At 55.5% G+C, this 144,179-nt stretch overlaps 3 protein-coding genes across 5 annotated transcripts; all 3 read right to left on the reverse strand.

Annotated features, from left to right (window-relative positions):
• Nucleotides 1-2,847: 2,847 nt before the first annotated feature.
• LOC144729175 (unconventional myosin-X-like) lies at nt 2,848-69,921 on the reverse strand. Its single transcript, XM_078609208.1, has 46 exons — nt 69,665-69,921; nt 45,507-45,605; nt 37,578-37,736; nt 34,572-34,759; nt 33,907-34,041; nt 33,165-33,289; nt 32,757-32,770; nt 32,318-32,402; nt 31,523-31,626; nt 30,688-30,817; nt 29,938-30,056; nt 28,698-28,844; nt 27,782-27,882; nt 26,198-26,264; nt 25,834-25,926; nt 25,325-25,393; nt 24,963-25,045; nt 24,430-24,547; nt 23,291-23,371; nt 21,682-21,806; nt 20,713-20,827; nt 20,150-20,256; nt 19,612-19,815; nt 19,073-19,112; nt 18,494-18,751; nt 18,203-18,382; nt 17,465-17,669; nt 16,759-16,926; nt 15,703-15,828; nt 15,529-15,668; nt 13,986-14,100; nt 12,366-12,609; nt 12,011-12,106; nt 11,683-11,776; nt 11,375-11,430; nt 10,934-11,076; nt 10,272-10,469; nt 9,490-9,647; nt 8,785-8,908; nt 8,263-8,560; nt 7,518-7,725; nt 7,239-7,375; nt 6,387-6,549; nt 5,387-6,040; nt 4,854-5,045; nt 2,848-4,585 (listed from the first exon to the last, which is right to left on the reverse strand). Exons 1-46 carry the CDS (start codon nt 69,683-69,685, stop codon nt 4,202-4,204), a joined length of 6,870 nt encoding a protein of 2,289 aa, XP_078465334.1. The 5' UTR covers nt 69,686-69,921; the 3' UTR covers nt 2,848-4,201.
• A 23,207-nt stretch (nt 69,922-93,128) lies between these two features.
• Nucleotides 93,129-98,760, reverse strand: LOC144729177 (uncharacterized). Its single transcript, XM_078609209.1, has 5 exons — nt 98,625-98,760; nt 97,434-97,534; nt 96,190-96,333; nt 95,637-95,809; nt 93,129-94,955 (listed from the first exon to the last, which is right to left on the reverse strand). Exons 1-5 carry the CDS (start codon nt 98,748-98,750, stop codon nt 94,810-94,812), a joined length of 690 nt encoding a protein of 229 aa, XP_078465335.1. The 5' UTR covers nt 98,751-98,760; the 3' UTR covers nt 93,129-94,809.
• Nucleotides 98,761-104,294: 5,534 nt separating this feature from the next.
• Nucleotides 104,295-137,388, reverse strand: LOC144729178 (SWI/SNF-related matrix-associated actin-dependent regulator of chromatin subfamily D member 1-like). Of its 3 annotated transcripts, none has more exons than XM_078609210.1 (13): nt 137,168-137,388; nt 114,192-114,517; nt 113,667-113,709; nt 112,662-112,784; nt 111,662-111,793; nt 111,293-111,409; nt 108,294-108,395; nt 107,519-107,680; nt 107,326-107,423; nt 106,841-106,976; nt 106,598-106,720; nt 106,117-106,218; nt 104,295-105,465 (listed from the first exon to the last, which is right to left on the reverse strand). In XM_078609210.1, the coding sequence occupies exons 1-13, from the start codon at nt 137,321-137,323 to the stop codon at nt 105,412-105,414; spliced, it is 1,674 nt and encodes a 557-aa protein (XP_078465336.1). In that variant the 5' UTR covers nt 137,324-137,388; the 3' UTR covers nt 104,295-105,411. The 3 variants fall into 3 exon arrangements, with proteins under 3 accessions (XP_078465336.1, XP_078465337.1, XP_078465339.1); XM_078609211.1 differs by having other exon boundaries at nt 111,671-111,793; nt 137,168-137,387; XM_078609213.1 differs by lacking the exon at nt 137,168-137,388 and adding an exon at nt 124,573-124,794.
• Between the last annotated feature and the right edge of the window lie 6,791 nt (nt 137,389-144,179).

Consider the following 144,179-nt stretch of genomic DNA (forward strand, 5'->3'; position numbering starts at 1 on the left):
AAAAACGTGGGTATGAGCGAGGTTTTTTCCCGGGGTAAATAAAAAAAAAGAAAACCAGGAAATGTTAAATTATTTGCCGTCTTGTGAAATAACAAAAAACAATAACACCCTAGGAGGCTGCAGAATCCCAGGATGAATCAAGTGTGAGAATGGTACCAGGCTTGCAACTCGGCTCCCCAAAGACAAAGCTCCCCCCGTGTAGCCTTGAACGGACTTGTTGGGGATAATGCTGTTAGCGAGCACCTATTAACAACACCGGCACGACACACGAAGGGGTGGGTTGGCTAGCACCACGCTCATCCACCTTTGTCTCTCCCCAGTGGGGATGTTTACTACACGCGGAACCAGGCACTCATTTAAGGCTGAGCCGACGCAAGGGGGAGACCGAGGATCGGTTCAGATAATCGTCAGCGACGTTGGCCGCGAGAAGGCATCCAACTCGGTTGGCCTCTCCCCCTCCGCACACACACACAAACACCGCAAGCATCGACACGGCACACGACTAACACTAAATCTGCACGGCCATGCAGCCCCGACGATAGCGGGTCACGGGACGGCTCCGCCTGCAGGCCGTCCCAACACGAAGGCCATCGTCACGACACGCGCACGGGGGTTTCGGCATGAATTCCCATCGTAAAAGTCCGCGCATCAACGCCCAACGCAAGGTCACAACAGCAAGGCACCGTCACAACACGCGGTCACAAGCGCAGCGCCGCAGATTCGGGTGGTTTTTTGTTGTTGTTTTTACGCGCGGTTACCATCAGTGCCGGATTAAGCTAGTGCGGGGCCTGTAGCATATGTTATTAAAGGGCCCTAAATAAATACAAAACTAATTTTAAAATTTGCAGTAATTGTATTTTTCATTTGCTATACAGCAAGATAATACGACAAATCGCTAACCTTGAACACCCAATCGTTCATAAAAGTTGAAGGCAGTATAGTACTATAGTAACAGAGCAAGTGCAGAATCACGGAACCGGAATTGATAGCTTGAAAGCATTTAGCGCGGGACCCTTGAAAGTGCGGGGCCCGTAGCATTTGCTACTTTTGCTACGAGGATAATCCGGCACTGGTTGCCATTTCGCTGCACGTGTTCGCGTGACAGACACAACTCTGTGATGTGACACCCCCCACACACACCCCCCGAGGGGGGCCCATTCAGTACTGCGTACCGCTAAAACCACAGCGAGAACGTTGCAAAAGTAAAAACAAAAAAACGAGAGGGAGCCATTCGCGGCCACCTCGCTCGTCGTGATTGTCAGTTGCGCATGGATTCTCGAATCTGATGAAGGGGGGAGCTTCGTGTGAAGCGTCCCAGTGGCGTGGCCTCCCACTTGGCGGCGCGTAGCCGCAGGCAGCCGGTTCCACGCTCCCCGCCGCTCGCTGCGGATAAAATGCGACGCCTCTTTGGGGCCTCCGTCCGGAACGTTCCCGTACGCGGCTTCTGCTTCTCTCTCCCCCTCCTCCCTGCGTCGAGCTTCAAATAGGCGTCCAGATCGACTCGGTCGATATTTATGATTTTGTAGACCCGGATTCAATCCCCCCGGAGGGTCTTTCTCCTCCATTCGGAAAGTCGAGGGATTCGGCATCTTGGGGCCCCGATATCTGCGCTCCAATTTGTTTTTTTTGCAGTCGAGGAATGCCCCCAGCGTACTCTCCGTTGGGAATCTCTCCCGGACACAGCTCCGTGCACTCTCCGTAACGCGGTGACTGGAGCCGAGGGCGAATCCCCGCCAGGAGGGATCGTTCTTGATTTGAAGCTTTCGTGACTGCAGGGATCCATACTCTTTGGTTCTTTCGGTAAAGTCACGTAGGTAGAAAATAAAATAGATCACGACGTTTCGGGCGCAACACAAGCGTCCGTCATCAGGTGGGAAAGCATGGTCTGCTGTCGAGGCAGACTGTTAAAAAAGGTTCAGGAGGCCGCTCTCCTCCTATCTTACATGATCATTTCTCACATTAATATCACGAGCCTCGGCCACTTATTTATGTGCCTTGGGCTACACCCATTTTAAACCTTTAAAAACAGTCTGCATCAGCAGCAGGCCATGCTTTCCCACCTGATGACGGACGCTTGTGTTGCGCCCGAAACGTCGTGATTTGTTTTATTTTATACCCACGTGACTTTACCGAAAGAACCAAAGAGGAGGGATCGTCTCACAGCCTTGGCATCACTTCCTTTTCGCACGGTCACAACGGACGCATCTCGCTGCGGGCCCGAGCATTTGACTGGCTCTGGTCTCCGCTCCTCCGGCTTGTCCGGACGAGGACGACGCCGAGTGAAACGTCACAGTTCTTGGTTGCGCGGTGACTTTTGCCGCGATCGGGTAGCACAAGTTGCTTTCGTCCTCTTGTGGAGTGGGATAAATGTACAAGATTGTCATCGAGACGTCGTTTCCTTGACGGGCGGTCAACGTAACGGTCACAGGTATTGCAGGCCCCGTGGGTTTGGCATTAAATATTGTACTGTGTTTATAAACATTACTCATTACTGCATAGTGATATTGCATTGTACTTAATAATAATTACAGCCTTTTGTCAATCCGCTGCTGGATGAAGGCCTCCCACGTGACGTCAGTCACGGGGATTGTTTGACTATACAGATCCCATACCCGCACCAACTGGACATCTGTGAAAAAGAGCTTCATAGCTCATCGGATTTCTCCAGCATAAATAAAGATTCTCACACATTGTCCAACGCCGTTTGACCGAACGCGTGTTTCGGCGATACGCGGTGCACTAATTGAGGTACGTTTTTTATCCTGGACACGGTGGGGGTGGGGGGGTGAAGGGTGAGGGGTGGGGGGTGGGGGGTGTGAGGGGGTGGGGGTGTGGGGGGGGGTGAGGGGTGGGGGTGAGGGGGGGTGATGTTCCGGATGGAGGCGGTTTGACACCACCGAAATACTCCAACCCCTGCCGCTTCGAAAACTCGTGCGCGGTCCGCTTGCAAGTCCCTCCAGCGCCTCCACCACCAACATCGTCGCCGTCGTCGTAAGTAAAAAAAAACGTTTTCGGTTTCACGTTTTGAAATTTAGCTTTACGTCCCAATTTTCTTTCACTAACTGTGTACGTTACTAACTGTGTGCGTTACTAACGTGTGTGTGCATGTGTCGTTTTGCTGTGATAACAAAGGCGAAAATCGCGTGGAAACTATAAGTTAGTGTGAGTAGGGGATAATCACCATCATCATAATCATCCATCGAAGTAACATTTTAAAATTTCACTTGTTTCATTCTATGTTTAATTCTATTTACATGTGTCTTTTTTTTTGCTACGTTATAGCAAGTCGGGGAAATCGTGTAGAATTAGCTAACAATGAGGGGACGGGGCGATAACTTCAGAACCCAGGGACGCTACCCCCCAGTTCTTTCCCTCGAGGCCGATCGTTTACTGACCGCGGTTTTTCCCAACGTAACCTCCGACCCCCCCGGCACGTTGGGCGAGGTCCGACTCGACGTTGAGTGTTGATGAAGGGGGGTGGCTAGAACGTCCTGCTGCTGCTAATGTTGCTGCTGGGTTTATTGGCTTCGCCACCGAGACGCGACCCACAGTCGGGAAATCGAACTCAAGTCGCTGGGTTCACTGCCCCACCCCAGAAAAAAAATCTGAAAACATTTCATACACGCACACACACGTGCACGCACACACGGCGTCAACGTCGGAGGTGAAAGCACTCGCAGAGCCCCGAAGCATTATCTGGAACGCTGGAGGACAGCGCAAGAGGCCACCGCGCCAAGTCCGGGTCCCTCACCCCGCCCACCGCCAGGGCCACCCCACCACGAGATCCCTCGCGACGCCAAGGGGCTGCGCCCTGCCACGGCCGTCCCTCACGCACGCGGCAAGTGGTACACGATGCAGGCACCAGGCCCCCCCCACCCCCCCCCCCCCCGGGCACCGGGGTTTCCGTCACGATCCCCGCTGGGGGCCACGTCGGGCCTTGGCGACGATCGGACGGGCTCCCTCCAACGCGGGGGAAGACCGACGACGCTAGCGGAACGCCGAGTTAAAGGCCTTTGAAGGTGCAGGAGCTGGAGAGGTCAGCGACGCTGGGTCGCGACGAGCTGCGCGGGGTGGGTCCTGAAGACAAGGTGACCTTTAGCATCTGTGGCCCAGGGTATCATGGTCATCCGGAGCAATTGTTTGGGGTCACCGTGGCCTGCGGATCCTCGGGGATTTCGCGAGAGACGGTCGGCATGTCACATCAGAGCAGGGTCTCCTTCGTGGAGCGGACACTCCCCCCGGATCCCCCACTCCTCCGGGGCCCCCCACTCCCTCCGAGCCCCCCACTTTCTCTACTTCGCCCGCCGCTCCCCGCGGAAGATTCCCCGCTCCTCCCGAACCCCGCGGTCCCATCGGCCGCCACGGTCACCCCGCACGCTCCCGCGAGACTCTCGCCGATCCCCGCAGTGCCCACGATCTCCATGGGGATCGCGCGGCCTCCCATCCCCACGAGGCCTCCGAGTACCCCGAGTCCCAGGGAACCGGCCGGGACCCCCGAGGCCCTGGCGTCCCCTGGGCGGGTGCCGTAGCGGTCCCGGACGATGACGTTGATGTAGGCCTTCATCAGCTTGGCCACCTCCACCACCTGCAAGGGCAACAACCGCAGCGGCTCGTTAAGGAGGAAGTCACTCGAGTCACGCGCCCTGCCGGCGGTCGGTCGCCTCCTTACCACTCTTCTGTCGCTACCACAGTGGCCGCTCTTCCGTGAGCTTCACTCGTTGATTCCTCCACCCGTGCTGAGGACTCGGCCTCTACACCATTTCATCTCCCCCATCGTCACTGCACTGTGTCCGACCACCATCACCGAGCGAGCGAGTGAGCAAGCGTGTTTGCGAGCGTTCGCTTGCGAGTACCTGGGGCGTGTGGAAGAGCATCTCGCGTTCCATCACCACGATCTTGTAGGTGTTGTGCAGCGGCGCCCCGAACGACAGGATGTTCTCGTAGGGGAACGTGTCGAGGGGACTCGGCTCGCCGCGCCGGTACACGGACACCGCCGTGGCGCCCACCGCCAGCCACAGGGAGCACGGGAAGCCGCCCTCCTTGCACTAACGAGCAAAGACAAAGGTCCCCCCGTTAGCCTGTAATGGACTGTCGGAGGCAAGTGCTGTTGGCGAGCGACACCTCTGAAGGGCGGCCTTTCCCGCGTGGTGATGTTAGACGCCACGCCAGGCACATAGCGCGCAGAGAGAGAGAGATGGGAGAACAGCAGATATAGATACGACACAGGCGGTAAGGCATACACACAGAATAAAAAGACAAAGGTCCCCCATTTAGCCCTTTACAGATTGTTGGAGCAAGTGCTGTAAGAGAGCACCTATGAAGGGCGGCACAGCACACGAGGGGCTGGGTGGCGCGTCGGGCGGTGGGAAATGAAACGAGTCGCTACCTCGACGTCGAAGAGCGTGGCGCCGTACCCCGACCACTCGCGCACAAGCGCCATGTAGAGCGCCATGGCTCGCTCCTGCCCCACGCCGTGCAGCCGCCGCCACTTGTCGACGACGCCGGCGCGCACCGCCTGCTCCTCCTCCTGCACCCACATCTCCAGCGCCGGCGTGGGCGCCGCGCTCGCCGGGCCCGCCGCCTGCCCCTGGCTGTGCCGCCGCTTCGAGTTGCCCCCGGCGCCGCTCGCGCCGCCGCTGCTGCTGTTGCTGCTGCGCCGGCTCCGCCGCAGCGTTCCGTCCAGGAAGCTGGAACGCTTCTTCTCCGGCGGCGGCGGCGGCGGCGCCATCGGTTGGGGCTGCAGGGAGGTGACTTTGGTGGACTGAGTGACGCGAGCCCTGAGGCGGGCCAAGGGGTAGATGTCTTCCAGCGGGGGTAAGGGGGGCAGGCCTGAGGCTGTCGGTGAGGAGGCCAAGGAGGAGGAGGAGGATGATGAGGAGATGGCGGACGAGGAGGGGGAGGAGGCGGACGAGGAGGGGGAGGAGGCGGGGAGCGAGGCCAGCGCCAGGTCGCCCAGCGCATACTGCAGGCGCAGCGCGGACAGCTGCTGCAGCGTCTCGTCCGGAGCCGGGAAGTGGCCGCTGATGACCGTCTCGTGGGCCTGGGGGGGACGCGCGGCGTTAACGTCAATGTGACATCACCATCGCCAAAGCATCGCCATCACGGTGACATCACCGTGACATCACCATCACCACCACCACGACAACATCACCCTTAAAATGCCGCGAGGAAATCACCAGAACCAAATCGGCATTGTCATTGCTCCTCGTTCCGTTGAAGGAGCGCAGACCACAGTGGGTTCACTGTGCGGTCCGTCGCTTGGGTTGCATGGCCACGGTGGCACTTCTGTGGCTGTGTCTCTGCTGAGGACGCACGCCACCCGATAACGCCGTGCGCTAATCGTTGGAGTGTACCGTGCATCGGACACGATGACATCGCCGTCTCACCTGCTCGAACATGAACGCGAACTCGACGCTGTCGGGCGCCACGCTGTGCGTGTCCAGGAAGCAGTAGAGCTTGAAGTAGAGCTGAGCACCCTGGCCCCCCACACTGCCCCCCGCTCCTCCACCAGGATCCTCCACCTCCCGCAGCCCCCGCTCGTCCGCCAGCCTGTCACGCACACAAAGACAAAGACCCTCCCGTGTAGCCTTAACAGACTATTTGGGGCAAGTTCTGTTAGCGAGCACCTATTAAGGCCGGCACGGCACACGTGGGCGTGGGTGGCCAGCACCACGCCCGACTGCCTTTGTCTCCCCAATGGCGATGTTTACACACCACACCAGGTACTCATTTGAGGCTGAGTCGACTTAGGAGAGGCCCAGGACCGGTTCAGATAAACGTTACTGGTGTTGGCCGTGAGCGGGAATCGAACTCGGCACGCCGGGTTCGTAGCCAAGCGCTCACCGCTACACTACTGCTCCGCACGCACGTATACGCACGCACACATACACGCACACACGCGCACACACACGCACGTACACACGCATGTACACACGCGCGCACACACAAATACGCATACACACACACGCATGTATACGCACGCACACACGTGCACACACACGCACGCACACACGTGCACACAAACGCACGCACGTATATATTACGTGCGTTGTTATTATTTGTATCCCTGTTGCCATCATGCTCTTGTCACAAAATCCTCCTCCCGTACTCGGAGCATTCAGCAAAGTGAGAATAATAATAATATCTAGTGTGAAGTCGTTGTTTTTTGTATATTGTCTAGGCTTTAAACGAGAATGACATTCACAGGAGCGGTGGGGGGTGGCGGTCGTGAAGCGCACCTCTCGAAGCCGGCGAGCACGTCGGCGACAAGGGCGCGCGCCTCCACGGCGCGGTCGGTGCCGTCGCGGCGCTCAAACAGAGAGAACCAGTTCCGGCTATCCGCCATCGCCAGGCCCCGCAGCAGCTTCTCCACCACCTGGCCACGCGCGCACGCACGCACGGACACGCGAACGTAACGTGCACCTGCTGCCGTGCGCAAACATCATCGTTGGCGTTCGCAGGCGGTCACTGACGGCGCTCGCCGCGAAGACGCGTCGTGGCGCTGAGGGGGCCCGCACCTCGCCGGCGGTGGTGTAGGGGTGCACGGAGATGCGGCAGGCCCCGCCGCCGTGGCAGTGCACCGTGGCGCTCATCTCGGCGCGTGCCATCACGGCGCGCAGCTCGGCACGCGAGGGCACCGCCTCGCGCGGCCGCGAGCGCCGCAACGCGTCCTGGATGAACGCGCAGAAGAGGTCCGTCTCCGAGCCGGCATGATCCTCGCGCGCGCTGCTCACGCGCGGACACACACACGCACGCACGCACAAACACGTAAACACGCACACGTACACACGCACGCGTACACACGCACACGTACACACGCATGCACGCACGCGTACGCTTTAAGGCACAGGCAGATACGTCTGCCATTGAGAGATTATGCTCTCCGACAGCGCTGATGCTTTTAAGTCCCGACTAAAAACCACATCTTTTAAAAACACCTTTCTTCTAATGGCCTACATTCCTCCCTGGCTCTGCTCTGCCGCCCGGTTCTTTCTTTATTATCGTTGTCCTTGTGACGCACGGCGCCTTGAGACATTGTGCAAGGAATATAAGAAGTGTAAATCATTATTATTATTACTACTAAGCGTGCGCTAACCCCAACAACTTTACTCCGACCCTCGATCCCGACTTCCACCCCCCCCCCCCAAGTCCAAACTCCCCCCTCTCATTCTCAACTCCAACTCCCAACCCCTGAGCCAACATGCCGACCCCCCAAAATTCCGTGACGGGCCCCCCCCCCCCCCCACCACTGCGTGCGCCCACCGCTTGAGGTGGATCTTGAGGTAGCGCAGCACGGCGCGACCGGGCGGCAGGGCGCAGACGGCGCACGCCAGCGCCTGCCAGAGGCGCAGCGCGGCGGCGGAGCCGGGCGCCGGGTGGGCGCTCGTCTGCTTCACCAGCTGCAGGTAAAGCTCGTCGCGCAGCGGGCGCAGGTGGCGGCACGCGCGCAGCACGGCCTGCACCGGCGGCACGGGGTCGGCGGCCGTCTCCAGCTCCTGCACCCGCTGGAACAGGCGCACCGCCTCTTCCTGCAGCCTCCCGTAGCCGCACTCTCGCTGCACTACGGGGGGGGGGGCGGTCGGGGGGGGGGTAGGGAGGGAGATTTTTGGAAATGTCTTGTCGCCGGGACACTGGCGCACATGGCCTACTCTTTCTACTTCTTGGCTCTAACCGCGACCCTCTGCAGCAACAAGCGGTAAACCCGGTGTGTGTTGCGTAATGCGGGGTGGGTCACGTGACGCCGCGTGTGTCACGTGACGTGGCCGGGCTGCCCTGGGAGCTCACGGGAGAGGCTAGCGTCGCCGTAGGGAAGGGGCAGCAGTGGGGAGTGCAGCGCGTGCGGCGAGTAGCGCAGGATCGGGTTGCGTCGGTAAATCTGCTCCACTATCTCCGGATTCGCACTGTTGTCCTGCACGGGGGTGGGGGGGGTCAGGAGATCATTATCATCATCATCGTCATCATCAACAACATCATCAACAACATCATCATCATCATAGTCACCAACATCGTCAACATCGTCAATCCTTCCTGCAGAATCACCAACACCATCGCCACGCTCATAGTAATCTCCACCACGATCACCAGACCACATAGCCGGGCACGGACACATGTGTGTGCATGCATACATGCGTTTGTGTGTGCAGAAAGCAGCAGGTGCTTGCGTGTGCACGTGTGTGTACATATGTGCGTGCGTGAGGAGTGGTGGCGCAGTGGTTGACGCACCACACTTCACCCGTATTCGGACCACATCCACAGTGGCGAATATCTGAAAATCAGTCCTGTACCACCTCTAGGCCGACTCATCCCTAAATAAGTACCTGGTGCAGTGTCTAAAAGCATCAGCACCGAGGAGACAAAGGCGGCCAGGCCGTACCGGCCTTCTTTAAGTGCTCGGAATCAGCACTTGCCCCGACATTCTGTTGATGCTACGGAGGAGGTGGGGGGGGGGGGGATCTGTGTGCGCGTGTGCTCATGTGCTCGTGTGCCCACCCTGATCTCCTGGATGAGCTGCTGTGTCGGCGTCTCGACGGGAACCTTGGAGTCGATCACCGACTGCACCGAGTCGGCCCAGCGCGACGCCTCGCTCTGCAGCCGCGTGTAGAGGCGGCACGAGTGCTTCCTGCCGTGCACCACGACGCACCAGTAGCCTGGGCGGCACCGTCACCAACACCGGCATGGAACGTCAACGCCCGACGCCGTCAACACGAGCCGCGTGGATGGGTTGCACGAGTGCTTCCTGCCCTACACCACGACGCACCAGTAGCCTGGGCGGCGACCTCGTCAACCAACGCAGCATCAACACTCAACGCGGAATATCGACTTTCAAAGCTGACACCACCAAAGGCGGCCACATCGTGAGTGGAGGCCGATGTCGTCCAATGGCTACGCTCGCGATGCGGGCTGCCAAATCACTGGCGGGGGGCATGGATCGTTTGGACGCTGAGGCGACAATTGCAGACTTGAGTAATTGCGACACTCCATGTGGGTATTGGCCAATGTCTGGATTCATCATTACGAAATGGGGAGGGGCATTGATGGCTCGCTCGGTTCTCATGTGACGACGCAGTTCCTTTTTGCCCCGATTTCTACGCGTTCCATCGCCGCGCTTTATTTTTGACTTCCGCTTTTGTTCGCGGCAATTTGTCGTGAACCCTGCGTCACTCTCGTGAACGCCAACGAGCCCAGCCGGCGTTTCCCCTGGCGATCGCTACGCTCGGAGCGGCGGACACGACCTCGGCGGCTGGCTCTGCGTCGCGGTGTCACGGCCGTACCCGTGGTGTCGTCGTGCTGGCTCACGGAGCACAGGCTGTTGAGCACCAGCGTGCCCAGCTTGGGGGCGGCTCGCTCCGCGTTGCGGTAGCAGTCCAGCGAGTTGTGCGTGAGCACGAACCAGCGCTTCTTGAGCTTGGGGACGGCGCCGCTGTGACCGCTGCGGGCGCTGCCGGCCTTCCCCTCCTTGTGCAGCCAACCTGCGCAGGTGGGAGACGCGGGGGGGGGCAAAGCGGAAGAGCGCGAGCGTCACGGAAGCATCGCGGCGCGTCGCCGAGGACCGCACGGCGCGAGCGGCCGGAGCAATCACGGACGGCGCCATCGCCGTGGCTCTCGCGTCGCTCGTTCTGCAGCGAGCGTGCGTGTCCACATGTGATGGCGTGAGGGTTGGGGTGAGCAACGTTTACGAGTCGGCGATTGAGAGGGTGGGCAGAGGTGGGATAGAGGGGGTGACCAAGTCGGTGATATGGCAGCTCGCAAGCATGTGCCTGAGCGAGTGAGTGTGTAAGTGTGTGGCTGAGCGGGAGAGTCGGGGAGTGAAGGAGCGATGGAATAACAGAGTGACGAGCTCGCGAGCGGTGAACGAGCCAGCAAGCAAGTGCTCGTGCGAGCGAGTGAGCGAGAAAACCACGTGGCGAGCCCCCCACGAGCTGGGGACTCTCACCGCGCACAATGAACTCCTGTCCGTCGACACGCGCATCCCCCTTGCTGCGCTGCAGCAGCGCGATCCAGTGGTGCATCTCCTCGGCTGAGTCAGCGTTACACTGCAGCACGCGCTCGGCCGTGATGATCACAAACCCGTGCGGCCTGCGGTTACGCACGCAATAGCATATGCATGCAATTACACACACACACGCACACAGCCATAACCACTAGCCCCAACTCCTAACGCCAATCCCATCCCCTAAATGAATTCCCAACCACTTACCCAAATCCCAGATTCGAATCCCGGCACCATTCCTAACCCCAACCCCAACTCCTAACCCGAAACCTAAATCCAACACCAACCACCATAACCCCAACCCCGAGCACCAGACCCGAACCCCAGCTCTAGCCACGACCCTGGTGGCACAGCCCCCGTGGTGGCTCCGGCGGTGACCCTTACCGGTCGGGGTTGTCGGACGCGCACACCGAGTCGATGACGCCCACATCCATCGTGCCCTGCAGACACACAGAGAGCAGGTTCACGGCGCGCCACCGCATGTCACCCCATGTCATAGCGTGTCGCTACGTCTCACCACGCGTCACCGCAGATCTCACTCCTAATCAGTCGAGCGGCATTATGAACCTAACCGGGTACAAGAGTCGTGGCGGTGACGTCACCGGCACTTAAGAGCAAACGACGCCTGTTGTTGTTGATCTGCGTGTGTGTGTGGGCGCGTGTGCGTGCATGTCGATGTGTGTGCATCTCACCACCGCATTCTTGGGGTTCGCCTGCTCGCTGTGCATCAGCTGCAGCTCCTTGTCCGATGCAGCGTGGACTCGGCTCAAAATACTGAACCACTCGCTACACACGCACGGGCATCAACGTACATCAACTCAGGGACACACACAGACATGCAAAAGCATATGCACTAGAATTCAGAAACACACACACGCTTGAACTCGGGAACACGCATGCGCATAGAGGCCTAAAATCCAGCACTGTCGAGACAGGATTGGTGGATCACACGGGGGGGAAGGGAGGGGGGAGGGAGAGAGGTAGGGGGTAGGGAGGTAGGGGGGAGGGAGGGGTTGTCACCTGGCGTCCTCAGGAGACTCAGCGACCAGGTGGTACTTGCGCTCGTTCATCACGATGTCGATCCCATTTTCCCGGCCCCCACCATCCAGGATCTCCCTGCAAAGACAAAGCTCCCCCGTTAACAGACTGTCGGGGCAAGTGCTGTGAAGGCCGGCACGGCAAACGAGGGGTTGGGTGGCCAGCACCACGCCCGACCGCGGCGTAGTCCCGTTGAGCGCGGTGCAGCGCGGAGCGGTGTGGTGCTACTGTGCGGTGCTACTGTGCGGTGCGGTGCTACTGTGCGGTGCTACTGTGTGGTGCTACTGTGCGGTGCAGCGCGGCGCTTTGTCGCAACGCGTGGACGCTGCGGACGCACCGTGCGGCGTGCACGCTGACGGTGCCGCGGGGCTTCTCCTCGGCGTCGCCGTCGTAGTAGGTGAGCACGGCGCCGCGCAGCACGAACCAGCGGCGCTTCCAGCTGCGGCGCGACAGCGTGGAGGCGCCGCCGCCCTTCTTGAGCAGCCAGCCGGCCTTGAGCGCCTCCTGCTTGGCGCGGAACCAGAGGAACGTCTCGTCCTTGAGCACGCACCAGCGGCGGCGCCACGCGTTCATCAGGCCCCCTGCGGACACCACCATGGACGAGGAGGAGGAGGGTGACAGAGGGTGACAGTCACAACCACGCACGCATGCGCCTGCACGCAGGTAGACAGTGATCCATTATATTAAAAAAACACTTTTGGTGCTTGGTACGATTAAATACTAAATTTCGATTTTAAGCTTTCGTGACTGCAGAGATTCATCTTCTTGGTTCTTATATAATTATTTTATTATGCTTTATTTTTTATTATTTTATTATTTCCCTTCTACGTGACTTTACCGAAAGAACCAAGAAGATTAAATACTAATTACTGTTTGTCTTGGCCATGTCAGTTTCAGTTTCATTTATTTGGTATAGCCCTGTGAGCCATTCGGCTCTTGAATTGGGTGCAACCGCAACAAACAAAAAACTAAAACATGAACAAGAAAACATCTTAAAGTGAATATGCGCAAACAGAAAAATCCAGGAAAAAACTGCAAAGCCTTTTCATACTCGTCACAATGATCATTAGCAAATGATTAAGTTAAAGGTTGTTTGAGTATCTATGTTGTCTTGTGAACGAACGTAGCACGACAGACAGGAGTCGAACTTGACTTGAGAGCGACGTTACCATCAGAACCCCGTTGGCTCATAATGCGCCGACAGATGCCCATTCCGCCCCCCCCCCCTTTGTAGCCATTAAACCGTTAAGCTGCGCTACAACGGGCACGGCACACGAGGCCAAACACGCGCACAAACTATCGCTCGCTCCATAAAAGGCAAAGAGATTGATGGCCAAACTGTGGGAGGTTTAATGAAAAATGTGCAAGGTCTCCCATTGTCTCACAAAAGAGAGAAAAAACACACTTATCTCTCTCATGGGAAACATCCGATGAGGATTAAAAGTAGAATGTGCAGAACGGCCGGACGGAGACCGGAGGAAGATCGTAGGCCAGACAGCCAGAGAGCACCCAGACAGCAGCCAGACAGCACCCAGACAGCAGCCAGACAGCACCCAGACACCCAGACACCACCAGACACCCAGAGAGGGCCCAGACAGCCAGGGGCAGCCCTGGTGTTCACGTTGGCCGGGCAGCGTTGCACTCCCCCCGTTATCGCGAGTCTGCCCTCCATAGAAATCGTGCACTGCACAAGAACGGCTGAAACTCCGTCGTGGTAAAGCAGCGGAGAAGCTGTGGTACAGCAGTTGAGAATCTGGAAAATAAGGTTGTCTTCTGCCATTGTGAGTGGGCAAGCGGGTAGCAATATAAGTGGGTGAGTCAGTGAGTAGATAAGCGGGTAAGTGATACGATGCATGGGTGAATGAGTGAGAGGGCAAGTGAGTGAGCAGGTGAATGAGTAAGTTGCTGAGCGAGTGAGCGGTGAGCGGGGTGAGCGAGTGAGTGGGTGAGTGGGTACCCTTTATGGAGAGGAAGCTGTGGAAGTAGGGAACGCCCACGGAGCTGTAGATAGCCTCCCTCCGGCCAAACTCCTCGCTCAACAGGGACTCCAACTCATCCTCGCTGTCCTCCAGCTGAACACATGCATACATAGACAAAGACCACCCATATAGCCTACACGGTGATGTTGGCAAGCACCTATGAAGGTTGGCATGGCACACCTACAAGCGGGTGATGAGGCCAGCACCGTGCCCGTCCAACTTTGTCTCCGAGTCGACTGCAGGCACAGGACTGGCTTAGACAATCGTCACCAATGTTGGCCAGGAGCGGGAATCCAACTCGGGTCGCCGGGTTCGTAGCGCGGCGCGCTAACCGCTACACCCACCACCACTCCCCAGCAGGCACGCGTGCGCACACGCACACGTTAACCGGTTTCACGTACACACGTTAACCGGTTTCACGTAGACACGCTAACCGGTTTCACGTACACACGTCGTACACTCACAGTGCAGGAGGATCTGCGCGGCGTAGTGACATGCGCGGCGTGACGCTGTGAGGTGCGACCACGCACGGTGCGACATTATGGGACGTGTGACGTAACCACAGCGTGATCCGTGCATCGTGTAACACGGTGCGGTGCACGGTGCAGTGTGTGTGATGCACGGTGCGGCGTGTGTGATGCACGGTGCGGCGTGCGTGATGCACGGTGCAGTGTGTGTGATGCACGGTGCAGTGTGTGTGATGCACGGTGCGGCGTGTGTGATGCACGGTGCAGTGTGTGTGCTGCACGGTGCAGTGTGTGTGATGCACGGTGCAGTGTGTGTGCTGCACGGTGCGGCGTGTGTGATGCACGGTGCGGCGTGTGTGATGCACGGTGCGGCGTGTGTGATGCACGGTGCAGTGTGTGTGCTGCACGGTGCGGCATGCGTGATGCACGGTGCAGTGTGTGTGATGCACGGTGCGGCGTGTGTGATGCACGGTGCAGTGTGTGTGATGCACGGTGCAGTGTGTGATGCACGGTGCGGCGTGTGTGATGCACGGTGCAGTGTGTGTGATGCACGGTGCAGTGTGTGTGATGCACGGTGCGGCGTGTGTGATGCACGGTGCGGCGTGTGTGATGCACGGTGCAGTGTGTGTGATGCACGGTGCAGTGTGTGTGATGCACGGTGCGGCGTGTGTGATGCACGGTGCGGCGTGTGTGATGCACGGTGCAGTGTGTGTGATGCACGGTGCGGTGTGTGTGATGCACGGTGCAGTGTGTGTGATGCACGGTGCAGTGTGTGTGCTGCACGGTGCGGCATGCGTGATGCACGGTGCAGTGTGTGTGATGCACGGTGCAGTGTGTGTGATGCACGGTGCAGTGTGTGTGATGCACGGTGCAGTGTGTGATGCACGGTGCAGTGTGTGTGATGCACGGTGCGGCATGTGTGCTGCACGGTGCGGCGTGTGTGATGCACGGTGCGGCGTGTGTGATGCACGGTGCGGTGTGTGTGATGCACGGTGCGGCGTGCGTGATGCACGGTGCGGCGTGTGTGCTGCACGGTGCGCGACGCGGCACTCACGGAGGAGGTGCGCCCCTCGGAGAGCGAGCGGTAGGTCCCCGAGCTGGCGTACGTGCCCAGCGAGAGCCGCGACTCTCCCGACGCCGAGTGCTGGCGCGCGTGCGCCGCCCGGCCCCCGCGGCGCATCGACACCGCCCCCCCTGCCCCGCCCCCCGCCGCCCCCCCCCCCGACGCGGGCGGCCCGGCCCCCGCTGCCCTCGTCGCCCTCCTCGTCCTCCTCCTCGAAGTCGAGCTCCTCTGCCTCTCCAACGGCCGGCCTCACCTCGTCCGCCCAGATCTCCGAGCAGCGGCCCGCCGAGGCTGCTCGCGGCCACGGAGAGGAGGCGGGGGGTCGGGGGGGGTTAGCGACTGGCAACGCGTCACGTGGCACCACCCCACCACTGTACTCTACTATTCTACAGAAAGACAAAGATCCCCTCCGTATAGCCTTAACAGGATGTTGGGGCAAGTGCTGTTAGTGAGCAGCACCTATGAAGGCCGGCACGGCACCTGAGAGGATGGGGGGGGGGTGGCCAGCACCACGCCCGACATCACATCAGGTATTCATATTTGAGGCTCAGTCGACCTATTGGAGGCCCATGACTGGTTCAGATAATCATGAGCGGAAGCCAAACTCTGCTCGCCGGGTTCATAGCTCGGCGCACGCTCGCCACACTCGCGCCTACGACACACCACCCCAACCGAAGCACCTGACATAAACCAGACTGTTGGTCACGCCGCTCCACACAATTCAACATCAACGGTGCACCACACCAGTGCACACCACGCCGCTCACTCGGCACGACACGCGCCGAGAGCCAAACCACCCACGCGCTGCACCGCTCCACAAGAGCCGCATCGGAGTTGTGCCCAAGGGGAAGAGCGGGAGCCGGGCGGAGGGGAACTCGGACCTTGGAGGCCGGCTCCCAACTTTGGCAACAACCACAACGAAAGAAAGAAGGCTTCAGCGGTGTAGCCACTGAAGCCGGGCGTGTGCAGGCCGTGCGCCGGAGCCAATGGGCCGGAGGGGGCGGGGGGGGGGGTCCCCCCAGGCTACGATATACAAAATACATCTGGGCGTCGGAGCGATCGAGATGCAAGGCGCTTTGAATCGCTGCGGCGCTTAAGCGAGCATCCCGCATCCGCTATTCCTCGCACTAAGGCCCATGCCGTAGCCACGGGATGCCACTGCCCAGGCTGCGTTCCCTCGCTGGGAGCTGACGTTCCACCCCCCCCCCCCCCCCCGCTCACTTGGAGGCGTCGGGTCGGGAGGGCCGGGCGCGGCGAGCTGAGCGGGCCAAGCGGCGGCAGGGGGGAGCAGGTACAAAGCCCCGTCTGCCTCGGAGGACCCCCCGCTGGCACGCTGACCCCCGGCGCTCGGCTCGCCCCGACCCCCCCGCTCACTGGGGTTCGGAGAATCTGGGGTAGACGGAAAGCGAAGAGCGTCGCTCACCCAGAGATCCCCATCCGGCGGCGCTAACTACGGCTCGCCGGAAACGCTTGGACACGCACGAGAATTACCTCTCAGCAGCCGAACTCACTCGCCGGAGTGACCCACTGCTACGCCCGCTCGTCAGCGTCCACCACTCGCGACCGTTAACGCCACCGTTATCACCGCCCGGTGGCCGCCACTAACGCTGCCACCACTACTGGTGCAACATCGTCGTCGTCAGTGCACGCAGAGGCCACAGAAAGGTCACGTGGAGATAAAAAGTCGGAAGTCGGGGTCGAAACGAGGGCATGTAGACATCATGCAGAGGTCAAGTTGAGGTCACGAGGAGCTTATGTAAATTTTGTGCAGAGATCAGAGGGGGAGGTGTCATGCGGAGGTCATAGAGGACTCAAGTAGGGAGGGGTCATATGAAGGTCATATGGAGGTGATATGGAGGTCATGTAGGGGTCAAAAGCAGGTCATGTGGAAGTCGCGTACGAGTTCACGTTGAGCGGTGTGGCTGACCTTTGAACCCGTCGTCGCCGGCAACGAAGCCCTCGTCCTCCTCGTCGTGGGGGGCGGGGGGGAAGGGGTCGAGGAAGCGGGGGGGCTTGGCGGGGGGCGGCCCATCCCCGAGCTCGTAGAGGCCGAGCTCCATCACAAACTCCCGCGCCGCCTGCAGGGCCTCCAGCTCCAGACGCTCCAGCTCCTCTTCCTCCCCACCCGCGCACTGGCAACCATCGCCACGGCAACAACGACCACGACGACGGACGCCGCCGCAGAAACAACAACCGTTGCCCCGGTGAAAATCACCGTGGTGATAAGACTTAGCCATAGCAACAATCACCAGCCATTTTGCCAATCCACTGCTGGATGGGGGTCTCCGCCTCATGCCGTACGGATTATGGGGGATGTTTGACCATACTTCCCCACACTGGTCAGTGTGGGTTGGTGAAGGCGTGGAGTACAGACATCAGACCACAGCAGAGAACAACAACATCACTTGCTGCGCTGCACTCTGCTGCCCACAACGGAGCTCAACAGCAGTCCGCAGCAGCTGTTTTTTTGCACGGCGGTCGGCCACACAACAACTATCCAGGCTCAAACTGCTTAGCTTCCAGCAGCGAGATGTAGCTCCAGTGAAAATCACTGATGTTAGCCCTGTCACCAAGGTCATGGTGCAGTGCGCTAACCGCGATGCTACCTCTCCCCGCACACACAAAGACAAAGCCACGCAGCCAATAAGTTGCCCATGTCCCCTACCTGGGGTTCTGGCTGGAGGTCGACCTGGCTGAGCAGGGCGGGTGGCGGGGGCAGCTCCATGGTTGCCACTTCAGCTTGGCTGCCCCCTACACCGCGGGCAGCTGGGCATTCTGGGAGTGCCGCCACCTCCGGCGGCTCCTGCGGCTCCCCTCCTTCGTCCTGGGCGCCCGGCTTCGCAGGCTAACGGGGTTATCATGGACACCGCATGAGCGCTACGTTCACTCCACTCTTATTTTGAGTGTGTGTGTGTGTTTGTCCACGTATGTGCGTCTGCGTGTGTCTGCGCCGCACCGCGTGCGCCGCCCCGTGCTGGCTGCGGATCAGCTGGAGCTGCTCGCGGCCGTCGCGGCTGAGCCCAGCCTCGCGCTCGCGCTGCTCCCGCTGCAGACGGGCGATCTGGCGCTCCAGGAGCAGGATCTCCCGCAGGCCGCCCCCACCGGGGTCACCACCGGGGTCACCATCGGGCTCCGCTTCCTCCGCCGGCAAACCACGCGCCGCTGCCGCCGCTGCCGCCTCCTGCTCCAGCAGCAAACGCGTCTCCAGCTCCCTCTGCAATATGGCGAGCGACGACATAGCCCACGCTGCCACCGTCACCGCACACACGGCCTTCACCTACACCACAACCACTGCCGCCGTCTTCATACGGCGGTGGCGGTCTTCATATCCATCACCATCGCAGTCTACCACCGTCACAACCCCTACCGTCATGTTCACCGTACCCCACCGACACCCAAATGATCACAGCCATAACCACCAACTCTTCATCAATATCAACGTTCTAGTTATTGAGAACCCCCCTCCCCACCCCGTGACCGCCCCTCCCCCACTCCGTGACCCCCCCCCCCCTCCATGCCAGTCACCCTCTCTCACCCGCTTGGCCGCCTCCTCTCTCTCCAGCCGCTCCCTCTCCCTGCGCGACACAAGCAGATCGACAATCAGCAGCAGCAGCACGCGTACAGCGACAGTGTCGTGGGGTTAGCACTCTTCGCTGGTTGGATAGTTGGGTAATAGTGGGGCTAGCGATAGCCGCTGGTGCTAGGGGGAGCCACTCGCGTTGCGCTGGCTAACAAGGTCCTCCTGCAAGCTGCTGCACCGCACGTTCTATACAAACATGATTTAAACAGCTTGTTTAATCTCGTATTTCTGTGTCGCACCACCGCCCCTTGCCACACCACCACAATTAACCACACCTGGGCATACCTCTACCCCTAGACATCCCAAGCCACACCACCACACCTAATCACTCCTATCCACACCTGGCCACACCTGGCCACACTTCCACACCTCGCCACCCCTAGCCACACAGCCGTCCCCGGCCACGCCGGCTCCTGCCGCCGCCACCGCCGCCACCCGCCGCCGCCGCCGCTGCTGCTGCTGCTGCTGCTGCTGCGGGCCAACGCGGCGCTCACCTGTCCTGGCGCTCCTTCTCCTCGGCCCGGATCCGCTTCTCGTGCCGCAGGGCGGCGCAGCGCCTCCTCGCCAGCGCCCCCCGCCGGAGACGCTGGGCGGTGAGCGCCGCGTGGCGCCAGCGCAGGAAGCGCACGCGGCACAGGCGCCCGCGCAGCCAGCGCTGCAGGAGCAGCGCGCCGGCGCGCACCGCGCTGTACCGACGCCTGTGCCAGGCGAAATGCACGCACGCACGGAGGAAAAGATAAAGATCCCCCCCGTATGGCCTGTAACAGACTGTCGGAGCAAGGTGCTGTCAGCGAGCGCCTATTGACGAGGCACACAAGAGAGTGGGTGGTCAGCACCACGCCCCGGCTGATGATCACACACCGCATTAGGGTACTCATTTAATGCTGAGCCGACCTAGGCGAGGCCCAAGTCCGGTTCACACGTGTGCGAACCGGTGTGTGCGTATGTGCGTGTGGGCGTGAGTACGTGTGTGCGTACGTGTGTGTGTGTGTGCGTACGTGTGTGTGCGTGTGTACGTGCGTGTGTGCATACCGGGCAAGTAGGCCGCGTGCGTGAGCTTGGATGGCGATGGCCGCACGTGTGAATGCCGCGTCGCGCTCCGTCTCCAGCCGCAGCTCCAGGCTCTCGCGCAGGAACACCTGCAGTACGCGCAGCATGGGCAGCACTATCAACATGGGCAGCATGGGCAGCGCGGGCAGCGTGGGCAACACATACGTGTGTGCGCATGTGTGTACACGTGTGCATTTGTGTACACGCGTGTGCATGTGCGTTCGTACGTGTTTCTTCATACGTATGCGTGCGCACGTGTGTGTACACGTGTGTGTGTGCGCACGTGTGTGTACACTTGTGTGTATGTCTGCGTGTGTGTGTACACGTGTGTGTACGCGTGTGTGTGCGCGTGTGTGTACACGTGTGTGCACACGTGTGTGTGTACACGTGTGTGTACACGTGTGTGTACACGTGTGTGTACATGTGTGTGTGTACACGTGTGTGCACACGTGTGTGTACACGTGTGTGTACACGTGTGTGTACACGTGTGTGTACACGTGTGTGTACATGTGTGTATGCGTGCGCTGTTGGCTGCGTGCCCGTGCCTTAGTCTTGCCGAGCTGCCACAGCGTGCGCGTGGGGTCAAAGGTTGCAAGCAGCCCCTCGCAGCGAGCGCGCTCATCGTCCGGCAGAGACATCGGGCGGCACAGTGCGGCGTACCTAGGCAGGCAAAGACAAAGATCCCCCGTGTAGCTCACACAGACCGTTGGTGCAAGTGCAATTAGGCAGCACCCATGAAGGCCGACGCGGCACATGAGTGGGGTGCTGTGGATAGCCCCTCGCTCGGCCGCCTTTTTCTCCCCCGTGGCGATGTTTACCACCGCCCTATTTACTCATTTAAGGCCAAGTCGACCTAGGAGAGACCACAACAGCCCTGGTTCAGATAACCACCGCTGATATTGTCCGTGAGCAAGTTTCGAACCCGGGTCGCCAGGTTCGTAGCGCAGCACGCTAACCGCTACACCACCGCTCCCCACAAACATTGACATACACACCGACACGCACACATACACACCGACACGCACACACAGACATAGCACATACACACTGACACACACACATACACACGCAACACTGAGAGACGGCGCATACACACGGACATGCACACGCACAAACGTGAGTGTATGTGAGTGTGTGTACGTGGGCGTGTATGTACGTGTATGTACGTGTGTGTGTGTGTACGTGCGAGTGTGAGTACATGGAAATGCATGTACGTGGGTGTGCGTGTGAGTGTGCGTACGAACGTGTGTATGTGATGAATGTGCGTACGTGCGAGTGTAAGTTCGAGTGTGTGTGTGCGAGCGTGCGTGTGCGTGCGAGTATGCGTGCGTGTGAGTGTGTGTGCGAGTGTGTGTGCGTGCGTGTGAGTGTGTGTGCGAGCGTGCGTGTGCGTGCGAGTATGCGTGCGTGTGTGTGTGCGTGCGAGTGTGTGTGCGTGCGTGTGAGTGTGTGTGCATGCGTGAGTGCGAGTGTGTGCATGCGTGCGTGCGAGCCTGTGCGTGTGCCAGCGTTACCGGCCGGTGAAGTCGAGGAAGCGCCGGCGCACGGGGAAGCCGGAGCGGCGGATGCGCACCGTGTGGAGCATCCCCGAGTAGCGCAGCTGGTTCAGCACCAGAGTGGGCTCGAAGCGCGCCGACATCTACCTCGCACAACAACAACCACCATCACGCTGAACAACAAACGAATCACGCTAAACAAATAAACCACAACAACGCACGCACGACACTTACGCGATTGCCAGCGCTTCTTAGGGGACGAGCGCCGAGTCCCGGCGCCCAGCTGAGCGCGAGAGGCTCGCTCGCTGTGCCCAGCTTGCTGTGCCACACCCAGCGCTCTCAAGACATCCCGACTCTCTCCTCCGCTCGCCTCTCTCCCCCTCCCGTTTCCCTCCCCCTTTCTCCTCCTCTCTCCTCCTCTCTCCTCCCCCTCTCTCCTCCTCCTCCACCGGTAGCCCAGCATCCCCCCCGTGTCCCCGTGTCTCCTCCGCGCCCCCTGTGTCTCCTCCGCCCCTCCACGCCCTCCCTGTCCCCGTGTCCCCGTCTCTGCGTCCCTCCCTCACTTCTCTTCTCCCTGCAACTTGTGTCGCCGTGTCCTCAGGTCGCCTCGCTCCCGCACAATCACGTTCTTCTCCGCGTACCCCCCCCCCTCTCGTCCTTGTGTATCTGTGTCTTCGTGGCCCTGCGTCCCCACGTCCCCCGTGGGCGGGGGAATTGGGGGTGAGTGAGTCACGCTGTGGTGGCACGGGCCCTCGTCCAGTGCTTGTCAATCACCCGCTGTTGTTTAACCGCCCAAGGGGCACAAAGGGTGCTCGCTCTCCCCGGCTCCCGGAGCCCCGCGGGCCGAGCCACGCGGAGCACGAACGCCAACGCGGAGCCCCGACTACAGACGCTCCCCTTCAGCCGTCCGCAAAGAGGGGGTCCCTTGTGCCCGGCGCCGGATGCACCGCCACCCCCCCGCCCGGCACGGACGGTGCATCGCTCCCGGCACAGCGACGCGAGTATCGAGCCGCTCGCGAGGGCGACCCGTCACCCTTGCCGTCGACGACCCCCGACCCGGGAACACGGATGACCCGAAACCCGCGAACACAGGAGGTCCTTGAGTAACGACCGAACCGGGGAATCCTGACGCTTGACGACGCTCGCCGCTCACTCCCGGCGCGACGCGACGGGGTGAGGGTGTGGGCGAGCGAGCGTGGGCGAGCGTGGGCGAGCGTGGACGAGTGCAAGGCAGCGTGGGGACTGCGAGCGTAACGACAGAGCGCGGGCGTGAGATGGCCTGAGCGAGTGTGAGCGTACGGGAGGAAGAAAGAGCTCCTGTGATGAGCGAGCGTGGGTGTACGAGGCTGCGCAAGTGAGCGCCGGCGAGTGACGCTCAGTGTGAGCAAGCGAGTGTCATTGAGCATGAGCGTGCGTGCATGCGAACGAGCGCGCGAGTGTGCGAGTGACAATGAGACTGAAAGTGCGAGGTTATGAGTGTGTGTCAGGTCGTGAGCGCGTGTGGGTGAGTGAGCACGTGTGGGTGAGTGAGCGCATGTGGGCGAGTGAGCGAGTGCATGCCAGCAAGACCTTGTGGGCCTCTGCTAAGCGAACGCGACTGTGAGCGTGCACCAGTGAGTGTGCGTACCTTGTCACCGTTGGGCTTGATGCAACGCACAAAGTATGGGTTGGAGGAGCTCAGAGATGACATGAGGGCGTGCAGAGAGTCCTGCCACCACAAAGACAAAGATCCCCCGTATAGCCTTTAACACACTGCTGGGGCGAGTGCTGTTAAGCGAGCGACTGTGAAGGCCGGAACGGCGCACGAGGGGCTGGTTGGCCAGCACCACGCCCTTGTCATCTTCGGCTCCCCGATGCTGATGTTTACACAACATATCAGGTACTGTTTTATGGCTGGGTTAACCTAGGGGGGGCCCAGGACCAATTGATATAATTTTAGCCGACGTTGGCTGCGAGCGGCGATCCAACTCGAGTCGCCAGGTCCGTAGATCCCGCTGCGCCAACGCTCCCCACACACAACAACAACCGACGTCGCTACGGCGCTTGTGCCAGGCTAAGTGCACTTCTTAAGGCAACGTGAAGAGTCGACGTCCCTCTGCCAAGAGGAGGCCATGGGACAGACCCAGTTGCCATGGGTCGACTGACTGATACATCTGGCAGATGCACCACCTTTTCCTCCTACTGTGCCATCTCGCAACGTGTTAGCCGTCTGGTTCTCCGGTCGTTTTAGCAAGGGTCGCTCCTCTGCCCTCCGCTGCTGTTTGAGGGTGACTGCCTCTAACTGCGCAGCAGCGTCCTTCGTGAGCCTCCTCCATAGAGGTCGATCTTGACACCGCTGGTGCCGGTTATCGGCAAGTCCACTCAGCTCCACATCCTCTCGTGCCACATCACTCCATCTCTTCTCTAGCCCGTGCCACGCCCGTTTGTCCCCCCTCTATTCGGCTCCCCAAAAAAATCAAAGACACCCACGCGCACATATCTCATGATGTCCGTGGCAAGCCGGGTGTAGTGGTGGTGGTGGTGGTTGCGTGTGCCAAGGTCCAACTATGTGGTATTGTAGCGGCCTTAACAGGTACAGAATTGTATCATTTGCCATGGCAGGTGGCTGGGTGTGACAGATGCCATGCCACGTGGCCTGGAAGCTCTGTTACCATGGCGGGTGGCTGAGAACTGCGCTGCTGTGGCAGGCACCTGGGTGCGAGCGCTACCATGTGGTGGGTGGCTCGGTGTAGCGGGTGGTAAGGAGCTTGCTGTGGCGGGTGGCACCTTGAACTGCAAGCAGACCGTGGGCTTGCGGTGCCGCGAGTTGAGTTTGAGGGACTCTTCGGGCGCCGCGCGGCCGGAGCTCGACTCCGACTCGAACAACTCGAACACAAAGTCCATCCTGTGGCACCCACGTGCACAGACGGAGACAAAGATCCCCCGTGTAGCCTTAACAGACTGTTGGGGCAAGTGCTGTTAGCGAGCACCCATGAAGGCCGGCATGGCACGCGAGGCTGTGGGTGACCAGCACCACGCCCGGCCGCCTTTGTCTCACACCGCACCAGCTGCTCATTTGATGCTGAATCGACCTGAGAGAGGCCCAGCACCGGTTCAGATCATCGTCACTGATGTTAACCACGACGCGACCGCTCCCCCAGATGCGCGCACACACAGAGGACCGACTGACTCAATCCTCACCCACAACTCACCCAAGCTACTCAGCACGTGCCAGGCTGGCTATCTCTCTCAGCACTAACAACATCTGCCGCATGGAGCAGCAGCAGCGTGGCCACCGCCGCCACCGCCCGGCTCTGTACCTGCTGTCCAGCACGAGGTTGAGGATGTCCTCACGAAACGTGTCTCTGTTCTTCTCCAGGAAGCCCTCCACGGTGTACAGCACCTGGCACGGGGCAACATCATCAGCAACAATACCAGCACGGGCAGCAATCGGTAACATCGGCAGCGGCGTCATTAAATATGATGAAAACGCTTCTGGGCATCTGAATAGTTGAGAATCTGGGCAAAGGTGGCCACCCACACCCTCGTGTGCCGTGCCGGCCTTCATAGGTGCCCGCGAACAGCACTTGCCCCAACAGTCTGTTAAGGCTTTACACGTGATGTGCTTGCAAGTGTTTGTGTGTGGCTGCGTGTCCGTGCGTGTCTGTGCGTGCGTGCGTACCTCTCCGGCATAGTGCTTGATCCCAAACTGGTGGTCGGCCACTCTGGGCTTTACGTAGAAGGAGTTGCTCTGAGTACGACACACACAGACTGGCTCACACCACCGTCTGTACCACCAGCACCAACACCACCACCACCGCGACACACGGCACCATCGCCACCATCCATACCACCAGCCCAGCACCAGCACCACCACCGCTACACACGGAAGCAATACGCCTGTATATTTGGAGTTTGCATGTTCTCCCTGTGGTGGCGTGTATTTTTCCCCAGGTCCTCCAGTTTTTTTTCCTCCACACTTAAAAACGTACACTCTGTTGAGCTATCATTTGTGGTCAGGTCGCTTCTGAAAACGGAGCTATGTAGCTCAGTGGGGCCCCTTCCCTGATAAAATAAATGAAATAGTTGTAGTTTTATTACCACCATCCATACCACCAGCACCAACACCACCCATACCATAGGTGGTGAGCGAGTGGTGTGCGCGGGGTGAGCGTGTAAGGTGAGGCTCACCGCGTGCTCCCCGTGGAGCTTGGCGAGCAGCGTGGCGTCCGTGCCCTTGGGGAAGCGGCTCTCCTCGTTCACCAGCGCCAGCAGCCCCAGCTTCTGCGGGGGTCACGGCCGGAGGGGGTGGGGGGGGGGATGGGGTTAAAGGTTAAGGGTTGTAGGGGTCAGGCCGATGGCAGGGATGGAGAGGTAAGGTTAGGAAGCCACGTCGCAGCTCACTCCGCGACGATTCAACAGAGGTCACGACCCGGCGTCACGACTTTGTCCGTTTACCGTCGCGTTTGTAGAGACGGAGGGTTGAGGGGGGAGGGAGGGAGGGAGAGGGTAGGAGGTAGAGGCACAGGCTGGAGAGTGGGGCCCGGAACCTCACCTTCTCCACCAGGTCGAGGCACTCGCTGTTGTCCGTCCAGTTGATGTCTTCCCATGCAATGCCCTCCCTGCACAGCGAGGACACGACCATCATCATCATCATCACCATCGCCACCGCTCACTCATTACTACTCATCACTACCACCACTCAACACCCAGTACCACTCACGGCCATCACCACCAACTCACCACTACCACCACTTGACACCCCCTACTACCACCATTCATGACTACCATTACCACCACCACCACCACCACCACTCATTGCTACAACTATCACTACGATTAACCAACAGCACTGCATGGCTATTCACCACGAAGTGAGGTCACCACAGCGCTTGTGCCAGGCTAGGTGCACATTGAGGCCATTTGAAGTGTCGAAGGCTCGCTGACAGGTCATGCGAAAGAACCAGGTGCCATGGGTTGACTGACTGAGATGACTAGCTGAGATGACTGGCAGATGCACCACCAGTGCTCCCCACTGTTCCCTCCATTGTTGTTGGAGGGCGACTTCCTCCAACTGCCCAGCAGCATCCTCCACAGAAGCCGATCTTGACACCGCTGGTACCGGTCATCGGCAAAGTCCACTCAGCTCCACATCCTCCCGTACCGCATCAGTGCCCGTTTGACCTCCTCTATCCGGCCAAACAGAAGCTGCTTGGGCGTGTCGCATGCACAAGGCAAGACCCCCCCCCCCCCCCCGCATAGGCTTCACAAACTATTGAGCGAGTGGCTGTTAGCGAGTAGCACCCTTGAAGGCCGGCGCGGCACACGACTGCCAGGAGGGGGTGGGTGGCAGCACCGCGCCTCGTGCACAAAGACCACGTGCTGTGGTGCCGATTGGCGCCCCCCACCGGCAGCACCCGGTCCTGCGTGCACCGACACCAACACTCACTACCACTACCACTCACTACCACTACTACCACTACCACTCACTACCACTACCACTCACTACCACGCACTACCACTACCACTCACTACCACTACCACTCACTACCACTACCACTCACTACCACTACCACTCACTACCACTACCACGCACTACCACTACCACTCACTACCACTACCACGCACTACCACTACTACTACACTATCACTACCACTACCACTCACTACCACTCACTACCACTACTACCACTACCACTCACTACCACCACCACTCACTACCACTACCACTACCACGCACTACCACTACCACTCACTACCACTACCACTCACTACCACTACCACGCACTACCACTACTGGTGGCGACGGTGCTGGTCGTGGTGACGGTGGTGGTGGCGACGGTGCTGGTCGTGGTGACGGTGGTGACGGTGGTGGTGGCGATGGTGGAGGCAATGGTGGTGGCGATAGTGCTGGTGGTGTTGACGGTGGTGACAGCTGCGGTGGTGCTGGTGGTGGCGGTGATGGTGCTGGTGGTAGTGACGGTGGTGACAGCGGCGATGGTACTGGTGGTGGCGGTGATGGTGCTGGTGGCGGTGACGGTGGTGACAGCGGCGATGGTACTGGTGGTGGCGGTGATGGTGCTGGTGGCGGTGACGGTGGTGACAGCGGCGATGGTGCTGGTGGTGGCGGTGCTGGGACCTGTTGTACTCGAGCTGCTCCAGTGAAAAGATGTGCGTGTTGAAGTACTCCTGCAGCTTCTCGTTGGCGTAGTTGATGTTGAACTGCTCAAAGCGGTTCACCTGCGACGGACACGCGGTGGTTCAGAGTGCGGCACCGCACCCTGCAGCGCATCACGGTGTGGCGCTGTATTGTACGGATCGGCAGAGTGTCATGCGGCGTGGTCCAGCACGGTGCTGTGAGGTGTGACCACACGGTGTGGCTACAGTTAGAAAGCCAAATCTCGCGATGCGCCGCGCAGTTTTCCGTCGATTCAAACGCACTTCAATTCAAACGCGCAGGAAACCGCAGCCGAGGCGCTGGGGAAGGCAGCCGGAACCACCGACAAGCTCTGTGGGGTCCTACGCTGGAATGCGTTTCGTCGTCAACTCCACGAATGCGGGAGGAAACCGGCAGCGCGGGGAGCAACCCCACGCGTGCGAGGGTGCAACACTCTATCCCACGCAGACAGAATGACGGGGGGCCCGCAATCTATTGACCTTTTTCCTCTTCTTGGTTCTTTCGGTAAAGTCACGTAGAATGGAAATAATAAAATAATAAAAATAAAACGGCTGCTTGCGTTGTGGCTGAAACGTCGTGAGAATTATTTTATTATGTTTTATTTTTATTATTTTATTACTTCCCTTCTACGTGACTTTACCGAAAGAACCAAGAAGATGAATCCCTGCAGTCACGAAAGCTTTAAATCGAAAAATCTATTGACCGCCATCACCTGGCACGTCCAAGGTACGGCTTCCACCTCGAACCGCTCACGGGAAAGGATTTTCGCGGAGACGGTGCGCGGCGATCCACCATCCCTCGCGGCCGCCTCGACAGCGCGGCCAAGGCAGCGACCGCCACCGCTCGGCAGAGACGCGCGGCGAGCCTGCCCCCGTACCTCGAAGTTCTCGAAGCCGAAGATGTCGAGGATGCCGATGCTGTGGAAGGGCCTCGCTCCGTGCACGCGCGCGTTGATGCGCCGCACGATCCACGAGAAGCAGCGCTCGTACAGAGACATCGCCAGCGAGTCGCGAGAGTCCGCCGCCTGGGGTGGTGTGGGGGTAGGGACAGGGCGGGGGGCGGGGGGACAGGGTGGGACACAGGCGGGCAGGGGCAGCCGCCACCTGTCTGGCGTTGCCTCGGCACAGTGCGGGAATCGGCATGGTCCGTGTCCCGACGGGAGCCGGAATTGATTTGTGCCGAGACGTGGTGCTGCTGACGTGTGGAGCGCCGTCGCGTTGGCATGGCGATTACGCACACGCTGTCACCTGCTCCCTCCCCTCACCCCCCTCCCCTCACCCCCCTCCCCTCACCCCCCTCCCCTCACCCCCCCTCCCCTCACCCCCCTCCCCTCACCCCCCTCCCCTCACCCCCCTCCCCTCACCCCCTCCCCTCACCCCTCACCCCCCTCTCCTCACACCCCTCACCCCCCTCCCCTCACCCCCCTCCCCTCACCCCCCTCCCCTCACCTCCCTCCCCTCACCTCCCTCCCCTCACCTCCCTCCCCTCACCCCCCTCCCCTCACCCCCCTCCCCTCACCCCCCTCCCCTCACCCCCCCTCCCCTCACCCCCCTCCCCTCACCCCCCTCCCCTCACCTCCTCCCCTCACCCCCCTCCCCTCACCCCCCTCCCCTCACCCCCTCTCCTCACACCCCTCCCCTCACCCTCCTCCCCTCACCCCCCTCCCCTCACCCCCCTCACCCCCCTCCCCTCACCCCCCTCCCCTCACCCCCCTCCCCTCACCTCCCTCCCCTCACCTCCCTCCCCTCACCTCCCTCTCCTCACCTCCCTCCCCTCACCTCCCTCCCCTCACCCCCTCCCCTCACCTCCCTCCCCTCACCTCCCTCCCCTCACCCCCCTCCCCTCACCCCCCTCCCCTCACCCCCCTCCCCCTCACCTCCCTCCCCTCACCTCCCTCTCCTCACCTCCCTCCCCTCACCTCCCTCCCCTCACCCCCCTCCCCTCACCCCCTCTCCTCACCTCCCTCCCCTCACCTCCTCCCCTCACCCCCCTCCCCTCACCCCCCTCTCCTCACCTCCCTCCCCTCACCCCCCTCTCCTCACCTCCCTCTCCGGAACCATCGCCAGTGCTCACCCCATGCCTCTCCCCCCCCCCCGCCCCCCCCCACTCCCCCTCACCTGTGCGATGGTGAGCGGCGTGCTGATCTCCTCTCCGCGTAGGGTCATGGACCGCTGGGTCAGCGCCTCGGCCAGCGGCTCCTCGTCCACGCCCAGCAGCTCGGCCGCACGGCACAGAGCTGAGCCACAGACCACCCAGAGAACCACAACCACTAAGATAACCACAACTGCTACAACCACCACCACTATGACTACAAGAGTGAACAGTCCACAAACCTCGTAAGAATACATTTTTATCTATTCATCAGGCCTGCACATAATCACCTGCCCACAGACCCCACCGTCTACCCCCCCCCCCGTCACCATCACTGGAGGACACCTGAGCCCCCCCCCCACTGCTCCCCCTCCACCCCCACTACCCCCCCCCCCTCACTGCCCCCCCCAACTGCTCCCCCCATCACCACCACTGGAGGACACCTGCCCCCCCCCACTGCCCCCCCCCCCCTCACCACCATTGGAGGACACCTGCGCGCCCCCCACTACCCCCCCCACTGCCCCCCTCACTGCCCCCCCCCTGCCCCCCCCCTCACCACCACTGGAGGACACCTGCGCGCCCCCCACTGCTCCCCCTCCACCCCCACTACCCCCCCCCACTGCCCCCCCCCACTGCCCCCCCCCCACTGCCCCCCCCCCTCACCACCACTGGAGGACACCTGCGCGCCCCCCCCACTGCTCCCCCTCCACCCCCACTACCCCCCCCCCCACTGCCCCCCCCCCACTGCCCCCCCCCCACTGCCCCCCCCCCCTCACCACCACTGGAGGACACCTGCGCGCCCCCCGCCGTAGCGAACTCGATGTTCCCCACGAGCAGCACGGCCGAGAGCAAGCGCAGCACCTCCCTCCTCTCGTCCGCCGAGAAGCACATCGCCTCCATCGCGCCCTGGGGGAGCGGGGGCGTGACAGCGGCGTTAGAACAGCACCGCTCCCGAGTGGGGCGTTAAACCACACAAGTCACATCCCTCCCTGATTTCAGGCCACGTGTGAAAGTGCACGACCCTAGGGTGGGGGCACCATCCCCCCCCCCTTCCAGCGCCAACCCCCTAGGTGCTCATCCCGCAAAGCCCGCGGGCGAGCCCCCCCTTCCGACCCCCGAGCCTCAACAGTAGCGGCCGACCTCACGTCGCCGCGAGGCGGTGGGCACTCCCCTCGGCCTCCTCCACCCACGAGCATCTCCAGCTCAGAGGGCCCCGGTGGGCAGGGCCAGCCAAGGGCGCGGGAGGCTTTCGCCCACGTGCCCACGTGCCCACACACCCACGTGCCCACACACCCACGTGCCCACGTGCCCACGTGCCCACGTGCCCACGTGCCCACACGCCCACGTGCCACTACATTGGAACGTCTGGGGAGGCGTCGGCGCGGCAGTTTGTGGCGCCGCGCTACGAACCCAGCCGCCCGTGAGTCCGACTCCCGGTCCCGCGCGGTCCCAACTCCGAGTGATTCTCTCCCTTCGACGGCGAGCGCAGGCCGCGCGGCGGCGCGCTGCAAGCTCATCTCCGTCACAATTCACGATTGTCGTCGTCTGGGTGTGTCGCGGTGCGTGCGGAGCGGGTGCTGTGCTGTGCGTGGGTGTGGGCCGCGTCGTCACCATGACGTCCGTGTAGAGGCCCCGGTCGGCGCTGGGGTCGTCCAGGGCGCTGCTCGACTGCTTCAGGTAGTGGTAGCTCTCGGGGCTCGAGATGTGCAGCTCCTCTGTGACCACGGAGACAAAAATCCCCCCCCCCACGTGTGGCATTGAAAAGACCGTTTGGGGCAAGTGTTGCCGAGCGAGTAGTAGGGCTGAACGATGAATCGATGTCAATTCGAAATCGCGATTAGCAAATTGCAAAGGCTGCGATTTTTTGCGATTTTAAAAGTCCTATTGCTTTCTTATTGGAATTGTTTGATTTTTTATTATTATAACTTTATTTATTTATCTTAACAATTGTTCTATTTTCATTGTTCTATTTCAATTACAACATTTTAATAAGTACATGTTGGAAGCAATTCAGATCTTTTAAGTTCTCATCCTTGCATTAGAATATAGAGAGCAGTTCATATTGTGATGGTATCACGTGTTTTAAATCTTTTACACAGTGAATGTTGAACTGAATCTTGACTCAAATCGGCAATACCTGTCAGAAAAATCGCAATTAGATATTTTCCCCAAATCGTTCAGCCCTAGCGAGTAGCACCTATGAAGGTCGGCACTACACGCGAAGGGGTGGGTGGCCAACGCCACGCCCGGCCGCCTTTGACTCCCCAGCGAAGATGTTTACACACCGCACCCACGTACTCAGTCTGAGTCGGCCTAGGGGAGGCCCATGGCCGTACAGCGTACGCACGCAGTGGCTCCCCATCACGACACACGGTGGGGGGTGTTTGTGGGAGGGGGCAGCGAGACCTCGGAGTGCTGGGCAGGCCCCCCGCGTCACGGCGTAGAAGATGTGGAAGTTCCTCTCTCCCGGGTTCTGCCGCACGACGCGATTCTGAAACCACGACAACACCGCGTTAGCCACGCTTGCAGTCGCCGCCGCAATCGCCACCGCCACAACCATCAGCGACGATCATCACCATCGCCTCGATCATCACCACCACCCCCACAACTATCACCACGATGATCAACATCATTACCAACATCATCAACATCCCTAGCATCATTATTTCCATTTTCACCACCACCAATGTTACATTCATCACCATTTACACGACCATTATCACAATCTGCACCATGACCATCATTACCACTATCAATACCGCCATCATCATCACTATTACCACCACTATGACCATCGTTACGACCACTAACACGGCTACCACCACCATCACTCTCACCCTCTCACCTTCTCCAGGAGGTCTGTAGTACGCGGTGGCCGAGGAGAGGTCGTGAGGTCAAGGGTCAACGGGGGTCGTACAGGGGGATCACAGGGGCCTCTGCTGTCAACTCAGAGGCCAAGACTCATGAAGGGATAGATCACATCACTCGTGGCAATCGACCCTCGGCGTGAGGCAAATGGTAGAGCCAGGGTTACATCCTCAGTGGAGAATGTGTCCACTTGTGTTGGGATGAATGTGAAAGTTGGCGTCAGCGTTCACGAGTTGCCAGGCAATGGTGGCATACACGTTAGCGTCGTCATTGTCGTTAGCGTCGGGGTTAGTGTGACGCTGACGATTGGAGTGAGCATTCGGTTAAGGCTGTGCGTGAGGTGTGGTGAGGAGGAGGTGGAGTAGGACGATGAGCAGAAGGATACAGTGGAGGATGCGGCCGCCCCTGATCGTTCCCTGCTGGCAAAAGTTGAGCTGCACGAAGCGGCCGAAGCGGCTGGAGTTGTGGTTGTGCACCGTGCGAGCGTTCCCAAACGCCTCCATGATGGGGCTGCTCCACACGGGGGGGAGGAGGGTAGGGGGCAGCGTGTGGGAGCGCGAGAGGGCAGTGGGAGCGGGAGAGGGGAGGGCGAGTGGGAAACGCGTGCGGAACAGAGGTCACCGGGAGAGTACACGGTGGGGGTCGACGTCCACACGGCCTCCGAGGTCACGGCAGGAGGTTCTCTCACAGTCTGTGTGGGTGGCGTGTGTCTGTGTGTACGTGTGTGTGTAGGGGAGCGGTAGTGTAGCGGTTAGCGCACTGCGCTATAAACCTGGCGACCCAGGTTCGACTCCCGCTCACGGCCAACACCAGTGACGATTATCTGAACCGGTCCCGGGCCTCCCCTAGGTCGACTCAGCCTCAAATGAGTACCTCGTGCGATGTGTAAACATCGTCACTAGGGAGACAAAGGCGGCCGGGCGGGGTGTTGGCCACCCACCCCCTCGTGTGCCGTGCCGGCCTTCATAGGTGCTCGCTAACAGCACTTGCCCCTACAGTCTGTTCGGGCTATACGGGGGATCTTTGTCTTTATCTGCAGCAACGTGCAGCAATGTGAAAACTTGGCTGAGACTCGGTGACGATTCTCTGGGCGAAGGAGCGCCGTGCTGGTGGGGTGCGCGTGGCACCTGCTGTGCAGCACGGCTCGCTCCACGTGGGTGCTCGAGTCGAGGCGGGAGGACTTGGCGGAGGCCTGGCTCGCGGCCGACAGGAAGTCCAGGATGATCTTGGTGCTCTCCGTCTTGCCGGCTCCGCTCTCGCCGCTGACGAGACCACGCGGACACGCATACACGCGGAGGACAGGCAGACACGTGAACACGCAGACACACGGACAGGTGGACACGTTAACACAAGAACACGCAAACATAGGAACAATGTGTGCTAATTATTTATTTCTTTACGTGTGTTGGGCCTGAACCTCAAAAGTCATCAGCGTCTCAGTGGAGAATTGCACAACAAAGTAAATGAGGCTTTGTTTTTTATTAACACTTCCCATCAGCCGCACAGCCTTGTGGGAGTGCATCAATTCAGCAGCGTTGATTCGGTGTTTAGACACTCAGCGTCTCATCAGGTGAAGGCCATAGCCTCCGAATGTTTGCCAGGTCATGAGTATTGATTGTTTCCAGCAAGCCTGGACTCCTCACCAATATTTATTATTACCCTTGAACCAAAACCCAAACACATCCTAACCCTACAGCAAACTATGGGTGTGGTACTGGTGCGGCAATGGGTGTGGGTGTGGCAATGGCGTGTTCAATGGGTGTGCCACTGGGCGTGTGTCAGTGGCACGCACCTGATGAGGACACACTGGCTGTCGCCATGCCGCCACAGGCCGCGGTAGCACTCCCCGGCGATGGCGTAGAGGTGGGGCGGCAGCTCGCCTAGCCGGTGCCTTCTGTAGGCCTCCACGCTGGCAGCGCCGTAGAGCCCCGCGATCGTCTCGTAGGGGTTGACGGCCGCCAGGATTGAGCCGATGTATGTCTGCTCCGCACCGCGGCGCACGGGGATCGCGTAAGTTACAACGACGCGTTTACTTGTGTGCATGTCGCCGCGGCATTGTGGTTCACGCACATTGCATCTCCCACAGTCGCTCTGAGGAAGCACGGATGAGCGGCAAGCTCGCAGCAGCAGTCAGGCGGTGAGGAGCCGGCGTGACCAGCGACGACCCAAGCTCTCTGCGGCCCTCCATGAATGAAGACGTTTGCAGCCATTTAAAGAGGGTTTATGCATGTCAGAGGAAAATGGATCACCCGGAGAAAACCCCCATGTGACAGAAAGGGGGCAACGCTCTATCCCATACAAGATAGACAGATGGCATTGGTATTAGTCCACATTTTGCAGTTCTGCATTCTCCTGTCAAGCCACAGCATGGCACCTGGACGCCCACGGGAAAGGATTTTCGCAACGTGTTGTGCGATCCGCCAAGCCTCGCTGCTGCTGCTGCTGCTGCCACCACACAGTGCTTGGGGCGCGTTCCGTGGGCAGGGCGCCCCGAGCGCTTCCCTGCCGAGTGGCTTGTTTGCCCAGAGCACATCGTCGTACCAGCAGCCAATCGTCCAAGGAGCTGCCTCGCAGAGCCTTGGGTGGGCGTGTCAGAGTCCAGCCAATCCGAGGCGCCGTAACCTTCCTGCGAACTCTCGATGTGCGGTTCCTTGTCCGAGCCAGGTGCGTCGTGACGTTACGCCGCCGTTACGAGGCGCTCTGCGTCTTTGACCGAGACCTAACGTCCGCCTCGCAGTCGCGCCACGCACGGCAGAACGCTCTGCCCGTTGAACGCTCCCCCGGATCACAGGCCTCATGCGCCACCTCCGCCACTATCATAACCACCGCCAACACAATCGCCATCATCACCACCACTGCCATCATCACCACCACCGCCACGCGGGGGGAGAGCGCGGCACAGCGCCAGCAGTGCCTAATGTCCGCTCTGAAGCAGACTGTGCGCCATTCGCGATTGATGCGCCCCGCAAGATTAACCGGGGCGGTCACGGGGCTCGAACCGCGAACCTCTGTGACGGAGCGGCAGGCACGCTTGCCGCTCGGGCCCCACCAAGAAATGCGCTTGAAAGATTTCGCTGTGGGCTGTCGAATTGTTGGGAGAAGCCAATCCACTATCCTCCCGCTAATTGGCGCCAAGTGTCACAGACTGAACGTGTTTTACCCAGAGCCTGTTCACCAAGCTAAAAACGCCAAATAATCTTGCGTATCTTACAGAATTCTCCGTCGAGCTAGGACCCATATCGACGAACAGAGAGGGCCCTCGCCTGTGAACTTATGGCCATTCGCCAGCGATGGTTCAAGCAAGGCCAACTCTGCTGATAAGACACTCAACGTCGAAACCGCTGCAGAGTTTAATTGCTTGTGTTGAACCCGCGCTGCTGAAATCATGCAAATCCCAGAATGCCGTGCGCTCTGATGGGATGTGCACAACAACAAAAAAATCCTTTTATACGTTTTACATCGCTAGAACGATACGTGGTGGGAAAATTGTCCGGCGATTAATTTAATTTCTTCCCAGAGGATGGCGTTACCCAACCAGTTGTGAGAAGTGGGCCACTGTTCTATGCCCTTGGTCTGATTGTAATTCGAAAAACATTGTGATGTAACGCGCATATGATTTACCGATCCGGTCATTTCCTGCTTGACAGATACGATCTTTCTTTCACGCCCTGTGCGGATAACATGATCCTGGAACCCTTCCAGATGTCACCGACAATCGCCCCCCCAGCGCCCAGTAAATGTATTCGGAAACTTTTAATCGCTACCGGGGCCACACAACCTGTTTACCGAATGTCGCTTGGGGATTTTCCCATCGGCGAACCTCTACGCCGACGGCAGCAATTGTTGTGGAGAGTCGGGGGAGGGGGGAGAATGACGCAGTCGGAACGTAGCGCGTTTCGCCGCTCGCTGCGGAGGGTACGCGGTTCGAGATTGGCGGCCATCCTGGTTAATACCGCGCTTGGCTGTAACGGTGGACGTTACAGATCACGTGACATTACCCGAGAGAGAGAGTCGGCTCATTCCAGTGCCAGCATCACGGTCCACATTTTCCAGATAAAAAAAAACTACAGGCAAAAAGACTACCACCACATAGCAACGTCACCCCCCCCCCCCACTAGCAGATTATACCCGTCCGTGAAACATACCACGCGTCCGCGTGGTAGCCTCTTCTGCAGGAATGGTGCAGAACACCGAGCGTGCGCCCTCCCCATCCGCAGGAGCGCCGCGTTTAACAACGCCTTTGAGCGGCGCGCGGCCCTCAAACCCACCGCCGCGTCATCATCTAGGGCATCGACCGCATTATCTGCCTCGATTTGCAAAACCTCCACGGCCACGACGCCCGTGATGCTCGCGCTTCCCCCCACCCTCACCCCCCCCCCTCACCCCCCCCCCCATCTCGTCAGTTCTCAGAAGCTAAGTGTAAGGATTAAGCCTGAATAGTGAACGCTTGCATGGAGTTACTACCGCTGTGCATAACAGGTGTTATAGACGGCGGAGATCTGGCTACGTTGTGGGCAGTGGCCAAAATCAACCGTTGGGCCTGTGCTTCTGTGCTCCCACATTGACGGTTCCCGACTTCACTTCACTGACACTTGAGTGGAGTCATTCATAATAACCTCTATTTCATCAAGCGCCTTTCATTGTGAAGTATCTCAAAGCGGTGCAGGTGTATCATCGGCGCGGGTGTATCATCGGCGCGGGTGTATCACGAGCGCGGGTGTATCATCGGCGTGGGTGTATCATCGGCGTGGGTGTATCATCGGCGCGGGTGTATCATCGGCGCGGGTGTGCAGCTCACGTAGATGAGCTTGTGCCGGTAGCGGAGGTGCAGGTTGTGCAGGATGGCCCCCTCGTGGAGCTCCGCCAGGGAGCTCATGTCCTCCACCCCCTCGGGCTCCCAGGCCGGCATGGCTCGCACGTTGACTCGCGCCACGGAGCCGGGGGTCAGCGTGAACGTCTGTGCCGCGCGTGCAGAGAGAACAAAGGCAAAGGTCCCCCGTGTGGCCCGTCGCGAGTTTGTTGGGGCGAGTGCCGTGATGAAGGCCGGCACGGCACACGAGGAGATGGTTTGACCAGAGCCCACGCACGCACGCGCCTTCATCGCTTGGAGTGGCGATGTTTACACACGGCACCAGGTACTCATTTGAGGCTGAGTCGACATAAGGGAGGGCCCGGGACCAGTTCAGATAATCGTTACTGCTATTGATCTTGAGCAGGAATCGATCTCTGGTTTCTGGGTTCACACATCCACACACACCAACACACAGACTGACACACACAAAATACAGACGGACACACCGACACACACACACATATATGCTCTCTGTAAAAGGGTTATTCTTTACTCTTGGGTACACATTGAGAAAGGGTACCCAGCCTTCCTGGGTGCACCTTGTAAGTTCGCTCACACACTCAGTGACCCCGCTGGGTCCATTCAAGGGGATGTGCCCCCCCCCCCCCGGGGCAAGAGGGGTGACTGCCACCCTCCCCACAGGGGACACGGTGGGGGGGGTGTGCTCGGGGGAAGGTGGCCACCAGGTAACTGAGTGGGCGACCGAGCGGGTGACCAGCGGATGACCGAGTGGCTGATCGAGTGGGTGATAATGCGGGTAACCATCCGGGTGATTGAGTGGGTGACCGTGTGGGTGACTAAGTGGGTGACCGAGCGGGTGACCGTGTGGGTGACTAAGTGGGTCACTGTGCGGGTGACCAAATGGGTGACCAAGTGGGTGACCGAGCGGGTGACCATGGGGGTGACCGTGTGGGTGTTTTTAGACAAAACCTTGGGTATTTTAAGGAAACGCGCACAAGGCCACGGAAGCCGGGACACACTTCCACCCCATTACAGACGCACACACACAAGACAAAGGTCCCCCATATAGCTCTATTGACTGTCCAGTGAACATGCAACGTCGTGTTGTAGGAAGTGCTGTTAGAGAACACCTATTAAGGCAAGCAAGGCACAAAAGGAGGTCATGTGGCCACCACCACGCCTGGCCGCCTTTGTCTCCCCAGTGGTGATGTGTTTATACACCGCACCAGCTACTCGTTTAAGGCCGAGTCAACCTAGGAAAAGCTCAGGACTGGTTTGGATATCACTCGCCACTGATGTTAGCCGTCGCGGTAATCGAACTCAGGTTGCCGTATGCACACACGCTCACAAAGACAAAGACAAAGATTCCCCCTATAGCCTAACAGACTGTTCGGGCAAGTGCTGTTAGCGAGCATCTATGAAGGCCGGAACGGTACAGTAGAGAGTGGGGTGGCCAACACCACGCCCGGCCGCCTTTGTCTCTCCAGTGGCGATGTTTACACACCGTGCCAGGTACTCGTTTAAGGCTGAGACAACCTAGGGGAGGCCCAGGACCGGTTCAGATCATCACTGGTGTTGGCCGTGAACGGGTCACCGGGTTCGTAGCGCAGCACTCTAACCACTACACTACCGCTCCCCACACACACACGCATACACACACACACTAACGTACACAAACACACACTCCCACGTACATCTATATAAACACACAACATTAAAGACACGCACGTGCGTGCGCGCGCGCGGCACACATTTGCCCAATGCAGACACAATCACACCCGGATACACACAGTTGCCAATACATTTCACGTGCGTGCACACAGGCCATGCACAATTGTTATTATCATTTCAGGAGACATCACCACGGCAGAAAACTCCGCTGCTCCTCACGCGGTTATCTGGCTTGACCACCAGAACGTGACGTTGTAGTTGTTGTTCTGCGATCTACATCGGCCGTACGGAAGTAGAAGATCTGCGAATGAAGACGATTGTCATTGCGCTTGTTGACCCAGGAGAGTGTGAAGGAGCCTTGAGACTCAGCAGGGTCCTGCCAAGTTCAGTGTATGAATACTGATTTATACTGGAGAAATCAGATGAGCTGTAAAGCTCTTTTGTGGGTGATGTTGCTGCTGCGTGCGATCCCAACCGAGTAATTTGTAGGTCATTTTTCAGCATTGGGAAGTTTGAGCGCGATACCGATGACATTGTGCGTGGTCTTTTTGTTTAACTATGGAAGGCAACCAGAGAACCAGGAGGAAATCATTGCAGTACAGGGGGTGAACATCCACACTCCCACTCACTCACTCACCCACTCACCCACTCACCCACTCACTTACCCACTCACTCACTCAACCACCCACTCACTCACTCACTCACACACTCAACCACCCACTCAACCACCCATTCACTCACTCACCCATTCACTCACTCACTCACCCACCCAACCACTCAACCACCCACCCACTCAACCACCCACCCACTCACACACTCACCCAATCACTCACTCACCCAATCACTCACTGACCCACTCACTCACCCATCCACCCACTCACCCACCCACCCACTCACTCACCCAATCACTCACTCACCCACTCACCCACTGACGAAATTGAGCCTCATCCTGGTCCCTTCACTTCTCACGTTGTTCAAACAAATACATTAGGGGGGGGGGGTAGTTGGTCTGATAACACCGCAAGCCAGACAAGATGGTGCTGAGACCGAGTGAGGGCGCGGTAGCCGGTTGCCCGCCTCACAGAGCAGCCCTCGCACGCGGGGAACAACGCGGACCCCCCGGTGGCTCCGACCGTCAACACGGCGGTTTCGCAACCCGCCAGGCCGGCACGCCACTCTGACGCAGCGCCACCGCCGGCACGCGGCGTGACCACCGGCACGGCTGACGGCCCCCCCACCACCCCCCCGTCCCAGCTGCGTGACGTCTCCACTGTCGGAGCGGAAGCAAGCGGAGGCTGCCGCAGGACGATCGGCCCTCGTACCCCCCCGTGCCCCGCGTGCCCCCCGTGCCCCCCGTACCAATCGTGCGCCCGTAGCGGTGCTTCCACGTTCACCATTCCGCCGCCGTCGCCCTCCCACGAGGAGGAGCGACCGGGCCGCCCGGCAGCGACCGAGCGCCGCTCGCTCAACGCCGCGAGTTTCCGTGGACACGCGGATAAAACGCGAGCAACAGGAGTGGTATTTACGGACTAAATCGAAGTCATGTGGGCGCTGGCGGAGCACACAATCAGGCGCCTTTGTGATTAGCAGGGCTCGCTACCCCCCCACCCTCCTCCTCGTCCTACTCCTCCTCGCGCTTCCAGCTACATCTGTCATGTGAACCCTCATACCCCCCTCCTTGCACCACCCCCAAACTGCCTCGGCCCCCACAGCCACTGCCCCCCCCCCACTCTCCTGCCAATGCCTTCAGTGTGTGGGGGCAGCCCGGGGCATTACCACCCCCACGCCCCAGCCTTCTTTACCCGCCCCCCACTACTACCGCCCCCCACCCACGCCCAACGTTGTCTGTCGGAATGAGCAGCCCCACGTGGTGTCGGACGTACATTTTCGACTCTTGGGACACGTGGTTACTCGCGATGGGTATCATCGCGAAGTGGCCTTTCGCCTTGGGGCACAGGGAGCCAACTGAGTTGGACTGCGATTCAGAGAGAAGCCACGTGTCCAGCTGTCTACATGGCGGGTCTTTGTCTCCGTGTGACGATGCCTCAGCGAGTTTCATGCCCACAGCGCCAGACCACAAGCCATTGTTTTTTTTCTCTCTTCAACTGCATCAACTTCAACCGCGCATTACGAGTGGCTAGATGTTGTGAGCGAGGCCGCCTGCTCCGCGCAACTGCCCTGAGATGTGGCGACAATCCCCCCCCCCCCCATTCCATTCAAGCGTCGATTCTCCCCCACGTGCTGCCGTCGCCGGCGCAGGCTACGGAGGCTACGCGGTGACGAGACGCGGAGACATCCGCGACTTAACCCCAGGCGGGAGTTCGTTGAGGCTACCGGGCTCGCTTGTCCGGGCGGAGAGCTGGGGTGACGGAGGGGAGACGGAGGGGAGAGCTGGGGAGACGGGGGAAGAGAGCTGGGGAGACGTAGGGGAGACGGAGGGGAAAGCTGGGGGGACGGAGGGGAGACGGAGGGGAGACGGAGGGGAGAGCTGGGGAGACGGAGGGGAGACGTAGGGGAGACGGAGGGGAGAGCTGGGGAGACGGAGGGGAGACGTAGGGGAGACGGAGGGGAGAGCTGGGGAGATGTAGGCAAGACGGGGGTGACGAGAGTGCAAGCACCGCAGGAGTGCCGTACTATTTTGGGTCAAAACAACAGCGCAGAGTTGGGGAAATATTGAGCAATGGCGAGAGAGAGAGAGCCGTGCACGTAAACAGAACAATAAATCAAAATTAAAAAAAATCTAGAATTTTTATACAAGCCACCGCCGGTTTTGTCCACTACAGTCGCTACAGATTCGCCGCCCGCCTCACATCCCGCCTCCCCAGAAATGTGGTGAATCGTCATTGTTTTGCGGGGGCGGGAGGGTCACGATTCGATCCCAGGATCGATTCTCATTTCAACTTCACGCTCAGGCTCTCGTGACCGATATCGTGATTCGTGCCAAATTTGGTTTATAGATCCTGTCACGTGGGTCCGACGTCAGCGCTTAACTGAGAATCCTTCGCCACCCAGCGACAGGGCCAATCAAATCGAGTTGGCACTTCGTGGGCAAATGTGCCGATTGATTTGGTTCATCAGCAAACCTGGAGGAGGAGGAATATTCAAAAGCCAGGGAGGTGCTGGCAATGATTACGAACGACGTTTCGCAGGAGACTACCTCCAGCGCCATCGACGTCGACAGGAGTTCAGCTCTCGCAAGGAACACCCTTGGCCCGAAACGTCACCTGTTACAGGTTTTCCCTCCCTCTATACGGCCGTCGTAGATGCTCTCCAAAACAGGTCGCAACAAAGCGAACCCGCGTGAGACGTCTGCCTCCCAAGCGGCGCGCACCGTGCACGCATAACGTCATCTCACGTCCGAACCGCACGGTCGCATGCAGAGTGAATTCAAACCGCGCAGGGGAGCGAATTTTGGGCAGAAAACAGGTTAGCCGCATATGCAGTTGGCAAGATGGCGTGCAAACCGAACCCGCGTGGAGCGAGGGGCACGGGTAAAGATTCACGTGCCATGAAGAAGGCCCCGTGTCTGAAACATCGCCTATATTTTTTTCTTTTAAGGCCATCATCTACGCAGTGGTCACCACCACCCATATCTGGAGGTAAAATCTTTCATCTGACAACACTAAAATTAAGCACCGCCTTTGCCCCCCCCCCCCCATGCAGGTCACTGACCCCCACACTCCCCCCCCTAAACTCTTGCTCCGTTGCCCTCATTGACAGGGTCAATCAGGGACACAGCCCCCCCACGAGCCTCCCGGCCCCTCCGCTCAATCCCCCACGGCCCCCAGCCCCACCCCCCCACTTCACATCCCCCCCCCCCACCATTCCCTCCCTCCACCCCTCCCCGACCTGACCCCAACAGCTGCTTGGAGCTATTGAGAGGAGACCACTAACAGCTGTCACTCCACGACAGACAGCAGCTCCTACGGACCCTTCAGCAGCCCCAAACAGCTCCAATAGCATCCTCGAGTACCCCCACACCTCCTATGGTAGCCCCTCTAGATGCTGTACCTCCGAGTGCACCACTGTCGGCTCCTGTAGATGCTACAGCTCCTGTACGTCATATAGTAGGCCTCACAAGCCCACACACCAGCTGGGGTCGCCCACCCGTCTCTGGCAGCGCGGGAATCGGCGACGGTGTTCGGGTGGCAGCAGGAATTTATTTGTGCCGAGACCCGGTGCCGGTGAAGCTGCCGTGTGGGGCACTATCGCGTGGCTCGACGATTGTGCGCACGCTAATTGGAACAGGAGACCGCGGGGTTCTGATAAGTGACCTCCCCGTGCTGAGTGAGGTGCACGTCGGGGCTTGCTCCGTGGATAAAGTGGCGACCCCAAGAGAGGCCCCACAGTGGGTAGGCCTAGGCCTAGGCCTGTAACAATCCACGTCTCTCACGATTCCACATCCCTCATGAATTCACATCCCTAAACGAATCGTCATGAACCGGAGGGGTTCACGATTCGGGGTCACAATTCCGTCTCGCAAACCTCCGACCTCCGGTGGCCTCCATGTCACCGTCAAGCCCGTCGTCTCTGGAGTCAGAGGCGGCGATCGACGTTCCTCCGTCGAAACTCCGCTCGCCTGGAACTCACTCCTCCGATTAGCACCGTTGGCTCGGTACGGTGCGAAAGTTCAACATAAGCATACATCCAGACAACTCACTCCCTCCTCCTCTCTCACCGCACCACAGGGATGGCGTTGGTGCCGTCACGTCCATCAGATTCTCTACACTTCTCTCTTTTAACGCATTCTCCCGCGCCTACCAACGTCCTTCATGCAGTTACATTTCTTGCACGTGACAAATTGGAGAACGACCGAACGATGTCCAAGAACCACGCGCGCTCGGGCGGTGCGAGAGCCCAGGAGTAGCAGAATCGGCGAAATTGTTCCACAGCGTAAAACAATAAAGGGACTGTGCGGCGCACACTAACGGCACCGCCCCTCGTGTGACTATCAGCTTCAACAGCGTTTCTGGGCATTCAAAACATTCCAGTCCCTGCACATTTGTGTGTGTGTGCATGCGGTGGTGCAGTGGTTAGCGCACCGCACTAAGAACCAACCGGCCCCCCTCGGGAAACGTGGCCAAAAAATCTGTCTTACGCCGTCCTTTTTTTTATGAAAAAAACGAGACTGAAGGCTGTACGAAAACAAAAACAAAAAAATCCGCCGACCTGAGTTCGATTCCCGCTCGCGACCAATTACAGCGGCGGATATTTCAACAGGTGCTGGGCCTTTCCCGAGGTCCAATTTGCGTCAAACGAGCACCTGGTGCGGTGTGGACAACATCAGCACTGGGGAGACAAAGGCGACCGGCGTGGTACTGGCCACCCACCCCCTCGTGTGCCATCCGGGCCCACACAGGTGCTACTCGCTAACAGCACTTGCCCCAACAGTCTGCTTAAAGCTACATGGGGAACCTTTGTCTTTGCGTGCATGGGGACTGTTTTTGCTGTTTGGAATTTTTTATATTAAAATTGCAGTATTTCTATTTGAGGTTGCCAGGCAGCACGGGGAGTCACACTTATTGTGCCAGCAAGGCAAAAGTCCTGGGCTCAAGGCCCGGTAGAAGCACCACAAATAACTCAATCAGGATCTCAAGTCCAGTAAGGCTGGGGAGGGTAGGGTGGGCTTGATGGGCTCTGCTTGATCACCAATGACTGCGCAGAGAAACCCAGCCACGTTACAATGTGGTTCTGCACTCGACTTCGTGTGACTTGTTCCTTCTATTCGATATCAGTTCGACCGGTTGTGCTGAGAAACACAACTCTCGTATGCAGAGCGGGAAGGTGAGTGCAGCCCCCTAATGTGTGGACTCGAGGTCATTGGAAGAAGAAGAAGAAGGATCGGAAGTAGCTCTACAATATCCGCTTCCGTGGGCCTTTCCGTCACACGGAGGAGGTAGCACTGCTCTGTTGGAGATCGGAATTAAACTTTGTTGCATAAAATGGGGGGGAGCGGGGGGGGGGTGGAAATGCCAGAAAAGTAATCACTGCTTCGCCCGCCATGCGATGAGCCGCGTGTGCATCAGGCCATGTGGCAAGTGCTCAAATGTCGACGTGATCCACCAACCCCTTGCCTCTGAAGCGCCGAATCACCGACGACGGGAAGGATCGTGAGGATCAGAGTGAAGGTGCGGCGGTGAGGTTGATGTGGTGGGGAATGTCAGCGGGTTGGGGTGAGGAGGGGCACAGGATGGGGGGGGGGGGTGAAGGGGGGGGATGCAACGTGTGAGCTGAACTCCTCACCTGGCCATAGTCGGAGATGAGGACGAGGGATCCGCCCTCACTCGCCACCACGGAGCACGGGAGGAGCAGCTCACCGTCCCTCACCCACACGCGCTCACCCTGCTCACGACACAGGGAGACACGGGCTGTGTCACTCACCACTCACACCGCTCACCGCCCCTCACCCACACGCGCTCACCCTGCACACCACACAGGGAGACACGGGCTGTGTCACTCACCACTCACACCGCTCACCGCCCCTCACCCACACACGCTCACCCTGCACACCACACAGGGAGACACGGGCTGTGTCACTTACCACTCACACAAATCACCGTCCCTCCCCCACACACGCTCACCCTGCTCACGACACAGGGAGATACGGGCTGTGTCACTCACCACTCACCGCCCCTCACCCACACGCGCTCACCCTGCACATCACACAGGGAGACACGGGCTGTGTCACTCACCACTCACACAGATCACCGTCCCTCCCCCACACACGCTCACCCTGCACACGGCACAGGGAGACACGGGCTGTGTCACTCACCACTCACACAAGCTCACCATCCCTCACCAACCGCCACGAATCCGCACCAACGCGGCCGTTATCCACCCTCCAATCGCCGTCCTCACCCCACCTACGGCGCGTCACCCCACCCCCCAACTCTCCCCCACCACCTCTGCCCCCCCCCATCATCGCCCGGGGGTCGCTGGGCCGCGTCGCGACGCTCCTCGCCGGGAGTCGCCGACGCCACCGCCGCCGCCGCAACCACCACGCACGCTCGCCGACGACGCTCTCCGACGACGCTCCGCCGACGACGACGTTCCGCATTGGAGGCCTCGCGAGGCGGCTCGGCCGCCGCCTTCTACCCACGAGCCAATTTCGATCGCACGCCACTTGGGAGTTGGAGCGACGGTCTCCCGGCGGCGCCTCTGTGTACCTTCTGCGCGCAACTCAAATCGCGGACATTGCTCAACCCACGAATGAAGGCCCCTTCCACGCCGCGTGGTCAGTGGGGGTTGGTCAGTGACTGGTTGGCCATTCCGGTTAGCCTTGCTGGCCAGTGCGGCTTAATGGGAGCGCCTAGGACTGGTTCGGATATCACTCGCCCCTTGCCCTGACCAGGAATTAAACCGGTTTGTCTCACCCACTCGGTGTTCAACCACATCCACGACACTGCAGGTCACAACAACATTGTCACTCACTCTCCCACTCACTCACACACTCTCGCACTCACTCACCCACTCACTCACTCTCCCACTCACTCACACACTCTCCCACTCACACACTCTCCCAATCACTCACCCCCTCACACACTCTCCCATTCACCCACTCACACACTCTCCCACTCACACACTCTCCCACTCACTCTCCGACTCACACACTCGCCCACTCACTCACTAACCCACTCACTCAGCACACTGCAGGTAAGCTCACGTATCTCCCTGCTTCTTCCCGCACACTGCTCCACACTGGAATCCCCTCCTTACATCATCATCATCTCTGTTTCCCAGAGCTCTTACAACAACAACAACCTCGCTCAATTCAAGCAACGTATCCACCCTGAACGAGTACAGCTTCAACGGTGCTGTTTGTTGCTAGTCGCTCTGCGCTTGGGGGTCTTTGGGCCCAGTGCTCAGCAACCGGTGCTAAAGATCATCCATCAGGGTTGCCGGGTTGACAGGGCGGCTGTGCGCTAACCACTGCACCGCCACTCGACCCCTTGTTCAATTACTGGCGAGTGTAAAGGGCAGGGATAATTACAGAGATTGTTACCGTCGGGAAATACAGCAGCACGCGGCTACCTGAGCAATTAGAGCGAACGGATGCCACTGACAGGAATATCCAGCGCTAAGTTCTCGAGTAAATATCACGGACAGAGCGAAGTGGAAGGAAGAGGCCATGCTCGTTGATGCCTTTGAGAAAGTGCATGGCAGAGAGAGAGAGATAAACATTGCCCATAGACTAGCATTGCCCATAGACTAGCATTGCCCATAGACTCGCATTTCCCACCCACACACACACAAACTGGCACACACACACAAACTGGCACACACCTACACACAAACTCTCATGCACCTACACGCAGATACAGTACACACAGGCCCCCCTGCACCTACACCCGCGTCTCACGCGCTAATTAACCCATGCAGAGTGGGGGAGAGCGAATGAAGGTGAGAGAGAGAGAGGGTGAGAGAGGTGGGGAGGGATAGCGAGTGAGAGAGGGGGAGAGAGGGGGGAGAGATAGCGAGAGAGGGTGAGAGCGAATGAGAAAGGGTGAGAGCGAATGAGAGAGAGAGTGAAAGCGAATGAAGGTGAGAGAGAGAGGGTGAGAGCGAATGAGACAGGGGTGAGAGCGAACGAGAGAGGGTGAGAGAAGGTGAGAGAGAGAGAGCGTAAGTGGGTGAGAGAGAGAGTGAGAGCGAGTGGGAGAGGGTGAGAGAGAGTTAAAGTGAGGGTGAGAGAGGGTGAGAGAGACGGAGAGTGAGAGGGGAGAACCGTGCCCGGGGCTGTGTGTAATCCGTGAAGTGCACAGCTCCTCTGGATTAGTCCACGGCCTTGCCATTATGAGCCGTCAGGGCGCACGCACGCACGGGTGCGCGCGCACGCACGCACGCACGGGTGCGCGCGCACGCACGCACGCACGGGTGCGCGCGCACGCACGCACGGTGCGCGCGCACGCACGCACGCACGGGTGCGCGCGCACGCACGCACGGGTGCGCTCGCACGCACGGGTGCGTGCGCGCGTGCGCACGCACGGGTGCGCGCGCACGCACGCACGGGTGCGCGCGCACGCACGCACGCACGGGTGCGCGCGCACGCACGCACGGGTGCGCGCGCACGCACGCACGGTGCGCGCGCACGCACGCACGGTGCGCGCGCACGCACGCACGCACGGGTGCACGCACGCACGGGTGCGCGCGCGCACGCACGCATGCACGGGTGCGCGCGCACGCACGCACGCACGGGTGCGCGCGCACGCACGCACGCACGGGTGCGCGCGCACGCACGCACGCACGGGTGCGCGCGCACGCACGCACGCACGGGTGCGCGCGCACGCACGCACGCACGGGTGCGCGTGCACGCACGGGTGCGGCGAGGGAATTCGCGTCCGCCAAGGTCAGGTTCACGGTTAGACCTCGGTCCGTGGTTACTCATGAGCACTGTGGTTCAGCGATGAGGGTGTCAGTTAGATCTTGGTGCTTCGGGTTAGGGTTCGACCTCGTACCGTGATTACTGGTTAGCACCCTAGTTTAGCAATTAGGATTGGGATTACTGGTTAGCAATATGGTTTAGCAGTTAGTGTTAGACCTATCACTGGGGTTACCGGTGTTACAGTTTAGAGGTTAGTGTAGTGAGTTGATGACTGTTCTCACACACACATCCACATTCAGTTCGGTTCTGCACTTAATTTGGCAAAAAGTTCCAGCTTTGGGAATTTTAAATATTTGTTTGGCTGCCACGCAGCGACCATCACTCTCATGCAGCAGAGCAGGCGGGGAAGTGCTGCCCCCTACTGTGTGTCGACCAGAGGTCACTTAAAGCAGAAGGGACATCAGACGTAGCGCTGTGATATCCACTTCCGCGGGCCGTTCTGAGCGAACCAGAGCGACACTTAAAGCAGAAGGGGATCTCAGACGTAGCTCTGTGACATCCACTTCCGCGGGCCATTCAGAGTGAACCAGAGCGACACTTAAAGCAGAAGGGGATCTCAGACATAGCTCTGTGACATCCACTTCCGCGGGCCGTTCAGAGTGAACCAGAGCGACACTTAAAGCAGAAGGGACATCAGAGGTAGCTCTGTGCTATCGACTTCCGCGGGCCGTTCTGAGTGAACCAGAGCGACACTTAAAGCAGAAGGGACATCAGCGGTAGCGCTGTGATAACCTCTTTCCATTGCCGTTCTCGAACGCAAACGACGACGAAGATCTCCGGTACAACACGATCTCTGTGTGGGACCCATTCAGGCGGTGCTGCGTCTTGTTACAAGGGAGACCTGGGGGCTCACTGCGAGATTATAGTCGATGGGGCATACGCATGCCCTGACTCAGAGCGCAACATTCCTTCCCTTCAGAGTGTGCACAGCAATGGTGCACATGTGTGCTTGAGTGTACAGTGTGTTCCTGTGTGTGTGTGAGTGAATGTGTGAGAATGAGTTGTACTGTGTGAGAATTAATGTGCCTGTGAGTGAATGTGTTCATGAGATTGAGTGTGTGTGAGAGTGAATGCGTGCGTGGGAGTGAATGTGTGTGTGTGAGAATGGATGTGTGTATATGAGAGTGAATGCGTGTGTGAGTGAATGCGTGTGTGAGAGTGAATGTGTGTGTGAGAGAGTGAATAATGTGTGCGAGTTGAACGTGTTAATGTGTGAGAATGAATGTGTTTGCTACCGATTTGAACCGGCCCTGGGCCTCCCTTATGTCGACTCAGCCTTAAAAGAACTACCTGGTGCTGCGTGTAAACATCGGCACTTGGGGAGACAAAGGCTGCCGGGCGTGGTGTTGGCCACCCCACGACATCATGCGCCGTCGCGGCCTTAATAAGTGCTACTCGCTAACAGCACTTGCCCCAACAGTCTGTTAAGGCTATATACGGTGGGGAGGAGGGGGTCTTTGTCTTTGTACTTGCGAACAGCAAATGATTTGAGTCTACGAGGCTGGAGCTCTGTGTGCCTGTGCATATTTTAAAACAGCTGTATCAAAGAGCTGACGCGTGCGAGCGTAAGTGCGCGTGTTTATGTAAATGTGCGAGTTGATGTCGACACGTGCGTGCATGTGTAGTTTGTGCGATGGAGCGGTGGTGCTGTGGTTAGCACGCTGCTCTCCGGGGCTTCGCGACCCGAGTTCGATTCCCGCTCACGGCCAACACCAGTGGACGGTCATCTGAGCCCGTTCTGGGCCTCCCCCTAGATCGACTCAGTCTAAAATGAGCACTTGGTACGGTGCGTAAACATCGCCACTGGGGAGACAAAGGCGGCCGGGCACGTTCATGGAAACGCCACAAACAGCCTGTACGGCTATACGGGGGGGAGGGGGGGGTAGTGGCAATTGTGGTTAGCGCACTGCGATTAACAAGAGCCCGAGTTTGATTCCGGGCGATGGCTCCGAGCGAGGGAGCTGTCGTGTGGGACTCGGCAACGTGAAACTCGAGAGGTGAGAGAAGACCCGAGACAAAGAAAGAGCAGATGCCGGTGGGGGTGCGGGTCCAGACGCAAATCTGACCGTGATGGGCCCTCCCTCCTACGCCTTCAAACTCAACTGGGAGCTGCTGTGCTGCGTCTGACGGGATTAGAGCTCCTCTTCTGCCACTGTGAGATATTGTTTCTCATCACGGTATGTCCCGGGTGGTTTAAAAAATAAATATTTTTTCAAGGAAACGGTGGCAACCGCATAGGCAACGTCTTGGCGACGTGTTGCCACCAGCCCCCCCCCCCCCACCTTAATAGGTGCTCGCTAACCGAATGCCAATAGGTCGATGGACTCAGATATATTTGCACGCGTGCAGTACTTTGTAGATGAGACACAATGGAGTGCCGCGTGCGTCTGGACCCACGTTGAACTTCTTTCGCGCCGTACGCAGCCAAGCGCGCTAATCGGAGGTGCGTCGTATGTGGCTACATGGGGGGGGGGATCTTCTTCGTCGTTTGTAAGCGAGAGAGACAGAGAGAGAATCAGAGCACGAGAGAGAAAGAGAGAGAATCAGAGCACGAGAGAGTTCGGGAGAGTCGGGCCCTGCTGGATTATTTATGTTCGCGTCTGTGTACATAATACACACGCACACACACACCCACACGCACACGCGAACACGCGCATACCACACTCGGATACACAAACACGCCATTGTGACCACAAACACGCGCCCGCCGCGATCACCCGCACCCCAAGCACCGGCACACAGACACGCGTACACACACACACACGTACACACACACACACACGTACCCACAGACACGTACCCCCCCCCACACCCACACACACACGCGCGTACCCCCCCCCCACACACACACGCGCGTACCCCCCCCCCACACACACACGCACGTACCCCCACACACACACAGACACGTGTACCCCCCCCCACACACGCGCGCGGAACCCCCCCACACACACGCGCGCCCCTCTCTGCACGCCTTCCTCACTGCGCGATGTCAACCTCTGATAACGTTCTAGACGGGATAACAAGCCGAGCACGAATAGTAGTGAAGCGTGTGCTGACGGACTGGGTTGCGAGTGATGGGCGTGGGAAGGCCTTCATCCAGCAGTGGATTCACCAATGTCCCAATGCCTCAATGGCCATTGAGACATTGGTGCTCTCAGCTCCCCGTTTTACAGCCCTGCAGAGCCAGTGGTGGAAATTCCACATCCCTATGGCACGGAGTGTGCGCCTATCCACAGCAAAACCCGCTGTTGACTTCCCCACAAAGTGCTGCTAATTTTATCGACCCCCCCCCCCGCCGCGAGCAGGAGGGATGATGGGTCGAGTCAATCCCCAACAACCGGGATTGGAACCCGCGGCCTTGCGAGTCGCTAGCTCCACAGCGGAGCCGCTACCGAGCCGGTCTGGCACGGGTGCTGTACCGAGCCGGGCTGACACGGGTGCTGTACCGAGCCGGGCTGACACGGGGGTTGTACCGAGCCAGGCTGACACGGGGGCTGTACCGAGCCGGGCTGACACGGGGGCTGTACCGAGCCAGGCTGGCACGGGGGCTGTACCGAGCCGGGCTGACACGGGGGTTGTACCGAGCCAGGCTGACACGGGGGCTGTACCGAGCCAGGCTGGCACGGGGTCTGTACCGAGCCAGGCTGGCACGGGGTCTGTACCGAGCCAGGCTGGCACGGGGGCTGTACCGAGCCAGGCTGACATGGGGGCTGTACCGAGCCAGGCTGACACGGGGCTGTACCGAGCCAGGCTGGCACGGGGGCTGTACCGAGCCGGGCTGACACAGGGGCTGTACCGAGCCAGGCTGGCACGGGGGCTGTACCGAGCCGGTCTGGCACGGGGCTGTTCGCCGGCACGTAGCAGGCACTAGCCAACAGCTGGCATCACCGGGGGCCCCCCAACACTCAAGGCCTGGCACGGGAACTTGTATCCGATGGGGTGGAAGGGCGCCGCCTCCGAACGTCACGTCAGATGTTCAATGGGCCGTTTGTCGGCTACTTGTTGGAAGTGTCGCTAAAGTTGATGGGCAGCAGACAAAACTCGCGTTCACAAGTACGAGTGGACGTGTCTACTAACAAAGACAACGATCCCCCCGTACCCCCGTGTAGCCTTCAACAGACAGTCGGGGAAGGTTGCTGTTCGCGATGAGCTCCTATGAAGCCCGGCACGGCGCACCGACGAGGGAGTGGGTGAGTGGCCAGCACCACGCCCGGCCGCCTTTGTCTCCCCTGTGCTGATGATTAATACACACTGCGCCAGGTGTTCATTTATTAGCCACTGACATCGGTCGCGAGCCAAAGCTGAACTCTGGCCACTTGGGTTCGTGGCGCGGTGCACTACCCACTGCACTACAACTCTTGTTACGTACACACAACAACAACACTAAGCGGTGGTGACGTCACCGCGGCGCTTGTGCCAGGCTAGGTGCACTTTGAGGCCATCACGTGGAGTGTGGAAAGCTCGCAGCTGGCAGGAGGTCACCAGACAGACCCAGGTGGTGCCCATGGGTTGACTGAGTGAGATAACTGGCAGATGCACCACCTGTGCTCCCCAACGACATTGAAGGGGAGGCCTTGGGACCGGTTCAGATATCACCTACCACTGCTGTTAGCCGTGGCCCGAGAATCAACCCCATGTTGGCCGGGTTCGTAGCGCAGTGCACGAATCACTGCACCACCACTCCACACAAACCAGCGACCCGAGTTCAATCCCTGGTCAAGGACGGCGTCAGCGGCGAGAGACGTCTCGTATCTGAACCAGTCCTGGACCTCCCCTAGATCGGCTCGGCCTTAAATGAGTGCCCAATGCGGCGAAGCGACAAAGCCAAATGGGGCCGGGCGTGGTGCTGGCCACACCACCCCAGCCGTCATAGGCGCTGCTCGCGAACAGCACTTGCCCCTACATCCTATGTAGGCTATACGAGGAACCTTTGTCTTCGCCATAAATACACAGGACCAACAAAATGAGCACGTGGCCAGCACCAGGTGTCAGGTGAGAGCGTTGGGGGGAGGAGGAGGGGGGGGAGAGACAAAGCGGGCATGGGAGCGTGGATGGGAAGGTAACTCCGAGACAAAGGCAGGAAAGCCGATCCTGACACGGAGAGCTTTATAGGGATAGGCAGCCATGTGTAAACACGGCACGTGACACACCTGGCGACAGGTGGCAGGCGGGGAGAGACAAAGGGGGCCGGGAGGTTGCGTCGGTGCACGGAGAGAACGACAGCGCACGGCTCTTATCTCGTAGCTGCGATAATGCGCCTACCCCACGGGAGCTGTCCCACGCGTGGTTGCAGCTTCGTTCGTGGAAAAAAAAGTCATGTTTAATATCTCTTGCGCCGTCACTACAGAGGGCAGCTTTAGCTTGAAGGCGTCACGAGGTCTATGATGGTGATGTTGTGGTGGTTGTTGTTGGAGTTGATGATGGTGGTGTTGTGGTGGTTGTGGTTGGAGTTGATGATGGTGATGTTGTGGTGGTTGTGGTTGGAGTTGATGATGGTGATGTTGTGGTGGTTGTGGATGGAGTTGATGATGGTGATGTTGTGGTGGTTGTGGTTGTGGTTGGAGTTGATAATGGTGATGTTGTGGTGGTTGTGGTTGTTGTTGGAGTTGATGATGGTGGTGTTGTGGTGGTTGTGGTTGTGGTTGGAGTTGATGATGGTGATGTTGTGGTGGTTGTGGTTGTTGTTGGAGTTGATGATGGTGATGTTGTGGTGGTTGTGGTTGTTGTTGGAGTTGATGATGGTGGTGTTGTGGTGGTTGTGGTTGGAGTTGATGATGGTGATGTTGTGGTGGTTGTGGTTGGAGTTGATGATGGTGATGTTGTGGTGGTTGTGGTTGTGGTTGGAGTTGATGATGGTGATGTTGTGGTGGTTGTGGTTGTTGTTGGAGTTGATGATGGTGATGTTGTGGTGGTTGTGGTTGTTGTTGGAGTTGATGATGGTGGTGTTGTGGTGGTTGTGGTTGTGGTTGGAGTTGATGATGGTGATGTTGTGGTGGTTGTGGTTGTTGTTGGAGTTGATGATGGTGATGTTGTGGTGGTTGTGGTTGTTGTTGGAGTTGATGATGGTGATGTTGTGGTGGTTGTGGTTGTGGTTGGAGTTGATAATGGTGATGTTGTGGTGGTTGTGGTTGTTGTTGGAGTTGATGATGGTGGTGTTGTGGTGGTTGTGGTTGTTGTAGGAGTTAATGATGGTGGTGTTGTGGTGGTTGTGGTTGTTGTAGGAGTTGATGATGGTGGTGTTGTGGTGGTTGTGGTTGTTGTTGGAGTTGATAATGGTGATGTTGTGGTGGTTGTGATTGTTGTAGGAGTTAATGATGGTGGTGTTGTGGTGGTTGTGTTCGGACGTGAGCACTGGACGGAAACACATCCTGGTGAACATCCCCCACTCCCAACTCCCCCCCCCTTCTTCCTCCCCCCCTCTCCCCCCGCTCACTGCCACTTCCAGCCACAGCTGCAGCTCCAAGGGGGAGGGGAAGAGGCAGCTCTACCCCTCCTCCTCCTCATCATCTCTCCGCCTCCCAACTACACACCACCATCATTATCATCCCATCCTCTTCATTACCCCATCATCATCACCACGATCCTCTCTCTCTCTCCTGCTCATCACCTTCCAGAGTCCTCCACCGTCCCTCCTCCTCCTCCTCCTCGTCATCATCATCATCTGTTCCCCCCTCATCCATGATCTTCATTTCCCGTTTTATTTCCACTTCCATATTCCTCCTCCTGCTCACCATCACCCTCCTCTCCTCGGAAGAGCGGCTGCGCTATGAGCCTGGTGGCCTGCGTTCGATTCCTGAATGCGGCTAACATCGTTGGCGAACGATGTCCCAACCGGTTCCTGGCCAGCCCGTTCACCAAACCCCTGCAATGAACCAGCACGGCGAAGTATGGTCGAACAACTCAATTGAACCGACGACACGTGACGAGGGAGGCCTTCATCCAGCAGTGGATTTATAAAAGGACGTGACATTGCATATCGATAATTGCATCATCATCATCCTCCTTCCCCCACCACTACCCCCTGCTTCCCCCTATCCTCCCTCCCTCTCTTCCCCTCTCCTCCCTCCCCCCACAGCCCCCTCGACTCGATCCCACATTCCTCACCGCCCCTCACCCTCGCAAGAGTCTCGAGAGCTCGAGGAGGCAGAGCGAGCGCGCTCACGGCTCGAGACGCCCGTAGGTCAACGAAAGGTAAAGGCGCTGCCCTGAAACTGCCCGCTCAAGCCCCTGCTGGCGGAAGGGCCTCCACTAGCGGGGATGGGGGTTCTAGAGATCCCCTCTCTTTAGGGGTGGGGGTATTTGGGTCTACTCTTCCACGCTGGTCCACACGTCTTGGAGGAGGAGGTTGCGTGGCCGATACAGACAGGATGGAAGCATAGACAATACAGTACAACCATGGACATATATATGTGAACCCATATGTTTTACACAGGTGAACCGTTGTGTACGGTGGACCCCTATATACACATGAAAATGACTCCCTACACTGTACAATGGGTGCCCCTATAGGTGTGCCTATAGTCTTACGGTCCTGGGCCTCCCCTAGGTCGACTCGGGCTCAAGTGAGTCTCGTGTGCGGTGTGTGTAAACATTGCCACTGGGGAGACAAAGGCGGGCAGGGGTAGTGTTCTGGAACACCCACCCCCGCGTATGCTGTTCGGGCCTTATGGAGCCCTTGCCCCGACAGTTTGTTAAGGCTCCACGGGGCATATTTGTCTTTATCGTCGCGTGCAATGCGCGCGTAACGATGTTCAATTGTACCGGTGCGCACCCCCTAAACCTGCACAGGGTGGACCTTCAGTGTACACTGCGCGCGCGTGAACCCGCGTGCGTGTGCACACACACCACACACACACACAGGGGGAGCACGTGGACACGCGGTCTACGCGTGCGCAGAGTCTGATGAGCGCAGATGGGGGAGGGGATGTAGGTGAAGCGGTGGTGTGGTGGGGGGGGTGGGGGGAACGTGGGGGGTCACAGGAGAGGTCAAGTTACCCCCTCCGTCTCTCCTGCTGGTCAGCCATCAGCACCGACACCCAACGTAGACAAAGGCCCCGTCCGTCACCGCCGTCATTCGCGCGAGGGCTATCATTTCTGGCCTAGGTGAGCGTGCCCATTGTTACATTTCTGGCCCAGGTGAACGTGCCCATTGTTGATTTCTGGCCCAGGTGAACGTGCCCATTGTTGATTTCTGGCCCAGGTGAGCGTGCCCATTGTTAAATTTCTGGCCCAGGTGAGCGTGCCCATTGTTACATTTCTGGCCCAGGTGAGCGTGCCCATTGTTAAATTTCTGGCCCAGGTGAACGTGCCCATTGTTGATTTCTGGCCCAGGTGAGCGTGCCCATTGTTAAATTTCTGGCCCAGGTGAGCGTGCCCATTGTTGATTTCTGGCCCAGGTGAGCGTGCCCATTGTTAATTTTTGGCCCAGGTGAGCGTGCCCATTGTTGATTTCTGGCCCAGGTGAGCGTGCCCATTGTTAATTTCTGGCCCAGGTGAGCGTACCCATTCTTAATTTCTGGCCCAGGTGAGCGTGCCCATTGTTGATTTCTGGCCCAGGTGAGCGTGCCCATTGTTAATTTCTGGCCCAGGTGAGCGTGCCCATTGTTAATTTCTGGCCCAGGTGAGCGTGCCCATTGTTAATTTCTGGCCCAGGTGAGCGTGCCCATTGTTAATTTCTGGCCCAGGTGAGCGTGCCCATTGTTACATTTCTGGCCCAGGTGAACGTGCCCATTGTAAAATTTCTGGCCCAGGTGAGCGTGCCCATTGTTACATTTCTGGCCCAGGTGAGCGTGCCCATTGTTAATTTCTGGCCCAGGTGAGCGTGCCCATTGTTAATTTCTGGCCCAGGTGAGCGTGCCCATTGTTACATTTCTGGCCCAGGTGAGCGTGCCCATTGTAAAATTTCTGGCCCAGGTGAGCGTGCCCATTGTTACATTTCTGGCCCAGGTGAGCGTGCCCATTGTAAAATTTCTGGCCCAGGTGAGCGTGCCCATTGTTACATTTCTGGCCCAGGTGAGCGTGCCCATTGTTAAATTTCTGGCCCAGGTGAGCGTGCCCATTGTTAAATTTCTGGCCCAGGTGAGCGTGCCCATTGTTAAATTTCTGGCCCAGGTGAGCGTGCCCATTGTTAAATTTCTGGCCCAGGTGAGCGTGCCCATTGTTAAATTTCTGGCCCAGTTGAACGTGCCCATTGTTAAATTTCTGGCCCAGATGAGCGTGCCCATTGTTAAATTTCTGGCCCAGGTGAACGTGCCCATTGTTAAATTTCTGGCCCAGGTGAACGTGCCCATTGTTAAATTTCTGGCCCAGGTGAGCGTGCCCATTGTTGATTTCTGGCCCAGGTGAGCGTGCCCATTGTTAAATTTCTGGCCCAGGTGAGCGTGCCCATTGTTGATTTCTGGCCCAGGTGAGCGTGCCCATTGTTAAATTTCTGGCCCAGGTGAGCGTGCCCATTGTTGATTTCTGGCCCAGGTGAGCGTGCCCATTGTTAAATTTCTGGCCCAGGTGAGCGTGCCCATTGTTAAATTTCTGGCCCAGGTGAGCGTGCCCATTGTTACATTTCTGGCCCAGGTGAGCGTGCCCATTGTTGCTTCGTCTCTTCCGAGAGAGGGACCTCCATCCTCTGCACCCCTAACGGGGAGCTCCGGGGAGCCGCCTCGAGGTGGGTTAAACTTGGCCTACTCTTCCAGACGTCTTGGAGGAGATGGGGGGTAACCACACTTCTCCCCACCACCAGCACCAGCACCACATGCATACCTGTCAATCGTAGACTAACTGTGGTTTACCCATTTAGACGACACCCTGGGATATGAGCACGCCTAACACAAGCACGGTTCTAATATAAGCAACACGAGCTTACATTTAGACTATTGGTGGGTGGGGGAGGCAAGAGGCAAGAGGCAACTTCTCATACGAGCACGCTACTTCGGACATAAGCACATCTGCTCTTACTCGTAAGACTATAGGCACTGCTTTTACACACACACAAAAGTCACACGATTAAACGATAACACATCGCAGACAGCAACCCACATCATCATCACCATCAACACCATCTCTCAAGATCGTAATCACCAGAGGTCCCCATCGAAAATGGGCATTCATTGCCCGATAGGGTTTTTTTTACCTTCGCCAAAATAAAGCAAAAGCCATCACCAATAACAGCGGATACCGCGGTGATAATAATCGTGTTTACATATTTGTGTTTACCCGTGTGTGTGTGTGCGTGTGTCTGTGTGTGTGTGTCAACTCAGCCTCAAGTGAGCACCTGTCGGCCGCAAGGTGAATAAACACGAGCACCGGGGGAGACAAATGCCGTCCAGGTGGGGGGGGTTGGTCTCACGCCACACGGCTGCCGAGGTGGAGCGGTGGCGCAGTGGTTGGCGGGCTGCACGAGGAACCTGGCGGCGGCCCCGAGTTCGATCTCCGCTCGCTGGCCGATGTCAGCGGCGAGCGATACCCAAATCGGTTCGGACCCCCCCCCTCCTCTCCCCCCCGCCCTCCCAAACCCCACTCCACCCCGCCGCACTGACGAGGCCAGCCAACTCTGCACCAACCGCTCGTGACCACCGTGGTGAAGTATGGTCAAGCAGCTCGCAGTGGCAGACACGGCGTCGCCCAGCAGGGAATTGCCTAAGGACGCCACACCAGGCAATGCAATGCAACGCCACGCCACATCACACCACACCACACAACGCCACACCACATCACATCACGCCACATCACGATACACCACACCACGCCACACCACACAACGCCACACCACGCCACATCACGATACACCACACCACACCACGCCACATCACACCACACCACACAACGCCACATCACACCACACCACACAACGCCACACCACACAACGCCACATCACGCTACACCACACCACATCACACCACATCACGCTACACCACATCACGCTACACCACACCACATCACGCCACACCACACAACGCCACACCACATCACGCTACACCACACCACATCACACCAAACCACGCTACACCATACCACGCTACACCACACCACGCTACACCACACCACACAACGCCACACCACATCACGCCACACCACACCACGCCACGTCACACCACATCACGCCACACCACACCACGCACACACCACACCACACCACGCCACACCACACCAAACCACGCCACACCACACCACATCACACCACATCACACAACGCTACACCACGTCACACCACACCACGCCAGACACGTGGAGTCACCGGATCCTCTGCAGGTGCAGACGGCAGGGGACGCGCCGTGGAGAGCGGTAGTTTCACAACAACAACAACAGTCATACTAGTCGTATTGATTTTGAATGATAACTATATATCAGGGTTGTAACCTCTCTGGCATAAACATCAGGAGGTGTTAAGATGTTCAAACATCTAATAGACACGCCTAATGCAAGGCACCATCAAGTCTGCATTAACCCCACACCATACTCGTGCTAAAACATGGGAAGAGATATGCTTCGATCATCTGTGCATTGTCGTCGAAACCGATTGTCCTGCACCAGAGAGAGTGTCGTTCTAAACAAAGGCCGCAAAAATGCGACCAGTACCGGGACAATGCACACGCCGCAGCATTAATAGCTCCGATTAAGGCAGTTATATCTATGGGACTAATACTACTAATAATCGACTTATTTATCCGGGAGAGCCTCACCGAGTCGTGCGACTTTTCTTCGGGAGGGTGCTGCTACACTGGGGACGTTTTTTTCTCTATCTCGAGACTCTCGCAGCCAATTACTGATGAGCGTTTCGTATACACGTGGTAGGAAACCGGAGCACCCGGATAAAACCCACGCGTGCAAGGGGGCAACACTCAATCCCCGTACAGATGGAAACAGATGGCGATGAGTTCACTTGCCGTAACTCCTTCTCCGGCGAACAAGGGTATGGTACCTGTCCATGCCTTCCACTGTCAAGGGCTGTGACTTCTTCCATGGTTACAAGGGGAGATCTGTGTGAGTCTCTACGGATGCGTCTCTGTGTGTGTGTGTCTATCATTTGTGCTTTCGGGGTATCCTGTGACCTTCTGCTCACAATCATTAAGGACCTTCATGATGGTGGGCAGGCCCGGGTCAAAGGCGACCGTGCGTGGTGTTGGCCACCCACCTCCTCGCGTGCCGTGCCGGCCTTCATAGAAGTGCTCGCTAACAGCACTTGCCTCAACAGTCTGTTAAGGCTATATTTGTCTTTGTGTGCGAGTCTCTGTGTGTGAGTGTCTCTGTGTGTGTGTCTCTGTGTGTGAGAGTCTCTGTGTGTGTGTCTCTGTGTGTAAGTGTCTCTGTCTGTGAGTTTCTCTTTGTGTGAGTGTATGTGTGTGTGAGTCTCTGTGTGTGCGAGTCTGTGTGTGTGAGAGTCTGTGTGTGAGATTATTGTGTATGAGAGGGTATATGTGTGTGTGTGTCTCTGTGTGTGTGTCTCTGTGTATGAGTGTCTCTGTGTGTGTGTTTCTGTGTGTGAGAGTCTCTGTGTGTGTGTCTCTGTGTGTGAGTGTCTCTGTCTGTGAGTGTCTCTGTCTGTGAGTGTCTCTGTCTGTGAGTCTGTGTGTAAGCGTATGTGTATGTGAGTCTCTGTGTGTGTGAGAGTCTCTGTGTGTGAATCTGTGTGTGTGTCTCTGTGTGTGAGTGTCTGTGTGTGTGAGTGTCTGTGTGTGTGAGTGTCTCTGTGTGTGTGTCTCTGTGTGTGTGTCTCTGTGTGTGTCTCTGTGTGTGTGTGTCTGTGTGTGTGTGTCTCTGTGTGTGAGTGTCTGTGTGTGTGAGCGTATGTGTGTGTGTGTGAGCCTCTGTGTGTGAGTGTCTCTGTGTGTGTCTCTGTGTGTGTCTCTGTGTGTGTGTGTCTCTCTGTGTGTGAGTGTCTCTGTGTGTGTGAGAGTCTGTGTGTGTGAATCTGTGCGTGAGTTTGTGTGTGAGAATCTGTGTGTGTGTGTGTCTCTGTGTGTGTCTCTGTGTGTGTCTCTGTGTGTGAGTGTCTCTGTGTGTGTGAGAGTCTGTGTGTGTGAATCTGCGTGAGTTTGTGTGTGAGAATCTGTGCGTGAGTCTGTGTGTGAGATTCTTGTGTATGAGAGAGTCTATGTGTGGGTCTGTGTGTGTGTGAGTGGCTCTGTGTGTGAGTGTATCTGTGTGTGTGAGAGTCTATGTGTGAGAATCTGTGCGTGAGTTTGTGTGTGAGAATCTGTGCGTGAGTTTGTGTGTGTGAATCTGTGTGTGAGTTTGTGTGTGAGAATCTCTGCGTGTGTGAGTTTGTGAGTGAGCGTGTCTGCATGTGTGAGTCTTTCTGTCTCTCCCTGTTCACCACTTTATGGGCACCTCGCTCTTGTTGATCTATTCCTTTGTTCGTCGCTCTCGCTCTGTTTACATCTCTCCTGGACTCTACTTTCTCTGTTTCTCTCTCCGTTTTCATCTCTCTGATCATCTCTGTTTGCCATTCACTCCCTTATCATCTCTCTTTATCTTCCTGTTAATCTCTAGTTCTCAGTCTCTCTCGCTGATCAGCATCTTTACTCAATTCAGATTTTCTTGCAAACATCTCTCTGCTTTCTGGTCAAATACCTCTCCACGTCTCCCTGTCCTCTGTTCTCCTCTCTTTCTCTCTCTGTTTCTCTTTCACCTCTCTCTCTCTCCCCGCGGAGTCGTGGATTTTCCGGAGGAAGTGGTGGGGGCAGGAGAAGATGCGGGGGAGGGAAAGGGGAGTTATGGGTCGGTGGGGGGGAGGGTTCGGGAATTTTAACACAGACCGGAACACAAACAGCCCAACACAACCACAACCACGCACAGAGGATCACATAACCACACACACACAGTCAACACACAGTCAACACACAGTGACATGCATACGCAACCGATAACCACTCACACATCACAGCAGCTACAACCGCGGTCACACAACCACGCAAGCACATCGATACGCACAAGAGCCGCAGCCACAAAAAAAATACATAAACCGCACAACTCCGTCCACACGTCCACAACCAAGATGACATGAACACACAACAAGCGCAGCACCACAACCGCACCGACTGTTCAACTGCACAAAGATGAAGACACAAATCGTTTAACAACCATAAGATGCTGTACTAGTGACGAATTGGCCACGTTCTGTTAACGTGACAACCCTTACTAGTTGGCCGTGTCGGGTGGTGGCGGGTTTTAACGACACATTTATATATTTACGCGATCTAACCCCAAAAAAACCTCTATTATGGATGATATTGGTCGGCAAAAGCCTGCCACGTGTTAAACATCCTTTAACAAGACCGTTGGGGGGGGGGGGAAGTGCTGTTCGCAAGCAACGACGAATGTTGTTAACTAAGAGGTTGTAAGCACGGTACACGAAGGGGATGGGTGGCCAACACCACGCCCAGCCGCCTTTGTCTCCTCAGTGCTGTTGTTTGCGCACCAAAGCCTGAACTCATTTAAGGCTGGGTCGACCTAGAGAAGGCCCCGGGACCGGTTCAGATATTCGCCACCGGTGTTGACCGTGAGCGGGAATCGAATTCGGGTCGTCAGGTTCGTGCTAACCGCTACAATACCGCTCCCCACACACCCCGCACGCAGGCACGCACACGCACGCAGGCACGCGCACGCACGCAGGCACGCGCACGCACGCAGGCACGCGCACGCACGCAGGCACGCGCACGCACGCAGGCACGCGCACGCACGCAGGCACGCGCACGCACGCAGGCACGCGCACGCACGCAGGCACACACGCACGCAGGCACACACGCACGCAGGCACACACGCACGCAGGCACACACGCACGCAGGGACACACGCACGCAGGCACACACGCACGCAGGCACACACACACACGCAGGGACACACGCATGCACACACGCTGCCACGTCTCGGCCACGTGCCTCTCTGGCGTGCGATCGGGGTTCATGAAAAGACTTGAGCATGCACAGCTTTACACATAGCCTCTTCACAGCCTACGTACATACAACCACAGCACTTGTGCCAGGCTAGGTGCACTTTGAGGCCATCACGTGATGAGGGTAAGACTCATTGCTGGCAGGTCATAGGACAGACCCAGGTGCCACGGGTTGATTGACTGAAATGACTGGCAGATGCACCAGCTGCGCTTACTACTGTACCAATTCACTGCTTTATCTGCCCGGCGCTCTGCTCTTTGTTGTGAGCGTCGCTCCCCTATCCTCCACTGTTGCTGGGCAGTTGGAGGCAGCCGCCTCCTCCATAGAGGCCGATCTTGACAGGGTTGGTATCGGTCATCGGCAAGTCCACACAGCTCTACATCCTCCTGTACCGCATCAGTCCACGTCTTCTCCAGCCCGTGTCCCACTAATTTAGCCCCCTCTACCCGGCCAAACAGAAGCTGCATGGGCATGCGGGCTCCATGACCCAGCCAACGCAGCCTCGCCTGCCAGAAGGGCTCACTGATGGGACCGTATCCAGATATTTCAAGGATCTGTGAGCTCCTCACACAATCCAGCCCACACAGTGTACATAGTCACACACATTAACACAGCCGCACACACAGCCCCATGCAGCGTATACACTCTACACACACAGTCTACAAATACAAAGATAAAAAGAAAGATCCCCGTATAGCCTGCAATAAACTGTTGGGGCAAGTGCTGTTAGCGTGCACCTCTGAAGGCCGGCACGGCAAAGGAGAGGATGGGTGGCCAACACCACGCCCGGCCGCCAGTGGCGATGTTTACACACCGCACCAGGTACTAATTTGAGGCTGAGTCGACCTAGGGGAGGCCCACGACTTGGTAAGGTCATCGCCACTGGTGGTGGCCGTGAGCGGGAATCCAACTCGTATCACCGGGTTCGTAGCGCAGAGCGCTAACCGCTACACTACCGCTCCCCACACCATTACACACACACAAAGCCTATATAGCCTACGCAGCGACACGTATCCTGCACACACACCCTTACACACCCACACAGCCTCTACAAACAGTCAAACATACACACAACATATTCACACGGAGCCCTATACACAGCCTACACACACACAGCCCCACACAAACACAGGGCACCTAAATATAGGTGGTCTATTGAGCCCACGTTCGTCGATGGGCCCAATGTTCCGAGAGCACTGACCGTGCCCTTCTCACACTCGTGGCGACTCTGTGCCGTTCACCTGGCGTTCAATCTCACGCCGCTCCTTGCGGACGATGTCGGCAGCGGCACGGCCACGGTTCCGGAGGCCAATCTCGAGGTCTCCCAACCAACGCGAGGCAGCTTCAGCAGCGAGAAAGTTCATCTCGCAGCTCTGCTCCTCCTCATCCATCGACGGAGCGTAGACTACAGTGGTTTCCTGTACGGTCCATAGCTTGGGTTGCGTGGCCACAATCGCGCGCTACCGTGGCCTGCCTCAGATGCATCACTGTGTATCTTTACGCGTCTCTATGGACGCGATCTGTAACCCAAAAATCAACCAATTATGAATCGCGGGGTCGTGCAAGGCTGTCATCGTCACGCAGGAAGGCGCCGCTGTGTTTCACACAAAGCGGCGGGGCAATGTGGCTGCTGCTGCTGCTGCTACTGCTGTGTGGTCAAGCCTGGAGCATCCCCAGCGGCAGCTGTCTCTGTGTGGCACAAAGCTATCGACGCAGCTCGTGAACTCCGACCGCGAAACTGCGGCGTTCCATTTTCAAAATCTGGCGGCGCGACGCCGGGCACGCGGTGGCCGCCACCGCTCCGTTTGCCGAACGACATCGATGGGATCCCGAGACGCTGGCGCGTAGCAGTTGCGGCGAACACAAACCGAGGCAGCTATTTACCAGGGCGTCCACGGGTGCTCGACCCCGCGCGACGGGTGGAGCGACCGCGACGGGCGGTATCAACGCGCCGGCACTCGGCCTGGTCACCCTCCCCCCACAGACGCCGCGAAGCTCCCTACCCCCCCCAAGGGTGTCGAGGAGGAGCCGCTGGATCTGCCACGAGAAGGCGGTACGGCAAGATGTAGACTAATCTCCACCTGTTCCGTCTGTGCGGGGATAGAGTGTTTCCCCCTCGCATATGTGGGTTTTCTCAAGGTGCTCTGGTTTCCTCTGGTCCGGACGGAGTCGAAAACGAGACACGCAAAAGCTCTTTTGACGATCTCCGCCTGGTCACCAAATGACTGCACAACAACAACAACAACAATCCCAAACAAATTTGGGTTTATATATAATTTTGGCTGATTCCAGCCGTGGTGATATTGTTATAGGTTTGACAAGCGACCAACACAGCCTGTGCCGGGCACATACGGAGCGTGTGCCCCTCATGTGGACAAAGCGCCCCACCGTTGTGATTCCACTGTGATTCCACTTCGGTTGGTCGACACACACGACCGCAGGTCGCTTGTCAAACCAAGAACTATGGAGTCTGGGTCTGCGTCTGTAGGTCTATGAGACTCAGACAGAGGATGGTGGATTACCAAAGGAATCCATGGACCAACAGATACTGGTGACCTTCACAGGACCCATGTATTGACACAGGACCCATAGACTCACACAAGCCCTATAGATCAACATAGGACCCACAGACTTACACAGGCGCCCATAGATTAATATAGGACCCATATACTCATACTGAACCTATAAACTCACACAGGACCCATAGACTCACACAGGACCCACAAACTCACACAGACTCACACAGGGCCCATAGACTCACACAGACTCTCATAGGACCCATAGACTCACACACCGACCTAGAGCCAGAAACGTGCATTGGGACTGGTAAGATCAACTTAGAGTGAGGGTAGAGACCCCCAGCGCTCCGTGAGCTCTTAGGCGACGTGCCACACGGCTCGCCGCTCCGTGCGTTGACGTCTGCGTGGGTCCAGCGCTCGCTACCGGGCCGGGCCCTCTGCGAAGTTCCAGCGGCGGCGCGTCTGCCGCTCACTGCACAGTTCGAATCTGGCGGCCGCCCTGGTTACGCCTGCGGTGGTGTGTGTAGACCGCAGTAGTAACACGACTACGACAGGGTTCCCTCGGTTTGTGCGCAATTTGTTTGTAATGCATCTACCGCACGAAGCAAGGGGAACCTGCATAGAGCAGGCAAGCGGCCACTAACGGGTTACTTGGGTTGCCACCTCTGGGCCACAGCGCAGCTGGGACCCATCGTGGGCAGAACAAGAATGTGTCCCAGTAGCGGAAGAGGCGAGAGCTACGCGGCTAAAACACGCGTCGCCTGGAGCGGTGCGATGTTGCACGGCTGGGCTACGGATGAGTTGAATGCCTCCGAATCGGTGACCGGTTTTCGGTAACCGACTCCGGCCTACGACGAACGATTGTCCCCGCGCGCCGGGACCCGTACAAACCGCACGGCGGCAGGCCCAAGCACATCGCCCGCACTCGTCTCCCAGTCGTAAAGTTTGCAGCCCTGCAATGGCCCTCTCCACCGTGGCAGCGAGTGGTCTTCGGGCTCTCAGGTCGAGGGATGAATGCCCGACGTTTAAATGCACTGGACATGTACATAAGTGCGGCAAACCTGTATTGACCGGTTTTTTTGTCTTCATTCGGTTACGGGCGATGCAAACATAAACCGATTTGAGCGACCATCATGAATACGCATCATGTCATGGTCATGCATTGCGCTGGCACACGCACGTGCGGTCATAGTCTTCGTACAACAAGACAAAGATCCCCCATGTAGCCCACGCGAGCTGTTGGGGCAAGTGCTGTCAGCAGCACTTGTGAAGGGTGGAGCGGTGCACGAAAGAGCCCGGGGTGCACGAAAGAGCCCGGGGCGCGCGCGCACCGATCAAGGTCGAGCCGAGCGAGGGTGGCAGCCCGCACGAGGAGGCGTTAGGCAGAGCGCATCTGTGTTGGTGGTGGCCTTGTGCCAATGGTGGGAATTCCACGTTCATATGACAGGGCCCAGGACGAGGGGCAAGGGATGAGATCCGTCTCGCGGCGATAGCCGTGAGAGCGTTGCACGAGTCGGCTTCGTCACTCGCGGTCCGACTAGCGGCTCCAACTCGCGGTGCACGGGGCAGGCGAGGAGCACAGGTGAGACGCAGGTAACAGGTAACAGACAGGTACAGGTAAGGAAGGTGCAGATACATGAAACGCAGGTGAGTGACACGGGTAGAGGTGAAACAGGTGCAGGTAAGAGACACGGGTTTCGGTGCCATACACAGGTGCAGGTGAGGCACAGGTGCAGGTGAGAGACATGAACAGGTAAAGAAGGTGCAGATACATGAAACACAGGTGAGTGGCACGGGTAGAAGTGAGACAGGTGCAGGTAAGAGACACGGGTTTCGGTACGATACACAGGTGCAGGTGAGGCGCAGGTGCAGGTGAGAGACATGAACAGGTAAGAGGCAGGTACAGGTGAGTAATTCAAGCACCGGTGAGACACACAGGTACGGATGATTGCTACACATGAGACACGGGTACGAGTGTGATTCGGCTACTACAGGTGAGCCACGTGTGCAGTTATAGCCACGTGTGCAGGTTGAGACACGGGCGCAGGTGGGAAACCGGTAGAGTTGACATACAGGTAAAGTCACCCGCACTGTATAGGACCAGTTTAGAAGCTTGCGCCGTGGCCAGGTGACGCAAGTCAACACAGAGATACACCCTCCCCCACCCTCCCCCACCATCCCCCATCTCCCCCCACCCCCATCTCCACCCTCCCCCCACCCCCCATCTCCACCCTCCCCCCATCTCCACCCCACCCCCCATCTCCACCCCACCCCCCATCTCCACCCCACCCCCCATCTCCACCCCACCCCCCATCTCCACCCCACCCCCCATCTCCACCCCACCCCCCATCTCCACCCCACCCCCCATCTCCACCCCACCCCCCATCTCCACCCCACCCCCACCTCCACCCCACCCCCCCACCTCCACCCCACCCCCCCACCTCCACCCCACCCCCCCACCTCCACCCCACCCCCCCACCTCCACCCCACCCCCCCACCTCCACCCCCACCCCACCCCCCACCTCCACCCCCACCCCACCCCCCACCTCCACCCCCACCCTACCCCCCACCTCCACCCCCACCCTATCCCCCACCTCCACACCCCCTTTCCTCCTCCCCTCCCGGGCGATTCAAACCAGATCCTTATACAGTACACGAGACCCCTACTCACCCGGCGAGACCCTGCCAGGCCATGTTGTGACTGCAGACTCACCAGGTGAGCACTTTGCCTCACCAGGTGAGACCTCGTCAAGTCGACCTGAGCTCACCCGCCACTGCAAACCCTCAAGCAACTTCCACCAGCATCGACAACGTCACCAACTCCACCACCATCATTTCCACCATCATCAACACTGATGACCCCACTCCACCACCACCACTTGTTGGGGCAAGTGCTGTTAGCGAGCCCCTATTGAAGGCCGGCATGGCACACGAGGGGATGGGTGGCCAGCACAACGCCCGACCGCCTTTGTCTCCCCAGTGGCGATGTTTACTACACACCGCACCAGGTACCCATTTGAGGCCGAGTCAACCTAGGGGAGGCCCAAGACCGGTTACAAATAATCGTCACCGGTGTTGGCTGGCCGTGAACGGGAATCGAACTCGGGTAACCAGGTTCGTAGCGCAGTGCGCTAACCGCTGCACCACCGCTCCCCACTCCACCACACGTGCTCCACCGACAACTCCACCACCAAAGTCGATCACTCCACACTGCTCCACCAGCCCCGTCCAGCACGTCCTCGTCCCGTCACCGCAACTCCACCCGCACAGCTTACACATTCACTTCTGACTCAAAACGTCGACTCGACGTTCACCACCAACATCTGACACGAACGCCTTACCTGGTGATGCTGCTGCTGCTACTGCTGCTGTGGCAGTGGTGCACAAGCACCGCCAACAATAACAACTCAACACATGCGGCATATACACTGCGCGACCTTAAAATGAAAACATAACAGGGCGACGTTTCGGGCAATGACCCTTATTTAAAAACAAAAAACAAATCACTCCCAATTTCAACTCAAAAACCTTCAACAACAACTCAGTCATCATGTCCACGTCCACCCACACATCCACCACCACCACCACCACCTCCACTCCCGTCGCGTCTCACCACGGGGTGGAACCCTTCCATCACGCCAAGGCAGCTGTCGCCACGGCGCGTGCAGGGGAAGCGAGGGGGTAGAGATGGGTGGGGGGGTCGAGAGGGGGGGACCCTTGCCCCGTCCTCACATCCCGGACCCCCTTGGTGTCGGGGTCCTTCAGTCCCGGGGTCCCTGTTTCCCGGGGTCGCGAAGCCTTATCCGGGCCCCGCGCTCGCAGCCTCATTCATCGGGAGCGAGTCGACGTGACCAACGCGCTCCCGACTCGAGAGTGAGGCGCTCTTGCTGCCTCCCCGCTCTCCCACTCGGCTCTCTCCTCCCCCCTCTCCACGTCCTCCTCCCACTCCCCGCCCTCTCTCGGCGACTCCCCCCCCTCTCCCTTCTCGTCCCTACGGCAACTTTATATTCCCTGCCCCACCGCCTCTCCTCTTCACACTTCCCACCCCCCTCTCTCCCCGTCTCCCCTTCTCCCTATCTCTCATTCCCATCTCCCCTCTATCCTCTCCCTCCCAACTCTACCTTCTACCCCCCACTTCTCCTCTAACTCCCCATCTGCCCCCCCCTCTCCCCTCCCCCGGTCCGTTCACCCTCTCCCCTCGTCTCACTTTCTCTCCACCTCGTCCATGCCTCTCCCTTTCCCTCCCTCCTGCCTCTCACGTTACTCCAATGTTGCTTTAAGGAGACCATAACTAACGGGGCAAAAAAATGGGGGGGGGGGCTCTCTCACCCCCCCTCTCTCCTACCCGCGGTGTGGAACTCCGCCTGGGGGTCTGGAAGGCGCCTCCTGGCAGGAGGCAGGAAGCGACGGCGCGGTGTGGTGCCGTGCACTTGCATGCCTGCCTGGCCACCCGCAATGGGAGGGGGGGGGGCACGTGGAGTGAAATGCGGGGGCAGTGGGGGGCTACCGCTATTCGTTAAGCAGCTCTTGCCGTGTCCACCTTTACACGGAATAAACACGGATTCCCCCCCCCTCTCTCCCATCCCCTCTCTCCTCTCGTGCCTCTCTCACTCGCACTCCCCTCTCTCCCCGTGCTCTGCGCGTACTCACTCTCTCTCTTTCGCGCTCACTCTCTTTTCCCCCGTCTTATCTCCCTCGACCTCCGCGCCTGACCATCAACATCATCAACAACGTCAACAACAACAGCCGCCGCCGTTCCCCACTAAGTGGCGGTGACGTCACCGCGGCGCTTGTGCCAGGCTGGGTACACTTTGAGACCACGTGAAGTGTCGAAAGCCCGCTGGCAGGAGGCCACGGGACAGCCCCAGCAGGTGCCACGGGCTGACTCAGATGTGCTCCCCACAGTGCCATCGCTCTGCGTTTTAACTGCCAGGAGCTCCGCTCGTTGTTGTGAGCGTCGCTCCTCCGCCCTCCGTTGTTGCTGGAGGGCGACTGCCTCCAACTGCCCAGTAGCGGCAGCAGCAGCGGCGTACTTCACGAGCCTCCTCCACTGTGACCCCCCCTCACTTGCACCCCTCACCCCAGGACCCCCCCCCTCTTCTTCACGCCCCCCCCCCTTCTCCACCCCCCCCCTTCTCCACCCCCCCCCTTCTCCACGCCCCCCAGGCCCCCCTCGCCCCCGGGCCCACCGCGCTCTCAACTCACGTCGCGCTCTGATTGGTCAGATCGCCTTCAGTGCCCCCCTCCCACTGTTTCGCTAGAGGCCACACCTCTTAACCCCGACGCGTGCGTTCTAGGGGCTCTTAAACCACTACTTGAGCCTCATCCACGACTCGTCACCATGTGGCACTGGCACACACACACAGTGGCACACACACACACTGGCACACACACTGGCACACACACACACTGGCACACACCCACACACACCCACACACCGTGGCACACGCCCACACACACACTGGCACACACACACACTGGCACACACCCACACACACCCACACACCGTGGCACACGCCCACACATACACTGGCACACACATCCACACACAACCACACATACACTGGCACACACACACACACACCCACAGTGGCACACGCCCACACATACACTAGCACACACACACACACTGGCACACACACATACACTAGCACACACACACACTGGCACACACCCACACACATACACTAGCACACACACACACACACACTGGCACACACCCACACACACACTGGCACACACACACACTGGCACACACATACACTAGCACACACACACACACTGGCACACACTCACACACACACTGGCACACACATACACTGGCACACCCACCCACACACAACCACACACACACTGGCACACACACCCACATATACACTGGCACACACACTCACACACACACACACTCAGGCACACTGGCACACACCCACACAACAACAACAACCGCCATTCGCCACTAAGTGGCGGTGACGTCACCACGACGCTTGTGTCAGGCCATGTGCACCTTGAGGCCATGCACACACTGGCACACGCCCACTGGCACACACCCACACACACCCACCCACTCACACACACTGGCACACACCCACAAAGGCCACCCGTATAGCCTTAACAGACTGTTGGGGCAAGTGCTGTTAGCGAGTAGCACTTCTATGAAGGCTGGGACGCCACACGAGGGGGTTGGGTGGCCAGCACCACGCCCGGTCGCCTTCTCATCCCTCCTCGCGATGACTGCACCCCGCACCAACTATTAATTTGAGGCCGAGTCGACCAAAGGGAGATCCGTGACCGGTTCAGACAATCGCCACTGTTGTTGGTGGCCGTGAGCGGGAGTCGAACTTGGAAAGCCGGGTTCGTAGCTCAGCGCGCTAACCGCTACACTACTGCTGGTCACACACACATGCGCGCATCAGGTATCCAAAACGCGCACACACTTGCCGTATGGATGGACAGACGATTGCCGTGGCTCATCTATGGAGACGGTGCTGCGGTTCCGTTTGCGAGCACCTATTAAGGGCGGCGTGGAACGTGGTGGGGTTGGTGAGACCACACGCGCCCGGCTGCCTTCATCTCCCCAGAGCGGATGTCCACCTCACCAGCTGCCCACTAATTTTAGACGCGAGGCGAAACTAAAAGAGATCCACGCACGAACTGACAGACACACACAAACAAAGACCCCCCACCCCCCCACCGCCCACCGCGTATAGCCTTCCGACAGACTGTTGGGTAGAGGTCGCAACCGGGTACCCGATACCCGTACCCTACCCGATACCCGGCTACCCGTACCCGGCCAGGTACGGGTACGGGTACCCGTTTGCGACCTTGGTGCGGCCGGATACTGGTACGGGTAGGCCGTGAGTCACTGATGAGTAACCGTTTGTCACTCATTTCGGGTAGGGTACGGGTACGGGTAGGGTACGGGTACCCATTTGCGACCCTGGTGCGGCCGGGTACGGGTAAAGAATCAAAACCCGTTTGCGACCTCTGCTGTTGGGGCAAGTGCCGTTAGCGAGCAGCACTTCTGTGAAGGTCGCCACGGCACACGAGGGAGCGGTGTGGATAGCAACACGCCCTGGGCCGCCTTTGTCTCCCCATTGATGCCGTTTATACACCGCTGAATCGGGGGGTGGGGGCAGGACCGGTTCGGATATCGGTCACTTATTGGTCGTGAGCGGGAGTCGAACTCGGGTCTCCGGGTTCGTAGCGCAATGCGCGAACCACTGCGCTACCGCTCCCCATAGTAGAGTACAGACGTGCACACACACAGACTCACACACAGACACACTCAGGCACATTAAAACACAATTACGCACGCACACACACACACGTGATGCCCAAGTGTAGGAGCCATGCGTCTCAGGTAACTCCAAGAGGGGGTGGTGTTGAGAGCGAGGAGACGTTTCCCACAATCCGCACGCAGCGCGGAGGGAGGGGAGTGACGCGGCGCCTTGCCGTGTGCGCTCGCGAAATCCAACTCCAGACCCTGACCCTGAACTCCACCACAGCCCGAGATCAAATCCTAATTCTAGATCCCATCCTGAACCCAACCCCACCTGATGACGGACGCTTGTGTTGCGCCCGAAAAGTCGTGATTTATTTTATTTTATACCTACGTGACTTTAACGAAATAAACAAAGAGTATGGATTCCTGCAGTCACGAAAGCTTCAAATCAAGACTGAGATCAAATCCTAATTCTAGACCCCACCCTGAATCCAACCCCTAACCCGAGGTCAAATCCCATCTCCAGACCCTGAACCAAACGCTAAGCAGTGCACGTACAACACAAGCAGACCGCATGTCTTTTGGACGTGACATAAGTCCGTCCGTCCGTTCGTCTGCCTCTCCTGAAGTGACGCCATGCCAGCCAGCAAAACTTGTTTTTCTCTCTAATAAAGTTTGGGTGGTCATACTCTTAGTTCTTTCGGTAAAGTCACGTAGGTAAAAAATGAAATTAAAATTAATAAAAAATAAAAAATAAATTACTTAAATTTTTTACCTACGTGATTTTACCGAAAGAACTAAGAGTATGAATCCTTGCAGTCACGAAAGCTTCAAATCTAGAATTTGGTTGGTCACTCGTCGTTACCGCCTCGCGTGTGCTGTTTATCCTTCCTTTCGTCTCGTTTGCACAGTTGAATTCGCCTCGTTATATATTCACTTTGGTCTCTCGCTCGCCGATAGCTCGTCAGTCGCCTCCTCATTACTCTCCTGTGGCTACTGCCACCGTTGTTGCTGTTCCCGTGAGCTTCACACTCACGGGAGGTTCTCCAGCCATGCTGAGCACTCGTCCGACCACACTGACTGGCCTGTTTCTTCTCGCCCACAACCACACTGCGTTCAACCACCACACTCCAAAGACAACAACACAAAGGCCACGATTCCCCCACGTAGCATTTAGCACACTGTTGGGGCAAGTGTAGTGAGTGAGCACGACAAAGACATCAACACACTCATTTACACACTCACCAACTGCCTCACTCACCCACTTACTCGCTCACCCACTTACTCGCTCACTCACTCCCTCACTCGCTCACCCACTCACTCCCTCACCACACTGCAGGTCACAACAACACACTCATCTGCACACTCACCAACTGCCTCACTCACCCCCTTACTCGCTCACCCACTCACTCGCTCACCCACTCACTCACTCCCTCACCACACTGCAGGTCACAACAAAACACGCATCTACACACTCACCTACTGCCTCACTCACCCACTTACTCGCTCACCCACTCACTCCCTCACCACACTGCAGGTCACAACAAAACACTCATCTACACACTCACCTACTGCCTCACTCACCCACTTACTCGCTCACCCACTCACTCCCTCACCACACTGCAGGTCACAACAACACGCTCATCTACACACTCACCAACTACCTCACTCACCCACTCACTCGCTCATCCACTCACTCCCTCACCACACTGCAGGTCACAACGACACACTCATCTCCACACTCACCAACTGCCTCGCTCACCCACTTACTCGCTCACCCACTCACCCGCTCACTCGCTCACCCACTCACTCGCTCACCCACTCACCCACTCACTCGCTCGCTCACCACTCTGCGGGTTACCTCACTTCCATTCAGGATTCTTCTCTCGCACTGCCTCCACTGGAATCCCCTCTTCCCAACATCACCACCACCACCAACCACTACCATCATCGCCTCTTCTACCCCAAGACTCTCACGACAACAACCTCGCTGAATTTCAAGACGCGCCTTACAATGTTATATATTACAACTCTGATAATGGTGCTGTTTGTTGCTGGTCGCTTAACGAAAAGAGGTGGTCACCTCCAATTATAATTGAAGTTGACCACCTCTTTTCGTGATTAAATGTCACTCCCCTTTGCGTTAAGCCCCTTCCAATATTACCGGCGTCACTACTACCAACCCCCCTTCACTATGAACGGCTTGGTATGACCCACGTGGCTGCCTGCCCCTGCATCATCACTGCCGGTAGCCACATGGAATGTGCCACGCGTCTGCTGTTGGAGGGGGGTTGTGGATGACCTCCGCGCGAGAGTGGTAATTACCGACAATTAACGCGCTCTCACAGACGGCGTTGTGACATCGCCCACAATTCATCCCTTAATGACAGGGGCGGCGCCGGTGATCAGCGTAGCGACGGTGGCGCCGTCAATCAGAAGCCAGGCCGCCACCGCCCGCCCTGGCTTATCCACGAAGCATCCTGGGCGCATGGGTCTCCCATTGCCCGCCCGTCACTCTGTGTGACCTCTCGCTCTCGTCTCTCTTCTCTCTGTGTGACCTCTCGCTCTCGTCTCTCTCTCTTTTTTACGATCAGTGGAAACAAGAAGATGTTCGGTGTAGTCGGCACTTTGCTTCGCTCATCATTTCGTATTTCTCTCTCTCTGTGTGACCTCTTTCTCTCGTCTCTCTCTGTGTGACCTCTCTCGCTCGCTCTCTCCTCTCTCTCTGAATCGTCTCGACCACCACGCGCGCACAGCTTGCCACGGACTTGCGGGGCGCGAGGCTTCGTGGTGTTGGGAGATTTAAATGTTGCACCGGTCTATGTCCCGCGCAAGTCAGCGTGGTGGGGTCAAATGTGACCCCCACCCCGCCCCCCCCCTCCACAATGTCCACCCGACACGACTCGCACAGCGGATAAACAAAGGGGGAGGCAGGGTAGCTGCACATCCAGTGACCTGCCCCCCCCCCCTTTCTCCCCGCCCCCCACGTCCCCTCCTCCCCACCTCACCTGTCCACTCACCTGTCCACTCACCTGCTCCCCACGTCGTCTCTTTGTCCCCAACACTCATTTATATTTGACAAGGCGACGTACACACACGACACACACACAGACGACACACACATACGACACACACACACGACACACACACACACAGACGACACACACACACAGACGACACACACACACGTAACACACGCACACTTCACACAGTTACACACCACACACAACTCGCACGTAATACACAGCTGTACATATACATTGCGTGCACTACACACAGCCGGTCACTCGCCACTCAGTGATGGCGACAATACCACAGCATTTGTGCCAGGCTAGGTACACTTTTGAGGCCACGTGAAGTGTGGAAGGATCACTGCTGGCAGGAGGTTACGGGGCATACCCAGGTGATAAAATTTTAATTAAACTGAGATCACTGGCAGATGCACCACCCGTGTTCCCCACTGTGTGTACTTCGCTGCGTTTAATACGCCCGTGGTCTACTCATTGTTGTGAGCGTCGCTCCCTTGCCCTCCATTGTTGTAGAAGGGTGGCGGTCTCCAACTGCTCAGCAGCAGCGTCATTCACGGTCCTTCGCTACAGACGCCGATCTTGACACCGCTGGTACCTTTTATCGACAAGTCCACTCAGCTCCACATTCTCTTGTACCACCTCTTCTCTGGTCCGAACCGCGCCTGTTTAGCGCCCTTTATTTGGTCAAACAGAAGCTGGTTTGGGCATGCGGTGACTGGACATGCGACCCAGCCAACGCAGCCTTGCCTGCCGGAGGTGCTCACCAATGGGACGGTGTCCAGATCTTTCAGGGATCTGAGAATTCTTCAAACAAAACCAGTTCTATTTCGATTTAAAGCTTTCGTGACTGCAGGGATTCATCTTCTTGGTTCTTTCGGTAAAGTCACGTAGAAGGGAAATAATAAAAATTAAACATAATAAAATATAATTCTCACGACGTTTCGGCCACAACGCAAGCAGCCGTCCTCAGGTGAAGAACAGGTCTGTCCCGACGAAGAACAGGTCTGTCCCGACAGACCTGTTTTTCACCTGAGGACAGCTGCTTGCGTTGTGGCCGAAACGTCGTGAGAATTGTATTTTATTATGTTTTATTTTTCTTATTTTATTATTTCCCTTCTACGTGACTTTACCGAAAGAACCAAGAAGATGAAAACCAGTTCGGTTAAACCTGAGAAGTGGGTCGTAGGCAGCCCATGCCTGAATGTTTCAGGCCGGCGCAAATGTTCCATTTAGAGTGGTCCACGTTTATCAAGCGTAGAGAGTGCGGGGCACGGACCGTGGCCGAGAAGACTCCGGAAAGCTTCGTGTGGAGCCACGGGCCCAGGCAGTTCCCACGCGGCGTTAGGGGCCGTCCATAAATGACGTCACGCGATTTTGAACAATTTTTTACCCCCCCCCCCTTCGTCACACGGCGTCACAAAAATTCAGACCCCCCCCCCCTCAAATATGACGTCACAAAGCTCTGCCCCCCCTAAAAAAAAACATGCTTCAAATCGCTTTAAACTATTGTCATTGTAGTGCGTATTTAATGTTGCGCTGCACTCTGATATTGTAGGAGAAAACATTTATTAAAAAGTATATTTAATTAAGTAGAACGTGTTGTCTATACTCTTAGGTTTTATTTTTTTCGGTAAAGTCACGTAGGTAAAAAATAAAAATAATAGAAATAATAATAGAAATAACATAATATTATAATAACGTGTTGTCTATATTTTTTTAAAGTTGCGCATTTTGATGTGACGTCACATTTCTCAATCCCCCCCCCCCCTCGTCACAAATGTCTGACCCCCCCCCCCCCCAGGTGCGTGACGTCATTTATGGTCGGCCCCTTACTGCAAACCGATGTGAAGACAATTCCCTGTCGACTGACTCTCAGTCCACCGCCAAGCAGGAGCTGCTCGTGGCCTCGTAGCGAGAAGGCCCTCGGTTTGATTCCCGACACGGGCGCATTTCGACTCGGAGTGTCTATGACTGTATGTGCTCTCCCCCCCCCCCCCCCCCCTGTTCTGCACGGGATTCGTTCCATAGCTAAAACAACCCCCCACACAATGTAACGATGTAATTTCTCTTTCTCAAAACATCCCAATGCTGCAAACATGACCTTCAAATCACTCGATGTGGAGCACACACAACAGCAATAGGAACCCCACCCCCGTACTATGAACACCTGGCAGGACCCTCCTGGATACGAATCTTGAGACTCGTTGAGGCTTCCCTGGGTACGCCACAGGAATGAAATCGAACACACCGCATCGGTTAGCGACGTACGGTGCGAAAGAATGTCAACAGACAAACGCAAACAACGTATACACTGGGGGGTGGGGGGGGGGTACGAATCGAGAGTCAACACCGACAATAGCCGAGCAAATGCTGAGAAGCGCTGTGGCCAAAGCGTCGGGAGGCCGAGGGAGAACAAAAAAAATTGGCAACCGCTCATTCATTCATTCACTCGTTCGCTCGTTCGCTCGTTCGCTCGCCCAGTCACTCGGCAACCCACTCACCCACTCGCTCACCCACCATCGGTTGCCACCTGTCCCGGTGTGACCCGGGACGGTCCGTTAAATCGGCATCGCCCACGTTTCGTGTGGCAGCAAGAAAATAATAATGTATTTATACTCATTGGTTCTTTCGGTAAAGTCACGTAGGTAGAAATAAAATAAAATATTTAGTTTTATTTTATTTCTACCCACGTGACTTTACCGAAAGAACCAAAGAGTATGGATTCGTGCAGTCACGAAAGCTTCAAATCACGATCAACAATCGATTTGTTTCGTACGGTGACAACGGTCCCGGTGTTGCTGCCGCGGGAGGGCGTTGACAGGAGAGCCAGAGGGTGCTGAGTGAGACACCGGGTCTGGGTCTGCTGGTCTACGGCGGGCGAAGCCGGCGAGGCACATCGATGTCCTCTCTGGCGGTGAACCCAGCGGACTGCAGTGGCCAGAGTCGAGAGGCACCGCTTGAGAATGCGCCGCAGTTTGGCCGTGGGGTGAAAACCTGCCGAGTTGCCTGTCGCTTTCACGTCTTAGCTGTACACGTCTTAGCTGTACACGTCTTAGATGTACACGTCTTGGTTGTACACGTCTTAGCTGTACACGTCTTAGATGTACACGTCTTAGCTGTACACGTCTTAGCTGTACACGTCTTAGATGTACACGTCTTAGCTGTACACGTCTTAGCTGTACACGTCTTAGCTGTACACGTCTTAGCTGTACACGTCTTGGTTGTACACGTCTTAGCTGTACACGTCTTAGATGTACACGTCTTAGCTGTACACGTCTTAGCTGTACACGTCTTGGTTGTACACGTCTTAGCTGTACACGTCTTAGATGTACACGTCTTGGTTGTACACGTCTTAGCTGTACACGTCTTAGATGTACACGTCTTGGTTGTACACGTCTTAGCTGTACACGTCTTAGATGTACACGTCTTAGCTGTACACGTCTTAGATGTACACGTCTTGGTTGTACACGTCTTAGCTGTACACGTCTTAGATGTACACGTCTTGGTTGTACACGTCTTAGCTGTACACGTCTTAGATGTACACGTCTTAGCTGTACACGTCTTAGCTGTACACGTCTTAGATGTACACGTCTTAGCTGTACACGTCTTAGCTGTACACGTCTTAGCTGTACACGTCTTAGCTGTACACGTCTTGGTTGTACACGTCTTAGCTGTACACGTCTTAGATGTACACGTCTTAGCTGTACACGTCTTAGCTGTACACGTCTTGGTTGTACACGTCTTAGCTGTACACGTCTTAGATGTACACGTCTTAGCTGTACACGTCTTAGCTGTACACGTCTTGGTTGTACACTTCTTAGCTGTACACGTCTTAGCTGTACACGTCTTAGCTGTACACGTCTTAGCTGTACACGTCTTGGTTGTACACGTCTTAGATGTACACGTCTTGGTTGTACACGTCTTAGCTGTACACGTCTTAGCTGTACACGTCTTGGTTGTACACGTCTTGGTTGTACACGTCTTAGCTGTACACGTCTTAGCTGTACACGTCTTGGTTGTACACGTCTTAGCTGTACACGTCTTAGCTGTACACGTCTTAGCTGTACACGTCTTAGCTGTACACGTCTTAGCTGTACACGTCTTAGCTGTACACGTCTTAGCTGTACACGTCTTAGCTGTACACGTCTTAGCTGTACACGTCTTGGTTGTACACGTCTTAGCTGTACAAGTCTTAGCTGTACACGTCTTAGCTGTACACGTCTTAGCTGTACACGTCTTAGCTGTACAAGTCTTAGCTGTACACGTCTTAGCTGTATACGTCTTGACTGTACACGTGATAGCTGTACACATTTTGACTGTACAAGTCTTAGATATACACGTCTTGGCTAGTGAGACACCCGGTCTGCTCGCTAACACCACTTGCCCCAACAGCCTGCGCAGGCTATACGGGGGGGATCTTTGTCTTTGTTGTGACCAGGTGACAGAGGACACAATTTTGGGGTAATAATCCTTTGGTGAGAATCTCTGCCGCGTTGATCAGCGACGCTGCGACCTCCAATGCGTGGCAGGGAGCAACAGGGAGGGAGGGAGGTCGCAGAGACCCCCTCGCGTCCACAGGTGAAGCGGGCCGCACCTGGCAGCTGTCGTCACCAGGTGAGTGGTGACGGCCCCATTAAAGGCTCATTACTAAGTTGGAGGAATCGCGTTGTGGGGTTGGGTGTCGCGTGGGGGACGGCGCGGGCGGGGAGGGGGGGGGCAAAGCAGGTGCAGATAAACTGAAGTCACAAAGAGGAAAAAACACAAAACTAACACTAGCACTAACACTAGCATTAAGACTAGCACTAACACTATAGCACTATCACTAACACTAGCACTAACACTATAGCACTAGCACTAACACTAGCACTAACACTAGCACTAACACTAGCACTAACACTAGCACTAAGACTATAGCACTAGCACTAACACTAGCACTAACACTATAGCACTATCACTAACACTAGACACTAGCACTAACACTAGCACTAACACTAGCACTAAGTCTAGCTATATAACACTAACACGAACATCGGACGACTATCCAGTGCACAAACGCAAACATCAGACGAGCAGCAGCGCTAGCTCGGTCACTAACGCTTGCTCTAACACCGACACCAACGCTGGAGCCAACTCCAAAACAGCGCCGGCCCCCCAAATACCGAGCAGTTGCGATGAAAACAACTCAGCGCGTGCACGCGCGCGGCCTTGTTACGCGTGTAGTGATGTATATTGGATCCCTACGGCGTTTAGCGCCAGCTACTGAGAGCGTTAGAGCCTCTCTCTGACACCAGAGTTATGTTCTGGCATGGAAGGGGGCCCTGGGGGGCATGGTTCTGGCGACTGTCAGAGAGAGGGCAGTTGAGGACGTGACAGTCTGGTTGAACCCGAGAGGGCACGTGACCAGGACAGGGTAAGAATGTGGGCCAAAGTTGGCGAGAGGGACACGTGGTGCATGGCCCAGAACCTTCTGGGAGGATCCAGAAGGGGGCGTGGCCGAGGGCGGAGCCAGGCCACGCTCAGGGGCATAAAAGGGAGGTCCCGAGAGCCGATCTGGAATGAAACCTCGCCGTGCTACGTCTCTTCGGTCTCGGGTCTTCACGCTCGGCATCGTGGGTCAGGCAGCGTGTTAACTGACCTGACCCGGTTATATAGTTACCCCCCGCGGGGGGTCAGATAATAAACTTGTTGCCTCCTAAGTCAAGTGTGCCTCTCAAATGAACCCACTACACACGGATGATGGTCCCGCGTTGCCAGTTGCCCGGCTATCTGTTTTTTTTATTTTACCACGGGAGATCTGTGGCGCTGCGTGAGCACAGCAGCAGCGGCGGCGGTGGCAGCAACAAAACAGAGACCAAATAAAAAGTAATATTTAAAAATACTTTTTTTTAAAACACGCTTTAATGAAATGTACCCTACTCGTAACGGCAGAACTCCACGACTCCAGGAAGTGGCCCCGAAGCTTGCCATAGCGTAAGGGGCCGTGGAGATTTAAAGTTGAGCGTGGACAATTAGACCCAAGCCGAAACATAACATAAAAAATAATGTTTAAAAATATAGATTTTTTTATTTTAATGATAGAATATAGTATTGTCATCAGTATGACATAAATATACCAAGTTTGCAGTCGATACCACATTGGGAAGTGGGTTCAAAGTGAGTTACAAGATTTGAGGATACAACAACAGACAGAGTGAGTTAAATAAAAGCGTGTGAAAACATCGTCGAGATTGTAGGGAACGAGCAGGGGAGAGGTCCTTGAGGGACATTGCGCAACGGACACACGAGGTGTTCAACTGTCGTGTACACGAAACAGGCGCGAGTCAAAACAAATAAAAAAAATTTTTTTTTAAACACGCTTTAATGAAATGTACTGTCCGAGCTGCCCCTGCCCCTTCCCCCATCGCCCCTCCCCTCCTTCCTCGGCGTGGCTCCGAGAGGCTTGCCGTGACGTAAGGGACCGTGGTCATTTACAGGCAACGTGAGTTGAGCGTCGACAATTAGAGCCGTAAACGTGGACAATTAGAGCCGTAACAAAGATTGTTTAAAAAATATATTTTTTTCAATGACAGAATATAGTATTGTCATCAGTATGACATACCTATACCAAGTTTGCAGTCGATACGACATTGGGAAGACGGTTGAAATTGAGTTACAAGATTTTAGGATACGACAACACACATAGTAAGTTAAATAAAAGCGTGTAAAATGTTTAAAAATATGTTTTTGATTTTTTAATGATAGAACATAGTATTGTCATCAGTATGACATAGGTATCTCAAGTTTGCAGTTGATAGCACATTGGGAAGTGGGTAAAAATGTTGTTACAAGATTTATTTTTTGAGGATACAACAAACGGAGTGAGTTAAATAAAAGCGTGTAAAAAACACTGCAAGTGTGATATTAAACAAAAAAGTTAGGTGCGGGTGCGAGGTAAGCTCTACATTTTATCTTCTTGGTTCTTTCGGTAAAGTCACGTAGAAGGGAAATAATAAAATAATAGAATTATTACAAATAATAAAATAATACAAATTAAACATACTAACATACAATTGAGAATTATATTTTATTATGTTTTATTTTTATTATCTTATTATTTCCCTTCTACGTGACTTTACCGAAAGAACCAAGAAGATGAATCCCTGCAGTCACGAAAGCTTTAAATCGAAACTCTACATTTTAGTCCAGCGAGTTCTTAAACCTGGGGTGCACGCATACCCTAGGGGTGCGAGATGCCCTTTCTGGGGGTTGCGAGACGTGGCCAGATTGGTTTTTAAGGAGAGAAAGAATCGACAACACAAATTAAGCACGGGCACGTAAGAACAACTACTTCGTTTCATCAAACCAAGGCCGTAGCCATGGAGTCAACATTGGGGGGGGGCAAATCTTCCAGGGCGTATAGGGGTCCCCCCCCCCCCCAGCAAAAAAAATCTAAATTTGAAAACGAATTTCCTGCCTAAAATATGAAAATATTCACTAACCCATGGGATAAAGTTTTTATTTGTTTCTTACAATAATGTCTAATGGTGTATTGTATTACATTGCTTTTTGTAAAATCTTTTCTTGTTTCATTGCATGTAATGGCAGAGATTAGGGATTAATAAAGTACAACCATAACCACAATCATTTAAACAGAAATCTATGCATTGTTATATGAAGACAAGTCCAGATATTGTGGCCAAGGTTCAGCAAATTGTTGTTTTTATTTACATAGCATAGCAATTATTATATATATATATTTTTAAAATTAAAGCAATATATTGGGGGGGACATTTTGAGCATAGTTAAATATTGGGGGGGGGGCATATGTCCCCCCCAATATATATTATAATTACGGCCTTGCATCAAACCTTATGTGTTCATTAACCGTATATATTTTTGTTTACGATTGAGAGCCAAAGGGATTGCAAGGCTGCAGTAAAGGTTAAGAACCACTGTTGTTAGTCTAACAGTGACATCAACTCACGCAGATCGATCATGTGAGCGAGCAGGAGGCGACAGAAAGGGTTCGTTGCATGCGCAAGAAACCTCTATAACCTATATTGATGTCTAACAGGGACGCGTAGAGAGAGAGAGAGGCCCAGACGGGACACTACGAGTTGGAGACTGCACTTGTTGACACCGTGGGGCCTGATGAGGATTAATGTTTAACTGGCCCCAGGGGTGCATTGCCAGGTTGCCTGCACGTTCAACAAACATTCCCACAATGCAATGTGTCAGCAACGGGTTATGATTATTTTTTCTCAGTATGAATGAGTTTATTATTGAGGAACTGTGATACTTTGCGATTGCTGTATTGAAGGGGTTATCTGTAACTCAATAGCTACTAATAGATTGATTATTCAAGTGCTAATTTACAGAAGACAGTAAGCTTACTCTGTGATAGTCATCATGCCCCACGGTGTAAACGAGCAGCAGCCTCCAACTCGTATCGTCCACTCTATAGTTTCAGCAGCATTGGTTCAGCGCAAGTAAACCCTGGGCAGAATTTTGAAATTACTCGGTGCCAGATGTCCTCGTGTGTGTGTGTGAGGGCACAACTTTGTCCGAATCAGTCGAGCGGTATTATCTTTCCGTCAGCTGCGTAACTCTGCTGTGTGGCAGCTAGCTGGTCTATGGCTCCACACGAAGCTCTGGGTTTTGTCGGCCACAGTCATTGCCCTCCCGCCTCTAAGCTTGCCAAACGTGGAGCTCTCAAACAGAACATCTCCGCCAGTTTGAAAAATGCAGGCTGGCCTGCCTTCGATCCATTATGGGTTTAACTAGACAGCATTGTGGCCTAAAACAACTGTACACAATTCCTTCAGTGAGCTCCTGTGTCAAGTTCCATATGTCTCTATCTCCAGTTCCCTGTGTGTCTCTGTGTCTCCTGTGTGTCTCTGTGTCTCTAGTTCGCTGTGTGTATCTCAGTGTGTCTGATGCCCCCACCCCGCCTCGCTCGGAGCAGCTGTTATCGATCAGGACTCCCGGCTCCGTGAGATGAGAGCTCCTGCCGGGCAGGGTCACGGGGCGAACACCCCCACACACATCACCACACGCACATTATATATATACACACACACACGTACAAAGATTCCCATATAACCCAAACAGTCGGGGCAAGTGCTGTTTGCGAGCACCTATGAACGCCAACACAGCCCTTTGTTGTTGCTGGAGGGCGACTGCCTCCAACTGCCCAGTAGCAGCGTCCTTCACAAGCCTCCTCCACAGAGGCCGATCTTGACACCCGCTGGTATCGCTCATCGACAAGTCCACTCAACTTCCACGTCCTTCCGTACCGCGTCAGCTTCTCCAGCCAGTGCGGCGTCCGCTTAGCCCCCCTCTATCCGGCCAAACAGAAGCTGAACGTCACGACGACTTAAGAGTGTTGATTGCACTGCACCCATGCTGCTGAAATTATGATGTACCAGAAGGTCGCGTGGCTGATGGGATGAAATAGACCCTTATACTCATTGGTTCTTTCGGTAAAGTCACGTATGTAGAAATAAAATAAAATTAAAAACGAAAGAACGAATGAGTATAGTAATTCCTGCAGTCACGAAACCTTCAATCCTAGGATATACTCTTACTTTGCATGCGAAAAGACAGGTATGAGCAGGAGGAAACGAAATGCCTGCTAATGGATCTTGTTAATATCAGAGGAATAGACACAGATGCCCAGTATATCCTTAACGGACTGTTGGGGCAGCAACACGCCCGACCGCCTTTGTCTCCCTCGTGGCGATGTTTATATACCGCACCTGGTAGTAATTTGAGACTGAGTAGATCTAAGGGAGGCCCAGAAGCGGTAAATATAATCTTCACTGGTGTTGGCCGTGAGTGGGAATGAAACTTGGGTGGCCTGGTTGGTAGCGCAGCGCGCTAACCACTGCGCCACCATTCCCCACGAAGAAGAAGTTAAGACAAAGATCCCCGGTAAAGCCTGAACAGACTGCTGGGGCAAGTGCTGTTAGCGAGCACATATGAAGGCCGGCACGGCACACGAGGGGGTGGGTCGCCAGCAACCACGCCCGACCGCCTTTGTCTCCCCAATGGCGATGTTTACTACACACCGCATCAGGTACTCATTTGAGGCTGAGTCGACCTAGGGTAGGCCCAGGAGCGGTTCAGATAATCGTCACTGGGTGTTGGCCGTGAGCAGGAATCGAACTCGGGTTGCCGGGTTCGTAGCGCAGCGTAGCGCTAACCACTACACTACCGCTCCCCCACAGACATATCGCTGATTGGTGAAGCCAGAACCATGCCAATCCGCCTTTGTCTTCCCTTTGGCGAACTTCACCCGCGTTTAAAGGCTGAGTCGACCTAGCGGAGGTCTCAGGACACAAACTTTTTAATTCATTTTTTTCAGAACAGATGCCGCTGCGTAGATGAGAATCGAACCGATGGCTGGCCGGGGTCTAGCAGCGAAGCGCGCTCGCCCGCCACGCCACTCACGACTCGCGGACACAATGACGACGCAATGACGACACAATGACAACACAATGACCCACATTGTTACACCCTCAGACAATGGGCACCGCGGCGCTGATCCACGCGGCACACAATCGACTCATTGGCACGCGCGGCGACGGACGCCCCAAACACAGCGCAGGACACACAAATACCTCAATCACAGAACACAATAACGCACACGCACAGACCGCAGCGCTCAAGATGCCACGGGCGTTCAAGCTAATTAGTCACGCACACGCACACCGACGTCGAAACAGCCTTCGGCAAAGATAAAGACAAAGACAACGATCCCACCGCATAGCCTTCTACAGACTGTTGGGGCAAGTGCTGTTAGCGACTAGCACCTATTCAGGGCGGAACAACACACGAAAAGGGGGGGGGGGGGTGGGGGCCACCACCGCGCCCGGCCGCCTTTGTCTCACCCAGTGCTGATGTTTACACACAGCACCAGGTTACTCATTTTATGGTCGAGTCGACCTAGAAGGGAGATTATTCATCACCGATGCTGGACGTGAGCGGGAATGGAAATCGGGTCACGGGGTTCATAGAGCAGTGCGCTAACCACTTTGCCACCGCTCCCCACACTTATGCGTAAAATACAAAACCCCCGGTATAGCCTTAACAGACTGGGGGCAAGTGCTGTTAGCGAGCACCTTTAAAGCCTGGCACGGTACACGAGGGTTGTGGGTAGCAACCACGCCATGACCGCCTTTGTCTCCCTCGCAGCGATATTAGGACACATCGCAGCAGCTACTAATTTGAGGCCGAGTCGACCGAGGGGAAGCCCAGGACTGGTTCAGATAATCGACACTGGTGTTGGCCGTGAGCGGGAATCGAACTCGGGTCGCCGGGTTCGTAGCGCTACACCACCGCTCCCCGCACTGACGCGCGCGCAGTCGATCACACCCAGAGCAGTCCCGTTGCATCTCTCTCTCTCTCTTCTCTTGTTCGTCCATCATAGTTGATGGTGACCATGGCACGTTTGTCATTTTGTTGGGTTTTGATGAGTGCGCAGATGGCTGAACAGGCCAATCCGAGCCCGGGATTCTCTGTGGCACACTGGGACAGGTCAGGGAGGATGTAGAGCTCTGAGGTGCAGCCACAAGTCCTTCCTTGGTAGATTTGCGCTGCATGGCGGTGTACAGAACGAGAAAAAAGATGCTGGAGGGTGACACTGACGGCTGCTCTGTGCTTCCAGTGTTCAGAGGCCTGCTTAAGGCGCGGCTCCGGCTGGAGCACGCATTCCACACGCATGTCGGTGATGTGCACGTCTTCTTCGAACGCTGGGGAGCCGGAAAAGCCCCTCTCTGTACCAGCGTGGACGGGACCCTCGTGTTCACCTTCTGAAGCGCTCGCTCGTCACCGTGGCGTGCGCGATGACCACCACCACCACCACGTGACTTTTCTTTAGTATTGTGCGCGGTGCTTTTAGCGCCACAGCGCGTCAATTTGTAGCGTTCATTTTCATTTGTTTGCTGGTGACTTTGTGTATTTCATATTGAAATCGCCTCCAGTGCTTTTGCTACTGGCGGCAATAAAAGTTGTTAAAAAGTCAAAAGTCTTCAAGATAGCACAGAGGCTTCTCCTACTCTCACGGAGGACTCCACCGTCCTGTACTTTTCTTCTCCAGGCAGGTCGTTACAGTCGTGTACACACATTCACACGCGTGCACACAAAGTCACGCACTCTGCTCTTTCGCTTGGCCAGAGTTTCAAATTTCAGAGGATTTATCCCATCCCCCACGGCCCGGTCCACTGCCCTCCTCCTCATCGACAGCCATGCCCCTCTCCCCCACGGCACGATGCCCTCCGTCCACTGGTGTCAATGAAAACTCAACACATTCGTCAAAAACACTTCGCGGCCTTCAAATAAACAATGCACGACAGGCGACGTTTCGGCCAATAGCCCGTATTCATGGAACAAAAAACATTCGTTTAAGTTGAGGCACTTTGCCCTTCTTCATAGCACGTGAAATAGTTGCAGTGCGAACACTCCACAGTGCGAAGAGTGCACGTGGCCCTCCCCCAGCACGCGCGTCTCAACATCCGAGCTGTGAGTCGTCCCGGATCACTCCACCCCCGCTCCACCCTGGCTCCACCCCTGCTCCACCCTGGCTCCACTCTGGCTCCACCCCCGCTCCACCCCCACTCCACCTCCGCTCCACCCCTGCTCCACCCCCACTCCACCCCCGCTCCACTCCCCCTCCAACCCCGCTCCACCCCCCTCCACTCCCGTTCCACCCGGGCTGAGGTGAAGCCGGGGTAGAACCAGGCTGGATGCATGATGCTGCTGCTACCTCGAGGCGTCATGAAGGAAGTTGAGCTGCACAGTAGAGCGAGCGACACCAACGAGGCAGATCTCGAACTTCGGGGGGGTGGGAAGGGGTCACGAGATTTCACTTGAAGCGGTTTAGATACTGTATTCGTGCACTGTACACTGCACCCCCCCCCCCTCTATAAGTACAGTACACACAATAAACACATTCAAAGTGGTGACTTTCATGAGGTAAATTTCCACTAAACAATTGTCGGAGTCTCACCCCCCCCCACCAACTCTCTCTGCGCCCTAAGGTCCGCCGCCGCAGTGCCGTGAGGGGGGGGGGCACCGAGACAGGGGGGGCACCAAGACGGGGGGGGGGGCATCGAGACAGGGGGGGGGCGCGACCCTGCAGGGGAATGTTGTGCCCGGGCCCCCCCCAACTCCCCTTGTCCTCCTGGCTCCCTCTCCATGCCTCTCTCTCCCCATGCCTCTCTCACCTCGTCTCTACTCCCAGCCTCCCCCCTCTCCTCCTCCTCCTATTCCCCTCTCGAGCTGCTGCTGCTGCCGCCGCCGTCTCCCCAACTCACCCTCCCCGACTCTCTCCTTATCTCTCATTCCATCTCCCCTCCCTCCCCCAGCAGCAGCTCTCTCAGCTCTCTCTCTCTGATGCCCCCCCTCCTACTCCTGCCCCACTTCCCCAGGTGTCGGGTTTCCGGCCACACGGCCTCCTCCGGCTGCGAGGGAGACGGGAGCCAGCGCAAGGCGATCTGGATCCGCGGCATGTGGATTCTGGATCAAGGGATTCTGTATCAGGCGGATCTGGAGTCTGGATCAGGCGGATTTTGGAGTCTGGATCAGGCGGATCTGGAGTCTGTATCGGGCGGATCTGGAGTCTGGATCAGGCGGATCTGGAGTCTGGATCAGGCGGATCTGGAGTCTGTATCGGGCGGATCTGGAGTCTGTATCGGGCGGATCTGGAGTCTGGATCAGGCGGATCTGGAGTCTGGATCAGGCGGATCTGGAGTCTGTATCGGGCGGATCTGGAGTCTGGATCAGGCGGATCTGGAGTCTGGATCAGGCGGATCTGGAGTCTGGATCAGGCGGATCTGGAGTCTGGATCAGGCGGATCTGGAGTCTGTATCAGGCGGATCTGGAGTCTGTATCGGGCGGATCTGGAGTCTGTATCAGGAGGATCTGGAGTCTGGATCAGGCGGATCTGGAGTCTGGATCAGGCGGATCTGGATTCTGTATCAGGAGGATCTGGATTCTGTATCAGGAGGATCTGGAGTCTGTATCGGGCGGATCTGGATTCTGTATCGGGCGGATCTGGATTCTGGATCAGGCGGATCTGGATTCTGTATCAGGCGGATCTAGATTCTGGGTCCGGAGGAAACCAGGCTCGTGGAGAATGGATCGCGTCTCCTGCAATGAATGGGTGTTCACGTCAGCGTGCAGCAGAACGCGTGACGGCAGGTTGAGTGTGTATGGCAGACAAAGACACACAAATACAAAGGCGGAATATGCATCTTGTACAGCAGCGTGCCAGCAGTGGAGAGCGGTGGTGTAGCGCTTAGCGCGATGCGCTACGAACCCGGCGACCAAAGTTCGATTCCCACTAACGGCCAGCACCAGTGACGATGATTTAAATGGGTCCTGGGTCTCCACTCCGTCTCAAATGAGTACCTTGTGTGCTGTGTAAACATCGCCACAATTGATACTAAAAGCGGCCGGGCGTGGTGCTGGCCACCCACCCCCTCGTGTGCCGAGCCGGCCTTCACGGGATGCTACTCGCTAACAGCACTTGCCCCAACAGCGTGCTCGGGCTACACAAGGGGGATCTTTGTGACAAAACAACCCTCCGATGGTAACACCGAGGCGACATGGAGCGACGTTGCCGGGACGTTGGGCAGAGACGGTGATCGAGAAGGTCGCACCCACGATGAGCCAGTGGCTGTACCCTTCCAGCCGGACCCGTCCCGTGGGCCTGCTCTGCTGGAAGCCGCAACGAGTTCACAAACCTCCTCTCTCCACGCACCCACGATCTGAAACGTCGTTTGTAACGCTCCGTGGAGCTCCCTCCTCCACCTCCCCTCTGCTCATCCACGCGGTTGAATCCCCGCTCCTTGTTAAGTCCCAGACTGTTATTCACAATCACGCGTGCTTAGTAGCTTGCAGGGAAGTCTCACGGAGACTGACACACTCGTGTTTAGAAGCCGTCCTGCCAATGGGGCTCGCAGTGTTGGTGATCTGAACCGAGTGATTTGGAGGTAATTTTTGAACATTGGGGAGTGTTTGCCCAATGCCGGTTCCCGTGCGTTGTTGTGGCTCCATGGTCTGTGCTGGTTCACCCATACCCAGAGCTTGGGACACATGGACCTGGTCCCATAAGCCCCCGGCTCTCGCATTAACTGCGTTGCGACGTCATTTGATGTCTGTTGAAGGCGACCGACACGTCGATCTGTTCCTCTCGACGAGCTTTACACGATGCGCTCATCAAAGTTGTGTTTGGAAGAGGCTACACGCGGGACCCTTTGTCTGCGAGCAGGGAGCGGTGGCGCAGTGGTTAGCGGACGGCACAACGAACCCGGCGATCGAGACTTCACAATTCACGCTCGCGACCAATAACGGTGGAAGCGAATCATAATTCCGAACCGGTTCTGGGCCTCCCGAAGGTCGACTCAGCCTAAACTTAGTACTCGATGCTGTTTATAATAAACCTCAGCGCTCGGGGGAACAAAGACGGCCGGGCGTGAGGTTGGCCGGGCGTGAGGTTATCCACCCCACAGCCCTCTCGTGCCGCGTGCCGGCCTGAACAGGCGCTTGCCAACACCGTCTCGTGAAGGCGACACACCGAGGGCGATTCTGCGTCTGGAGCCGACGGCTCCTGCTGCTGCTGCTACTCGCATTCCTGGCGCGCGTCAATTCCCCCAGCGGCACGTGCCGACTCATTTAGTTCCACGAGGAAAAACAAGCGTGACCCCCCCCCTACCACCCACAACCCCCCACCCACACGTGCCCTCCCCCCACCCACAACCCCCCTCTCCCACCCCCGTCTCCCCCACTGCGCGCCCACCCCCGCCCTCCCCAGGGCGGCGCCCCGGGCTAATGAAGCGGTCCCCTTCACCCTGTTGAGAAGTCATTAAGTGTGTAGCGCCGCTTTGTAGTGGCGGGACAATGCGGCCTCGCCGGTGGCGGCGGCTCCCCACCCCCAACCACCGCTACACCACCACCCCCACCACAACCCCCAACCACCGCTACACCACCCCCACCACAACCCCCAACCACCGCTACACCACCACCACCCCCACCACAACCCCCAACCACCGCTACACCACCACCACCCCCACCACAACCCCCAACCACCGCTACACCACCACCACCCCCACCACAACCCCCAACCACCGCTACACCACCACCACAACCCCCAACCACCGCTACACCACCACAACCCCCAACCACCGCTACACCACCACCCCCCACCCCCAACCACCGCTACACCACCACCACCCCCAACCACCGCTACACCACCACCCCCAAACACCGCTACACCACCACCACCCACCCCCAACCACCGCTACACCACCACCCCCACCCCCAACCACCACTACACCACCACCACCCCCACCCACCGCTACACCACCACCACCCACCCCCAACCACCGCTACAACCACCACCCCCAACCACCGCTACACCACCACCCCCAACCACTACTACACCACCACCACCACCCCCACACACCGCTACACCACCACCACCACCACCCACCCCCAACCACCGCTACACCACCACCGCCACCCACAACCACCGCTACACCACCACCCCCAACCACCACTACACCACCACCACCACCACCCACCGCTACACCCCCACCACCCCCAACCACCGCTACACCACCACCACCACCCCCACTAGGCAGACGCGCGATCCGATTCCAATGCCGCGCTCCCATTGGCGATTTGATCTTCGACTTTCTTTGTGGCGTCTCTGTACCGCTGTTCTGACTCGTTTGTATTGTTCTGACTCGTTTGTATTGTTCTGTCTCGTTTGTATTATTCCGTCTCGTTTGTATTGTTCTGACTCGTTTGTATTGTTCTGTCTCGTTTGTAATGTCCGTCTCGTTTGTATTGTTCTGTCTCGTTTGTATTGTTCTGTCTGTCTCGTTTGTATTGTTCTGACTCGTTTGTAAGGTCCGTCTCGTTTGTATTGTTTTGTCTCGTTTGTATTGTTCTGTCGCGTTTGTATTGTTCTGACTCGTTTGTAATGTTTGTCTCGTTTGTATTGTTCCGTCTCGTTTGTATTGTTCCGTCTCGTTTGTATTGTTCTGTCTCGTTTGTATTGTTCTGACTCGTTTGTAATGTTTGTCTCGTTTGTATTGTTCCGTCTCGTTTGTATTGTTCTGTCTCGTTTGTATTGTTCTGTCTCGTTTGTATTGTTCTGACTCGTTTGTATTGTTCTGTCTCGTTTGTATTGTTCTGTCTCGTTTGCATTGTTCTGTCTCGTTTGTATTGTTCTGACTCGTTTGTATTGTTCTGTCTCGTTTGTATTGTTCTGACTCGTTTGTATTGTTCTGTCGCGTTTTTTTGTTCTGTCGCGTTTGTATTGTTCTGACTCGTTTGTATTGTTCTGACTCGTTTGTATTGTTCCATCTCGTTTGTATTGTTCTGACTCGTTTGTATTGTTCTGTATCATTTGTATTGTTCTGTCTCGTTTGTATTGTTCTGTCTCGTTTGTATTGTTCATCTCGTCTGCATTGGTCCAGCTCTATGGGCCTCAGTGCTGTTGGCAGTGAGCCCTGTTTATTCAGGGAGAGCTCAGTGCCAAGCATCAGAAGAAGGTGCCCACACTCAACAACGCTCTCCTGCATCAACAACTCTCAACAGTTCTTCGGGCAAAATCTTTAACAAATCTATTGTGCAATTGTGTTGTGGGTATAACACCCGAGGTCTTCAGAATCAGTAACCCAACCCTCACCAAACAGCCCACCAGCCAGTCAGCCCCCACCACCAACCTTACGAACCAGCTACTGCCACTAGTTCAAGCACCAACTCTAACCTTACCAACCACGAGTAGTGCCCCAAAATAGCCAGCCACTAGAACTGGCGCTCACAACAACTGTACACTTACTAACTCTCAAACAAACCACCCACCAGCCTTCTAGCCAATAATACGAGCCCTCACTATGACCCAAACCCACTAACTAGAAACAGCTTTACCGCCTGCCCCTACCACTAACCCACTAGCACCAGCTTTACCACTGACCCTACCCCCTACCTCTGGGCGCCTGACTTGGGCTCGCATTGTCGGCTGACAACGCTGGGGGCACAGCGCCCCCTGCTGGAGACTCCGAGAGCACGGCCACTTCCCCCAGTTCCACACACTGACAAAGTTCCCCCATGTCGCCTTCACAGATTGTTGGGGCAAGTGCTGTTAGCAAGCACTTACTCATGCTGAGCCGCTCCCTAAGGGTTGCCACCTGTCCTGCTTTGTCCCAGGACCGTCCTCTTGTTGAGGCTGGCAGCTGCCATCCGGAAAAAGCTGTATCTTCCTGGGATCATTAAAAGTCCTGGATCCTTTCAGTTGTGTAATAACAACTAAAAACTGTTCAAGGCAATGCGTTCACATGTAGATCTCCGCTCTGTTGTTATTATTCTCACAAAAGGTCCTGGGTTTTTTTTTGTTGAGCTTCTATGGTGGTCTCTGTCTCATGAGCCCATCCCTCCTGGGGTCCCCATGGCCACCACTCACTGGTGCTGGACTTCCCGGCCCCACCCCGGGACTCCCAGCCCCTCCGCGAGGCCTCATGAAGAGTGGATGGCGGCGATGTCGGAGAGAAGGCCGCTGGCCCGGACATGCGCGTCCAGACGCCGGTCGGCCTCGGCGCGTGACAGGGCGAGGCCCAGCGACGGCTGCCGCTGCTTCGACCTGCTGCCAAGCTCGCTGTGCGCTGAGCAGCGCGGCACCGCAGCACATGGAGCACGGGCAGACACACACACACACAAGGCGAGAGACACAAAGACAATATCCCCCGTATAGCCTTAATAAATTGTTGGGCGAAGTGCTGTTAGCGAGCACCTGTGAAGGCGGGAATGGCACACGAGGGGGTGGGTGGCCAGCACCACGCCCGACCGCCTTTGTCTCCCCAGTGGCGATGTTTACACACCGCACACCAGGTACTGATTTGAGGCTGAATCGACCTAAGGGAGATCCATGACCGGTTCAGATAATCGCCACTAGTGTTGGCCGTGAGCGAGAATCCAACTCGGGTAGCCGGGTTCGTAGCGCAGCGCGTCAACTGCGACACTACCGCTCTCACACACACACAACACACACACACTAGCACACACAACACACACACACTAACACACAAGACACACACACTAGCACACACACACACACAACACACACACTAGCACACACAACACACACACACTAACACACACAACACACACACACACACTAGCACACACACAACACACACACACTAACACACACAACACACACACACTAGCACACACACACACACAACACACACTAGCACACACATGGGTGTAAAAACCACAGGCGCAGACGAAGCAACGGTTCGTGATTTGACCTGCGACCCCCGAATCGTGGCGGCTCGGCTTACCGCGTTTGAACTGCGCCTCCGCGCTGCGCGCCTCCGCCCTCGCCGCCTCCACCTGCTCCTCCAACGCCTCCAGCTCCTCCGCCCGGGCTCGCCGCTGGTCTCGCAGGCGCGCCGTCTCCTCCTGCAGGCGCAGCTCCATGCGCGAGAGCTCCTGCCTGCTCGCCTCCAGCTCCCTGCGAGCGCCGGATGGACGGACGGGCGGGCGTACACAGTGTTTACTCAGTCGTAATGTTTTATTTAGTCATGATGGTTGTAATGATGATGCGGGTGGTGATGGAGTGGTGATGAGTGTGTGATGATGAGGTCGATTAATGGTGAAGATGGGTGTGATGATGATGATGACAGTGGAGTCGACGGTGTGTGACAAGGGTGTGATGATGGGTGTGCTGGTATAGTGATGGGTGTCATCAGGGTCGTAACGAGTGTGGCACGATGATGGAGAGATGTTGTTGGTAATGGAGTGTGGTGATAAGGGTTGTGATGGGTGTGATAATGGTGCTGATTATGCTGGTGATGAGTGAGGTGAAGGGGGGGGGAGGGTAGGTTCGGTCACCGGTGACTGGACGTCTCCCCGCCGTCCAACTCCCGGAGTTTCCTCTCCGCCTCTTCCACGACGTTCGCCGACTCCGCGTCCAACACCGAGTCCACCTGCTGCAGCTTGGGCCACACGGCCACGATCCTATTTCTCTCCAGCTTCCTGCACCCCGCACGTCACCCCGCATGTCACCCCGCACGTCACACAGCACGTCACCCCTCACATCACCCCTCACGTCACCCCTCACATCACCCCGCACGTCACCCCACACGTCACCCCTCACGTCACACGTCACCCATCACATCTCCCCTCACGTCACCCCTCATGTCACCCCTCACGTCACCCCTCACGTCACCCCTCACATCACCCCACACGTCACCCCGCACGTCACCCCTCACGTCACCCCGCAGAACACCCGCACACACAGTACGACACCCCACACGTCACCCCGCACACACTGCACTGAGCCTGCACGGTCCAGCACCTGGCGACCCCTGTACCCGGCCAGGGGGATTGAACTGGGGTTTGGAGCCGCGACGATTGGTCAATTGGGCTGAGCGAATGTAGAATTGAAGCGACTCCTTGTTTAGCGTTCCATTACCCGGGCCTCTTTAAAAACAGCGGCCGCCCCGAAACCCTTCCTCACGAAGGCGGGAAACCCACTATAAGCCTTGCCCGGCGAGAAATCACCAACGATGGACGGTGACATTGCCTAGCGGTGGCAGGTTCACCGCTTGATGCGGAGATTCACAGTTTCGATGGCATAGGCGGCCACGGTTAATATTAATAACACCACCACGCGCCGTCTGCTTTGCTCCCAGCAGACGTTAAAGATCCTGTGACGTCATTCGCAAGAGTAGGCCATCGTCTGCCGGCATAATGGTTGAATCTTTCCAAAATTTGAAACGTTACACCGCAATTTACTCAATGGGGATCATGCACAGCAGCAGCAATCATCGCTCCCTACTGTGAAAACTTGGCAGAAGTCTCCTGAAAGTGAGCAATGAGGTGCAAGTGAGGCTTTGCTGGCTAAAGGAACAGAATAATAATTATTAATACGATGACTGTGGTGGCTACGATGCTTGCCATGACGGATACATATTGTTTGTGAGCTGTTTTGGAGTGGTAGGCCTCATGTAGCGACATCCACCCCTGAGTCTCATCCACCTCTGAGCTTCATCCACCCCTGAGCTGTATCCACCCCCAGCCCGCAGGTTCCCCAGCCCTCGTGACAGCGCCACGCCGAGTGAGGAGACACTCACTTCAGGCTGAGCAAGTCCTCCAGTTTGTTGATGTCCGGCTGCAGTTCTTGAATGGCCTCCTCCTCCTCATGCACCTTCTCCTTCATGGCACTCACCATGGCCTGGAAAGAGATCCAATCACACACAGTGACATCACACAGTGACATTACCACACAGTGACATCACCACGCAGTGACACCACCACGCAGTGACATCACCACGCAGTGACATCACCACACAGTGACATCACCACACAGTGACATCACCACGCAGTGACACCACCACGCAGTGACATCACCACGCAGTGACATCACCACGCAGTGACATTACCACACAGTGACATCACCACGCAGTGACACCACCACGCAGTGACATCACCACGCAGTGACATCACCACACAGTGACATCATCACAGTGACACCACCACACAGTGACACCATCACACAGTGACATCATCACACAGTGACATCACCACACAGTGACATCACCACACAGTGACATCATCACACAGTGACATCACCACACAGTGACACCATCACACAGTGACATCATCACACAGTGACATCACCACACAGTGACATCACCACACAGTGACATCATCACACAGTGACATCATCACACAGTGACATCACCACACAGTGACATCACCACACAGTGACATCATCACGCAGTGACATTATCACACAGTGACATTATCACACAGTGACATCACCACACAGTGACACTCACAGTGACATCATCACGCAGTGACACCACCACGCAGTGACATCATCACGCAGTGACATCACCACGCAGTGACATCATCACGCAGTGACACCACCACGCAGTGACATCACTACGCAGTGACACCACCACACTACGTCAGACGGGTACATCAGCTGAGAGAGAGAGACGCAAACTTCGTCTCATCACCCGTGGGTTGCTTCGTCTCTCTCAGCAGAGGCTGCGCCTGGACAGATCGTGAATGTGAGGGCAGACACTGCATAACAGGTGCTATAGGCTGGCGGGGCTACGTTGTTGACAGCAGAGGATGGCGCAGTTGTACTCTACTTCCATGCCTCCCAACAACCCGCGCTGACCGGCGTGGTGAAGTTATGGTAAAGTTATCCCGCGTGACCCGAGCGCGTCGCAGCGAGTGAGGGCCTCATCCAGCAGTGGATGAATCACGCGGAGAGAGCGAGGAGGAGGGTGGGGGGGGGGTCTCGCTCTCACCACCGTCTCGTCGAAGTTCCGATTCGTCCCCTCGTCTCCGTCTCGCGGCGACTCGCGATGGCGTCTCGTCGCCATCTCAGCCGCAACTTTCCCGCGCAAAACCGAGTTCACGTCGCGTGACATCATTTGGCCGTTGAAGGTGACGTCATGTATCCCCGTGACGCACTTGATATAAATAAATCAAGGTGAATTTGTGTGTCTGTTCGATATGTTTAGCGTACTCTCCGACGTGCAACAAATTTTCAATTTGGCGTGTGGGTAACTTCCAGACTGTACACAATGCAAAAAGTATAAAAATAGACTTTTGTATTTTTGGGGGGGGGGGGGGGGCGCAATAATTAACGTCACCAAGTGAGCGGTGACGTCACATCTGTGATGTCACCCGCTACGGGACCCGCACTTTCAAGGGCCCCGCGCGAAATGCTTTCAAGTTATCAATTCCGGTTCAGTTATTCTGCACTTGCTCTATTATTATAGTACTATACCGCCTTCAACTTTTATGAATGAATGGGCGTTTAAGGCTAGTGATTTGTCGTATTATCTGGCTGTATAGCAAATTAACAATTACTTAACGATGCAAGTTAACAAAAAATTTTAATATTTATTTGTGGTTCATGCGGACATGATTCCTTGTAAAATATTTCAGTTTGGTGTTTTAACATCTTAACACCTGTTTTGTTGCCAGAAACAAGAGGTAAACCATATTCTCATCTTTAACACATGTAACATTGCCAGATATTGTTCATTTTGATCTCTTACGTTTACGTTACCGATTGCAACATCACACGCACTCGCTTGCATTGGTCTGCCCGCGGCTTTTTTGCGTGGCACTCACTAGGCGGTCGCATTTCCGCCTCCACTCCCTTCCCCAGCATATTCAACCCTCAATGCGCGAGGCCACACGACGGTTCGATTCAGGATCGGATTGTTGTAATCGTTTGTATAGTTTCTCATTTATCATCCGTTTCATAACTCGTGTAGTTTTTCACGCTCGTCTAGCCAGCCAGCCTTCTTGTGTTTTCGTGTTTGCCATCGCAGGGTAGATATCCACAACCACTCAACCGCTCGATTGGCACATCATCGTGTCCAATCGGCCCTTCCCTATTCTTAGGTTTTTTCGGTAAAGTCACGTAGGTAAAAACATTAAAATTAATAAAAATAAAATAAAAATCACGACGTTTCGGAGGCAACACAAGCTTCCGTCTTCAGGTGGAACTGTCACAGCCACGACAGCTGTATCAAGTAAATGAGAGATTGCAGGAGCTACCACTCCGTTTATATAATGGTTGGAGAGGGCCCTTCCCTCCCTCCGCCTTCCTGCCACCACCCAAAGGGGCAGCCCTCGACAACGCCGCCGGCTGATGTGGAGCAGCTCCAGTCACGTGCGGTCGGTGTGGCGTGCAAACCAACCTGCTGCACCAGTGTCATCTCCTCCGTCGCAACTATTGGCCTAAATGTCAACTATTTTGAACGATTGTAAATCACCAATTCTCACACGCACAACTTGGCGCATTTACCAGGTGCGTGCCAAGTATCGTGGTTAACGATCGTTTTAGTTGGCTAGTGTGGTTATACTGAGACATCTCCTTTTACCAGTGGCAAAATATAGTAATAGGTTTTTACCCTTTCAACTGGTACAAAAACTGACACCTTTATACAAAGCATCATGTTTGCAATAACCACAACACAAGCAGTAAAAATTCAAACAAAAATAAACTCTGATAATGATATACACTGTCCTTGAAGTTGATTGGTCCACACCCGAGACAGCGTACAAGTTGTACGCCTTTTGGCGTCATCTTGTCCAACACCAATGGAGACTAGGCTCTAAGAAAAGCTGTCTCGGGTGTGGACCAATCAACTTCAGAGTTGTGTCTTTGTGTTTGCATTTTGACTGCTTGTGTTGTGGTTAATTGCAAACATGATGCCTTGAATAAAGAGGTGTCAGTTTTTGTACCAGTTGAAAGGGTAAAAACCTATTACTATAGTGTGGTTATGGTTAGAGATAGGTTTTCATTGGTTATGCTGGTTAGAGTTAGGACTATGGTCTGGTTGGTTCGAGTGTGTAGAGCCTGGGCCGGGCCCTGCTCAGTTCGTCATGCTGGCGGTGTGGCCGTGCTGGTGACCGTGAGCGATCGCGTTTCTCCACAGCGAGAGTGAGCGGGCACGAGGTGGGGATCGTGGCACGGGCCGAGGCTCTGCTCAAAGCCTGCAGGCGGCTGCTGCAGAGACACAAGACCCACGCAGACCTCGTCCAAGAAGCGACGCTCCCAGACGACAACACGGCGGCCGAATGACCCAATGACCCCGGACAGACGACCCCCATTCAACCGCCAACCCACGGGCACGCCCACTGTGTGTACTGAGGAGATGGCCTGAAACACATCAGCCTGACCCATTGACCAAATATCTTACAGAGCCAAGAACTCACCATCCGATCCGATATTACATTCACGCAATATTTTACCAGTCCACGCAATATTTACCCGATGTCCTACCAGTCAACCCACTGACCCAGTAATGCAATGAGACTACTATAATACACGAATGCCAAGTTCAGACTTCATGAAACTCCGACCCATTAATCGACCCATTTTCCCAAAAGACAATCCACAGGCCGACCTACGGACCCAATAATGACTATCCTGGTAACATGACGTCGTGTTTCATCCACCAACCCCACTTCCATTGCACGGTTATCGGCATAGTTGTTCATGTGTTCTGGTTGGGTATAAAACTTAAAGGAATCCATACGCTTGGTTCTTTCGGTAAAGTCACGTAGGCAAAGAAAAGAATACATACAGTATAAATAAAATACAGAATAAATAAAATTAAATCACGTTTCGATTGCAACACAAGCAATCATTATCAGGTATGTGTTGCAATCGAAACGTCGTGATTTAATTTTATTTATTTTCTTTACCTACGTGACTTTACCGAAAGAACCAAGAGTATGGATCCTTGCAGTCACGAAAACTTCAAATCTAGAATTAAAGGAATCCCTGAAGGTACAGCTCGCCACTTCATCAAGCACCGCTCTGTGCCTGCTATGAAGGAGTGCCACTGTTATTGATGAATGTTGGCACGTGTGTAAGCACCACTGCCAATGCTTTACCAAAAATGTGTTTAATCCCAGAGCAGTATCTGTGCACTCATCTTTCCGAAACGGAATCTGCTCGTGGTGGAGACATGTCATGTCTGGCAACGCAAAACTAGTTTGGTGGTGCCAAGGGATTTGACCGAACCCACTCGTGCCCTAAAACCAGTTGAAAAACGATTCGAACATTTTTCTAAATTATTACACATCTCGAGGGCAGTTTATTTGTAAACACCCTGGTCACAATGGTCGAGTGATAAGAGATGTATATTCTCCTGTACATCAATTACACGTAGTTCTGTTGTTGTAAACGAGAGGCACTTAAAGGAAAATGCACAACGCATACTGCGTTGCCACGGGTTCACGTTTACGCTAAAACATACTTTCCTGTTACAGCGATGTCGGTGCGTCGCTTGTTTAGCTTCAGGCTGTTGTTGTCAATTCGATGATGCAAAGGAGTCTTGCTGGGCAGGCACCTGCGCTGTTCTCCAGAAACCATTCGCACTGCCAGCCACGTGTCACCAAGTTTCTTCAACACACGACGGTGGCGTCGTCTCCAAGATGCGCTCACCTTTCCCGAAGTGGCTGGGAGGGCTCGGCGGGGGGGGGGTGTTTAAAGTTCTTGGGAGACACCGATACCGTGTTTATACCAGCACTGGGGGAGCGACGCAGGCTCGGCTGGCAACCCCAACCAGGCCGACTCGGCACCGCAATCGCTTGGCAAGTACCGAGGGAGCCGAACGCGTTCACCGGGGCCCACCCGCGGCACCGGTTGCGACGGGGTCAACGGGAACGCGTGGTGCACGGTCAGTGGCCTTCCTCGACGAGATCCACTTTGAGGACTTATTTTTAAATGATGCGGTGGAAATTTACAAAAATAAGACTTCCCCTTCAAACATCCCGATAGAATCCAGGCCTACATTAAACACCGTCCCCTCCAGCCATGGCCAGGGAGTGAAAGAGGCGGAAGGGACTTGGTGGGAAGGGCCCAGTCCACGGAGCTTGTTGTCGCGACGCGTGGTATGGAGAACTTCTTTCAGTTGAATATGTATGCATGGAATTCCGGGTCTCGCAGTGACGATGATGCATGTAATCACCAGCGAAACGTCGTACTACTCATTGTAAATGTTGTGGATTTACTCTCCAACACACCGGTGGGCTGACGTGGTAACTAAATGGCGCATTGTTTACGTGACAAACCTTACTGGCTGTCGGGTGGAGGATTCACGACACATGTATACTTCGGGGCCATCCATTTAGTACGTACGCAAAAATGTCAAAACTTGACCCCTCCCCCCCTTCCTGTACGCACGCGTACTTTTTTACACCCCCCCCCCCCCCACGTACGTATGCCTGACTCACTCCCCCCCCCCCCCCACATCCTATAGAACGGCCGATATTTAATCCACGCAAAAACGATGAAGGATTAATAATATTAACGTGTTTAAGCAAACAGATAACTCATTTGAAGGCCAATGTAGACTAATTATTATCGAGGCTTCACCCCCCCCCCCCCTTTCCTATGCGTACATTGTCAGTAGACCACCCACACGCAAGCGTACACATTTGGGTTAACCCCCCCCCTCCATGTGTACGCACTAAATGGATGGCCCCTTACGCAATCTAACCCAAAAACCTTTATGAAGAACTTCTTTCACTCAGTACGTAGCCAACCGTACTTATCAGAGGTGCCGGTCAAGGACAATAGCATGGTAGGGGACACGATTCGGTTCCGTTCAATTTATCCTGGAACCCTAAAACAGGCCCTTGCTGGGCCGTCGAGCTCGGTTTGCCAATGGTGAACAGGCAGCACCAGCTGACATGGCGTTCCAGCCCTGGCCGTGTTAAACCGAACTCACAGAAGAGGCCTTGGGGAAACATACAGTATTCACACGTTTAACTAGCCGAGAGCCAAAGTGATCTGGGTACTGCCTTGCTGGGCCGTTGAATATTAATAGGCAGTCGGACAGCAGGGGTCCGTCGTGGTGAGCCGCGATGACCTCTGCGTTATGGTCTCATTCCGGGTCTCGCCGACAGTGGCTGTGGAATTGTCCGTGATTTTATGGATCCAGGAAGGGTGAGGGCAACCGAGAGGTCTCCACCTGATTGGAGAAGGACGTCCGCCTGAACCGATGTCAATATGGACACGGTAGTGACTTGATGGAGAAAGGAATGTGTTTGTCGACAACTCACACAGGGACCCAGAGACGCAGACTCACAGACCCGCACTAAAAAGACTCGCACAGACACCAAGACTCGCATAGAGAAAGACTCACAGACCCATAGACCACAGATAATCACTCTCAGAGACCCAAAGACTCTCACAAATAGACTCAAAGACCCACAGATTTACAAAGAGACCCACAGGCTCGCACAAAAACACTCACACGGAGACCCATACTCAGAGAGATCCACAGACTCTTTCACAGAGAGATATCCAGAGACTGTTTCACAGAGGGAGCTCCACAGACTTTCATAAGGAGAGACCCATACCCTCACAGACTCTCATAGAGACCCACAGACTCAGGCACCTCCAGCCTCCTCTTCCACCCACAGAGACTCGGACGCGTGAGGAAGTTTAAAAGGCCGATTTATATTCCCCACCACTACGGTCACACCAGTGAGACGACACAAAAATGGTCCCTTGGCTGAAGAGTAACAAATGCTCAACGCAATTAAAACCACAGCTCTTACAAAAAAAAACCCAATTTCGGCCATCACATTCTACCGCTCTCATCAGGATAATGTTCCTAACTTCTACTAAAGAGACAGAGTACCTTAAGGGGCGGAGAGCTCTGGGGAAGAAAAATCCGTTACGGAGCGCAGCAGGGAAAAGCTCATAAACGCAGCCCAGGGGCGAGGATACATGGGCCAGGGACTGGGCAGGGATTAGAATGGGGGGTGGAGGGAGAGGGGAGCGGGGGATGAAGTCCGGTGGCTGGGAAATGCAGAGGTGGCCAAGACAATAATGGGTAGCAGGGTGGGTGCTGGTGGTCACTGGGTTGCTATGGTGATAGTCACTGGGTATGTGGGGTGGTGACAGCCACTGGGTGGTATACATTGTGGGGTGGTTATGATGGTAATCACAGGGCGGGAGTGGTGGTTGACGTATGTGGACATTGGGTGGTTGGGTATGTTGGGTATGGTGGTGGTCGTCACCCCGAGGAGTCAGGGCAGTGAGGTTTGAAGTAATAAGCAGAGGTTGATTGGTGAATGAGTTGAGGATGACTAAAACATTTATGGCAGATAAGCCATTGATAGATGAGTATAGAATGAATAAGGGAGTGGGTGGGAGTTTCAAGCTTCAAGTAGATTTTTTTTAAACCAGCTGAGAACTCACTTGGCGGGGGGGGGGGCAGTGAGGAATGCAGGGGGAGAAGGGAGTTTAGGGAAGCACGAGGATTGTGGGAAGGAGAGGGGAAGGGAGGGGGGGTCGTTAACTAACCACTACTGATACCTGAATAAGATCTACAGCGAGCTGCCCCAGCAGTCACGACGGCACACGCAGACCGGCGCCTTCACCTGAGACGAGCAGACATTCTAAGTTGCCGGGGAGAGGGGAGTGGAGATGGGGGGCGGGGAGGCGGCTGTGGGCTGTAGGGGAGGTGTCATCTGGTAGCCCATCACCACCCACGTGCCCCCCTCTCTCACCCCCCCCCCCCCCCGTGTACACGAGCATGTGGCACCATGCTAGGTGTTGCGGATGCCCAGCGCCTGCTCCAGCTCCTGCCTCCGCTGTTGCACCTGTGGACGGAGACGCACCCAACGCACACGTGTGATGTTGCGCGACGACACGTGCCCACCCACAGACGCACACGCGCGGCACACGCATGCACAAGTGCGCCACGGACGTGCAAACATACGCACGACACCAAACTCGCTGCACAACAATCATTAACCTTTTCTGGGAATATCTCGCATGTCTTACGTCTCCGCATATGGGGTTGGAGAAGGCTGAAAACAAGATTTCAAATATAGCTCCAAAATTAAGGGAGTTGGTGCTCGTCGAAATTTAGCCACCAATCCCCCCCTCGGGCATCTGGAAAACATTGACCCATAATTTGCGGCATTTCGTAATGTCTCTATGGAACCTGCAACGTGTGCCAAATGTCATCAAGATTGGAGGCGGTCAAAAGAGTTTTTTTTTTTCGCGGTTTTGAGCGATCACAAGTGAAATGACCCTCATGTGGCCTTGGGTGTTTCGTGCAACTTGTCTGGCCTGCATTCCCAGTGCGCACTGTGTAATCCATGCACACACTACGTTCTCAGAGCCCTGTGAAAGCCACCCATGTCCCGTGTGAGCTGTGCCTCGGTGTGAACCATCGGCGCCAGTTTCCCTCCCGTGTGAGCTGCCTGTGCCCGTCTCCCCCCCGTGCCCGAGTGCTGGGCGCCCACCTTGGAGTAAAAGTAGCGGCACACGGCCTCCTGCGCCCACGGCTGGAAGTAGAACTCGGCGTGGCGCTCTTCCTCGGGGTTCCCGACCACATCCGTCATCGTCTACTCCAAGCGGGGACATGGTGGGGAGGGGTGGGGGGGGTTAAAGTTAGGGCAGTGTGGTCAATGCGGTAATGGTGATTAGGGGTGGTCAGTGTGTAGAGGTAGTGCAGTTCATGTGGTGAGGGTGTGTATTGGTATTGTTGTAAGTGTGGCGAGTGGTGGTGATGGTGGTGCTGGTGGGGAGAGGGAGTATTCGCGGTGGCTAGGGGTATTGCGGGCAGCGTGGTTCGGTGGCGGTCCGTTGCGGTCACGGCGCCGAGAGTTGAACGACAACGCGGCTGGCGAGGGTGAACGACAGCTGACGGTGCATGGTGGTGAGGGGCAGCTGTGCCCGCGTGCGTGGCATGGGGCAGGCGGCGAGCCTGGAGCAGCTCCGTGCCTTCAGGTCATGACACTGCGACTGGAGCCAGTCGTTGATGAAGCCCTGGGGGTCGCGTGCGAATCCCAGCATGAACTCTCGCTGGATCTTCAGCTGGTTGATCGTCTCGATGGTCTCGTGGATCTGTAGGAGGAGGGGGACACGCGCGGAGTCAGCGGACGCGTGCGTGTATGCGTGCGGGGGGTTGGGGGGGGCTGGCGGGGGTGGACGCGGGGGCCGAGAGGAGGGGGTGGGAGGAGGCACCTTGGTGTCGAGCGTGGCGATCTCCTGCTGGCTCGCAGTGGACAGCAGGAACGAGTTCATCTGCGTCTTGAGGGTGTCGTCCACCTCCACGTCGATGTCGTAGCAGGCCGTCTTCTTCTGGTCGTTGGAGTCGACACTGGGGGAGCAGAGCGACAACGTCCGTGGTCAACAGGGGCAGGGATCTAGGCACACAGCTCCAACCAGTACCACCGGCGGTACCGGCAGCAGCGTGATGACCCGTCTGTGGCACCGTGGAATGGAGGCGGTGGGGTCACGTGGGACGTAGCCCCCCCCACCTACCGTCAGTAATTAGTTAATTGTTTTTAGCGCTTGTGCGATGTCCGGCACAGGACTATGAGGTGGCACGGTCGCCGAGGCGGAGCGCGTCGGTGACCGCCGTCCGAGCGAACGTTTAACCGAAAATGAAATCAGATCAGAGACGACCAGACAGAAATCACGCGAGCGAGTGGCGGCGTCACCGTCACCTGATGATGTGGTTGATGATGATTGGGTCGGGAGGGATGAGCAGTGCGTGCAGGCGCTGCGGGATCTCCGAGAACTTCATGCGCGGGCACTCGAAGATCTGCGACCGCACGGCGAGAGCAGCGCAACGATCGTGAGACACGTCGTGGCGAGCGAGCGGGCGAGTGAGCGGGCAGGCGAGGAGGGGAGCGGCACCTGGTGCAGGTATTTGTCGCAGAGGATGTACTCGCGCTCATGCGAGTCCTGCAGCTTGTGAGTCTTCACGTACTGCCACAGCGCCTGGATGATGACAGGGCGTGTCTGCGTGTGGATCCCCAGCAATCGCGCCAGACGCGGGTCCAGCTTGAACTGCGGCGGCTGCATGGGGACGAGAGGGAGGACGCGCGCGCGTGAGTTTCTGGGCGAGTGGATGAGCGGGTCGGTCGGTGGGCGGGTGAGTGAGTTGGTGTCTTTGTGGGTGCTAGAGAATATCAGTGTGTGGGCGAGTGAGTAAGTCGGCGTAGGAACAAGAGAGTTTGTGGGTAAAATTGTGCGGAATTGAGGTAGTGCGTGGGCAAATCAGCCAGTCAGTGTGTGGGTGAGCAAGTGATTCAGTGTGTGGGTGGGCGAGCAAGTTGTTCAGTGTGTGGGTGGGCGAGCAAATGAGAGAAAAAACGTGAGAGTTTGTGGGTGGGCGAGTGAGTCGGTGTGTGCTTGAATGACTGTTGGGGAGTTCCTGTGTGGGTGAGTGAGTGAGCGAATGTATGAGTGGTTAGGTGGTATAGTGGATGTTTACGTGAATGTTTTAGGCCAAGTGGATGTATGGGTGTGTGGGTGCATGTCAGTATGTTAAGAGTGGTGTTGTTGCTGTTGTGTTGTGGCTGTTGTGTTGTGGCTGCAGTGCTGTGGATGGAAGTTTTGTGGCTATTGTGCTGTGGCTTTTGTGCCGTATCTGGCAGTGCTGTGTCTGGCAGTGCTGTGTCTTCCCCACCTGGTAGTCCAGCATGAGCAGCACAGTGCAGCGCACATTGACGTCACCTGGGCGCTTCACCTGGAACCCGTCCGTCTCCTGAGTGGTCTGCGTGCGGTGCCACTGCAAAGACAAAAATCCCCCCCTTATAGCCTACACAGACTGTTGGGGCAAGTGGGCCAGCATGGCACACGAGGGGGTGGGCGGCCAGCACCACTCCCGGCCGCCTCTCTCTGCGCAGTGGCAATGTTTGCACACTGCACCAGGTACTCATTTGAGGCCGAGTCGTCACACACACGTACTGATCACATGACATGCGCACACAGGTGTAGATCATATACTACGCTCGCACACACACAAAGATTCTCCCTTGAGTGTTAGAGAGTTAAAGGCGACCAGGCGTGAATCTGGCTACCCCACCCCCTCATGTGCTGTTCTGCCTTTCGTAAGCTTTTTATTTCAATGCTCTATGAATTGTGAGTTGTCACGGTGACCCGAGTTCGAATCCCAGCCATGGCTAACATCACTGGCGAGTGATATCCCAACTGGTCCTGCACCTTCTCTAGATCGACCAAGCCTTAAACAAGTACTTGGTGCAGTGTTTAAAGACAGCCGAGAATGGTGCTTGCCACACAACTGTAACAGTGGCAAAATATTTAACAACAGTGGTGAATTTGAACCGGTCCTGGGACTCCCCTGGTGAGGTGTATAAACGTCAAAACTTGGGAGACAAAGGCGGCCTGGCGTGGTGCTAAGCCCCCCACCCCCTCCCTCGAGTGCCGTTCCGGCCTTAACAAGTGCTTGCCAGCAACCCTTGCCCCAACAGCCTGCCTTTGTTTTTACACTCGCGCCTCCGCGCGCACGCACGCACCACGTGCCACCTTCACTCACCCTACATCCCGCCCCCGCCCCACGCACAGTGAAACAAAAACCTCCCTGTGCTTGTGCTGCACGGATGGGGGACAGCGAGTCAACATTGGGCAGCTGTTGCGAGTCGTCACGGTGGCAGCGACAGCTGCACGCGGTGGGGAGGGAGGCGGGCGCCGCTCACGCAAAGGAGGGCGCCACTGCTCGATATAACACAAGAACAAAGATCCCCCCCCGTAGCCTCAACAGACCGTTGGGGCAAGTGCTTCAGCGAGTAGCACCTATGAAGGCTAGCATGGCGCACAAGGGGGCTGTAGGCCCGGGACTATGACCGGTCGCCTCAAGTCTCCCTCCTGGTGATGTTTACACACGGCACCAGGGAGTCATTTGAAGCAGAGTCGACCTAGGAGAGGCCCAGGACTGGTTCGGATCATTGGTCGCTGGTGTTGTTGGCCGTTGGTGTGAATCAAATTCGGTTGCTGTATTCGCAACGCAGCATGCTAACCGCTATTTTACCACTCCCCCCCACTATGTATGTATACATATACTGATAATTGGTTCTTTACCCTTCTATCTGGCAACAAAACTGACACCTTTTTTACAAGGAGTCATGTTTGCATAGACCGCAATACCTGCAGTCATAATACAAACAAAAGAACATAACTCTGATAATGTGCACTGTCCTTAAAGTTGATTGATCCACACCCGAGACAGCTTTCCTTAGAGCCTAGTCTCATATGGGTTGGACCAGATGACGCCAAAAGGCGCAACCCATATGAGACTAGGCTCTAAGGAAAGCTGTCTCGGGTGTGGATCAATCAACTTTAAGGACAGTGCACATTATCAGAGTTATGTTCTTTTGTTTGTATTATGACTGCAGGTATTGCGGTCTATGCAAACATGACTCCTTGTAAAAAAGGTGTCAGTTTTGTTGCCAGATAGAAGGGTAAAGAACCAATTATCATATTTTTACTGGCAAATGAGGTTCCCATAGTATACATATACTATCATACCTGTCAACCGATACCGTCAACCCATGCAGGGAAATGGAGTTCAGGTCCATACGGCGTACAGCCGTTTCAATAAGGGCAAAAAAAAATAATCACTGTCCATTTGTTTGTGTTTCTCCCTTGTGATGGGACTGTGTAGGATGAACGTTGAGATGTATACGGACACCAATAATGTCTGAATTGGTCTGTAATAAAGTAGGCACTGAGAAGCGTCGACAGGTTTGTTCTATGTATGGAGACGTGGCCCACGCATACCCTAGCTGTGCGCCCCGGGGTTGTCGGACATGAGGTATGTTGATGCTTTGTTTACGAATAACACATATTTAAAGACCACTGCGTGGGTTATCACGGTCGTTCTGTACACAGCTATCTGCGTTTTCTTCGGGTTGTACCGCGCGCGTTGTTCAGGCGCGATTGTCCGACGTTTTGCTTCTACAAGCTGGGAGCCTCTTCAGAACAAGGGCCTAAAGAAGCTCCCGGGCAGGTGGAGAGAAACGACGGACGTCGTGCCGGACGGCGCGCAGTACAAGTCTAAATCCACAACTGTACCCTAGTGATATCGCTGCGATGTCACCATGTGTGTTCTAACGTGCGATCGGTTGAATGATGTCACCATATTGCTAAGACGGAACTTAAAAATATTTTTTTTTCCCCCTTTATGAACAAAGCTGAGACTTCACATGGGGCAACCCAAGACACACGGCCTTTGAGCGCAGCTGCTAGAGCAGAGCTGGAATGAATTTTCCTCTATATTCCTGCACCTCCGACTAGCACGTTTGGCTCCGTACGGTGCGAAAGAGGTTCAACATACATGACGCAAGGGTACATGCTACTCTACGCGCTGTACAACGCAGCGGTGCCCTTGGTTGTAGGTTTAAGCCACGAGTCAAGTCATGGGTCACAGTTCGCTGAACGTAGATTGCAACGTGAGTTGTGGGGTCACCGATCAAGGATCACAGACCATGGGTAAAAGATCACAGGTCAGGTTGCGGGTCGAGATGATCATAGTGTGGGTTGCAGGTCGCGGGCAACAACTCGTGGTTTGTGGGTGACCGGTCAGAGGTCGCGGTTCATAATTTGGCTTGGAGGTGTGTGTGCCCGCGCTGGGTTTTAACGCCGTGGGTGGAGGGGGTCGTAGGTCACCTCCACCAGGTGGTTGTCGGGCCCGTAGAGGTCCTTGTCGAGCTCAATGACCAGGCTCTTGAAGAACGAGGAGAACTTGCGCTTCTGCTTGCTCGTGTCGTACTTGTTCGACGTCATCTGCGGAGGACGACATGCACCGGGGAAATGAAGAACATGACAACACAACGATTGCACAAGATGAAACTCATAATGACGGCAACACACCAACACAACCATCGCTGCACTCGCCACCATCACCGCCACATTTGGACATTTGGCTTCAGCACACTCATCACGTCCACCTCAACAGTCATCAAAATAACACCATCACTTATCACACTCACCACTACACACAGTAGCCGCCAGGCACCCCCCCTGCCCCCAACAAACCGTACGCACGTCGTCCAGGAGCCGCCCCTCCACGCGCAGCTCCCACGATGCAATGCTGCCCTCCTCGTCCTCGGCGTCTGGCTTGGCGGGGTTGTAGGTGTTCGAGATGAACACACGCAGCTTGCGCTTTTGCTGTGGGAGACACGGGAAGCGTAGGGACATGGGGACGGCAGTTAGTGGCACTGGGGGCACGCGCCCACGGATGCAGAGCTGCGCTCACCGCACTCAACCATTTCTCTCTCCCTTTCTATTACAGAGTTCCTTTCGTCACATTTATGACACGCGGTACACTCCAACAAATAGCATGTCAACCGACGTTATGGGCGATGCGCGCACTTATTTACGGAGTTAATTGTTGCGGCTCCCCAGGGTTGGCGGAACTATTTTTCCAATGGCCACGCAAGAGGTGGGGAAGACTAAGAGACGTGCCAGCTGGGGGGAGGAGGGGAGGCTCTCAGAGCTAGCGGGGCGTGCGTCCTGCTCACACTGGGCCCCGAGGGTCCCGGACACGAGGTGGTATTTAAATGGGGTTATTCACGAACGGGTCCAATATTATAATCAACTAGCCTTTTGCCCGTCCAAGGACGTATTGCAGTAAATCTGAAACTTGCAAGCGAAAAGCAGACCGCGACGCGATATTAATTGCATCCATTCGTGTGCCATTTGTAAGGCCGCGGTGACACAGACTTTTTTAATTTAAAGGTTATAATCCCTTGTTCATGATGACGTCCTTTTTACTTTGATGTCTCAACAGTGTTACGGAGATAGCGTGACGCGAGGGTTCTGCCTTTGTAGTGAGGGTTGTGAGTTGACGCTGAGGAGGGGGGAGGAGGCTCATTATAGTAAAGTATTCTGCCGCCTCTAACTTTAAGCGCGTCCCAGGCGGTCCCAAACATCAGGAATTGTTCCGTGGCACCAAGGGAGGGGGCCGTCGGCGGGAATCCCACGCGATCGGGAGAGTTCCGTGCGCCGTCGCGATTCTGCGGAAGAGATGCGTCACCTTCATGGGCCGCTTGAGTGCCTCCTGGATGTCCAGGCGCTTGCGCATGATAGTCTGGTCCAGCTTGCGCTCAAATGCCAGCAGGTCCATGTAGGCCTGTGACTCGGGCACCAGCTCACGCACCTGCACGCGGCAGACAAGGGCACGCCAGTCACCGCCATGACCAGAGTTAACACTCGTGATCACAGTTAACAACTGAGTCGCAGATGTATTTCTTAGAGGCAACACATTTATTACTCCAACACGAATACACAAAGGGGTAGCTGCCCCTTTACCAGATAACAGCCTATGGTGATGGACCACCCGGCTAACTACACTAACACACTGGGAGTTAGCTACAACGGACCAGACCCCGGCTCGGGTTTCGGACCACGTGTTTGGAGACTATTCTGATGACGGTAGCAACAACCAACCCCGGTCCCTGCGGGGAACCCGGCTTATATGCTCCCGGGTCGGGGCCGGCTCCGCCCTTGGCCCCGCCCACCTTTGAGAGAGAGCTCTTACTCTCTCTCGACTCTTCTTGAGACAACTATCCCGGACACGTGACCACCACCTTAGCCCCCCACTGGAAACTTTACCGGTCACGTGCCTTTGGGGTCAACCGGAGTGCCATGGCCCAGGGTCACCCTGTCCCCGGGCTGACACTCTCCCACTCCCTCCGGTGGGAGTCGGCACTGCACGCCACGCGTGGTGCCACTGAGCGCTATCCCAGCGCTCACCAAGCCCTCACTAGGGCTGGTACTACACCCACCTACGGGGTGTCCGCGATGACGGTAAATCGCACGCCATGCCTTGCTAGGCAATACTAGGTAACGGAAATACTAGGTGACATGCACGATGCTGCTGGATACGTGATGTCCGCGATGTGAGTACATCGCACGCCATGCCCCTCTAGGGACGGCACCATAGATTACCACAGGTTTCCACAGTTAACACGTTACCACAGGTTACCAGTTGACACGTTACCACTGTTGCCAGGTACGGTGCGGGCGTGGGGTAACATACCCTCTGAGGCAGCACCTTATCGGCCATCTTCTTCTTCTTGGCACTGGGGACACGCGGCGGACACAGGCAGACAGCAGGTGAAGACACATGGACCGATACACACACAGATGGATGAAGAGGTGACAGATCATTCTTTAAAACGGGACTCATTATTATATCCATAGTTTTACAAAACCAAAAACCCCGAATTAATTGAAACAAAACATTATTGACAAATGTCCAAAGAATTTCAACTGGACTCGGACAAAAAAAAGTCCTAAATTCATTTCAAAAGATAATACATGCATACATTTATTTTAATCGAAGTCACTTTGAACAATTGTTGAAATTAATGAAAACTGCCCGATGTGCCCTGTTAAAATAAACATCATAACCCGATACATCCCGACTTTTCGGCCACCCTGTGTAACCCATAGGAAACCAAATACGAATCGTAACACTGGTGGCACTGGGTGAGAGGATGCTGCGTTGGGGACGTTTTGGCCGATCCCACGCTCGAACTCAGGCCAGCCGCGGCTGTCTTACCAGCGGTTGCGGCTCTGCTGGTGGTGCGACTGCTGCGCCAGCTGCGAGCCCTGGGAGGCCGGCGCTGGGCGCTTGCGTGATGAGTCTGCCATGGTGAGGGCCGGGCCGTGCGGGGACGACTGGTGCGGTGGGGGGCCCATGCCGGGCCGCATGCCCAGCGGTCCCACGCCGCCCATGGGTCCCATCGGCCCCCCCATGCCGGGTCCCCCGCCCCCCATCACCGGCCCGCCACCCATCACGGGGCCCCCGCCGTACGGAGGCCCCGCCGGGGGGCCCATGGGGGGCCCCGAGGGCTGCAGGCGGCCGCCAGACGGGATGCCGGGTCGCTGCGCGGCGTCGACGAAGAAGATGACGAGGAAGGCGACGGCGGCACCAACAACAATAACGGAAAGGGCATGAGCAGTGGCAGCAACCGCAACAGAAACAACCAGCGGGGCACTGGCGCATCGGATAGCGCACCACGCTACGAACCCCAAAGGGCCGAATTCGCGTCCCGCTTATGGTTAACAATGGCGAGAGCGAATATCAGAACCGGTTTATAAACAAGAACTTGGTGGGGCGTGTAGTAAACGTCAACGCAGGGGAAACAAAGGCGGTCAGGCGTGGTGCTTGCACAGTGTCGACTTTCATAGGTGCTCACTAATAGCACTTGCTCCAACATCCCATGTTGGCTACAAGACCTTTGTCTTAATGTGTGCGTGTGTGCACGTGTATAATATTTGGCGGCGACACAGCACGGTGGTAGCACTAGCGCCACTTGTTGTGGAAGTTCACAGTTTGAATCTGCCAGCCACCCTGAAGAATACTGCGGTGTGTATAGTAACCTGAATACTATGACGCGCCGTCTGCTTCACACACAGTGGACGTTAAAAGATCCTGTGATGTAAGTTTGCAAGAGGAGGCCACTGTATTGCCGGCATCAGTGTCCAAACTTCACTAAGTAAAAAATTTACACCGCAAATCACTCTATTGAAATCATGGACACACAACAGCAATAATTGCCCCCTACTGGCAAAACTAATGCTCCCAAGTCACTGTTGCAAGTGATGCTCTGTTGATCTCTCGAGTTCTCACCTGGTTTCAACACAATCAAATTGATGCATGAAACATATCACACGTATTTCAAGGTGGGTAGATAATTCCTTTACAGCACCTCTGGACAGTGACTAAAAAAACATCTCACACCCACGCCTATAAATATACACAGGGAACCACAAACTCCCATTCATATACTGTACACAAGTAACCTACACACCCTCTGAGATCACACACACACCTACACAATTACACCAATACTAAATACAAGGCGATCCATTAATACATATCCCACTGATTTGTAAAGACAATAGAGCCCTCGTATAACCTTAAGAGACTGGTGAGGCAAGTGCTGTTGGCATGCACCTTTTAAGGCTGGGACAGCACATTGCAACAGGAAATCGAACCTGGGTCACTGGCTTAGTAACACAATGCACCACCCACTGTGCACTCTTTCTAATGACACACACACATATACCGTATGGCACACATGCATTGAGGATGTACAACCCTTTAATCAATCCAGCGCTGGATAAGGACCTCTACGCACCATGCGGGTAGTGGTGGCTGACCGCGCTGGTCAGTATAACCTGAACAGACTGTTGGGTCAAGTGCTGTTAGCGAGCACCTATGAAGGCCACCACGGTGCACGAGGGGGTGGGTGGCCGCACCACGCCCGGCACGCCTTGATCTCCCCAGTGGCGATGATTTTCACACACCGTACCAAGTACTCATTTGAGGCTGAGTCGACCTAGGGAAGGCCCAGGTCTGTTTCTGATAATCGTCACTTGTCTTGGCTGTGAGCGGGAATCCAACTCGGGTCATCGGGTTCGTAGCGCAGCGCGCTAACCGCGACACTATCGCTCTCCATTTGTCTTGACAACAACCCCACAACCAGTACCACACACACACATACACTTAGACCGACAGCATACACAACCCAAACACCCATACCACACACACACACAAAACACTAACCCACACACACATTATCAGTCCTGCTCACACCCACATGCTTTAACACCCACACAAACACGCCTATATCTACACACTACACCCCCCGACCACACATGCAAAACTGCACAACCCCCCCACCCCGCACACACACGCCATACCCACACAACAACTGTCTGCCACTCTGTGTTGTACACATAATGGCGCTTGTGCCAGGTACATAGCCTTAACAGACTGTTGGACCAAGTGTTGTTAGCGAGCACCTATGAAGGTTAGCACGACACACGGAGGAGTGGGTGGCCAGCACCGCCCACGGGGATGTTTACACATCTCCACCAGGTACTCATTTGAGCCTGAGTCGACCTACGGGGGAGGTCCAGGACTGGTTCAGATAATCGTCACTGGTGTTGGCCGCGAGCGGAAATCAAACTCGAGTCTCCGGGTTCGTAGTGCAATGCGCCAACCCACCGCACGACTGCTCCCCCTATTGAACCAGGTACCCACACACGAACACACGCATATGATCACCCACACACGCACGCCCTCAACCCGTGCGCTGCTGCTGCCCGTGTATTTTTAACACGGGCGCGCGTGCACGAGCGTGCGTGCGTCACACCGGAGGACACGGTGACACGCGGAGGACGGCAGCCTCGCCACCCACGGGAGGGAGAGGGTGAGGGTATCGCAGAGGGGGGCGAGACGGTGCCATCGCTGCCCGCACTAAGGCGTGCGCGCAATTAACACCGATCGCAGGCAGCCGGCTCCCCCGGCAATTAGCGAGGCGCGGGCCGTCCTCACTGCAACGCGTCCTCACCGCCGCCGATACAAACGGATCTGGGTTTAGAGGACGGGGAGGGGACGGCGGCGGTGGAGATGGAGTGGGAGGAGGTGGTAAAGGGGAGGGGGGTGTTTACTCATTGCGTATGTTATTAAAAAACAAGCCCACGTGCTGAGTGGGGGGGGGGGTTAAACATTAACAGAGCAGAGTGGCAGCTTTGGGCAGAAATGGAACGCTTGCTGTTGTGGGGCAGTGGGTTCACGGGCGAACCCAGTGCCCCACGACAGCAGTGGATTTATATCATTTACATTTGTTGTAATCATGTGTAGGCTGATGCAGTGCAGGAGGATGTGGAGCTGAGTGAACTTGGCGATGAACGATACCAGCGGTGTCAAGATCGACCTGTAAAGCAGAGGAGGTTCGTGTGGACGCTCCTGGGTGGAGGCAGTCGCCTTCCAAAAACAGTGGAGGGCAGAGGAGCGACACTCGCAACAACGAGTGGAGCGCTGGGCGGTTAAACACAACAAAAGTTGACAGTGGGGAGCACAGGTGGTGCATCTCAGTCAGGCAACCCATGGCACCTGGGTCTGTCCCATGTCCCTGCTAGCAGCGAGCTTTCGAAACTCTACGAGGCCTCAAAGTGCACCTAGCCTGGCACAAGTACCGAGGTGACGACACCGCCACTTGGCGGCTGTAGCCACACGCTGCCAGACTGAGAGCGAAGCCCCTCGCACACCGCCCCCCCACACCCATAACCCCCTGCTGCTCCACGGGGGGCGGTCGATGCTAAAAACGCGTCTCACACCTGCGCCGCGTCACTCACACACGGTCCCTGGGCACCGTTCGCTTACAGCTGCTCACACACACATCTTACATGCAACCCAAAGACACAATACAAAGATCATATACGCACCAGAGACTGTACGCACACCACTCAATACAGAGATCATATAAAAGCCAAAGGCATCACACACACCCACATGCCATAGAGATAACATACATAAAATGCGCATAACATAGATACCATAAACATCATAGGGATGACATACACCAAAGACACAACAATCATGCACAGCCCAGAGAGATCACATACACCCCAACGACACACACACCGTAGACACTACACTACACACCATGGAGATCGTAAACACACTATAGACACCAGGAAGATCACACACACCCCAAGAGTTCACACCCAAAGCATAGACACCACGTAGCCATTACATACACGCACACCCTAAGAGATTACACACGCAATAAGCCCCATGCAATTGCACACACCAACCACACACACCGCTACACCCCAAACCACACACCCCAACGGCATGGTGGCCAGGAAAGGGGCTGTAAAGCGATGGGTTACTGAATCCATCTGTACGGCTGGGCTTAGTCCGGCTTCTCCAAATTTCCTTCACATGAAAAAAAAACATGATAGAATTAGCCAAACGTCCCAGTGTGGGACCCTCATAAAAGAAAAGCTTGAGACTCAATGAGGCTTTTCTGTGGAAGGATACTTATTGATTTATTATCACAGTACCAACCACAGCACAAAGATACCTGCACAGCCTTAACAGACTTTTGCGGCAAGTGCAGTTTGCGAGCACTTATGAAGGGTGTCACGGCACACGAGGGGGGTGGGTGGCCAGCACCAGGCCTGGCCGCCTTTGTCTCCCCTGTGGTGAAGTTTACACACCGCACCAGGCACTCATTTAAGGCTGAGGCGACCACATCCACATACCCCACTCTCCACAACAAGACGTCACAACACGGAGCCAATACGGAACACCCTACCAACATCCAACGAGATAACAGCCAGACGCAACACTCAAAAAGACACCCCAAACTGACACCCTAGTCAGATGGACAGCCCACACAGACGCACAGACAGATACTCACCACACCCAGAGACACCAGCTGGATAAGTCTATTCTGACCAAACACTAAAACACATCAACAAGAAAGAAACATCACCCAACACACACCAGCTACATCATTTAGACAAAACACTCTGGCCGACACAGCACTCGCACACACACAAACCACCCACTGTCGCATCATCCATATACACTCCACCCAGACCATTCAGACCACCTATACACACCAGCCACACCATTCACAACAACAGACACACACACACCTCTGCCAGACACACATTGTAAACAAACACACCACACAGGCACACTTACACTAGCCAGACCATTAAGACATAAAAGACAAAGATCCCCCCCATAAAACCTCAACAGACTTATGGGGCAAGCGCCGTTAGCAAGCACCTATGAAGGCCGTCACGGGTGGCCAACACCACACCTGGCCGCCTTCGTCTCCCCAGTGGCGATGTCTACACATTGCAGCAGGTACTCATTTGAGGCCGAGTCGACCTAGGGGAAGCACAGGACCAATTAAGACAATTGTCACTGGTCTTTGCCGTGAGTGGGAATCGAACTCGGGTAGCTGGGTTCGTAGCGCAGCATGCTAACTGCTACTTTACCAATCCCCAAACACTTAGGGCACACCACCTAAACAGACCAACGCGACACACCCCAGCCACACAACTGCACCCCAACTAGCGCTTTCAGACACCCACACACACCCCCATGCAGGCAGACAGCCCGATCTTCCACCAAGGCCATGTGCCCTGGGCTCGTGCCCCACACTCCATACAAAACCCTTTCACTAGCCTCTTTCAAGAGCACGCTTATCTCTACGCAGTACAGAGGATGAACACACACATACCCACACCCACCCAAACAACAATAACATCAAACGCCATTCACCACTAGGTGGCGGTAACATCATCATGATGCTTGTACCAGGCTAGGTGCACTTTGAGGCCACATGAAGTGTTAAAGGCTCGCTGTCAGGTCACAAGACAGGCCCAGGTGTTATGGGTTGATTGACTGAGAAGACTGGCAGATGTACTTGTGCTCCCTACTCTGCCAACTTGCTACGTTTTAGCCGCTCCGCTCCTTGTCGTGAGCGTCACTTCTCCAATCTCCACTGTTGCTGTAGGGCGAATGCCTCCGAACTGCTCAGCAACGTCCTTCACAAGCCTCCACTACAGAAGACGACCTTGACACCGCTGGTGCCGGTCATCTGCAAGTACAATCATCTCCACATCTTCCTGTACCGCATCGGTCCATCTCCTTTCTAGCCTGTGCCGTGCCCATTTAGACCCCTCTATCCGGCCAAACAGAAGCTGCTTGGGCATGCGGTAGCTGGGCATGCGGCTACGTGATAGCCAACACAACCAAAGATCTCCCATATAGCCTTAAAATAATTTTCAGACAAATGCTGTTAGCGAGCACCTTTGAAGGCTGGCACGGCACACAAAGGAGTGGATGGCCAACACCACGCTCGGCCGCCTTTGTCTCCCCAGTGATGAGGTTTACACACCAGGTATTCATTTGAGGTTGAGTTGATCTAGGGGAGGCCCAGGATAGGTTCAGATAATCGTCACTGGTGTTGGTATTGGCTCATACCCATACACACACAGTCATACAAAGATAGCCTTAACAGACTGATGGCGCAAGTTCTGTTGGCGAGCATCTATGAAGGCCAGCACGGCACGCGAGGGGATGGGTGGCGAACACAATGACCAGCCGCCTTTGTCTCCCTCGTGCTGATGTTTACACACCACACCAGGTAGTCGACATAGGGGAGAGCCAGGATCAATTCAGATAACCGTCACCGATAATGGCCGTGAGCGTGAATCTAACATGGGTCGCTGGGTTTGTTACGCAGTGCGCTAACCTCTACACGACTGCTCCCCATACCTTCAACAACCGTCATTCGCCCATAAGTGGCGGTGACGTCACCATGGTGCTAGTGCCAGGCTATGTGCACTTTGAGGCCACGTGAAGTGTCCAGGGCTCACTGGCAGGTCATAGGACAGACCCGGGTGCCATGGGTTGACTGAGATGACTGGCAGATGCACCACCTGTGCCCACTACTGTGCCAACTTGCTGCATTATAGCCGCTCCTCTGCTCTCCGCTGTTCTTTGAGGGAGACTGCCTCCAACTGCACATCAGCGTCCTTTACGAACCTCCTCCACAGAGGTCAATCTTAACACCGCCGGTACCAGTCATCCAATACCTGCACATTCACCCACAGCCATGTTTACTCACGCCTACACACGCAACTACAACTCGAAGAGGCGAGACACTTGGGTGAGCTTTGGAGACGTGAGGAGAGGAGAGATGAAGAGAGGAGGGACATAGGAGTAGGGGAGACACAAGGAGAGAAGACAGAGAGGAGACACATGAGAGAGTTTGTTTGGGAGGCACTCGGAGGAGCACAGACACGACAGAAACATTGGGATACAAAGAGAGCTGACACTTGAATGAGATTTGGAGGAGACACGACGAGCAGTGGAGACAAAAAGTAGAGGAGATACAAGGAGAGGTGTGACACAAGGAGAGACATGAGATGCATGGGAGAGTTGGCAGATGTGAGGAGAGCTGGGAGACACGAGGAGGGGGAGAGCTGTGAGGAGGAGGAGGGGGAAAGCTGGGAGACGTGAGGAGGAGGAGGGGTAGAAGTGGGAGGCGTGAGGAGGAGGGGGGGGGGAGAGCTGGGAGACGTGAAGAGGGGGGGAGAGTTGGGAGACATGAGGAGGAGGGGGGGGAAAGCTGGGAGAGCTGTGAGGAGGAGGGGGAAAGCTGGGAGACGTGAGGAGGGGAAAGAGGGGTAGAAGTGGGAGGCGTAAGGAGGAGGGGGGAAAATCTGGGAGGCGTGAGGAGGGGGGGGGGGGGAGCTGGGAGACGTGAGGAGGGGGGGGGGGAGCTGGGAGACGTGAGGAGGGAGGAGCTGGGAGGCGTGAGGAGGGGGAGCTGGGAGACGTGAGGAGGTGGGGGGGGGGAGCTGGGAGACGTGAGGAGGAGGAGGGGAGGAGCTGGGAGGCGTGAGGAGGGGGGGGAGCTGGGAGACGTGAGGCGGGAGGAGCTGGGAGGCGTGAGGAGGGGGGGGGGCTGGGAGACGTGAGGAGGGGGGAGCTGGGAGACGTGAGGGGGGGGGGGAGGTGGGAGACGTGAGGAGGGGGGGGGGCTGGGAGACGTGAGGAGGGGGGAGCTGGGAGACGTGAGGGGGGGGGAGCTGGGAGACGTGAGGAGGGGGGGGAGCTGGGAGACGTGAGGAGAGGGGGGGAGCTGGGAGACGTGAGGAGGGGGGAGCTGGGAGGCGTGAGGAGGGGGGGGGGCTGGGAGACGTGAGGAGGGAGGAGCTGGGAGGCGTGAGGAGGGGGGGGGGCTGGGAGACGTGAGGAGGGGGGAGCTGGGAGACGTGAGGGGGGGGGGGAGCTGGGAGACGTGAGGAGGGGGGGGGGCTGGGAGACGTGAGGAGGGGGGGGAGCTGGGAGACGTGAGGAGGGAGGAGCTGGGAGGCGTGAGGAGGGGGGGGGGAGCTGGGAGACGTGAGGAGGGGGGGGGGCTGGGAGACGTGAGGAGGGGGGAGCTGGGAGACGTGAGGAGCTGGGAGACGTGAGGAGGGGGGAGCTGGGAGACGTGAGGAGGGGGGGGAGCTGGGAGGCGTGAGGAGGGGGGGGGGCTGGGAGACGTGAGGAGGGGGGAGCTGGGAGACGTGAGGAGGGGGGAGCTGGGAGACGTGAGGAGGGGGGGGGGGCTGGGAGACGTGAGGGGGGGGGAGCTGGGAGACGTGAGGAGGGGGGGGGCTGGGAGACGTGAGGAGGGGGGAGCTGGGAGACGTGAGGAGGGGGGAGCTGGGAGACGTGAGGAGGGGGGGGGCTGGGAGACGTGAGGGGGGGGGAGCTGGGAGACGTGAGGAGGGGGGAGCTGGGAGACGTGAGGAGGGGGGGGGGCTGGGAGACGTGAGGAGGGGGGGAGCTGGGAGACGTGAGGAGGGAGAAGCTGGGAGGCGTGAGGAGGGGGGGGGGGGCTGGGAGACGTGAGGAGGGGGGAGCTGGGAGACGTGAGGGGGGGGGAGCTGGGAGACGTGAGGAGGGGGGGGGCTGGGAGACGTGAGGAGGGGGGAGCTGGGAGACGTGAGGAGGGGGGAGCTGGGAGACGTGAGGAGGGGGGGGAGCTGGGAGACGTGAGGAGGGGGGGGAGCTGGGAGACGTGAGGAGGGAGAAGCTGGGAGGCGTGAGGAGGGGGGGGGGGGCTGGGAGACGTGAGGAGGGGGGAGCTGGGAGACGTGAGGGGGGGGGGGAGCTGGGAGACGTGAGGAGGGGGGGGGCTGGGAGACGTGAGGAGGGGGGGGAGCTGGGAGACGTGAGGAGGGAGGAGCTGGGAGGCGTGAGGAGGGGGGGGAGCTGGGAGACGTGAGGAGGGGGGAGCTGGGAGGGCGTGAGGAGGGGGGGGGGGGCTGGGAGACGTGAGGAGGGGGGAGCTGGGAGGCGTGAGGAGGGGGGGGGGAGCTGGGAGACGTGAGGAGGGGGGGGCTGGGAGACGTGAGGAGGGGGGAGCTGGGAGGCGTGAGGAGGGGGGGGAGCTGGGAGGCGTGAGGAGGGGGGGGAGCTGGGAGACGTGAGGAGGGGGGAGCTGGGAGGTGTGAGGAGGGGGGGGGGGAGCTGGGAGACGTGAGGAGGGGGGAGCTGGGAGGCGTGAGGAGGGGGGGGAGCTGGGAGACGTGAGGAGGGAGGAGCTGGGAGGCGTGAGGAGGGGGGGGGGAGCTGGGAGACGTGAGGAGGGGGGGGGGCTGGGAGACGTGAGGAGGGGGGGGAGCTGGGAGACGTGAGGAGGGAGGAGCTGGGAGGCGTGAGGAGGGGGGGGAGCTGGGAGACGTGAGGAGGGGGGAGCTGGGAGGCGTGAGGAGGGGGGGGGGGGCTGGGAGACGTGAGGAGGGGGGAGCTGGGAGGCGTGAGGAGGGGGGGGGGAGCTGGGAGACGTGAGGAGGGGGGGGGCTGGGAGACGTGAGGAGGGGGGAGCTGGGAGGCGTGAGGAGGGGGGGGAGCTGGGAGGCGTGAGGAGGGGGGGGAGCTGGGAGACGTGAGGAGGGGGGAGCTGGGAGGTGTGAGGAGGGGGGGGGGGAGCTGGGAGACGTGAGGAGGGGGGAGCTGGGAGGCGTGAGGAGGGGGGGGAGCTGGGAGACGTGAGGAGGGAGGAGCTGGGAGGCGTGAGGAGGGGGGGGGGAGCTGGGAGACGTGAGGAGGGGGGGGGGCTGGGAGACGTGAGGAGGGGGAGCTGGGAGACGTGAGGAGGGGGAGCTGGGAGGCGTGAGGAGGGGGGGGGAGCTGGGAGACGCGAGGAGGGGGGAGCTGGGAGACGTGAGGAGGGGGGAGCTGGGAGGCGTGAGGAGGGGGGGGAGCTGGGAGACGTGAGGAGGGGGGAGCTGGGAGGCGTGAGGAGGGGGGGGGGGCTGGGAGACGTGAGGAGGGGGGAGCTGGGAGACGTGAGGAGGGGGGAGCTGGGAGGCGTGAGGAGGGGGGGGGCTGGGAGACGTGAGGAGGGGGGAGCTGGGAGACGTGAGGAGGGGGGAGCTGGGAGGCGTGAGGAGGGGGGGGAGCTGGGAGACGTGAGGAGGGGGGGGAGCTGGGAGACGTGAGGAGGGGGGGGGGAGCTGGGAGGCGTGAGGAGGGGGGGGGGGCTGGGAGACGTGAGGGGGGGGAAGAGGGGGAGAGCTGGGAGACACACGAGGAGGAGGAGGAGTGGTGGACTCACGATGCCGTGCACGAGGAACTCGAAGAGTTTACTCTTGGTCGCCTTCTTGGCCCCGCTGCTTGCCTCTTCTGCCGAGGACATGGCGAGCACGCGAGCCGACACCAACCACCGCCGCTAACTCACAACACCACCACCAACTACGAATACTATTCTGACCTATTATTAACACTGCCACCGACTCCTGAAAGCACTACTGCTGACTATCGGCACCAACAGCTCTACAACGAGAAATAAAACCACCAATACTACCACTAACTACTTACTCCTTTTAAACGATAATACTACAGGCACGTGTGTTAACTCTCGATTGTGCTGCCTGTTGATGGCCGCTTGACGTTTTGGGGCCTTTTGTGTCTGCGCCCAGGAATTGACTTTCAAAAATACTACCGGTGACACAGCGACCACCGCTACTAACACTGCTACGAACCACACACACTGCTACTCATATAACACGACCAACACTGCTACCGCAACTTTCACAAGCCACTAACATACGAACCACACACTGCTACTCGTATAACACGACCAACACTGCTACTGCCACTTCCACTAACACTACGAACCACAAACACTGCTACTAACAATGACCAACGCTGCCGCCGACGCTGCTACTACTACAAGCAACTAACACTGCTGCTGCTGCTGCTACTACTACAAGCAACTAACGCTGCTGCTGCTCGTACTGACGGCACTCGCACGACCAACGCCGGCACGAGTCGGAGTCGTGCGACCACCACCAACGCTCCTCCCCCCCCCGCCTGCGAGTGGAGGCGGGGCATGCGAGCAGGGGCGGGGCCACGGGGGGTGCGAGGGGGGGGGCGACGTGATGTGCGCTAGGGGGGTGCGAGGGGGGTGCGAGGGGGTGCTAGGGGGGTGTGCGAGGGGGGGTGCGGGGGGAGGGCGAGAGGGGGGTGCTAGGGGGGTGCGGGGGGGGGGCGACGTGGGGTGCGAGGGGGGGTGCGATGGGGGTGCGAGGGGGGGTGCGAGGGGGGTGCGCGAGAGGTGCGAGGGGTGTACGAGGGGGGTGTGGTGGGGGGGGCGAGGGGGGGGTTCGAGGGGGGTGTTGGGGGGGGTGTGCGAGCAAACGGGATGTGCTGCGTCTGTCTGGTGGGAGTGCGCGGTGTGAGAGGGGTGTGAGATGGAGTGTGTGTGAGCTCAAGGTATCAGGTTTGTGTGTGTGACCGGGGTGTGAGGTGGAGTGTGTGTGTGACCGGGGTATGAGGTGGAGTGTGTGTGTGAGCTCAAGGTATCAGGTTTGTGTGTGTGTGACCGGGGTGTGAGGTGGAGTGTGTGTGTGACCGGGGTATGAGGTGGAGTGTGTGTGTGAGCTCAAGGTATCAGGTTTGTGTGTGTGTGACCGGGGTGTGAGGTGGAGTGTGTGTGTGACCGGGTTGTGAGGTGGAGTGTGTGTGTGAGCTCAAGGTATCAGGTTTGCGTGTGTGTGTGTGACCGGGGTGTGAGGTGGAGTGGGTGTGAGGTGGAGTGTGTGTGTGTGACCGGGATGTGAGGTGGAGTGTGTGTGTGTGTGACCGGGGTGTGAAGGGCGTTGTGCTGTGTGACCGGGGTGCGAGGTGTGAAAGGGGTGTAGTATTGTGTGCGTGATCGAGGTGGAAGTGGGGTGTGTGATGATCACATTGTGAGAAGGTAACGTGTGCTCTCGGGTATATTCTATTGAAATTGAGTGTATACCTTTCTGTGCATTCTCTAGTGTCTTTATGCTATGGCGTGTATTCTATTTGCGATGGGGGTGTATGCTATAGTGTGCTATGGCTACGGGATGCATGCTAAAGTGTGCATGCTATTGCTAAGGTATGCATGCTATCGTGTGTACGCTGTGGCTATGGTGTGTACGTGATCGTGTGTATGCTGTGGTGTGTATGGGTGTGTGTGCTGTGCTCGCTGCTCCTAGGACCACGCTAAGAGCGTCACCTCCAGCAAGCAGCACATGGCGGCAGCCGTGGGGGCCATGCAAGGGGGACTGCCGACGGCCAACGAGGAACAGGTCACCCCCCTTCCTACATCATCTATTTACACGCGATCAACAATCGCTTCCATGACATTCAGGGCGATCGCCATCTATATATTCCAGCAGTCCACGTAGATTTGTAGTTCTTGCTTACGTCACAACACTAACCACAGCTATCCATTGTAACGAAATTGATTGGCAACATGTAACCCCCTCAATTCCCCCCCGCCCTCCGCCGGCCTAAAGGCCACGTTCATTTACACCAGCAGTGGCAAAGGCAACAGCAATGACATTTAAAAATAAAATAAAAAACCTCGCATGGTCGACAAGGCGACGTCGCTTAAAGTGCAGTTGTTCCTCGCAATACCCCTCGGGGAAGAAAACGCCCCCCTACAGCCCATCCCCCAGACTCCGGCAGAAGAACCAGCCCTCCCCCCCTCCTCCTCCAGCCTTACCCCCGTGCCCCTCCCCCCACACAGCCATGCCCACTGCCCGCTCTTATCCCTAGACGTGCCCACTGCCTCCCGTACCCGTCCTTGAGCCATGCCACCTGCCCCTTCCCCCACACATCCCTGATCCCCAGAGACATGCCCCATCTCTGTCCCCCTTCCCCTGGCCTCAGCCATGCCCATCCCCCAACACAGCCGTGCCCACTGCGCCCCCCCCACCCCGACTCATGCCCACTGCCCACTGCCCCCCCCACACATTGCCATGCCCATGACGGTCCCCCTCTCACACCTCCCTCCAAACACCCACTTGCTGCCACAGTCCAGAACATTGTCCAGGAAAGGCAGACGATACTGAGAGTTTCGATTTAAAGCTTTCGTGACTGCAGGGATTCATCTTCTTGGTTCTTTCGGTAAAGTCACGTAGAATGGAAATAATAAAATATTATTTTAGTATGTTGTATTTTTATTATTTTATTATTTCCATTCTACGTGCCTTTACCGAAAGAACCAAGAATATACTGAGAGTGTGAACACGTGCTAGTAGTGCGTGTGTGTTCGTGCAGCGGTTAGCGGTGAACCAGTCCTGGGCCTCTCCTAGGTCGACTCAACCTCAAATAACTACCACTGTGTGTAAACATCACCATTGGGGAGACAAAGGCGACCGGGCCTCGTGTTGGCCACCCACCCCCTAGTGTACCGTGTGTCGGCCTTCATATGTGATACTGACTAACAGCACTTGCCCCAACAGTTCTGGCTCTCTTTGCCTCTTTTTGCATGTACAGTACTGTGTGTACATGTGTACGTATGTACAGGTATTTTGTGTGTCTGTGTGTATGTGTATACGAGCGTGTATTTGTGTGTGCTGATAAGGAGGTTGAGGCATGCAGTTGGGTAGGAGGCGTGGGACGGGTGTGTGGGACGTGTGTGTGGGACGAGTGTGTGTGTGTAGGATGGGTGTGTGTGTGTGGGACGTGTGCGTGGGTGTATGACGTGTGCGTGGGTGTGTGTGTGACGGGTGTGTGTGTGTGTGGGACGAGTGTGTGTGTGGGACGAGTGTGTGTGTAGAACGGGTTTGTGTGTGTGTGTGACGTGTGTGCGTGTGCGACGGGGGTGTGTGTGCGTGTGTGACGGGGTGTGTGTGTGTGTGGGACTGGGGCATGGAGGAAGTGGTGGGGGGGCGGGTGCCCGGATCGGCGGCTCAGTCCTTGAGAAACACAAACCTCGCCAACACAGACTCAATACAGCCAGCCCTCCCACACACGACACAAAGACAAAGGTCCCCCCCACCCCCCCGTTGTAGCCTTTAAAAGGCTGTTGGGGCAAGTTCTGTTAACGAGCGCCTATTAAGGGGCGCGTGGGGGTGGCGTGGTCAGAAACCACGTCCGGTCGCGTTTCTCTCCCCAGTGGCGATGTTTTTCACACCGCGCCAGGTAATCGTCATGTTAAGGCTGAGTCGACCAAGGCGAGGCCAGGGACCGGTTTAGGTTCGCCACTCCCCATTAAGATACATACCCACAAGCACGTGCTCACTTACATGCAGATAAATACACACAGTACGCACGACCGCATAAGAGTACAAACAATAGCATGCACGCACATAAAGCCCACACTTACCAATCCCTCTAAACCTCCTCCAGTCACCACACAGCATGGCACCTCACCACTCCCTGCGTGTCACTTGAACTCTCATCATCCTACCTCACCGGCAAACCCCCCATCAACCCCGCACACCCCATCAACCCCATCAACCCGCACACCCCATCAACCCCGCACACCCCATCAACCCCGCATACCCCCATCAACCCCATCAACCCCGCACACCCCATCAACCCCGCACACCCCATCAACCCCCATCAACCCCGCACACCCCCATCAACCCCGCACACCCCCATCAACCCCGCACACCCCCATCAACCCCTCACACCACATCAACCCCTCACACCCCCATCAACCCCACACACCCCCATCAACCCCGCACACCACCATCAACCCCTCACACCCCATCAACCCCACACACACCCCCATCAGCCCCACACACACCCCCATCAGCCCCACACACACCCCCATCAGCCCCACACACACCCCCATCAACCCCTCACACCCCATCAACCCCACACACCCCCATCAACCCCGCACACCACCATCGCCACGCGTTCATTGCAGATCGACGACACATCGGGGCGGCCGTGGAGGCGTGTGCGTGTAATGGAACACGGCGCGAGGTGTGTGGAGCCGCGTATTTATAGAGAGGAGGACGCCACGGCCCAGAAAAGTCAGGTTCCGTCCCCACAATCGCCCGAGACAACCAATTAGGTAGACGCAATACACGCACACGCGCGCACACGCTAAAACAAGTCAGCAACCGGGCCTGGTCAAGCAGCAGCATTTTTTGTTTGTTAGAGGACTCGATGCGTATAATAGGGGATAACAATCCAAAGCGCCACACAGATGGATGACACATTGGCATGTTTTGTTTATGTGACAAACCTTACTAATTGGCTGTGGTGGGTGTTGGCGGGTTTAACGACACATTTATATTTACGCGATCTCACCCAACAATCTCTATGATGGATCACACATTATTCCACTTGCTGGACTTGGCTATGGGTTGTATTCTTACGTACGGCAAGGTTCAGGAGCTAGATGACAATATTGTATCGATATCAGCTAGCAACGACGAGGGGCGGTTTCATAAGAGAGTTGATGTCGTTTTGCCGTTCCTCCTCCGCTGAAGCAGCGTAGACTTTAGTGGTTTTATTATCCGGTCCCCATAGTTTGGGATGCATGACTGCATTACTGTGACTTGTCTTAAATCTTCCACTGATGCAGAAGTGCGCAAAGGCCTGTTGATGGTTCGATGTGGTTGATGGTTCCACCGTGCAATTGTATTGAGGGACTGTGTACTGCTGTCTTGGTGTAGGTCTGGGAATGTTTTTGTTCTTTTGCCGCATTTAGTGTTGAAGAATTGGCAGGAATTTCTGTACTTTTGCAATTTGTACTTATACAAGTTATTTATTTGTAGTGACTTGCTTACCATTCCCATACTTTGCACTCCAATCGGTTTAGTATTGTTTGTTGTTGTAACTTACTGACCTGCCCCTACCAGACATATGTGAAAAATAGCTTCATAGTTCATCGGATTTCTCCAGGAATAAAAAGAGATTCTGATTAAGTACCTGCAGGGCTGCTCCCTCGCCTTTCCATGTGTGAGCCACCAACCCAGAAAGATTCAGCAATCGCGGTACAAACTGTTCTCCAGCCGAAGCCACATGTGCTAAGCGTCTTCGTCTATTCACACTCTAGCACAGAGGTGAGCCCTTGTGAATAGGAGGGAAACGGTTGTATTTTATCAATAGTCGAGCTATTGCGTAACTGCTCAACGCATTTGAAGGCCAGCACTCGTACAGAGAAAGTCAAGGCTGAAACTAATAAAAGATGAACACCACTCTAACAAATGTGTTTCAGAGTCTCTCTTCCCCCAAACACAGCATTGTCTAATTTGCTAATTCAAGGACGGACACACACAAAGCCATCAGGTAATTCATAGGCAGCGGGGAGAGTTGGGGAGGAATGTGTTGGATAACTCGAGCTGGGAGACGCACAACTTGTGGAAGAGTGACAGGACGGTGGAGAGATTGATCAGTGAGGGCGCGAATGGCAGGGGTGGAGGCAGCAAGCAATCTGTTGTTTATATTGGAGGGGGGCTCAAAGGCTGGGGAGGGTTTGGGGGGGGGGGTGTTAAGATGTCAATGTTCATATTCTAAAAGCAGAAAGGCCTCCAACACGATTCTATGAATTGTCATAACCTTTGGTTCACAATTCAATTTAAGAAGCAAAGCAGAGAGGCGACTTAAGATGGCAGGAGACGCTGACTCGGCACCGCTGAGATCCTGTGCTCAAATCCAGGTTTCAGCAGCTGCTTGTGGTTAAACCGGGTTTTCAAGTGGCGCGAGTTGACAAGATCGGTCTCAGCCCAACGCTTACCAAGGACTACAAAGACAAAGATCCACAGACTCGCACAGAGCGGCACACAGGTCCGATCGGAAGACACGCCGAAGAGAAGCGAATCTTTACCGCACATGGACAAAATCGTCAACGTGACCGCCGACATAAAAACCACTCACTAAACACCTCCGGACGTGTATCCACACACCTGGCGATACCTCCTGGGCTATCCGACAAGTAGGTTGTTAAGCTTTGCTAATGAGAAACATTGAAACAAAAACCGTGCTTACGCATGGCTTCTGTAATGCTTTACAACGCGCGTTTGTTCTCGGAAGTGTTTAATGAGCGGTAACTGCAGCGCTCGTGCAAGCGCACAGGAAGCAAGTACCTCGCCGTACGCCCATGGGCCGCGATGAGACCCACTCGGGTAGTGGCTCTGTCAGGGAATGGCGCACGGACCCACCCTTTGATCAGTGGTCGGTTTTCAAGCAGCTAATCCCCCAATAGCTTTTTCTTTCGGTTACATCAGCCGGCCGGTGGCGGCTAGGCACGTGGCCTGTAATTTGGCACTTTGAAGGCAGCGAGGGTTGGTGGATCACCACGCAAATGGTGTTAAACTCACCTTGTTGTGTGCAGAGGAGCCATACTCTGGGTCGTTAGGAGAACGCGGTACAGCAAACTGTGGACTACTCTACATTTGGTTCTATCTGTACCGAGATAGTGTGTTGCTCTATCGTGCCCTCCATTATCATGCCTACCATTACAGATAGACAGCGCTTGATGCACTGAAGCTTCTGACCTTGGTTGCAAAGGTCAAAAAGTATTGAAATTCATTACCTGGTGATGCTGCTGCATTGGCAGTGGTGCACAAGCGCAGTCAACAATAACTCAACACGTTTGTTAACAACACTATGGCTTCAAAAGGAAAGTGATAAAATACTCGCCTTTTGCATGTCCGAGGACGGGTGTATTGCAGTAAATCTGAAACTTGCAAGCGAAAAGCAAAATGCGATGTGATATTCATTGCATCCATTCGTGTGCAATTTGTAAGGCTGCGGTGACACAGACCTATTTCATTTAAGGTTATAATCCCTTGATCATCATGACGTCCTTTTTACTTCTCTGTCTCAATAGCGTTACGGAGACCGCGTGACGTGAGGGTTCTGCCTTTGTAGTGAGGGTTGTAAGTTGACGCCGAGGAGGGGGGAGGAGGCACCTCGGCCCCCCCCCCATGTGGAGTGACGTCAGCCGCTAATTATTATGAATGGGGGGGGCGGGGTGTCCATTTAAAGGATGTCACCTTATGATTATTAATGAGGGGGGCTGTTCGATGTGGAGTCACGTCACCTGCTCATGATTATTAATGAGGGGGGGGTCCATGTGGAGGACGTAACCTGTTCATGATTATTGAGGGGGGCTGGTCGACGTGGAGTGACGTCATGAGCATTGCACACAGACATGCTTGGCTCATTAGAGTTGGTAATAATAATGGGGGGTGTCCATTTGGAGGACGTCACCTGCTCATGAATATTAATGAGGGGGGCTCTTCGATGTGGAGTGACATCACTTTGGCATGATTATTAATGAGGGGTGGGGGGTGTCCATTTGGAGGACGTCACCTGCTCATGAATATTAATGAGGGGGGCTGGTCGATGTGGACTGACGTCTCGAGCATTAAGGACAGACGTTCCTGGGTGATTATAGTAGGTATACGATGTGCCTGATGAGAATTAAACGTTTCATAAGATTTTAGTAATTTACATATGAATAGTTGCACTAATAGTTTCTATAGAGTGACAGATAAACTCTTCGATAATTAATCAAACGTGTATGGCCAAATAAACTCATTTGGTATAAGATAGCTTATACGAAGCGTCGAAGTGACGCGTTGGCCCCACGCGCCCTCTAGTGACAGCACAACTCTTAACACCCCAGCTGTTCATTATTTTGTCCAGCAGAGTCCTGCTAAGTTTTTTCTTTGCAGTAGGGGGCAGGTCGCTGCTGTGTACAATTTCTACCGAATACTTTACCGAGCACATTTTTAAAAAATTGGCAAAATGTGGACAATGACGCCGGCAATACAATGGCCTACACTCTTGAGAATTACTTCATGGGGTCTTTAAGGTCCAATGTGAAGCAGATGGCACGTGGTATTAATAACCAGGGCGGACGCTGGATTCGAACCGCAAACCTCCGCAACGAGCGGCAAAAGCGTCACCACCCCCAACGCCCTCGTTGCGTCTGCCCCATACCCTGACCATTGCATGTTGTAATGTCTGAAAAATTACGTCATTTTCAACTATAATATAATGTGACTTAGTCACATATTCACTTTAAGATGTTTTCTTGTTTATGTTTTTTGTTTGTTGCGGTTGCACCCGATTCAAGAGCCGAATGGCTCACAGGGCTATACCTAATAAATGAACTTGAACTAACTCTATACCAACGAGCGCGTGTTATCTAATTGTGGACAAAAAAAATATCAACTCGTTTATTGAATTGTCAACTCGGACCGTGATCCGAGCTCACGGTGGGGGCAGGGGTTGATGAAAGGTGACCCTCGCTTCCTGTCCAGCTGCGCTACAATAGACCGATGACATCGGACACCTGAAGAAAATCACCGAAAAAAATGTGCCCATGTACCGTTGTGGATCGTGAATCGTGGTTAAATGTAATCGATTCAGCTAAAGCCGATCCGGAAGCCGCATCAGTCGATCGGGCAGCCATATTAAAAATGTCGATTCATTGTCAATCGATTCCGTGGCGAGCGATACTTGGATCGAGCGGGTGCTGTGACACACCCCCTTCATTTGATTGGCTAATGTCAAGCTCGGCGATTTCGTCGCAGTCCGCTGTTCTCGGACCACCGCCCTCGCCGTCTGTACGCGGAGCGAGAGCGCCACCCAGTGGCAAGAGATGACAACCGAGGCGCACGTCCCATTGATGATGTACGTGGGGGGTCTGTGGTGGCGTGGACTGTGGCTGAGCTCAAAGAGCGTCTTGAACCTGGGTGTCCCAAACTCACAGTCCTTGCGACCAACCTCACTACCACCACGCTCCGTTTTTCCGCGTTTACCAATTCACCCCCCCCCAATTCAAATAAACTCATTCCACTGCGCGTGCCTGATGATTGCTAAACAACGTACCACTTGACGCGCCAAGCAATTAACGCTGGCTGCGTTAATAACAATCGATTTAAATAAAGATTGAGATCTCGATGTGCGGGTGTGTTCCGCACGTGCCCCACGTGATACATACAGCACTCATTGTAATTTTGATCATTTAAAACGTGTAATTTATACAACTTCACACGACGCTGTGCAATCCGCAAACAAAGATGCAAGATATATTAAAATGTTTTCAGTCAATGAATTGGTGTATGTGCTCACGAGTTCTACCATTACCAGTTATCCAAGCAGTGGGACAATTAACGGGACCCATAACTGGGTAGTGGTCAGTGCACTATGTCAGTGACCTGGTCGATGGGTTTAATTCTCGGCCACGGCTCACATGGGTGACGAGTGATATCTGAAAAGGTTCCTGGGCTGCTCCCGAAGTTAACGCAGCTTTAAATGTGTCTTGGTGTGGTGTGTAAACATCAGCACTGGGGAGTCACCACTGGGCATGACCAGAGGTTGCTATGGCGTGCACTTTAAAGTCAATTTAAAGTTCAATTCGTGGCTCTGAATCGCAACAATTTACAAAACCGTGGCGGGTGGGGGGGCTTAGGTGGAGGAGTGGTTTGCGGTGCTGGCAAGTGAATCGATTCACCTCTGCAATTAGATACGCACCTAGAAGAGCCGTTTGTGTTTTCGGGCTGCAGCTGTCTATAATAGGTGCTCGCTAACAGAACTTTGTGTTCTGGACGGTTTCATGAGAATCACCAGGGAGGTATTTGCCACGTGCGTGAGCTACGCGCTTCACCATGAAGCGCTGGTAACGGATCAATAATATTTGTGGCTCTCGTGTGGATCCCATTGGGATCCCATTGGGGATGCAATTTATAAAGCAATCACAAACTTTTAAGTATGAAACGGCAACACGGCGTTAACTTTATAGGATGTCAATAGCGGTTATCCGATAATAAAAACTTGTCAACCTCAATAGGAATGTGGAATTTCCAGCACTAGCTCACCATTGGCAGATGAGCACCACCCGAATGCTGGTTTGGGTAAAGGATTTGTCTCGACTTGACCAATGTTGTTCTGTCTCTTATTATTATTGATCACCAATTATATCCTGTTGATGCTCAAGAGACAGATCATTTCCACTGAACATCTCAAATTGAGTGGAGTGTGACATTAAGCCTTGTGTCAAGGTATGGCCGAGGACGGCGATGTTAAATGATCGTATTCTTCACGTAAGATGTTTCTCTGCCCCGTGGTTTATCGCAAAAGTTTTGGGTGTTTCTTAGAATCCATTGCGTGTGTCGTGTGTGTATGTCTGAGACCAGATTTGTTTTTATTTATTGACACCCAGCCCATGATGTGGGTGCACCTTCAACTCCACAGAACACGATATTTATAATAAAGTAATTTGTAAAGCACATTTTACAAATGACCGCAACTCACTTATCCCTTCAGTCGCCTTTCACCCGCACTGTGACACACCCTTTATAATCCCTGCAGTGTTTGTGGCGTGACAATCGAACCACAACGTTCCAACATGCAAGTTTTGTCTGGGTGCTCCGGTTTCCTCCCACATAATAAACATTACATGCCATCCTTGCGTTTGACAATATGTTCAGACGCTAACTGGCAATGCTGAGGTCTGCTTGCCAATTCCATATATCCTAATATATCGTGGACTGCAGACCTTGGGCAATTGTTGGTAGCGCCGGCTCACTGCCTGGCTGTCTTCTAGCATATTTCTGGTTCCTCAGCGATTATTAGATTTGCAATTTGCATGAATGGCGACGCTATATATTTAAAACTGAACATTTAGTCAACATAATCGGAGTACGGTTAATTAAGAGACAAACAAGAAGTTACCAGTTGTTTTTGTTGCTTCACGTCTGGTGATGGGATCGAGACCATGAAACTTATTAAACAAAAGGCAATAATTTCCTTTATTAATACAGGAAAGCCTCAATCAGTCTCCATGCTCCATTTCAAGAGGGTTCCTGCTTTTAAAAGATGCCTGTATCCATTGAACATATCAAACTAAAAAAATCCATCTCCTGGGCACCTCAACGCACAGCTGGAGGATAACAGCATCAGTAACACACACGACGATCGCTGTGACATTCACAAAAGCCTCCAGAGATGTGGTCGCACACGCGGAACAAAACATATTCCCAGCTCAAAATGAACACGGAGTAGGGGTGTGGGGTTTACCGCTCACCTCCGCTTGTGACCCATCCAGTCAGTGGTGGAAATTCCACATTTCTGGGGCAAGGATCAGTCTATTGAGGGGACGATTGCTTTAAAATGTCACACAGGGGTACCATGAACTTTATAAACCCTCGTGGGGAATGATAACAATGATGAGCCAATTTGAGCACTGGTCAATAATTGAACGACTCCACCGACTGAGTGAAGGGACTCTGATCACAGCGAGTGGGTGGATGCCCAGCGGAACATCCATGGCATGTTTATAAACGCACAGCGCACGTGCACCCAGAAACATATCTGCCAAGTGATGTTTGCGAGCACCTATTAATTGCCCACACATTCGAGGTAGAAACATGACCATGGTCGCCCCACGGCTGGAGAGGGGACCACACAATCCCACCACTCATCGACAACAACCACAAGGACCACACCAGTAATAACCCATTCAACTTTGAACCCCCTTTGCAGCCAAACGTCCCCCATATCGCCGAATCCCCTTTCGTCTGTTCCCGCGTATCTCCTCTTCGGCCCGATTGTTCCCCATTGACCCCCATACTCCCGAGTCCCTCTCGGCTTACAGACCACTAACCCCAGTTAGACTTCCCACCCCCTTCATAGCCACCACCACCCCCCTCATCCGGAAGATCCTAAAGCCTCCGTATCCCCTTTAGACCCCATTGTCCTCATAAACCACCCTAGTCCCTACACAGACGCTTAGTCCACCGTCACCCCTTCAATACCCCCAGTAAACCCCGTATCCCCCATTCACAGCCACCTGCCCCCCTATCACCCGAGCACCCCCTGAACCACCACCGCAACCCCCAGTCGCACCCCACTGCACTCTGCCCGCGCTGCCCACCCCACGCGCCCTGCGCCTCGCTTAGGCCGCAGCCTCCACCCACCGGGAAGGGGCCCACGGCCGCGCGGTAGCCCAGCGCCTGCAGCTGCGGCTGCTGCTGCATTTGCTGCTGATGCTGCTGCTGGCCCGGCTGCTGTTGCTGCTGCTGAGCGAGGAGTGCGCCGAGCGGGAAGCCCGGTGGAGCTCTGCCCGCCATCATCGCCGCCGCCTCCACCACCGTCGCCTTCTTCTCCTCCTTCTCCACCACTAACGAACCTCCTGTTGGTGACGTCACGAGTCACGTGCCGGCGGAGGAGAATCGATTATTGTCCTTGTTGCGTTACCACTGACGCAGGAATCGGTTTGGTACAAGATGCGTGCGTTGTGAATGCGAGAATCGGTTTTCGGGGGTTTTGGTGGACGGATCGAGGAATCGATACATATCTGCACGTTGGCTGGGCATGTAAACCGATCAAGTGGATGTTTCGATTCCTACGCCAAAGTAATCGACTAATTCGATTAAAACCTGGAAATTCACAACAATAGTTTTGCATTGTTGTGAATCAACAGCGAATGTTGAATTCCTCACAAATTGTGTTACATGCCTGTCAACCCCTTATCAGTGCCCACCTTAATACAGACCATATCAGACCTTACTGGTCACCCCGTGCCCTTATAAACCTCAACGTTCATTCTACAAAGTCCCATCACAAGGGAGAAACACACAGACAATTTCATATGGACCTGAAAACTCAATTTCCCTGTACAAGAATACGGCGTAAACCGCATGAGTTGACGGGCATGGTGCTACTTCTACATTATTCTCCACAACGGTGGAAATCATTATAATTCACATTAATCTTATGTGATGCTGCTGCTGCGTTGACAAAGCACAGCCAACAAAACACAACCGCACATAAATTTCGATTTAAAGCTTTCGTGACTGCAGGGATTCATCTTCTTGGTTTTTTCGGTAAAGTCACGTAGAAGGGAAGTAATAAAATAATAAAAATAAAACATAATAAAATGAAACAATTCTCACGACGTTTCGGCCACAACGCAAGCAGCCGTCCTCAGGTGAAGAATGAGACACTTCAAGCTAGGAACTTACATATAAGCTGGGTTGGGGGTGGGAGAAGAGCGCCTTAACAAAAAGAATGTGCATATCAAGATGAGTTTAGCATATACATGGGAAATGCGCAGGGGGCGGGGGGCTTCAAAGTCATACCATGCCCACGCACTATGCAGGATCAAGAGCACCAAGGGGGGGTGCAGGGATTAGCATTGACAAAGGAAAGGAATGCCAATGATACGTAGCTGCAGTAACTAAACAACACCGTAGAAAACTAAGGTATAAACTACATACAAAGACTAAAATATAAACTGCATAGCACCATCAGTATACTTACTATACTCTACAATAAGCTGAGTTACTAACAGCAAGTAATACATTACAATACTACGTCGTAAAAGTTATATAATATGCTTCCATCTAAACTTTATTCTCTTACATCAACCGAGCATATACCGTACTATATACTGCCATAGATAAACCCAACATTAAATTATATACTGTATTGCAATAAACCGCACATAATTCGTCAATAACTCCACCGTGTATGGCCTTAAAAGGAGCACGTCACAATAGTTTTGTATTATATACATATAGTTTTAGTGATCTGCACCTGACACTGTAACGCCTTGTGTAACGGTGGGTTAGGCTCCGTGGATTTGAATGCAATTTTAAATATATTTCTTTCGTTTTTCACGAAAGGCTTATGATTAAAATTGTAACGAATTATTCGTTTGTTATTGCAATTACAAGAATAATACATTTTCTCAAAAAAAAACCACAGCGCCGCTTTGATAAAAGCCAAGTGCGCCCCTGTTTTACTATTTTATCTTTGAGTTTTTGCACACTATCATTATAGAATAATTATAATGAATAATCGATTCGGTTAAATTGTGTGTGACAATATATTTTTTTCATTTTTTGGACATCGAATTGAAATTGAAATAAAAGGAGCAGAATCCGCTTTCAATTTGAACTCAGTGCAGTTTCACTTTGGTGACTTTTTGGTCGCACTTGGTGAACATTTGTAAAAATTAGTGAACACCGACTTCTCCCCTTCCGATTAATATTAAATAGTCACTTTTTAAAAATTCACATCAATTCAGAATCCAATAGGTTACTGTAACAGAGTGCAAATCATTTTTTGGTAAAAGCGACCTGCGTAAATGTTTAGTGAAAATGTGAAAATGAGTCAACACCAACCCTGTCTTTCCGGTTTATAACGAGTTTATTTTGTGTATTCACATCAATACAGGATCAAGTCGATGCTTATAATGATTAAATAATTTCTACAGCTATTGCACATTTGCAACGATCATACGTCGAGAACGAGGTGTATATATTTTTTTTGTATTCACTCCCACAGGCAAAGAAAAATAAAAAAATAAAAAATAAAATATTCCAACATTTTATTTAGTTTCTTCCTGATAGAAAGGTAACTCAAACGGCTTTTATAACGCTACGATAAAGGCGATTTACAATTGTAATTATTTATTTACAGGTTCGTAATAAATTACTCTCAGAAAGAGTAAATAGCATTCAGTACATCACATTCGGTCATTGGGATTTCATTCAGATGAAGCCAGAAGTCTGTGCAGACGAAATAAGACGTCGATTGAATAGAGAAAGACGGCAAAGGTGCAGTGCTGGATTATCCCAGTAGCAAAAGTAGCTACACGTGCTATAGGCCCCGCACTTTGAAGGTTCCCGCGCTAAATGCCTTCAAGCTATCAATTCCGGTTCAGTGATTCTGCACTTGCTCTATTACTATAACGACTGGGTGTTTAAGGTTAGCGATTTGCCGTATTATCCGGCTGTATATGAAAAAAATACAATTACTTTACTGTACAAGTTAAACATTTATGGTGTTTTAATATTTACGTGTTTTTATTTTTATTTCGGGCCCCTTTATAACATATGCTACAAGCCCCGCACCAGCTTAATCCGGCACTGCAAAGGTGGCGTTATCGACAAATTCAAGACGCACCGGATCGTTTACGTCGTGAAAATACCCGTCACGTGACGGGCAATTACACCAATTTTACAGCATTGCCTCGAACGTGGGCCCATGGTAAATATCTGGCAGTTCACCCGCATTGGTTCGCGCAAGCAGGCCGACTGCTGCTGTTGCTGAGACACCGAATGTCGAAACCGGTTCAGGGTTTGCTTGAGTTGAACCAATGCTGCTGAAGTCATGCACTCCCAGAAAGAAGGCCTCATGGCTGATGGGATGTATATATATACCAATACAATTGTATATTTGATGTGGAGAGGCATATGTAAAGGAGGCGAATGGTGCTGGTGGTAATGATCAGATGGTGGTGGTGATGATGATGGGAGGGTTGTTGTTGGTGGTGGTGATAAGATGATGGGAGGGTGGCGGTGATGATAAGATGATGGGAGGGTGGCAGTGGTGATGATGGGAGGGTTGGTGGTGATAAGAGGGTGGTGGTGTCAGGGCCCGATTAAGATTTTGTAAGCCCCTGGGGGCTACAGGTACTGTGAGGCCCCAGTAATATTTTCAAAAGCAAAACAAAGTTAAATATAATTTTAATGTATTTTTACAAGGCTAACAACATACAATTCTTTCACTTAATCACTGGAGGCCCTACGGCTGGCAGAGGCCTTAAACCGGCCCTGGGTGGTGTAGACGATGATGATTCGAGCGTGGCGGAGAGGCATATATGAAGGAGGCGAATTGTCTACAGCATTAATCTATAATAAGTAATATCAAAACATGAAACACGCTTTTATGAAATGTACAAGTAATGGCAGAACTCCACGACTCCAGGAAGTGGCCTCGAAGCTTGCCATAACATAAGGGGACGTGTGGCCAATTACAGCCAACGTTAGTTGAGCGTGGACAATTAGACTCGAGCCGAAACATAACATATAAAAAATGTTCAAAAAATATATACTTTTATTTTTTATGATAGAATATAGTATTGTCATCAGCATGACATAAGTATACCAAGTTTGCAGTCGAGACCACATTGGGAAGTGGGTTAAAATTGAGTTATAAGATTTGAGGATACAACAACGACAAACAGAGCGAGTTAAATGAAAGCGTGTAAATAATAATAAAGATGTGCTGGCTGGCTGCTCGCAGGGGGAGCACGTGCGCGGTGGTGACGTCACTACGCACGTCTGCGTGAAGACGTCACTCGCATCCCACAACGTGAGAAGAGTTCGTGCGGTGACGTCATGTCCCCCCCCCCTCGCCTCTCATCATGATGATGAGAGGGTGGTGGTGGTGGTGATGAGAGGGTGGTGGTGGTGATGAGAGGGTGATGGTGGTGATGGTGGTGGTGACGATGGGATGGTGGTTGTCGATACTAGGGTGGTGATGGTGATGTTGGTGAGAGGGTGATGGTGGTGATGATGAGAGGGTGGTGATGAGAAAAGGTAGTGGTGATGGTGGTGATGATGACGATGGGAGTGGTTGTTGATGTTGGTGAAAGGGTGATGGTGGTGATGATGAGAGGGTGATGGTGGTGATGAGAGGGTAGTGGTGATGGTGGTGATGGGATTGGTTGTTGATGCTCTGGTGGTGATGGTGATGTTGGTGAGAGGGTGATGGTGGTGATAATGAGAGGGTGGTGGTGGTGGTGATGATGAGAGTGTGGTGATGGTGATGGAGGCGGTATAGTACTATAGTAATAGTGATGTTGGTGAGAGGGTGATGGTGATGACGATGGGAGGGTGGTTGTTGATGCTCGGGTGGTGATGTTGATGATGAGAGGGTGATGGTGGTGATGAGAGAGGGTAGTGGTGATGGTGGTGATGACGATGGGAGGGAGGGTGGTTGTTGATGCTAGGGTGGTGATGTTGGTGAGAGGGGAGGTAAGAGAGGAAGTAGGGAGTGAGCGGCACTCAGCAGCGTCTACTTTCACAGGTAGAGGGGGGGGGTCAGACGAGGGATTCGGGGGGGGGGGGGGCAAACGTGGGTCACGTGGTTTACGGGAGGCTCGACCCGATTTAGATGGAAGCGTGAACCTTCATTACACTGGTCAACAACAACAAAAATTCTGGCCTGGACTTTTGCAGCTGTTTTAGACTAATTTCAGGGTGCCGATTCCAAATCTGATCTCAGATTTGCTCTATCACATCATTTTTATGCTATCGGCATACCCCATTTTCATTGATTTTACCCGAAATTAACTCTGTCACTTATGATTGCAAGTTGTTGCGAGTCAGTGACTACTTTAGTGTTAAAATATGGTGCTGTATTTTTAGGATAGTGTGTTTATAATATCATTTTATGTAGATATCCACATTTATTAAATATTTTTCTTCTGCAGTTTTTATTGAAAATACAATATTTTATATCTCAAAAACCTGATGTGAGGGACAAAAACTGATGCCAGATTTGGAATCAGCACCCTAAAATTACCTTAAAACCGTTGGAATACCTTGTGCCAGAAAAAGTGTGTTGACCAGTGTTATCATTCGCAGCTGCCTTCAGCGAATTCATATCCCAGACGAGGAGCTCTTCTTATCCTTCAAGCAGGGGGCGATATCCTCCCACGGTTCGCTGCGAGCGAACCTATCCTGCCGCGAACACATGATTTGGTGGCGTGTTATGAAGGGCCATTGCCCGAAACGTCGCCTATTAAGTACTCGTCATTTTAAGGTCAAATCGTTGACAGTACACGCAGACACAAACATGTTTTACTTGCATAGTAAAGTTATTGTAGTTTTTTTCCTTTGCTATACAGCCAGATAATACGACAAATCGCTACCCTTAAACACCCAGTCGTTCATAAAATTTAAAAGGCGGTATAGTACTATAGTAATATAGCAAGTGCAGAATCACCGAACCGGAATTTATAGCTTATAAGTAATTAGCGCGGGGCCCTTGAAAGTGCGTAGCCCGTAGCATTTGTAGCTACTTTTGTTACTCGGATCACCCGGTACAGCACTCAGTGTAGGGACACATTGCAGCGCCCTGTCCCTCAAACCCCACCCCTCGACCCCGGCTTGCCCCCCCCCCCCCACGTGGTTATCCCGCGGGGGGGGGGGGGTCCCAGGTTAATTATAGCTGCGATCAGCGCTTCGTGGGCAGAAATTGACGACTCTAGGGGGGGGGGGGTGGAGGAGGGGTTGCGCACCGCTCGCGACCTCAACACGCATCGTCAACGCCACGGTGGCTAGGAGATGTTAACTACCTCGCCTGGTGTACAGGAGGTCGTGGGTTCGATCCGGACCCTGACGGCTGTTGGATATTTGGCGTTTGCGTTTCTCGCTCTCCGTGGTCTCGTGGATTTTTCTCCGGATACTCCGGATTCCCCTCCATATTTAGAAACATGCGTTTAGAGACTATCTGGGTGCGATACGTTTCCACTTCGTTGAGCTTGCGTTTTTGGTCAGGTCGCATCTTGAAAGCGCTATATAGTGGGTCTTAGCTGGCAAATAAAAAATAGTTTAGTTTTACATCATCAACATCATCGTCCACATTGTCCACGTTGTCAAAACCCGTCAACATCATCATCACCATCTTCATCGTCAACAAAAATCAGCATCATGAATGTCGTCAACATCAACATCGTCCACATCCACTGCTGGATGAGTTGCAGCCTTTCCTAACCCGGCAGTCGAAACAACGAAGGTTGAACCCTCCGACAGATTCACAGACACTCCGCCCGGTCCCACTCAACGTCAACAGCGCCGTGTTTGGGGGGCCTGAAGAAGGAAAACAATATACTCGATACATCGGCGACGTTTCGGGCAATGATCCTAATAAGTGCTCGTGCACCACTGCCCAACGCGGCATGACCGAATAATTGGACAATGCAGCAGAGAGAGCAAGGACGGGCTCGGGATAAGTGTGACGACGCAGGGCCAAGGCGAACATCGTCCGCTCACCGCTCGGAGCCACGGCGTGCGCACATGGGGACGGTGATTTTTGGCGGGCCGGCATGAACGGAGAAAAAAAACGAACGACATAAAAATGCGAGATTGAGGGCTGGTTCCCAGTAAACATGTCACAACATTGGGTCAAAAT

The sequence above is a fragment of the Lampetra planeri genome, chromosome 31, assembly GCF_965212315.1.
Source record: "Lampetra planeri chromosome 31, kcLamPlan1.2.h2, whole genome shotgun sequence".
NCBI lineage: Eukaryota > Metazoa > Chordata > Hyperoartia > Petromyzontiformes > Petromyzontidae > Lampetra > Lampetra planeri.

Coding starts and splice junctions, on each gene's coding strand:
- LOC144729175 (XM_078609208.1), bottom strand. CDS start 69,685: ATGGAAGGGTTCCACCCCGTG. Junction 18,752..19,072: donor GAGAGGAGGCGGCCAAGCGG/GTGAGAGAGGGT, acceptor GCCATATTGCAG/AGGGAGCTGGAGACGCGTTT. Junction 8,909..9,489: donor AGCTCATCCAGGAGATCAGG/GTGGGCACACGA, acceptor ACCCCCGTGCAG/GACAACAGTGCGAATCCGGA.
- LOC144729177 (XM_078609209.1), bottom strand. CDS start 98,750: ATGATGTCACGCGACGTGAACTCGGTTTTGCGCGGGAAAGTTGCGGCT. Junction 95,810..96,189: donor GGGGAGACGTCCAGTCACCG/GTGACCGAACCT, acceptor CGGCGCTCGCAG/GGAGCTGGAGGCGAGCAGGC. Junction 94,956..95,636: donor GGAGGCGCAGTTCAAACGCG/GTAAGCCGAGCC, acceptor CGCGCTGCTCAG/CGCACAGCGAGCTTGGCAGC.
- LOC144729178 (XM_078609210.1), bottom strand. CDS start 137,323: ATGATGGCGGGCAGAGCTCCACCGGGCTTCCCGCTCGGCGCACTCCTC. Junction 111,410..111,661: donor TCCTGGACGACGTGCGTACG/GTTTGTTGGGGG, acceptor CGTCCTCCGCAG/ATGACGTCGAACAAGTACGA. Junction 108,396..111,292: donor CCGACAACCACCTGGTGGAG/GTGACCTACGAC, acceptor TTGTCTTTGCAG/TGGCACCGCACGCAGACCAC.